We start from the raw sequence: 119,573 nt of genomic DNA on the forward strand, positions 1-119,573 counted from the left end.
GCAGCAGTGATAAGATCTGGAGTCAGCCCGTGTCCCTGCAGGCCCTTCTCCTCCTTGCTACACCACAAGGGAAAGCAACGCAGTGACAAGAGGTGTTCAGGAAGCAGTGAACACCCTGCAGATCTACAGATAATGTTTTTTTGGCAAATAAATTCATGCCTCAACCTTAAATTACATTTTCACCCTTTGAAAAAAAATGTCTGATCTCAAAGCCCAAGGCAATGTTTGTCTGAGACGGAGACAGACGGGAAAGAGGAAGTGCAAGGTGTAAGCTGATGGCAGTCTTTATGAATGTGTGTATGGAAGCATGTGTGTGTAAGTATGTGTCTGTTATTATACAGTATCGCATTCACAATTGTGTTTTCTATGTGAATAAAAAATGCGTGAGGGTTTGTGAATCTGCGTGTTTCATGCACATGTTTGGGTGTAAATGCGTTTGTGTGTGTGCAGAGACGGAGAGAGTCATGCCACAGCACCATGACAACAGTGGGGCTGCCTGATCCTCTCTCTCTAATTGTCTGTGACCTCGTAACTGGAGACGCACTCTCAAGGCAGGAGGAGGGCCTTTCACACGGCAATCACTTTTGGATTTGTCCTCTATGCAACTCCTGAATACCACTGCCAAAGAGGTGTGTGTGTATGTGTGTGCGTGCGTGCATACGTGAGTGTGTGTGCAGGTGTGACTGTTTCTTTAAATCCAAACGTCCCACTGATTGGCAATGAGGTCAAATGCATGTGAAGTGAACAGGTATGTGTGGATTAGACACCCAGGTCAGCTTTTGATGTTCGAAAAAAAGGAAAAGAACATCCACTGAAATCATTTTAGTATTTAAACCTAAAATGTATTTCTGCTACTATTATTTCACACATGACGCAGGGAAGCATTGTTTAAAAAAATGAATTACAATATGTAAAAGCACAGGAATTTTTTAAAAATCTGGTTAATGTTAAGAGTCTAATTTGAGTTTGAATGGAATCTTTGTGAGACGGTACATTATAAAAATTGATGAGTCATATTCGCTATCTTGATTATTACAGAGTGAGTAGTGTGTGATGAACCAAGTGAAAAGAAAAAAAAACAGAACAATCAATGGCTCCATTCACTGAGTATTGCGAACAGGCGACTGCAGGTGAAATGTTGGGTTTTACCTAATGAGTTTTGAGGTAATGAACGAGTGAGTGACTTCTTACTCTTTTTTTGATATGTGCATGTGAATACCTGCAGCCCCCAATCCGCTCACCCTCTCACCGTGGTTGTTTTGAGTTCACACAAATAGTAATTGATTCTTCTGTTGCACTTTATCTTGCTTTCCAGGGATTTTACTGTCCTCTCTCTCTCTCTCTCTCTCCACTGTCTGTCTTTCTCCCTATCTGTCTGCAGAGGCCAGGCTGTTCTGATGTCTCTGTTGTGTTCCACCATAAAGGGGCCTCAGTAATGGCCCCTGTCACACACAAAGGTTTTAAGCCCTAAAGCCTCTCTCTCTCCGACGCCACTGGCAGCTGGGCCAGGGGAATAATTTGATTTGGTATTTTATGCTGGAAAAGAGCCTTTCTTCCCAAGCCACATTTGTGCTTGGCTTCTCCTCAGCTCTGCAGCCCCCTGAAAGACTTTACATGACATTAACACATTTCAGAGAGCATTATGGCTTGAAAAGAGATTTGTCTAGACAAAGACATGGTTTATTTGTAGTTAAAGCTTCATTTCCTGCCTGTTCTTCACCACCACCTCCACCTCCCCGCTGCCCCCTCCTCCCTGCGTGACTCCGGGCACACAATGGTTGGCGCCCTGACAGGTAAGAGGATTTCAATTAGTTTACCTCGGAATGGGCTCTGCAAAACGTGATTAATGAAAGCAATTAGTCTCTGTCTCTGTCTTCTGCGCACTCCTGCTAAATCATCGGACCGCTCCTTGCTGACGCTAAGAGCAAATTACATCACCCGGATCCTCTCTCTCTCTCTCTCTCTCTCTGCCTCTTTATGAGCTCCCCATGTTTCAATGAAGAGAGTAACAGAAAAGGAAAAAACTGAAGAAGGAAACCCAGCTGATCCCCATGTGTGAGTTCCTTTTCTTTATACCCTTTAACAGTATATCCTATAAACATCCACAGTTTCTAAAGACCTGTAATAAATAGAAATAGTCTTTTTTACAAAGACTATTCAAAGACATTGCCACAAATTAAACAACTATGCTACGTTGAGGAGAAAACATTAAAATACATACAATCATGACAAATGTTCTATATGTGTCCACATGTATCACAGACTGACTAATATTCAGCCAGTGATTGTGTATGTTTGATATCCAGCTGTAAATTAGTCAGGGGTCTGTGTTTTGCTCCCCTGATTATAGCACGGGTGATCTACAGCATCACACATATGTTTACACTTTGCAAATGTACTTTCCTCTCCATAACATCATGCAACACACACAAAAATATAAACTATAGTGAAATTTATGAGGACACCTTTCAAACGTTTAGGCTTCACAGTGTGCCTGCATTATGGGCTTCTGTCACGGAACCACAGAAACTCTCAACCTGGAAAAAAGAAAAGAGAGAGAGCTCAAATCAAATAAAAGGGAATTTACTGAGCCATAGATAGTGTTTTGCTTGCTGCAGGCTGGGTGGACCTCAGCCAACAGTAATCACTGCCCACCAGGAGGGAAACAGCCCCACCTGCTCCAAAACTATTGCACGCAGGCCTTCTTCTATCTCACTTTTTTGCTTGTGTTACATGTTACTGCCATCATTCCCACTGCTGCCACCCACCACTTCTCTCAGTACTGTCTAACTTCTGTCACTCAGGCTCAAGCCCATTTTGTTTCCTACTAAAAATGCAAATCTATACCAACAGGTCGCAAGGAAAAGTGCTTAAACAATAAAAAGATTACGTCATTAATGTTTGTTCTATTTTGATTTATATAATTTGCTTTTAAATGCCTTTTCATCGATGATTTGCATTCCTTGACAATTGCTGCTGAACAAGTCATTGTTAAAACCCATTTCTTAATAAAGATCCATAGAATTGTTTAATCTGGCACAGGCAAAAGGTTAATCTCCTAAATCCTATGTTGGCTTGTCTGTGGCCTTAGGAAAGGTGTGCTCAGGATGACAAGGCTTGCATATTTTGATGTGATCCTATTTCTTCATTTCCTGCATTGGCTGGGAGCAGAGAGCAGCACAGCCTGTTCTCTTTTTCTCACTCTCTTCCTCCACCGTTCGTTCTCTTTCTCTCTCACTCTGTCTGTCAGATAGAGGATAGGAATGTGACAGGCCCGTTCCTATTGGAAATGGGATGATTGGTCCTTGGCATCTACCCTGGCCCGTCTCCTCTGATGTTCAATGCACAGAGTCCATCTTGCAACACTGTTTCTCAGACTGACAAACATTCCTGAGCATGTCTATATGTGTGGCTGTGAGTGTCCGTATTGCATTTTTGCATGCATCTGTAGCAGTTCACTCATTTGCCAGGGCTTGTGCACCGCCTGCTCCTTCCTGCAAGGCTTCAAATGGAAGCTTCCTTGTCAAGCTGTCATGCAGTATCACAGTTCTCACCTCTCTGCACGCTTTTTCTCTCTCTATCTGTCTTTTTCGTTCTTTTTCTTTCTGCCTCTTTCTCCTGTTGTCTATCGTTCCCCTGTCACCAAGCCAAAATCTAATTGTTCAAACCTCTGTCAGCCTCCAACACTTTGATATTTTTCCCAGGCTTCAAAAGAGCACGAAAACAATAGGCCTGTGACTGCAGGGCATGCTGAGTTAGCCAAGTCTATATTAGTTATCACATCTTTATGTCTTTATGTTCGTTGGCATGCTTTACTGGGGGGAGGGTGTTTCGGAAGGAAACAGACTTGTTAGTGGTTTCTCAGGCAGCTTGTTTGATGCCCCAGGTTATTTTTTGGTTTGCAACTGACTTTGCAATATAAGCTCAGGTAAATATCAGGGCACGTACAGTGTCAAAGTCAGAGCGGATCTTATTGTCACAGCGTTAGCAATAAACCCATAAGATCAGAGAGGCAACCTGAATAAACCTTATAACAAACCTCTCTGCCAACACAAGTGCAAACCTACAAATTCTTAAAATTAAGAAGTTGACCTGAATTATCAGACGCTGCGGGATGGGAACGTGTTGAACAAAACATAAGCCTGCAAATCAATATTCATAGGTTTGCTTATCTGATCTGATCTCACTGTACAACTGTGACGAAGATTTTACCTAATTTCTACTTTTTCAACTTTAACTTTATTTATATAGCACCAGTTCTCAAAAAAGGAATTTCCATAAGAACTCAAGACCATACGGATGTGTAGAGAAAACCCCAGGCGAAGGTGGAGAGGAAAACTCCCTTTAATGGAGGAAACCTCCAGCAGAGCCAGGCTCAGGGTGGGCAGCCGTCTGCTGTGACCGTTTAGAGTAAGTGAAAAGAGAGATTGTGCTGTATTTGCATGTGACTCTCCAACAGAGATTACAATTTAAACAGGAAACACTCAATATTCTCTTGTCTGTGTTTCTATAATTTGAGACAAGTCGGACAAGGATCTTCAAATTTGATTTCATCATGATTCCGGTGGATTTTACCTCATTTTGAATTGGACATATCACACTATAGGTTTACAACCTAAAGACATCCCTGTTGTTATTAATTTATTTGTTATTTAATTATGTCAAGGGTACCAGCCCTTGACAACAATGAACATCGTATTCTGTTACACTTTCTTGTGTTTTACTCCATATAACATTAGTTCACTTTTCACTCAACAGTGATCCAATTTCTTTGTTTCTCTGTAACAAGTATTGTTTAGTGTGGAGGTTGCCAGCAGCAGGTTAGCACCTACTCAGCCCTGCTAACATGATATGCATTCACCTCCATGGGGGATATGCTCCACATGTTCTATTTATGGATGCTGGGTAAAATGACACTTCACCCTCAAACCCTGCTGTCTGAAAGGGGGAAAAAATTAGACCATTCTCATATGTTACGTGCAGGACAGATTAGGACAAGAGATGGACAAACAAGACTCAGACATATAGTATTTGTATCTGATATAACAGTGGTGTTCCTGCATCTATGAGAAAAGTCAGTGTTTGTTCAGATTTCTTTATGAGGTCAAAAGAAAACTTCTTAAAACGTTTAACAGAGCCAAAAACATTTGTTTATGGATTTGGTCTTTATGCTAATGTTCAGTGTTTTTAAGGTGGAGATTTGTGCTTAGTGTGAGAAGTGGTACTGAAATAAGAAAAAACAACCAAAGCTAAACAGTTAAAAATGTTCCTTTATCTGTAAAATGCATCACACTAACTTAGTCTCCTTTACACTCGTTAAAGTAATAAGTAAAGTGACTGTAAACACCTTTACCAGGTAGAACAGTGAGTGAAAATGGTTGTGGGCTCTGGCAGTGACAGGATCCTTTGTTTTGACTGAGTCTCTTTCTAACTTTGTGAGATTTCCTCCAAAATCCCAATGCTACCATTGAACGGGGAGTGGGTAAAGCAGCCTAACAAGCTTCCTCCTCGTCTGAAACCAGACTTCCACTCACTCTTGCAGAAAAAGTCACTTTCCACTGGGACAAGTGAGGTTTGGCCCGGGCTTCAGACACAGATCTCTGTGAGGCTGCTGGCAGTAGCAAGCAGTCAGGCCCCAGCTTCTCTTCCCCCGCGGACTGCTGGGAACAGGGGAGTAACGGGCTGCGATTGCTGGCCAGCGCAGAGCTGAGGTGAGCTCAGACTAGCCGCTTTTCACTCACTCACCAGGATGTGACAGGAAACAGGTAGCAAATGAGCTATGATGTGCTTAATCAAAATACAGTACATTAAAATTCAGTTTCCACAACCTTAATATATCATATAATTACATCTTTCCTTAAGTTTCCGTCTATATGGTCCATACGTGGTGCTGGTGATGAAATAAATCAACATAAAAGAGAAGCTGCCTGCATTTGTCAGGTATAAAATATCAAATCAACATTTATGTTCTTGAAACCGTGGAGACAGTATTTACAAAATAATTGGCCTTCACACATATTACCATAAAATCACATGTACAGGTTACAGGAAACAGTATATGTTTACATCCTTTAGATCTCCGGTTTCCTTTACAGAGAGAAGAACTCCTGCCCCCCCCCCCACCAGTCCATCTTTGTCTGCACTTGGCTGGGCAGGAATGAGAAGGTGTGGGGACTTGTGTATTATCAAACAACAAACCTAATTTGGTTCCTGTATTTTTCCTTCAATGTCTCTCTCGCATCTCTGCTTCTCATAATACACTCATATTTCAAGCAAGCCAAAACAATACAGAGAAACATATGTGACATGCTGGGCAATTTCCTTTGATAAGCAATCAGTGTCTGGTATACGTCTTATGGAATCAGACACTGCTTCAGAGCAGATTCGCTCCCAAATGCAAAATGATCTTTTCATCGTGTCAGTGAAAGCACAAAGGAAGACACCGACAGCAATGAGACACGTTCTGCTTCTCTCCCTTATATGTATCCCCCAACACTGAAGCTCATCGCACTTCCCCAAAGGGGCAAAAGTATGTGTCTATGAATTATTTTGACACAGATACCATTCATTTTTAAACCAAGTCTGGATTAAGATGGGAAGAAATTATTTGTGATCCCAGATGTGACTCATTTCATCATGTATATTTTTACAGTTGCTGCAGTAGATATAATAATTTGAAAAAAAAATAGTCCTTGTTCCTCCACATGCCTCCATAGAACTGCCCGCTGCAAAGTGTGGCGGCCATGTTAGAACAAAATTGATGGTTTTCATGCTTTGTTTATGTTCACCAAAGGACTTTATAGCTTCAAAAATATATTTTTTTCACTAGACAAACAACAGTTTATCCACCAAAAACATTATTTCTAAAGTCCTAATGTGACGCTCTCACTGTGCCATTTCCTCTTGTCCTCTTCCTTCTGTGGCAGTGGGTGGATTTATGTGTATGTGGTTGCCCAGAAGACCCTCTACTGTACCCTCCCTGCAGAGCCTGTCACACAGCCTGATGTATTCCCCTCCAACCCTTCTCCCTCGCCAAGCTTTATGATGGAAACTGATACAAACACCGTGATAGGGTTTCGGGATAAATTATTCACGCTTCCATTGCTCTCTGCTGCTGTTTCGGTTCTTAGAGGACGTCCATCTTACAAATGGCTCGCTTTTGTTTTTTTTGTTTTTAGACCTCATCCTTTTAATTGATCCGTGGCAAAGACAATACATGTGTGATTGAAAGGGCGGAGGACTGCGAGGTGAAAGTTTAGCGTAACACTTTGGCTGGGTTGGTGTGAGTTGTCGGGGGCTGGCGGCCCGTGCTGCAGGGCATTAGGTGCCTTAAGATTTACTGCCTGGTAAATGAAATGGCTGTCCATCGGTTGCAGGGGCGGCACATCAACGGACCACTGGCCTAATGTCTCTACCATCTGGTAGGATAGGTCTTTAATTGAAAAGAATTTCTGTACTGAAGGGGAAGAGCTGGACCACGTCCCCCATTCCCCCAAGACAGAGAAGTAATGAAAAGAAAATAACTTCTCTCCTCTTTAGTGCCTATAGAAGCCATAAAGAATAACAGGACATGATGATATAACAGACGCACTGCCATACTGAGTGGGTGAATAGCTTTCATATTACAGCCGACCATCTGCTAAGACGGTTTTGGAGCAAGGAAGCCAATTGGATTAAATGTTACAGCCACTTTGCTCACCGTGGCTTTTAGGCCTACCTTCAGGTGGCTGCTCATAAAGCATTTCTTTGTGAGATTTATTTAGACATGAAAGATGTGTTTTTACGTTTGTGTCAGACGCACCCACTCCATACTCCTACTTTGAGAATGGGATTTTTCTTAAAACAAACAGGAGGGAGGGAGGGGATGGCAGACATCCTGGAGGCCATAGAGGATAACTGATGAGTCTAGCAGGACTGAAGGCAGAATAACAACACTCACCTTTAATGTGGCTTTTACAGTTGGGACTCACTGAGTCCCAGACATGTGGGTCTGTGTGTGTGTGTGTGTGTGTGTGTGTGTGTGTGTGTGTGTGTGTGTGTGTGTGTGTGTGTGTGTGTGTGTGTGTGTGTGTGTGTGTGTAAGAATATTGCTGAATTATTTCATGCATTCAGGCACAAATCATGAATCTGATTGTTTGGATCGGTGTCAGTTGTAGAGAAGAGTGTATGAGTGAGGTGTATGTCACAGCTTTGGTATGCTCATGTGGCCCTCAGACACACTTCTATTTGACAGTATTACCTTCTGTGATGAGCACATTGCCAGTATGCATGTCTACTAGCCAGGACAGCTGAGCTGTGCTGGCCACCCCTTTGACAACCCTCCCGACTCCCAGACTATTCAACTATGTGAGAAAATATATAATTTACAACCTCTTTAAAAAAAGAATGCTCTACCAAAATGCACCATATGAAGTAATTCTAAGCTTTCTGCAGTTGACAAGTGTGTATACTGGATGAGGTCATCGGGCTAAATCATTTTAAGTGCCCAAAGGATCACCCACACCCAAGGTAAACAGATATAGATACTAAAGGTAAACAAAAAAGAGTGTTTAAAGTCAATGGCTGATACTGTAGTGCAGCGGGAATCATTTTCAACATCTATTTTTCCACGTCTTTTTCAACGTCGGTGATGTTGAAATTAGGCAGAAAGGCCCTCTTTACAGCGTACGTCCAATCTCTCTTGTGTGTTTTGGCATTTGTTGCCTTTCACAGACATCACAGCAGTGTCCGAACATGTGCACTGAGACATGAACATGTACACAGACACAAACGGCAATGATTCACGCACACACACACACGCACACACACTATAGTATTCTCAACTTTGTTGTGTTACTCAGAAGACTGAAATGTGTTTCACTGTCTGTCCCTAGTTTTGAGATGAGAATAAAAACGCTTTCACTGAATCTACAAAAGTGAAGGGAAAGTCTCCTGTCAACAGAGCTGCAGCACCCAAGCAAGCCATGGTTTTATGGCAGGAAATATGTAATCAGATATATCTCCGGTCACAGTCACAGCCTAGAACAGATTGCAACCATTTTGTTGAAACAATAGCCAGCAACAGGCCAGGTGACACAGGCCTTGTCCCTGTGTGTAAGTAGGCATGGGTCACAGCTTGTCCACTGACTTGGAGCCATTAGATCAGATGACAGCACTTCTTAATATTGACACATTCACAGTATGAGGCGTGCGATTAAAGAGGTCACTGCACTGATGATATACTGTACGCACCTGACGTGTTGCAGTCTAATTTTAAACAAGTGAACGGCCTCAGTCACGAGACAAAATGAGAGGAAAGTGAGCCCTATGAAAATGCCATATTCTAATGTAGCTCCAGGGTATAATAAACATGTGGAGTGTATGTTGTTTTAATAAACACATGACCGAATGAAATTTCATTTATTGCTTGAAAACATTTTTTAAGAAAGTTTGCTCCCTAGTTAAATTAGCTGCACGTGTGTGTGTGTGTACAACCTTAGTACATCCTTATGTTTTGCTCTTGTTAGATACAATTTTTACAGCAAAGAGAAATATTTGTGTTAAAGAGAGCAAAATAAAAATCCAAACTAGTTGGATGGACATTTATTTTTAGCAGACTTTATAATCAACACCAACACCGAGCACTGAACCAAATTTAATTATTGTTTTATGCAGCCGTTTATGATGATTCTGTGCATAAGCAGTAGGTCAAATGAAAAGAAAGTGGGTGAAATTACATAATGAAAATAACGTTGACACACAGATAAAACAATCATGCAAACAGTAATTTATACAGACCGTTAACATATATTTTTTCTACTATTAAAACCAAATTGTCTGAACCCTTTTACACTTATTATTTTAAGTATTTTCAATCACAGAATCAGCCCTATTTGCAGTTTTAGCAAAGAGCAGATTACCTCAGAATAATTTGTCAGTGTTTGGAGGGCAAATGGAGCAATTACTATGTTGATGGCCTAAAGATGATTCAGACTCATGAAGCCACCTCAATTATACGTGTGAGGTAAAGTGGCCTCAGCCAAAGTCATTGAGAGCAGCTGTGGCTATATCCTCGCCTTCTCGCTCTTAAACAAACACACCAGTCAGACATCAATAGGAAGCGTCTCTGTTTTAGCACGCCTGACCTTTAGCCGCTGTCCCAGTCTGTGCCCACTAAGACAAGACCTGCGAGTCCCAGACGTTTAGCAGTAATCACTAACACCAATGTAGCTCGTCCACACGAATTACATCGTAAACCCCGTGTGACCCTCCTCTGCCACCGGTGGCTGTATCCAGATGATCTGCAAAGCATGATGGACAGATGCATTGCCTGCGAACAACAGAAGACTAAAATAGGTAAAACAGTGCTGCTGGATGACAGTGTGGGGCTTTAAATGGTGGGTGATAGATGGTGTGAACAGAGAAGGAGAGGAAAAAGAGGAAAAAGGCATGATTGAGAGCATGTGTATGTAAGTGTGTGAGCACGAGGATAGGAGAGGCAGGGTGCTCTTGTAGTGCTAACATAGTCTGTGTTATGCCATGCCACAGGGCCAGCTGGCAGGGCCCAAAGCTGGCATGACAGAATGTGACAGAAGATCCGGAGAGCAGGGACTTGGGGAATCCCGACACAATAATGCTGATGGCAAGGGCTAAAGCCCAGATTTAATCACAGCCATCACACACCTGCCAATAAAAAATTACACAGTGGATATCGATGGCAGCCTCCCTGTTGTGCTGAGCCCCCAGCAGAGTTTCCAGTCCTGGCCCAGCTGTCAGTCAGTGAGCTTTAATGGGGGAACTCACTGACAGCGCGGTACAATGAGTAGCATGTACATTATGTTGTACGTTATTTTACCATTTAGACTGAAGGCTGTAGTCCCTCCAAAAATAGGAGAATATTTTTTAAAAATCTGTTTAAATACAGATTTGTTCTGTCTTTCTGTCTCTAATGTACTTCATCATGTAATTAGCATGAGAGACATATCTCCAAACCTCTATGATTAATTGGCTCAGCTGATCCAGAGAAACAATATTAAAGTGCAAGAAATATGATGATGGATGATTTCAGAGCTGTAGCTAATGGTTTTTATTTTAATAGTCTATATAAATACTAAACAACTCATCATTTCAGTCTGTGGTCCATAAAAAGCAAAACAAATAAGGACTCATTTCTATAACATAACTGAAGAGGCAAGTTGTATTTTCAATGATATAAAGAATAAAACATGAGACAATCACATTTAAAATGTGAATGTCATATTGTTTGATGATTAAAAAAGGCTAAACTAAGCGTTATGAGCTAACAATTATATTCAATTATCGTTAAAGTACTGTCAGCTGTCTTGTTTCAGTGGCTGATTAGGTTAGAGATATAAATGTGTTTATAATTTAGCAAAATAATGGTTTACAAATTATACATGCATATATCTTTCAAAAAGAGTTTATCAACATGTACATGGATATTTCAGTCCAACTATTTTTTTGTATTCTTTACTTAACTTTATTTGAAAAGACTTTTGCAGTTTTCAATGGGAGCTGCCAAGTGTTTACCGTCATGTAATGTTGAAAAAACATGTGTCGGGTTCATCAAGGTTTATTTTTTCTGCAAATTAACATTTTTTCCTCCGTGCTTTCAGAAATCAAAATCAAGAAGAATTTCAACTTAATGATGACATTGTCAGTCTGGAGTAGAGCAGACCCTCTGATTTTAACCAGAGCATTTTCAGTGTCTCAGAAGGGCCTTGGTTTCAATCATAGATAATCATGTACATACACTCAAATTTACACACACTCATCTCATCAAGTTTGTATTCGATGCCCAGACTTGACAGGTAGCGGTCCTGTGGTTTGGATACCAATCAGTCTCTGAAAATGTTTACATTTCAGCTTTGCAAGCTTGCTTTGACTCTCAGGTGTCCCTTCATAGGTTGTCCTACCACAATTACTTTACACACACGCACATAGGAGACATGTCTGTTTCCTTGGTGTTAGCTTTTGTCTTTGACTTTTGCTAGCTCGAATTTGTACGCTGCTTGTATTTTTCTCAACTCATGATGATCGTTAGCCTTATTTCAAAGAAATGTGTGTTTGTTTCACACTATGGTTTTCCACTTAGCAGCATTGTTCATCATATTTGATCGGCCAAAAAAAAATCGGCCGGAATCATTCACAAAGTCTCGATGTCATGTTTTTTTTTAGTCGCTTTGGTTGAGCTGCATGTGTGTATGTTTATGCTTCTGTGCGTTGGATCCTGACAGCTATCACTTCTGACACAAAGTGGTTGTTTTGTGAAGGCTTTGCTCCGTTTCATGTTGTAATAGCTTCCCTGTGATGACAGAGAGGACCTCTGCTCTGCGCTGCTCTCAGCCATGACTCCTGCAATATTTACATGTTTATGCTCACAATTTCCATCTGTTGTTTCTGGAACAATCAGCAACGGGGGCCTGGAGAGAAGCGCAGGGAATAGCTGTAAGTCGTGCTCAACTTGGGTTTCATGACTGTCAGACTGGGCTTCATTATGGTCAACACTGCAAAGGCGGTGGTGGGGAGGTTGTAGTTTTTTGGTTTTCTTTTCCTCAAGGCCCTCTCAAGGTTTCTGATGGAGGGCTAGAAGAAAGTGGGGGCTCTAGGGATTTGTACAAGCTGGCCCACGGAGAGAAGCTTCACCAAGATGAGATCAGTCACCGTGGGCCTGCAACCTCCCCCCACCCCCACCCAAGATCCAACTGGCCAGGGCCAAACTCACTAATAGATTTCAGATACATTGCAAAATCAGTCGCAAGGTTCAAATGTGGCCAAACATGATAGAAATTGGTATGTTTATCTGCCATGAAGGCAACAACAACCATTTCAAAAAGAGCGGAAAAAAATCATGTCACGGTCAATTATAGGTTTGAATTTGTTTAAAGATATACATATTCGTTTTCATATTTTAGGCACGCAAATAACAATCAAAAAGACTTCCAAACATCAAAGGCATTCAGGAAGGACTGATATCACACAGGATGGAAAATGGGGTTACTTACAGTAAAAGAGTACTTTACAAATCTCTTGTATACTATCCAAAGTGAATAAAACAATATGTTGTAGGGAATAATTAGATCCTATCACATATCAGTGTTATGTGTTATGTGTTACAAAATGGAATGCTAAATAATCATTTAGAAGTCAAAAGAAAACTATTACTACTAAGAAGTAATGTTAAACCCCCTGAGGACAAGTGGGAGCTTTAAAAGAAAGAGTGATACTGATGCCTGTGCGGATAGAGGGAGAAAGAAAGCAAAGAAACACAGGCAGGATGAAAGCATGTGTTGGTCCCTTGTGATGTGGCTGCAGACGTAGCGGGTCCCAGCATCAGCCTGGCCCAGCATCGGGTTTCCCCGTGCCGGAAGTGGCACGTTTCCCCTGGCGACAAGCTCTTCCTGCAAAATAAAGAAATCATTAGAAAGATGACAGCTGGGCCAGCCAAAAGAAAGCCCAGGGGGCTTAGCCTCAGAAAACTGCCACCCACCATTAACTAGCTGCATTCGGCTTCACCATCACCTCCTTTAGAAGGCAAACAACACAGCTGCAATGCAGCTCTCTGCAAGATCGCTGTTCTCTACGCCACACTCTATCTCTATCCCAATTTTTCTTTCCTTTCACTCTATCTGTGATCACAATGTGCTTATCTGACACTTGGTCTCTCTCTTGCAAACATCCTTTGACGTCCTACAGTCCCTAGGGATGAAGGGTGGAGGCACACTGTGGGGGCTGGCCATCAGGCTGGGAAATCCTCTGACATGTGAACCCCAAATCATGCATAAAGAGTCTGGAGCTGAAGATTCCCGTCTCCAGCGGTGACCCCTGCCAACCATGGCGTGTGGCAGCCTCGCTGGGGCCCTTGCAGCTTGGCCTTCTGGGAGCACACAATGCCACATTCCAGCATGAAGTCCTCCCCAAGTGTTTCCCCCACAAGCTTTCGCTTAGTTCTGTCTGCCAGACTAACGTAGCCAAAGAGCCAGAGGACTTAAGGCCGCATTAAGAGAGCTCTCCCAAAAAACAATCAGTGCTTGACCTCAGCCGAAATGATTACACTAAGATATTTTGAAGTTGATCCCAAAAGATACTCTCATCATGTGCTTAAAGGCCTACAGGGGATGAATGGATGCTGCCCTTGGAGAAAATGACGCTGTTCTTGCCTTTAGTCATTATTATTTCAGGAGAAAAAAGGAATAATTCAAGAATCAACGTTCTACTTTACGCTTAGTTTTGTTTCACTCCAGTAAAATAGCTCAGCCAGCAAAAAGACTGGAAACAAGGAAACAACAAAAGGAAGTCACTGCTCCTGTCTGAGAAGTAGTCCAAACATAACAATCTAAAGACAGATATAAGTGGTATGGACAAATACTTCTCAAATACTCTCAGCAAGAATTCGTGACTTAATCATTCATACAACAAGTATGCATACACACACACACGAAATGTTCCTATTGTGCTTGTGTTGGTTGCACATATTGGAGAAGGGGTGATGATCAAAACATGACACAGCCTCACAGACACCTCCAGGTGCCATGACTCTGTTTCCATGGCGATTAAGAGTGACATAGGTTAACACCTGCTAGCAGTCACTCATGGAGATTAATGTGGCTGCTTAAGCAAAAAACACACACAGAGAGACACACACACACACACACACTCCCACTGGACCCCTGTCGCCTCTACTGGGGACTGATAAAAGACAGGCTCCATCTCTCACAAACAGGAGTGATCGAGCAGCTCAGGATTAGCTCCACTGCAACCATTTCCATTTGCCATGGAAGGCCCATGAATGGAAATCAGACAAAGCTTGTCGGGACTCCCTGCACTCACTGAAACACTGTGACAGAAGGCTGGTGGTGACATGAGGTGACTTCATTTTTCTGCAATATTATGTTACAAAAACTAGTGTCAACAGGTCACCGTGGCAGACAGGTAGACAGATGTTAAAGCGAGCAAAATGAGCAGACACAAAAATACGAACAAGGGAGGCTGATACAACAGCAGCCATCAAGTCATTCATCATTGCCACCATGTCACAGCAAAGTCTACATGAATCAGGATGAGCAAGTCCCTCGACGGCTTTGACACTGCCGATGTCTCAAACAGAGGTCACTGTGGTCATGGGTCAGGTTGGTGTACACACACACAAATGAGGCTGACAGAAGGCACATGTCGATGGGTAGATTGCCAGGTTCTATATTCGACAGGACCTTGCGTGAATGCCCTATCTACTCTAATCATCCCTATATTCACCTAGTGCATGGGTTTTGATTCACCTCCAGTGCTATCTAAAATACTGATGGATGCTGATTTTATTTGTGCAGACTGTTTAATTGAATATGTGTAAAAAAAAATGTGACTACAAATCATATTTTCTTACCAATACTGATGTGTCACCATTTATATATTTTTATTATATATTATAGTATATTTTTTTCCTGTCCAGGTTATGATTTGTGTGTTCTTACAGTTCAACCCCAAAACAATGGAAGTGAATTCAATATTTGTCCTTAATGTTACAAAACTGAAAAAATATATTTGATTATATTATTGATTCAATTATATTCTCTTTTTTCAGAAACAGCTCAGACATAGTTAACTCTTTTCAGAAACAGCAAAACAGTTTCTCTGGAAAAAAATTTGATAACCTCTTTGTCAGCAGCTTTATGTGGACTATTTTCTCTGGACAGTCACAAAGAAACACATAATTCTCCTCGTCACCCAAGGCCCTGTCATCTGACAGTCTATCATTTTGATCCTTATCGAAATATCTCTACAATTTCTGGAGGTGTTGCCATAACAAAGAACACTTCATGCCTTGCAATGTAGGTCTTTTGCTTCAGCACCACCATGAACTTATTTATTTGAGTTTTTAGTGATTGTCTCATAATACCTGCAATGACTAAAAGCCTGCAACACTGATGACTCTCCAGTTAATTTGGGTTAAATGTGAATCATTAAATGTTAATGTGCCAAAACACAAAACTATATTTATTATTTGCTAAACATTAGCATGTTAGCATTGGGCGTGTAGACCTGTTAGTATAGTGACATCATTCATTATACTCACTGCTTAACAGGGGCAGCAGAAATCCTGAAGATGGATTTCTCAAACCCTGCTCACATAAATCCAAAACTGTCTTTATGGTTGAATTCTCCTTTGGATAAGTGAGGAATAAAACGTCCTCAGAATTAAGTGTTGCCCTTTTGTCAAGATAATAATACTTTATTCTCAGACCACTCTCCAAGTTCAAAAGTTCCTTTCATTCAAATTCATTCCTATTCATCCACGTGCTCCGCCGATTTAAAAGTGGTTTTCATTAGGCTGCACAACCTGGGAGCAGCTCCTAGCCTCTATGCCGGTGTGTGTCCCAGAGAAGTGACTGTAAAATCCATTTGGGACACTAAGCTCTTAATGATGATGGGGATGCTGAGGTAAAGCAGGTACCCTTACTTCCCTCCTAAACTCTGATGGTTTTTGGACAACCCTGACTCCCCAGGACCTGGGTGTCCAGCTGGGCCAAATCACTCACATGGTACTATTTATTTGGCTTGCTTGAGACTCGGGGATAATCTGCCCGCCCCCCCCAACCCCCCTGTTTCTTTGCCTTTTTTCTCTTATTTTTCCCCTGGTCCTAATAGCAGTTGATATGCACTATTAGAGGGTATTCACTGTGTAGTTTGTGCTCACATGAAAGCGGTGGTCTGTTTACAGAATTCTAAATGACTGGGATTTGGAGAGCATTGTCATCACAGTTAAGACCAGGGAAATGATCCAATGCACTTAATAAAAATGAAGGAAAAGATCCACGGGCATGCTTCACTTGTAGGGCAGAATGTTAGAGAGGACCAGTGCCAAATTCGTACACTAACACATGACAAGTAACTTTGAACAGGTTTTTCAGCAACATCTATTATGTTGATGGGAAAATTTAAGGAAGTACTATTTGTAATGACTTGAGGCTCACCATCACACACAGCCCACGAGTGGATTCTTGGTTTCATGTTGTATATTCATAAATTTTTGAGGGGAACTGATTTCAACTCAACATAGTGTAAAAAAAACTTCCAAAACCACCCCCACCATAGTTGTAATGACAAGCAATTCTGGTTAAAACGGACAGTAATACATTCTTGAGGAGGGTGCTTCCCATCAACTAAATCAAACACTGTAGGAATCATAGTCATAATAGCAGTGTTTCCATATGATGTATGCCAACTGCCGAACTCACTAACACATGCAACATGGTGGATCTAAATCTGTTCCTGATTATCAAAAATACGTCACTCAGCATTAAATATGAAAGGAGCTGTTGTCACGCTATGGGCTGCCACTACAATGGCACACAACAACAATAAGACCTTCAGTCTTTTGTGGTACGCCCCTATGGGCTACATGCACTTATTCTAAAGCTCCCAAAATAATTTTTTGCAATTAATCGGCCCTGTCATTTCGTGCATTTCACGTGGAGCAGGCGAAGGGAGGGCAGAAAATCTTGGAGATGTAAAAATAGCCTTGAGACTTTGGGATGCATTGTATAGTCTCTCTATACAAAAAGGAGGACTGAGAGGAGATGAGGCTGGGAATCAGCCAGAGGCCAAGGGTGGAGAGATGGAGGCACGCTAAGAAACAAGAGTGCAGGTGACATCCTTGTGTCTGTGTCACCCATTTAGGGACAGCACAGCCATATCAGTGACAAAAAACACCGCAGGCTGTACGTCTCACTGTTTGTGTGATCCTGGCATGGAGGAAAAGAGTCAAGGGTTTCAAGGCAGACCTTAAGCTGACAATGTAAAACCTCACTTATTGTACAAGCTAAATGATGCTCTCGTTCACCTCCTGATGGATGGTTTTTTCTTGCATAATTGTTCCTTAAAATGCAGTTGAAGAATCTCCCAAGCACAGGAGGGTCAGGAGGTGGACTGACTGCTAAACTGAGAGCCTTACCTTCAGCTTCTTTTTCACCACGACAGACAAACAAAACCTGCATCGCTGGACTCTGCACCATTGAATCTGTCGATGTCAGGCTCCATATTGTTCTCATTCACTGGCAAGTTGAGACTTGTTCAGACTTGGATTGCATTGACCATCATCTACAAAAGAATTCCTGGTGCAAAACACACTGGGTGAATTGCATTTCTCAAATGGCCCAGTGAGGTCTCCGGATCACCAAGCAGGGGAGAAGAATATGGGTAGAAAGAAAGACATCACAGCTGCTTTTCTTAGCTTGTAGCCATCTGGACCCAGATAACTGGCATAAAATGGATTCAGATCACTCTGAAGAACTACATTTTTTGCCTCTGTCTCTATCAGGTGTGCGCGTTTTCTGTTTTGAGATCCAGGCTGGGCCTTCTTCCAATCACGGTGGTGGTCGGGCATTTTCCTATGACGAAGTAGGGTCTAGAGTAATGGATCCATTTAGCAGTAATATTCCTTAATGGAAACAGCCTAATTACAACCGCAAATAACCACAAGCCTTCACAAAGGATTGAATATACAATAGCAGAAAAAAGACAGGTATACACTTTCCAAATGATGAAAAAGTGAAACATCTGCAGTTCTTAGCAGGTTAGAAAAGTCTGGGCAAAGGCTTGGAGGGAGAGGGAAAAATGCTTTGTCACTTTAGATTTTACAGCCCCAGTTTGAGCTATGAGGCAGTCGGTTTGGATTTCAAAGCCCCCTAGATCCAGGGAGAAAAGAAAAACAAATATTTGTTTTGTGGTTTATTTTGTTTTAATATGGAAGCGAGATGAGATGCAAATTGAATGCAGAAAATAGTAAGATGCAGCTGCCGAAATCAGGATCTGTTTCCCTAACAATCATGAACAGCTCATGACTTAATCTTCCTTCAAGGAAGATTTGTGATTTTGATTACTTCCCGCTTTGATTTGACTTTTAATCTTTAATGATGTGTCTCAGATCGAGATTTCAAAGGTTTCGCTTGACTTAGCTTGGTCTGTCCTTTCAGACATGGCCTGATTTCCATTGTTACTACTGCATTTAAATAATCTCATGTATAGATGGATCAAACTTCTTTAAAACCTTGATAGAAAGCTCCTCTTCTAAACAAAGGAAAATACATTCCCCCCCTGATCTGCAAATAATTTAGATTAGGGCCCAAATTAAAAAACGAAATCCAAATATCCTTTCTCATTAATAGTGTCCAGGGCCGATGGAAGGCCACACTAAATGGCAGGTATAGTGAAATGAGGCCACTGGGGACTGCTGGTTGTGAGTGAAGGCCTGTGATCATCATTCATCAGCAGTCGTTACACCCCTGTCGCTGCTGTCGGTTAACCCCACTGGCTGCTAAAATTGAATCTCAAGTTGTGTCCTATTTTGGTTGGAGGAACAGGTGATGAGCTTGGCTCGAGGTGTTGCTCTGCCTCCACACCACCCCCTTGGGGCTGTTGGTGAATGCAATGACAACTCTGTTTTCCAAGAGAAGAAGCAGAGGCAAAGAGAGAGCTCCGTTTAACAGGACAGATCAATACTTGATTAGCATAGCCAAAGTGCTGCAGAGCTGCAGCATGCTTGGTTTATGTTTGACATGGGAAAAGACATGTTTCCCATGAGGACCTCAATAATAGACATTTGTCTCTGCTTTTGTTTGGTAAAACAAATCCATGTTGGACAGCAAGCCGTAATCAGTCCAACTCTGTTTAATTTGCTGTCAGCTTGCATAGCACAGAGCTGTCCGTCTCGCTTTGTTGGTCTTTGTTGACAAACGCTTGACTGACTTGAAAACATCCTCTCAAATTAGGCAAATTCTTTGTTTCACGTGCTGACAGAGAGTTGTGCACCCGAAAAACGTTGAAAACATCACTGCAACAACCACTGTAAATGAGACATGATTTACACAAGTCACCTTCTAGTAAAGTAAATTATGTTGTCCTCTGGTTACTTGCTGGAAGACAAACGGCAACACAGTGGATCTGTGTCATTGTCAGCAACAGCACACCTGGACTTTCCTGTGCTCTGCACCTGCCTGTCTGCTTTCAGTGTAAACTTCTCCCAGGCCACCATTTACATGCAGGTCAAATCCTATTCAAATGGTTCCATCCAAACAGAGGAGCATTTAAAAACAGACGCCGTCAACAGACTTGTAACTATGCATCAATTTGTATAAGGTCACCGCAGACACAAAAATGGAAATAATCACATTGATGCTGCAGACAACAATCTTTGGTTGTTTATAACCATAACCCTGCCAACATAGGGCCCGATAATAATAATATTAATAATAATAATATTTTTAAATTAATTCAAGAAATTTCTTAAATGTATTCTTTGCTGATTTAAAAGTTTTCTGGAAATAATTTTCCTGTTTCTGGCACACAGGGTGGGATTGAGAGAAATTAAGCTATTTTAGTTGCTCTGGGCTTGACACATTTCCGAAAACATTCCTCCAAACTTACAATGTAAACGATTGCAGCAAAAGAAATAAAAATGGGCAGGCAAATTATCTTCCAATCTGGGAGGCTTAGATTTGAATACCGGCATACCAAAGACCATGCTAGTAACAATCACGAATCAGAGGACGGGGGAGGGAGACACAAGCTTCACATCCTTGGTTTTAGTGCAGAGTTGTATGTTATGAGACTGAATTTAAATGCTTGCCAATTCAGCAGCATGCCAAGAAATTACATCCTGGGTGAATATGCCGCGATGCTATAAATTCAAATTAAGAAAATGCCCCGTTTATATTATTCACAAAGAAGACAAACTAGTACAGTGGCTGCTCTTTCCTGTGAAAGTGATCACATCTTTATGTCTCCCATCACCGCTTTTTACAGATCTGTTTCCCAGAGGTATTTAATGGGGAGAGCCAAAGAGGGAGGAAGTATGGGTCTGCAGCCCCTGTGTTAACAATGGCTCTCCTCAGACCCCCAGGCCCAAGCCCAGCCAGTCATGAAACACCATGGAGATGTTATTGACCTCAAGGTTAACTCTCCTCAGGTAAGCCTGGGAGATAATGGACAAAGACCAGTTCTTTTACAGGTGGAGTGACACAGCATATCAGTGCAGTGCAGCTCCTCTCGCATTGACAGATTTTCTAATTCACTGCAGATTCCCATAAAACTGGGTGGCCGAGGGCCAGCTCTGCCCAACAGAGGGCCCATTCATGCTGGGTGGGATGGGGCCCTGGCCAAATTAAGCTGGATTAATTTAAAAGAGCAAAAGGTCCTTACATCCGAATAAAATGAAGATCAATAAATTAAATGTCTGGGTCAGGATGTCAAGTTGCGGCGATGATCGACCGACATACAGAACGCTACGTTCTTTGGCTGCGAGTATGGGGAAAAATGGGAGTGAAATCCTTAATTACTTTATTCCAAGAAAGAGAAGTGCCCCCATGCGTCTCTCTTTACATGCTAGAGTTGTGCTCCTGTAAACACGCTCATGTCAGAAAAGAATGCTCATTACTCCTCTCATTTGGCCTTAGGATTTAGTTCCTGAAACAGAAAAGTAATCAAAGAAACCACTCAGAGATTTTTTAACTTATTTGTATTCCACACTAAGAAAAATTATTTAATTGTGCCTCACAGGATTTCACAATGACTTCTCTCTCGTTTTCTCTTTTTATGCGTAAATTAATCTCTTCTGTGTTTTGTATACCAGGTATAATTGTTCAACTGAGGCAATAAAATAAAAAGATTGTGTGGTAACACGAAAAGTTGATAAGGGCCCTGTGGCAGAGCAACTAGACGTAAACCTGAACCACATCATGTCATTCACTACATGATCAATTATCCAGTAAGGGCAGCCTTGTAAGGAGGCCATCTCATCATGCAGCCATTAATATCTTAACAGTGTCTGCCTGGAGATGACACATAGGACAATGGAAAGAGGGTCAAAGAAATGACCAAGTGGCCCGTGCCCAAGCTGTTAGCAGATTAAAGTGACTTAAAGACGCAGGAACCCAAATTTTCCATGACAAAAGGTAAAGCAGGGGACACAGAGATTTTGTTAAGGTTGTTTGAACGGTCAATCTATATTTTAAGTTACTGACGACAGACACAATTACAAACACTGTTTAATTAGTTTTCATATGTGGTATTTATACACATTCTCATTTCTTTGCAATGTATGTCATTAAAAAAAAAATAATAAAACTGTGATGTGTGAAGTTATTTCACCACATTTGGCTGCCTTTTTCAAATGTTTTCCTTCTCTTTTTATTTCTCCTTTGTAATGTTTTCACCTGAAATTCTGACATATGTTTGAATTAAATAATGTTGTAATTAAATAAGCTAATTTGCATATGGGAAAGAATAAAATGTCTAATTGTCAAACATGGCACACATTTTCAATTTGATGTTCCTATAAAGAAATAAACATGTAGTAGGCTGTTGCCTTTCTGATCTGACACTGAATTTAAAAGTACATATTTATTGTCCTTCCTCAACTACCAGGCTTACTGTAGCTTCCCAAATGAAATATCAAACCAGTCACAGAGGCAGGCTTCACAAATATGCCAACAGGATACTTCCTCAGATTAGCAGGGCTGTTTACACAGTCCCCTGGTAATCTGGGCCACAGGGGACATACCTGTACTGTGTCAGAGACTCAGCTAGAGTTACACAGTGGGACCAACCAGCCACAACGGCCCACACCAGAATACGATCCAGAAGGTCCAGCGGGACTGGCTTGGCTCCAGAGAGGTTGGCAATGGGCACAACTGGCCTCATCTCCCCCTGCCAGACTAACAGAGAAGTGGGGTGTACAGTATTTGTGTGTGTGTGTGTGTGTGTGTGTGTGTGTGTGTGTGTGTGTGTGTGTGTGTGTGTGTGTGTGTCGGTGTGTGTCGGTGTGTGTGTGTGTGTCTGTGTGTGTGTCTGTGTGAGGGGTGTACTAGCTGCCACTTCTACATCCGTTCTTCCTGTTCTTGTCTTTTGGAACATACTTTGGTCTACAGTAATAGTGTTGGTGCACACTGGCACACACACAAACAGGAAGCTTTCCATCAGGTAGAAAAAAAGGGGGCAACGGTAAAAAAATTTTCAGGAGAATGACAGCACACACATAGGTGAATACTGGTTTTACTGTGCACTAAGGGGGCAGCAGTTTTAGCGGAGCCCAAAGTTGCAACTTTAAACTGTGTGTATTAAAATCAGATATTAACATGCAGCTATGTGCACACCAAGCAGAGGGAGTAGAACATATACTCACGTCATGGGTCATTTACATTTTTGTCCCGCTATCATTTTTACATTTTGCATACGTTTCTGTTGCATGCTTTTATTTTAAAATAGCATGGTGTGGTTTTTTTATTTTACTTCATTGGTCCTGATTAGAACTGTTTACACCTGCATCTGATTGGAGATAAACAGTGGGACAATGGTGTGTGCAGGAAAGGTTAGGGATAAGTTGCCTGTGTTTGAGGGGACAGAATTGGAACATTTTGAGCAGGAGCGAGTTGAAGGGACATACATTGCGAAAGCTATTTAGGTGAGGTGGTCCTTTTTCTGAAACCCTTAGGCCATCACAAGCACCTGAGCCAGCTCCACCCTAACTACGTGCTCTATTCAGTTGCAAGAATGACACAACTGGTAGGGTGAGCTGAACTGGTTTTACATTGATTTTCCATTTTAACAACAGTCTGTTTGTACGTCCAGTCCATCCACCCCGGCCCAGCAAGACAGTAGTTCACCAAACAAAGACTTTCTTTATCAAACCCAGAGTTCAGCTTTCCCAAGCTTATCAAGATCTTCTGCGAGTTTGCTGAAAAGCTACTCATGCAAGGTACCCCACGCATATATTATGAGTTAGATCAAGTGCATACGCAGACTAGTTAAAAACTCCTCAGGAGAGCAGTTGAACAGTAGTAAAGGAAAAGCTGAGAGATGCATAACGATGGTGCTAATGATGATGATGTTGTCACTACCCCACTCGCCCTCCCTCCTTCGCACCATCTTCCTAATGGGAGAGCAGCTACAGGGCGTGTTCAACAAGCCAGTGAGGCAGGAGGATGATTCTGCAGTAAATCACTTGTGGAAAGGTGAAATGTTGCCAGCACGAGTCGGCCTAATCCATGCCAGACGTGCAGAACACCAGAGGAGCAGGTGCAAACAATTGAAGCAGCTGTCAGTGAGCTGCCGTGATCTCTTTTGATATCTTAATTGTTAGTCAATCCAAGAGCAATTTTGGCAACATTGCTGTCAGCCCGAGGACTAGCCCCACTCAGCTCCCATCTGTCAGGGGTTTGCAGGTCTCTGGTGCTGCTCTCCCTCCTTGACTGAGGGCCCATGTCTCTGGGATGTGTGTGCCCAGCCCATCCAGAATCTCTGAGGGAAATGTGGCCTGATTGCTGCCATTTCCTCTCACTTTGGCGGTTCGGGTCTGGGGTGCAGACTAATGCTGATAATTGCCAAGTTTCAAAACTACTGGAATTCGTCGTGCCTCCCACCAAACTCTGTCCAGCCCTGTGCTGACCCCCTTGTCGGTTCAGTGTTCCTAAACGTTGCGATTAGCATAAGAGCCGAGTGCATGTCAGTATGGATTCAGGTCTAGGATCTGAGACTCTCCAGATACCCCAGTTTTGAAGTTGTTAGGACAGGGGTTTTCAGAAGCTATGTGGCCTGAGCTGCACAGATTGTAAGACCTTGTAATCAGATCATAAAAAGGATCACAAAAGCAACTCTCAGCCAAAAGTAGCTGATTTAATTCAGTGGTCAAATGAAAGTTTAGTTAAAGACATTTTCAAAGTTACATACACTCACACATTTGCAGACAGCCAAGGGGCGTCATTATAAAGAGATTACTCACCATGCAGTGACAGTGAATGACCTGCCTCTGCCCATTCAACATGAGGTGAGGCCTGACTCTAGTAGGCCCAGCCTGATCCGCCTAGTGATTTATGTGACCCCAGTAAGCTGGGTCTATTTGAGGGCCAAGGGAGGAATGAAAGTGTTAACAGTGGGTGGTGGGGAGGGTGGGTGCTGAGGGGACAGTTATTAGTTTTTTCAGCTGAGCAACCAGCTTTGGGTTTCTGACATTGTTTTCATCCGAGAGGGAGGGAAGAAGAGTAGTAGTAAAAGGTGGGGGGAGCCAGGCATAAGGATGCGAGTGGGGAGGGGAGTCTGTGGAGCCTGCAGGCTTGAACTCCACAGCTGAACCACTGACCCCGACCATCCATCAGTGCAGGGGTGTGACAAGGCAGGGGCAAGGGTATGTGACAGGAGGGGGCAGGAGAGGAGACTAGGGCTGGTGATGGGGTAAATGTACTGAGAGGCTATAATGGGCTTTGGGACATAGGAGGGGCCAGTCACTGGGGAGGGGGCCATAAGGAAATGAAAGGCCAGTGCACTAGAAGGATGGAGTTGGTTAAAGGACATTGAAAATCGTGCTCCTTCTGGAATCAAATCCACTCACCAAATCTAAATCTATTTCTTCTTGAATCTGCATAGCAGAGGTTTCGCTTTAACAAACATGCGTGTAAAAGTAAAATATTCAAGAGTTAAAAACCTAACAAATCATTTAGAAACACTCAGAAAGTAGTAATTTTTGTATAGAAACCATTTCTCTTCTCCACAAGTTCACTGGAGCCTCATGGTAATTGAAAATCACATTTTCTGTGGCAGTTGCATATAAAACTGTAATCATTATTTCTATTAAAAACCAACGAACACTTGTGCATTGCTGTTTTATAATTAAAACAAGAGTAGACAAAATAATTGACAAAAGATCTGTTAAATGTATTAATGACATGTATTTTTCCAACATAAATCCAACATCAAATATGTGGCAGCCAACAGCTGGAACTCAGAACATTTTCAGCAGACAATAGTAAAATTTTATATTGTGCTGTTTCCATTTTTCTGAGATTTAGGCACAGCTCAAACTGAACCCTCCCCCCATAAAGGTTCATACTCTCGTTTCAGCTGTTGCCCAAGACTCACTGTCACTTGGCTCTGCACACACAATGCGTGGCCAATGGGTAGACTGGATCCCAGCATCCGTCCTCAGAGGGGCACTGGCCCTCTGCCAGACAAGCCTGAGTTGAGGGGCCCCTGTCGCAATGAAAGACTAGAGCAACACTAATGGTTAACTCTGAATCGAGCTGTGAAGAGTCTGAGAGAGAAGGGGGGAGGTTCGTTTTAATATGATCCACTCTGAAACTTCGTAACACATATTCTGATTTCATTAGTGGCCAAAGATGGAGCCTGATGTCGGCAGTATTAGCAATCATGGGGTGACTGTGTTTGTCTCTTTGGCACTGTGTAAAAGAGGGTTAAGTCGTAAAGGATGAATATGTGAAAAGGGAGGAGGGGGAAGAGGGGAAGAAAGAAGAAAACCGTGGCCCTCCCAGTTGGGTTATGGCACTGCAGCGTGGACAAATCCATGAGCAAGCGAAACCACTGTTTTAAATAGCAGGTATCTGGTGTCAGCGTGCCCTGAGAGAGGCCCTTTCCATCAATATGTTCCTTTGCCCTTGTCTGCTCCTGATATCTTTATCTTGTCAGGACCTCTCCTGTATGTTCCAGCTCAGTGGCTTCAGCCTGCACTCGCCTGTGCAGATGGACTGCTGCTGCTCGCTCCAATATAGGCCCTTAAGGCTGAATGGCAGGAGTGGCAGTTGGGGGGGTGGGAGTAAGGTGCAGTAAGGGTGACATAAAGGCAGTCTTATGTCAACCTGTAGTCTACGGGGGCCTCATTACACAGACGCCATTGGAGAAGCTTTTAGAGGGTAATTAGGCCATTACGGACAGCCGAGGGAATAAATGAGCAGTCCGTATGTCCTCTGAATAAATGAGACGTTAAAACATGGGGCTTTTCTTTCAATTAGTTATGTATGTAGGGGTAAATGGACATTTCTGTTAACTATACGGTGCAAAACTCTTCACAATCTGGTTTGCCTGCTCAAAAAAACCCTTGTGCTGAATTTTATTATGTTCTATCGTCTGGTGGCAAGAGGAAGCTTCCACTGTTCTTTCCTGTAATTTCCAGCTTACCCCGAGATGAAAATGGGACCAGGATTGTGGGAAATGACAGATGTGGCTCGGGAGGGCCATTGACGAGGTCATATGTCATCACGGGGTCGCACACGCCCTTTGAGCAAGGGCTGGAGGGGGGGGGGTCTTCCCACACTACCTGGAGAGACAAGGCCTGGGAATGCTGCAAACCTGGACCTGAGTGACTCCACTCACCTGTCAGTCAGATCATCATATCCTGGATTTATGTGGTCCAGTTTGGCTTGCTGTCATTCTAGATAAAGTGTCTATCGTCTGTATTTCTGAAACACTACATTCATTTACAACAATGTGATATACAACATTTGACTTTTCCTCTATTATACTTTCAATACTTCTGCCTTTGTGCCTTTGTGCCTGCGTCTATGAAGAAGACGGACAGCTCTTGCAGTGAGGGAACAATTATCATCTTCAGTGTTTTGTTCTTCTAGAGTTTTTGACAGGCTGGCACCTGAACTATATTTGATCTCTCTCTTGCTCTTACACTAAACCTTCTATTTCAGCATGCTTGTATGTGACAGACAGGAAGAGAGTGAGAAGAGCTTAAGACCAAGTGAGTATGATTTTTAATAGCCGTTGGTTATCTGCTTGCATATGATACACCTCCAGCTTTCTTGGGCAGATGGATATTACTTTCCTGTTCTGAAAATCAAGCTTATATAAACAGAGGCAAGACTGAAATGCACTGGACCAAGTGTAGTGTACATCTGATTGACAGTATTAGTGCGTGAGTGTGTGTGTGTGTGAGTGTGTGTGTCTGCGGTGTGATGAGGGCTGATTCTCTGGCGTCTGTCATGCACAGCCTATCGTGTGGAAATCATTAAGTAGGAGCACTAGGCCGTCACTTCCTGGCAAAGCAGTGGGACGGAGAGCTTTATCACTTTCCTGGACAGGTAGAAACATTATTGCAAGCAGCACAGTACGTTTGGTTTGAATTTAAATAGGAACTTCAGAGTTTTTTTAGGCATTAAAAATTGGGTTTTTATGTCAGTAATAAGAAAACCACTATCAAAAGCAAATCTTCTATTAGAAATTAATGGTTAAACTCTACGTTCGGTAGGTCGGCTTTGATTTGACGTCCCAACTGTCATTTTCTGGATTCATTAATTGTGAGCACTTCATTTTAGGTATGAAACCTGAACTTGTCGCTGTCTTGAAACTCAATAGTCCTTTTAGTGTCAAGGTTGGCCCTGTGCTGCCTCTCCCATGGAATCTACCGTCATGTGACTTGCCCCCACTGCCCCAAACCGAAACTAAACCTATTGATCACTGGCTGTTCTGACTGAGACATTTACTGTAGCCCATATTGCTGCACACCACAGAACTGCCCACGAGTGTTTTTTTTCTGTACAGTCAATTGAAAGATAATCTTGTGTTAAATAATTCAGGCACTTTATCAGGCCAACATTTTATTTCTATTATTATTATTATTGTTATTATTATTCTTATTCTTATTATTATTATTATTATTGTTGTTGTTATTATTATTATGTACAAACAATATTACAGTTTAATATATAGCGTTAAATCCAATGGCTTATTGTTATAGTCATGCATCATATTAGTAAAGTTATTTGCTCTTTTTTCTGAATAGGAATTGAAATAAAATATAAATAGAATTTTATTAGAAAATGTCTATGTCTATTTAAATAAGGCTATAATAAAATATGTCATTTACACTTAGTTTTAATGTTTACTTGTGTTTAACTTGACAAGAGCAATTATTCTGCATTAATCAATATCACTATATTGTTTTCAAGTAACCTACTGATTTGTTTGGTGATTGATTCTGAAATACTTGATTTTTGTTTTAATTTGCGCTGTTTCCTTTTTCATGGACCATTCAAGTAGTGATAATTCTTTCTAGGTGTTAACATTACTAAACGAAAGCTGTCCGTCATTAAAAAGTGTGCAAAGCACCGTTTGCTTGTTACCAGCTGAAGCACTGGCCACTAGGACAATTAGTGCAGAGCAGGGATGATGGTATAAAGGCCGGATCAGGTGTTTCTTTGTCCACAGGCCGCTGCACATTTAGGGCCAACCCGTGACTGGAAGGCCGCAGCTGTAAAATATCCTGAATGGATCGTGCTGTTGTGTACACAGGCCTGTACCGCCATCTACTGGGCGGACTTCTGACAGTCCACAGCAGTACTTGCCATGACTTACTGTACCTCAGCCACAACATTTATGCCACCTGTTTTTTTCATGTTATGGTGGAAAGGGCTCAGCGTGGGCACTATGGTCTGTGGCTTCTTACAGCGAGCTGTGGCACTATGTGTGTTTTCACAGCCAGCCTTAGGTTTTTCTCTGTCCCTCACAGCATTAAAACCAGCAGTAGTATTAATGTTATGGCTGATGAGTGTTTAGACTAAATATTGATTGGAACACACACCACAAACTATGTGTTAAGCAGCTCCAGCTCTCAACAATTTTTTTCACTTTTACACAATGTTCTTTTTACACAAAAGGGTTTTCCCACTCCACTGATGTGTGTGAAGGTCACATTTTCTCTTTTATAGAATCTTAGAAAATATATTTTCCTCTATTGATTATTACTGATGACCATATGTGCATAGAAGTTTTTAAGGTTTTTAATTCTTGGATTTCATTCTACATTAAGGTATTCTCTCTCTCTCTCTCTCTCTCTCTCTCTTCTCTCTCTCTCTCTCTCTCTCTCTCTTTTTTTATTTTGTCTAGCTCAATTTAAATTTGTAAAGAAATGTTTGCCTGGTAAAAATATAAAATTTTCCACCATGGGATCTTATAGGAATTTTTATGGGTTTCATAACTCTTGTTGTTAGTCTTTATGTTCTGTTTCTTAAACAGCAGAAATAATTGAGGGTATCAGGGTATTGTAGTCTTTCACCTTCTAGTCACAGACCTGAAGGGTCCATTCAGAGCCGTCTGGTAAACTATACTAAACGTTCCCGTTTGCATCCGTGCTTTGCACAATAGTCCCAATTCACCCAGTGGGAGGAAAGCAAAGAGCTTTATAAGCAACACACTTTACACAAGCTGAAACTCCCAGCGCTTTATAACACTGCTGAAACTGTGTGTGTGTTCAAGTGTGTGTTTGTGGGGAGAAATCCCACATATGCCTCCCTTAACTCTGAGCCCTCTCAGGGTGTAGTATATGGTTGAGTCCACCCTGAACAGGACCCCTGGGTGTTATAAATTCTACTTTTGCTGCACACGGTTCATAAAATGATCAATAATAATCATAAGTCAACGTTAGGGCCCCTATCACAGAATAATTTGTTAATACCGGGATGCAGGGGAGTGTTTGTTTGAGCTCCCTGTTGCCTTTTTTAGAACAAGCCACTTCATTCATTCGTGCTTCTTTGCTCTTTTGTATTTTCCATGAACTTCACACAAACTCCGTTGAATTCTGTTCAACTCTAGTAGATGTTTTCTGTAAAACAGCCCTTGTATCATTTCCATTTTACTGGTCAACTTTCACCCAGCATCACATTGGACCGCACTCATCTGTCACACACATTTAGAAACTTTCCACAGATTTCACCAACGGCATAAACTCTCAAACATCTTTTGTGCAAATTACCAACTGTAGTCCCTCTGGCATGGGCAGAATACAAATAAATTGCCAGTAATTGTGATGCTCTGACCATCTTCCCCCTGACTGTTATTTAGCTTGGCTGCTGCCTGTGGCTCTGTGGTTTAAACCCAAAGAGTTCAGACAGTAATAGGGAGAACACATTATTATTCCTCACTGCTTGCTACACTGCAAATGCTAATAAGCAAGGACCACTGGGGTGTTTTTTAAAAATGGGGAGACGGTGATGTCACCAATGTGCTTTATCTGAGATGGAATCTGGGGGGGGTGTAGTTTCCTTTGGTACAGACTCTGGGCCCCAGGAGTGAAGCCATGGCTTTGCCAGGGAGCCTGTTTATGAAGATTAGTGTGTTGCCACACCTCTGCTGGATTATGGGTCAAGAAAAGGGAAAGGTCATGCACTGTAGACATTTCAACAAGATGGCATAGATTATGGATACACAAATGAACATGGGCAGACATCAATTCATCTCATTATTTATTCTGTCCTCCGAATGTTCAATATCAATTCCTGCAAATACTAAAAATATCTTAATAGTTTCAGTGAAGATTTTGCTTGTGAGAGTGTAAATTGGTTAAAGATCTCAGTCCTGAATTCACATTCAATAAACAGCTTTACTGTATTAAGTGTTCTTTGCAAGATCGTGAAAATGTTAATGTTAAATTGTAGTTAGCTTAGACCAAGGTAAAACCCAATGTGCTCTATGTTATCTGAAAATGAAAAACATAATTTTGCCATCTGTGTGTTTGAGTGGAAACCATGTGAGTTGGTGGGGCTGGCTACATTAAAGTAATATATTTTAATGTATCAAATCCATACATATTTGTGACCACCTAGGGTCATTGGGGGACTGGAGCCTATACCAGCTGTCATTGGGTGAAAGGTGGGGTACAGCCTGGACAGGTCACCAGTCTATCTTGGGGCCAACACTAAGAGACAAACAGACAGATAACCATTCACACTACACAGTATTAAATTTGACATATATTGATTTTAATGCAAATATTAAAAGTTGATTCCTAAAAACAGAAATACATTTGATCATCATAATCCTAGTCTGATACTAATCTGACAAGGAAGCTGAAGGAGTACTTTTGGTTTGTTGATAAATTAGTTAACGTAGAAAAGACATAAGGGGTGACAGAGTCTTTGATTTATCCTTGTAGGTGGGGGATTTCCACAGCATTTTTCAGCCACGCAGTCTGATTTTATTGCCCTGATAAAGTGTCCTCCGGCGTAATCGTGACAGGCAGTTGCCCATTTTCATGCCCACATTGTAACAGTGCTGCAAAAACTGAAGAGAAACTCACACATCACATTTCTCACACCAGTCTGTCCCTCTTAGTTTGGACCAAAGTGCGTTTTATGGATACCCCCCACTCCTACCCCCCCCCGCTGCAGATGGGTTAAATATTACATCAAAGAGTCTTTAATGTTCCACAGTACCTCTCCCATTTCTCCTCAGTATCAAGTTCAAAACTAGTGCAGGCTGCATTTTTACAGTAGATTTACTGGATCAATGTCCACAATCACATTAGCACTGGCCTAACGTATAACAAATTTCACCGTACCAGCATCAAAGACCTGACCTCTTGTCATAATCAGGCATGGCATCTTTTCCTCTACTCAATCTCTATGGGCCCTCTGATACTTACAGAAACAGAAAATTGTCAAGGGGGTGATAAGCTGTAGTGTATGCAGCTCCAAGTGTAGCTGTTTGAGAGAAAAACATTTGTCCCATGATCAAACGATTAGATTTATATATCTCTGCTTATGTACGATGCTGATAACCCTCCCTTTCTCTAGATTTATTGAAAGATTGTTCAGCACTGTGGTGAATTTAAAAAAATTCCTCACATAATTTCAAACTATAGTCCTGAAATCATAGAAAGGAATAAGGTGGTCTAGCTGAGCTGAACTTCATCTGTAAAAAAAAAAACAAAAACAAAGGATGATCTATGATGCCTGTGTAAAAAAAATACAACAACAGTCTTCACTCAGCACTTCCTGTACAAGGCCAACAGGGCATCAGTGAATAATACAGATTAGCAAAAAATTCAAACAGACAAACTGCAGACAAACTAGAATTGATGGCTTCCACTGAGCCACTCAGGGAACAGGCCATGACGTAAAAGGAAAAACATGTCGGGTTCTCCCTGCCAGGTTAATCAAGACAAGCTTCCCCTGAAAACTATTTGTGTGTGTGTGTGTGTGTGTGTGTGTTTGATTGCAGCCCAGTAGACTCCTTGTATGTGTGTGTACGTGTGAACCCATTTCTCATTCATAATATGCAATCTTATTTTACGGCTGATTGTGTTTGCCATACATCGGCTATATGCATGAGGTCTTTGCCCATATTCCTCTCCCCAGCATAGCATAAATAAACAGGAACACCCCATAATCCATCATCCTGTGTGCTGTGGGGAGTGTGCCCAACACAAACATGGCTTCTGTTTTCTATCTGTGTATATGTCTGTGTGAGAGAGACTGTGTGTGCGGGCCAGGATGGGTAGCACCATTATGTTAGTGCTCACTGATTGTCCATGACTGTGAAATATAAACCTCCTGCACTAAATGAGGATTATACAAATGAGCTTCCGCTTTGCTCTTTGTTTCCGTGTCCCATTGCCCATTGAAAAAGTTGCAGAGCAGAGAGTACATTTTTATCATTAATCCCGTAGTCCTTTGAAAATAATCTCATCCGGGCTGATGATATGTTAAGATGATGTGTGATAATGCGACTTCTTTTTATAGCAGTTTATAGGATAGATTAGCCATGTGTCTCAATGCAGGAGGTGATTAACTACCACACTTTTCTTCCTCAACGAGTACAGTTTAATTCCCAAATAACAACTGCCTTACTGGAGCTGCTCTGAGGACAGCTACTGTTTCTGGCCCAAGTGTGAGCGTGTCCTCCATTAACATTTAAGGGTAATAAAAAACTTCACAAATAAAACCCACTGCAAATGGAATAAAAATGTAGCTACATTAGAGCTACAAGTAGCAGCAAGTTAGCATTTTGGCCTAATTAAATTTGCCAACATTTGTACAGCATCAAAAATTATTGCAGTTTTTAAAAGGACAACATTAATTTCTAAAAGGGTAGACATCTAAAGAAGAAAAAATACATTTCTATTAAAGAACCCATTTAAATTCTCGCTGAATAAGGACATAAAGCTAATTCTTAACATGACTAGTTACTGTAGGTAATTGGTGCCTTATGTCAGATTTATAGTAACAACTGACCTCATCTACAGCATTTTCTGCTTAAGCCAAATTGACTTTTCTCTTTCAGTTCTTGTCACATAACACCAACAACTATGGAGCAAAAGATCCAAATAGTAACAATGGTATTGCCATTGTACTCAGCATAATGCACTTTACAATATCCTCATTCATGGCAGAAGGACTTTATTTACAGAACGCTCTTGGTAATGCAATGCCACACTCTGATCACACACACCAGCCCACTCCCTGTAATTATCCTCAGCCTGCTCCCCAATCTGTCACTGCCCAAACTAATTTGTAAGTGTGCATTTACAGTGATTAAAGAAACTTCTGTACCACTGCAAAAAGGGGGTTGCTATCACTCCCCTTCACTGCTCCCTCCTTTCTCCACATTTGGGGAATTCTCCAAGAATGAAGCGAGGCTGCCATATCAGAACAATCCAGGCCAACGTGTACACATCGCCAACACTGCTAATGCATCTGAGGCGCTGGTGCACCAGTCAAGTCATAATAATTAAAGACATACTGCATCTCAGGGCTTCATTAATCATGGTTTATATGGACTTTGAAGGTCTAATGAAAAACAGTCTATGTCTTTGGGTTTTGTTGTGTCTGTACAAATTGTGGGGATGGCATAGGCCATGAATGACCCCCTTCTTTTCAAATAGTGATGGAAAACAAACAAAAAAAAAGAACTCGTGCAAAGTCCTTAGTTGGTTATGGAGAGGTCAGTGGTCAAGGTTGTTTATGTAGACACACAGCACCATTCAATAAGACAAAACTGAGCTGCTGACAGTGATGGCAGTATGAGTTTATGGTTCAGTGTTTGCACATGTGTCCGCTACATGTGTGATGAGATGCACTCACTTACTCACTCACTTAACATTTAGCACGAGATTTTCTGTCACTGGCTTATAGTGTTCTGCACATTCAGATTGCAGTCTTGCATTGTGTCACTTCTGACATGCTATTAGTTTCTCAGACACCGTGCTCTCCATCCCTTGGAGAGGTGCACCGCAGTGAGATCAGAGATCAGAGTGAGATTACAAGGTATTACACTCTCAGTACCTAAAGTGGAAATAACAGAGAGTTTGTCATCGCCCGAGTTCTCTCGCTGCTTGTTTACTGCAAGAGAGAGGGAGGTTATACATTCCTCAACATGTTTCATGCTAACGGCTTTTGACTGGTCCCTGGCAGTGCTATTATTGGCAAGTCACAGCCGAAGTATGTGTAGTTTGACAAAACAAAGGAAGACATAAAGGGAGTGAGACAGCTTAGGACTCCAGCCCAGGATGCATGCATCTTCTCCCAATAAAAGTCCCTTTGGCAGGTTTACATTGCATTACTCTACTGAACCCAAGAAAAAATCTACAGCAGAGAGAAGAGAGGCGAGCATCTATCATCTGAATTGCAAAGGATTAAGTCGTGCTTCTTTCTCCCTTATAATAAGTTGTACCTACAGGTGCAATATTATTCTTTTGATTCCCAAGGATCCCAGCATCATTTTCTCTATTTATTCTATTCTTAGCTATAGTGGTGCCTGAGAACCTTGTTTGTAAATCCTTTAGATTTTTTTATATCTGCATAAATATGACATAAGATGTAACTAGATATGGAAACCCAATTAAACATATGAGACAAAGAAATTGCATTTTACAAAAAATAGTTATAGTTTAAAATGACATGGAAGGACCTGAAGCAGAATGAGGACCTGAAGCCAACCAATAGGTCCCCGAGTTGAAGCTGCTCTGTCATGAGGAATAGGCTGAAATCCCTCCCAGCTGATGCGCAGGGCTAATAAAAAGTAACCAGAAATGTGTAGTTGACGTTATTGCCACAAAAAGATATTACACCATTTAATAAAGGCACAGCTTCACATATCTTTGCCACACACACATTTTTAAGAGTGGATCATTTCCACAATAAATAATGAATACGTGTAAATGTTTAATTGGAGTGGCAAAAGTGTATCTCATTTTAGGTAATGGTTATACAAACACAGACATACTTCTAAAGGGTTGTACAGTATGTTCAGAATTTACTATCATCGTCTAATCTAAATACAACCAAAGAAAAAGCATTTCATAGATAAGAGTTAAAGAGTTAGTCTATCCAATACAGCTGCACAGTAAAACTGAATTCTGTGTGGTAACTATCTGGCAGTGATTCATTTCCTCTCCAACGCAAGGTGCTTGCTTAAATTTGTCATTTTATGGAGTGCCTCTGAGAGAGCACAACTGACAGATGAACGTTAAAGTGGCCTCTTGGAGTAAACAACTCAGAAAGCTCTGAGTTTGGCTAAATTAAAGGAAGAGGGGGGGTATGGGTCTGAGAGCCAAAAAGCATGGGGCTTTCTGGACCCTGTGGTTTGTCAGCGTTCCTCCCAGGTGAGCTCACAGCCAACCCTCCCCATCTGCCTCAGCCAGGAAGAAATAGCATCCTCCGCTCTCTGACTTGACTCTCAGTTTTTTGCTGGTAGTCAAAACAAAATAAACACTGCTTTGTTACAATATTTTTAGTTAGCTCATAGATGACCCCTGTGTTCTTCAATTTGGAGAAAGGAGAAAATAATGTGTTGTTGCCTTTAAATTGCTAAGGATTAGGACAAAAAAGATTGGTTGTATAATAGTTTAATTCAACATTGGTGAGATCATGTTGGTAAAAAGACTTAAAGACAATAGGAACAACTATAATTAAGCTTGTGTAGTCATCGTCCTTCCTGTTGCATTGCTCTACCTGATTCTGCACTGATATGAATTTAATGAACCATTATGGGGGAAAAACATAAATGAAACAAAGTAGAAAAAGCGCAAATATACGAGGCATTCCAGGTCAAGAACATGCTAACAAACTTTAAAAAACATGACTGAAATAAACAATTGAAGAATTACATAATTCGTGCAGTTGTAAAAAATTAAGGATTAGAAACAGAAGAACTTTTGTAGAAAAAAATTAAACAAAATATGCACATAGAGTAATTAGAAGACTTTTATATTGGTCTTGAAACATTACTACACATTTTCTGACTTAAAGTAAAACGTTTTAACTGTTGTCAGTGTGGACAGTGAAGGACCTCACCTAGAAAAATCAACCTAGACAATAACGCCATCCTGTGTTCAAAACGGGTTTTACAGGCTTAAAGAAATTTGGTTCCATCAGGTGAAATTACTTGACACGTGTCTATTTAACTCAGTGGTCAAATTTTGTGTGCAAGATACACATAAGGTAATAAAACTACTGTCTTTATAACTGACATGAATATAACACAAAATTATTTAAAAAAACGTATTGTTGCATGCAGAAAAATATTTAAATTAGCAGATAAATAAACATATCACTCAGATCAAGAATAAATAAAACATCTATATTAACTGATACATTAAAATATATTACAACCTTGTTACATAATAATTTTGCTAGAAATGTGTAAGTAGAATTTAAACCTGGGGGATATAAGTGACAGCAGCATAAATACATAATTAACACAACACATGGGGATAATAGTCAGATTTTTCTCTGTACAGACATTCAGAATTACAGAAAGTGCATAAATTTCATAACAAGTAATCTATCATGGTTGTAAAAAGTTTCCTATTCTTCTTGTGGTCCCTGTTTCCATTGCCATGCCGTCCACTTCATCTGCCTCCCGCCACCTCCCTCTGGGATGCAGAAAGAGGTAGTACAACACAAGACTCACAAGCCCAAGCACTGAACCTCCAAGGATTAAACCACTGACTGTCAGCAAAAAAGTGACTGTCTGCAACTCTGGCTTCAACAAAGCGAGCAACAATGGAGCCACAATGTTTATGAGAGAGTGGAAAATATAATAGACAATCATGGCTACTTTTGTGTCCTGTCCTTTCACGTTGAAAAAGGTGAATGTCAGGATGACTCCTGCAACTGCCTGGTAAAGAAGCTCAAGGCTTTTAGATGAGCAGAAATTGGTTTTAAGCAAGTGTGCCCAGGTTGTCCCTAGTATCCAGATGATGGTCAGGGCTATTGTGCTGTAGGTGCTCAGTATGAGGAGGAGGCTGTAGCTGACAATGTGGCTGGTGATGGTACAAAGTTTGTAGACTAGGTAGATTACAGTGGGGAGGCCAGAGGGCATCTCCCTGATATGTGGGAGAGATCTGCGTAAGCAGCGGCGATAGTCCACCAGGGCCCAGGCAATATTAAAGAAAGAGAAAGTCGTAGAGAGATCTGAAAGAAACAGACTGGTCAGCTAAATGCCAATGAATATGCAGAAAACATAATGGCATCTCACTGTCTGCCTGCACTTACACTGCATGATTGAACACTTCTGGTGGCCCAGCACTATGTACAGCTGTAGAAGAAGTTGGGGAACACTCTCCAGGAAAGCTTCAAACAGTCTGACCATGCTCAGATCAGTAGCCAGGCAAAACAGACTGTGGTGCACATTCCTCTCGTCTTCCACTGCATATGAATTTGTTGTTGTCCAAACCGCTTTGAACCCTTTCTTCAGTAGATGATAATACCTAGCGACGAGTCAAACACAATGAAAACAAACTTAAACAGGTTACCACCATCTGTTAGTCATCCCTTTCCACTGCACGGATAATGATGCATTTGTAAGGCTTTGACTTAATGTCAATCAATGGAGCTTAAATGTGGTTATTCCGGTTTGCACATTGTGACAATGACATTCTGCCCATTTTGATCACAGCAATTAAGAACTACTTTTTCTAGCACTCAGGAGCTGCTTGTGTTATACTGCAAATATAACAGCAAGGTCAGTGCCTTCTTAAGCGACAGCACTCTCACAATTACGCACCAGCATCATCAATATTTATTCCATACCTGGTGAAAATGCCCATGCCAAATAGGTGGATGACAGTAAGTTTACATTTGGACATTCCTGATATTGTTATTCCACTTGGGTTGATCAGAACATCATTCATGTCGTCACAGTACCAGGCGTAGCTGAAGGCCTGGGTCACAAGTTGTCCAGTCAGAACAAATACTAGAGTCAGCACAGTCCAGACAAATTGCTTCTCTTGAAAATATTTCAGAGCCAGTACAATGTCTGTCCAAATGTCCACCACATACAAGAGGAGTCCAGCAACGGTCAATAGCCATCGTAGTTTAGTGTACTGATAGTCTGAGTGAGGCATTATGTTGTCACACTGTAAAACATACAGGAGTTTGGTGGAATTTACTTGTTTTCTTGTAAATACTTGTAAATGTAAGTTTAGAAAGCTTACATTTCTATTTCAGCTCATTTAAAATGTTTTACAGTGCATCTGAAATGCTCATCTCTTGACTGAAGGAAACATGTGCTTTTCAAGAGAACCTGCTGTACAAAGTTTGGATTTGGACCCCAGTGTTTCAGGTGCCATGCTGTCCTATCTGAAAAGGAAATATAGTGTGATTAAAACAAACTACAAGTGTCATGAAAAAAATACCAGCACAAATATTCTACATGCCCAAAAAGTTTCCCACAATGTTATTAAAAAATGTTTCACTAAGAGAGTTAAGTTTTGAAATTGCAATCAGCTGATGCGTCATATAGTAATGTCCTGCACTTTGATCGGTTATAATCACCTAAAACAATGCTAGAATGAGAACTTTTGAAACACTCCTCACAAAAAAAGTCTTTTTACAGAATGACTACAGTGCATTTACATGTTCTATCTTCATTTAGTTTCACTATGATTTTATACTGTTTATGAGATGCCATTGTTGATAAAGATCACTAACAAACAACAAATTTAAGCCACATTACAATATTGACCTTCTCTTCACATGCTACACTTTTTGCTACATTCTGAGCTCATATACTAAACTCAGTTTGAATACATTTAGTCCTAAATTAGAAACATTTTAGTACATGTCATCCCACAAAGGGTAAAAAAACACACACACACACATACACACTCGAAACAGTAACTGAACTTACCATGTGTGTTATCTCCATGGTAGACAGCTGTGTACAGTCACTGATGCAAATATTTCTGCACGTGGCAGTTTTGATTCTCTGTCTAGTCTCATGACAAGCTCCACCTCAGTGAATCTTTGAACTATAGCTGAGGCATAAAAGTGTAATTGCATAATAGCTATTGAGCCCGTGTCTGTGAAAGTGGGTGACAGGTTGTACCTTGAAATTTCCATTCCACTGTTTTCTGCACTCGGATTAATCATCAATCAGCCAATGATGAAATGCTGGGTATTCCCAAGCGTATGGTTTCATTTTAATAGTTGTATTACAGAGATAGATAAGGGTTACGTGAGACGTTGCACTGAGGTGGTTCCTGTAATTAATGTATTTACAATAAGTGTGTAAACAGCTTTATCTGAAATTTGGAACGATGCGTCAATTATTTTTAGAAGTTAAACTGTGTGCAAACTTGAAACACTTGTCTTAATATTACAGAGGCACTATATTGATTTAATGATGCTACAACCGTTTACTAATTTTCCTGTCAATGCCTTTTTTTCCGTATTAAATTATTACTTTTATTTCACATTTGTCCCTCCCAATAGGATACAAACACACACACACGAACGATGTTTCCCTAAATAGGCAAAGCTTTGGCTTTTCCAATCCAGTGACTCCAAAAAACTGGACTCTGCAGGGTCCACATGCACCGAGCTGAGTAGTCAGAATTTGAACTGAGCTCCAGTCTAAACTTTTTACACTCCAAAGCGCTAGGAAGCGATAGAGAGCTGTAGCTGTCGCTCTCCTGTAGGTAAAGAGTGTCGCTGCTCAGGCGCAGCAGCGCTCTCTCCGTGGATCCTCCCATTAGCAGAAGAGTGACACGCCATTCAATTTCAGCTTGGCCCTGTGTCGTGCAGGAAGCAGCTGCATTGTGAGCTCTCGTATAGAAGAATATTAGTATTATATAGAAGAAACCGGGTTTATCTTTGCTGCGTAAAGTAAAAAGTTGGACAGAACCGTGTCGACATGGGAATCCGGAAAAAAACTAACAAGAACCCGCCGGTTCTGAGCCATGAGTTTGTCATCCAGAACCATGCAGATATTGTTTCCTGTGTTGCTATGGTTTTCCTTCTCGGGCTGATGTTTGAGGTAAGTCTCGTGCACGTGTTGAGTGGGTTTTAAGCGGAGCTCGTGGGGGGGATGCTCGTCTGAAACGGTGGACGGACCACCGGCGAACTGGATGCCGATTTTCTCCCCATCTGTTCTCCTGGAAACTGACATGGCTAGCTGGTCTATTCTTGACTACTTCCTCCTGTAATCGAAAGTTTTCTGTGAACGATGGCCTCGCTTTTGCCTTATTGCCACTAGAATATCAAATCCTTCTAACGCACTGGCTTTAAGTTTTCTTTATGAATTAACGTGTCGAGGAGGGAACAGGGATCCACTTTCCAACTGGCTGCTTCCCATGTTTAAAATCAGTGTTTCTATTGGCCAGAGGCCTGCAGTTCGATCATTAAACAAAGTTTGCTTTTTTTTGTTTTGTTTTTTTATGTGCAACAAATTTGTGGAAATATAGAACAGTGTGTTGCGGGTTTGCAAAACTATATCCAACTCGGTATTTGCATTATGATGCAACGCTCTCGACTTGGTTAGTTTATGCGTCGATGTGTTACGTGGCAATCATACAACGACTGAGACTGAGAGGGCTGTCATCACAGAAACCCGCTTGCACCAAAACTGAAACTCTAAAACGCAGCTGTGAATCTAGCTCGACGCTGCGGGGGAACAGCTGGAATCCCTTCATGCTACACAACTCCTGTGCGTCTCGCTGCTCTGCTATCACTCCAAATTTGTGTTTGATTTGCAGCATGTTTCATCCTCGCCATTCGTGTCAAGTCGGTCATAATTACAACTACTTCCTGTTCTGTTTTTGTTTTCCAAAGCAAAACCCCTTATTTAGAAATCAGCTGTTGCACCGTGCAAATTCCCTGAATGCAACATTTCATATTTGTCAGAGTTGTTGCAATTATATTTTTGTATGACAGTGTATTTTATAAACTTTTCCTGCCTACGTAGCTCTTTTGTTTTGAAGCAGTAAGGCTGGACTTCCTGTTTTACCTTTTGACTTATTATGCTGCGCTGTGCTCTTTCAAAATATTTTTAAATTGGATCCATTTTCGTTCTCGCATCATTTGCTAACTCTGGTTATTTTTATATCAGGTCATTAACAATTTAAATATGCTGTTCTCAAAGGAAAAGTTGGTGGTGCTTTCCTTCACTTTATATAATTTGTTTCTGCTGGTACAGTACGACTGCATAATCTCTATATGGTCTCATAGTTTCCGTGGTTTAGGTTTATTATTAGGTTAAAAATGATGCAATACTCACACAAGTTAAAACCATTACAATAAGTTACACACTCCATTTTGGCTCTTATTGGAAATGACATGATGTAAAAATGCAATGCTCCAAGTGTTTGATTTGATTTTGTTTGATTTTACATAATTGCAGTATTGCAGTAGATTCTTTTGCAAATGACACAATGTTGTACATGTGTGGTTTCTGTAATTATGTCTTTTTTTTTCTTACCTTTTTGTATACAGGTCACCTCAAAGTTTGCAGTGTTTTTCATAACGGTCCAGTACAATGTCACCATATCAACACATGGTAAGTTAGAGGGAGAGAGTGTGTGGTGAGAACTGATGATGTGTGAACGTGTTAAGCTCAGTAGTTCAAGTTTTGGCCTACACATATAATGCGGTATTCTTTCAGCGTTGTCTTGCTGAAAGCCTCTCATTTAGATTCTAGAGCGGTACTTGTGTGGCCTTAGACAAACCCATTTGAGAGCTGTTTTCTTTTTTTTTTCTCCTTTGCAGCTAAATTTAGCCTGCCTGATTTATAAAGTTCTCTTGTGGCAAGGTTATGCCGGGCAAATTCGAGCTAAGGTGTAATATAGTCCTCACAGTTAAAGGTTCCGCTCATTTCAAGGTTAACAGGTTTTTTTGCTGGCTTCAGACACTGTTGAAAGAATGTACAACCTCAGAGCTTATTCATGCTCTCTTAAACTGTGGGTTTGCAGGCTGCAAGTTGGCGATTCAGTTCTTATCAGCTAGACCTCACTGCTCGCCTACTTCTGTAACTTATTTACAGCCTGTATCTAAAAGAATAATCATGCATCTACTCAATCTCTTTGGAGTAAAACCAATTCAATAAAGATTTTTTTTTAATTTACTAATGCTGACTTTTACAAATGATTGGACACATTTCTATATGCAGTTTCGTAAACCATTAGTTTAGTGTACTGGGAGCCATTTTCATGTCTAATCTGTCTCTCTGTGCTGCAACCCCTCACATGACACTGTGATTCACAGATGTTGACTTCGAGGCTATGTAGATGTTATGTAGCTTAGAAAGATGGAAGAGGCTCTGGGTGTGTGACATTTACACTGCAGCTAAAGACTATGACTGGCATTTTAACTGTGTGCAAGTCTGCACAGTCGAGACGCACTAATCCAAACACCTCATCTCAGGAGTTAGGGTTATTAAACCATGTGAATCACTTGGCATGGCGGTTCATGTTGGGGATTAGAAACCTGGATAAACTTGGCACATTTGCCATTATGACATGAACAGAACACATAAAAGTAGATCTGTTTTTGTTGGTGGTCAGTTGTGGTGATTGTGCATATTTTCTGCTGCAGAAGGCCTAGAAGAGACACCCATAAGCCACTTCCACCATGGCATCAAGGACTTAGCCACAATCTTCTTCTACATGCTGGTGGCCATCATCATGCATGCCATTATCCAAGAATATGTGCTAGATGTAAGTCAGACAAACACAGAGTCAAGTACGCCTACTTTAATCTCTTTTTACTGTTTAGCATTAATTATTGTTGTTCATCTTTGCAGAAGATCAACAGGAAGAAGCACTTCTCTAAAACCAAGCACAGCAAGTTCAATGAGTCAGGCCAGCTCAGTGCCTTCTACTTGTTCTCCTTTGGTTGGGGCACAAGCATCCTCCTCTCTGTACGTACTGAAGTGAAACTGGCATCGCTTCTGTTTGCAAAAGTCCCCAAACTGCCCATGATTATAGTTGAAATGCCTGTTGTGTTTTTTTTTTTTTTTTTTTGTAGGAAAATTTTCTGTCCAACCCAATCACGCTTTGGGAAGGGTACCCCCATACACTGATGCCGTAAGTACCCATGTACAGTATGGCGTAAGAATTAAAGTGGTGGATCTTTTGCAACATAAAGATAAAATCACTGCTAACTTTGAACTCTTATGTTCATGTAGATTCCAGATGAAATTCTACTTCATTTGTCAGATGGGCTACTGGTTACATGCTCTCCCAGAACTGTACTTTCAAAAGACAAAGAAGGTTTGTGTTTGTGTATGTGGTGGGCCCATCATTTCGGAGGACTATGACGTATTGTAGCTTCTGTTTGCACCCTAAGGCTTTTTCCTGTTTGACTTCCTTGGTTATGTCACATTGTTTGAAATAATCATACTCCTCTCAGTTAATTCTACATGCAGACCCACACTGCTGTAAATATTTTGACCATTTATGTCCTCCCTTCCTTTGTGTTTACTTTTTAGGAGGATATTCCACGCCAGCTTGTGTACATCTTCCTGTACCTTGTCCACATTGCAGGCGCCTACATTCTTAAGTAAGAGCTGCTTTTCCACAAAGGCTGAAATATGTGAATGGATGGAACATGTGACAACTACTCTTGTGTTTGTACACTACTCTCCAGGAGAAAGTTAAAGCAAAGGAACAGTGTTTGCACGCTGAACTAAAGCTAGATGATCTCTAATAATGTCACCCATATGTTTGTCCTGTTACTTGTAATAAATGAAAATCATGTCGTTCTTGTGTTTTTTAGCCTGAACCGCCTGGGTCTGGTCCTGCTTGTGTTGCACTACTTTGTTGAACTGCTCTTCCACATTTCCCGTCTGGTCTACTTCAGCAATGAGAACAGACAAATGGGGTGGGTGTCAATAAAGATTTCAATTTGTTTATAGTCAGTGTGTTAACCATTTGAATTTTACTTGTTAGGAATTATGGGTGGTAACAAAGTTTGAATGCATCTGCTCTTCCAGCTTCACCATATGGGCCATCTTGTTTGTCCTTGGAAGACTGCTCACCCTGTCCTTGTCTGTCCTCACCATTGGCTTTGGCCTTGCCACAGCTGAGAACCAAGGCTTTGATTTGGCTGCAGGGAACTTTAATATTCTCTTTGTTCGGTAAGTGTGTCCAAGAAGAGACATGGAACTATTAAATCTGAAATTATATTTTAAAAACTGCTAACAGTGTGTTTTTATACTGGTAATGTATCTGTTCCCAGAACAACTGTGAAATATTTCTTTATGGGTATTTCACTGAGATATTGTCTGTCCACACTACCCATTACACTAAAAACTGCTTTACTAAAGGTCTCTATGATGGGTTGTGTTGATATTTTTATATTTTTTTGTCCTTTCGGCTTATCCATTGTACACAAAACATTGTATCCCCATATTTTGAAATGACAAAAGGAGTAAAACAAAGAATAGTTAACATCATATTTTTTTGCACATTCAGCAAGTACAAGTGTTTCTTTATCATCAAAAGCAACAATGAGCTTATAAAAAGAAATTGTAAAACAGTCAAAATAATTTTATTGCAAAAGCTTGCATTTCCCCCACTCTATGAAATGTTCTCTAATAGGTATCTTTTCTTTGGGAAGCCTTTAAGCATTATGAGAGTCCCAGATTGCTGGTTTTATTTATTTTTGTACGGCCTTCTTTAAATCTATTCACAGATTTTCAATTGATATTTCAGTCTACAGACTAGGAATGCATGGTAAAATGTTAATCTTATTTATTTTTGTATGTATTCCTGAGTCACCTTTTCTTTGTGCTTTGGTTCATTGTCTTGTTGAAGGATCCACTACCTTTTTTGTTTTCAGCTTTTTTTACTGATGGAAGGAGGCTTTGCTTTAACATCTTCTGGTATTGGGCTGCATTCATTCTTTCTGATGCAGACATACACCCTCAAAACATCAGAAAGCGTCCACCTTTTTTAACTGTGGGAATAGTGTTCCTGTCTTCATGGGCAGAGTTTTTTTTCTCGCCATACATACTTGTAAATGGTAAATGGTCTGCACTTATATAGCACTTTTCTATTGGTACTCAAAGTGCTTTACTCTGCTTTTCACTCACCCATTTGCACACACATCGATAGGGGAGCTTCTGTGCAGCTGGCATACACTCACCTGGAGCAACTAAGTTGGGGTTAAGTGTCTTGCTCAAGGACACTTCATGTGACCAGAGGAGCCAGGGATCAAACCAATAAGATTGATGGACGACTGCTCTGCCTCCTGCGCCACAGTCGCCCACCTGTGCGAATTATGACCACAAAATTGAACTTTAGTCTCATAAGGCCACATCCTATTGTTCCAAGACAACTTTTGTTCACATGCTCGGTAGCAAACGTCCAAGATGGACTTTTATTCCAATTGTATCCAAGGACTTTGTCAGATCCCTTGCTGTTTGTTTTGGATTCTTGCGTGTCTCTCCAGCAAGTTTCCTAGTACCTATTTCAGGTATTTTTCTTGCTTTTCCACCGTTTGGATGAGAGTCAGTGTTTCCGTGTTTAATGTGTTCCATGATTATGGTCTTCACAGTTGGTGAAATACTTTTCAATCCCTCTCCAGCTTTATGAAGGTTTACCAATTTAATTTTGAGGACTTATCAAAGCTGTTTTCGTAATCCCATTGTCTTTGTTGCTCTCAACATGCTACATGAGACAGCCCCTGGAGCTGTAGCCACTTACATGCCCAATTAAACACGTATGGTGCCAGTCTGCAAGCATTAAGTGCTGACGGTCTTTTTACCTTCTTCGTTTTACAATTTTGCCATTTCAACATAAGGGGATGCAGACTTTTTTTACCCAACTGTGCCTGCATATGGTTACATTTATTGCAGTGCAAATTACTTTAAATTACCTCTTGAGTTACAGTTTTGCTTCCTTTCTCTAGGATAACCGTCCTGGCTGCCATCTGCCTTACTCAAGCCTTCATGATGTGGAAATTTATCAACTTTCAGCTGCGTCGGTGGAGAGAGCATGCCCAAGCTCAGACCTTGAAAAAGAAACAAGTTCCCTCCAAGAGCAAATCAAAGAAAGACAAAGGTGAGGGAACAAGGACATAAGCTGAAGTCTGCTTACTTTTATTATTCTTATGCAAAGTGCCAAACAGTTTCCCAAATAATAGAATGAATAACAAACTGGCTAGTTAAAACAAACCAAAAAGACACAGGAGGTAAAGAGAAGTATGTTATAATTAACTTGGTGGTTGTATATTTTACAATATAATTTGTACTTGCAGTTCTTCTTATGTAACTTGATATTTAATGCATAATTTCCATCATTACTTCCTCTTTATGTGGGACTAACTTGGATACATCCTTTCTTTTTAGCCAATGGAGTAAATGGAGTGAACTCCCATGGAGCTGATTCACCCAGAACAAGAAAAGAGAAGTCATCATAAACACTTTTTCCTAAGCCCTTCCCATGAACCCCTTTTCAATGATGGAAATTATCTCTCGGTGTGCCTCTGTGGCTAAATCGGACCAACAGACCCTCCAGCTCCCCACACCATGATATGCATTTTTATCTCCCCCACAGAACTGACCTTCCAGCTGGACTTCAAGGACCAGAATGCAATTTAGTTTTGCTTGTCACCATCCCCCCATCACGCCTTGTTTGGAGAATCACTGCTCTGCTGTGCCATGTAGACTAAAAAGAAAATGCATTTAGAAATAAACTGAAAGAAAACCTTATTTAAGAAGTGCCTATTGATAAGGAGTGTTTTGTACAGGGTGTGTAATTTAAAAATTTCAGGAATGATGACTTCAGTGTTTAATGTTTCTCCCAAGTCAGGTAAATTCATGCTTTTTCCCAAATAGTTTATATTCCAGCTTTTGTTTGTTTTTTCAGACATGATGTGGAATTTAAGTCGCCCTGTAATATCTCTTGTTTTAAAAAGAAGTTACATAGTCTTGTTACTATTTACAGATTTAGGATATGATTAATTTCACACCACAGACTGCTGACCCTTACAGCAAGACTTTGTTATAGTGTTTTCATCATGTTGCTCACCAACAGACACCCCTCTCACACTGTTGACTGTGCCAAATAAGCCGGACTGCCTGTTTATATATACAGTTACTTACATGCCATAAAGTGAATTTACAAATCTATGGAGTGCAGTCAGCTGTAATTTACAGACCAATCACCTATGTAGATAACATTGGCTAATTCTAAAGAACCCCATCAAGGAAGTGTAGGTAAACACTAGTACAGTATATCAGCAGTGTATGTATTTCAAGTTTGTTCTAAGGGTTTATCCTGTAATGGAATAAAATGTTTTACTGAAAAAAGAGCATTCACAATAATTATTGGGTTAACACAGTATCTTATCCTGGAAGAAAAAAAGGTAAGGTACAAAATACCATGGTGATAAATGACTATAGTAACAGCAATTGAGGTAACACTGATAAAATACTGATTTATTTATTGTTCTGATGACCTAAAAGACTCACATTTAAACTTGTCTAAGGAATACTGGTATCAGCTTGCCAAAAGACCCATCATTTTTACATTTTTGGAAAAAAAAACAAATCAAGAAACTTTACAATACACGTTGAGTAACTGTGGGGGAAAAAATAGTTGCTTCCTAACAGATCCTTTAGTCTTCAACTGTGGTTGATGAAAGCATGGATTAACTCCCCTGTTGGTATTAAATTTCCAGCACTTGGTGGCAGTGTTGCACAACTTCTAGTTGGAAGAAAACGCCTGCTTGCTGATGTGATCCGTGGACAGTTTACCAGACAGTAAATAAAGAAAGCTAAGTAGGACAGCTCATTTCAACAGCCTGCAATGTTAGTGTTGTGTTTTAGGTCAGTTCACTTTGTTCATTTCCCAAAATTGCAACCAAAATGGCCTGGGGTTTGTTAAGAAAATATTACCCCATGTTGCACGTTTTTTTTTTTTTTTTTACCTGTAGTTATTTCTAGTGATCTTATAGCAAATGCAGAGAGAAATTAGGAGTTTTAATGATAAGATCAATGGAGCCCACAACCGCATGCCTTTTTTACCACGCTTTTTATTTGAGGCACATCATTTTAGTTTTTCAAAGTTTTTCAAATCTTAACCTTGCATGCTGTATGTGCTGGTGTAGACATTTGGTATATTTTATGTTTTGTTGCCCTTTCTTTCTATAATGAGTGCGGGGAGGTGGGGGGTCACAGTTGTAACACCTTTTAAACCACGACTCTCAGTCCAGCGGTTTAGACAAAATCTATACTGTTAAAAAAAAAAAATCAATGCGTAGATATGTTTCATGTCTTAGTGGGTGTCAGTCGACAAACTGATATCCAAATAATAAAGTGAGCAGGGTCATGCACAGAGGTAAATCTCCCTAAGGTTGCTTACGAACCCTGGCGGTAAGTGAGTTGATAGTGCTGGAGCCCCGTGATGTGGGGGAGGATAGCAGCTACCAGCCAGATCAACACTCAGCACTGGTTTGCAGAGCAGGAGTAACATGGCGGCACAGTTAGCCAGCAGAAATGTTTCACTACCGCGAAGGTCAGATCTGCCTCTGGTAAACGGAATTTAGGAGCGAGGACACCATCGAAAGTATCACATCGTAAGTAGACACATGTGTCGGTGCTGTCTGTGGAGACGGGACCTGGTGTTTTCGTTGAGAAATCTGTGATCCAGTGCGAGGTCTTCAATCTCGGTTCTGTCTGGCACAGGCTCTCGCTTCGGCGTTAGCTTATTAGCAAGCGTTAGCTTCTTGGCTAAGCTTGCTGCCTCTGTCAATAGTGTTTCTGCAGCAAACTCAATTAGACGAATCAGACTGCGAGCTTGCAAGCGACTTATTGCAATGTTTGTGAGCCGTTTTGTTCAGTAGTCGGCATGGTCACGTGTAAATTTTATGTTAACAAATATATACATATTAAACAACGTGCACAATTCTTTGATATGTCATTGTTTTTATGCTGAGTGAGCAAGTGACCGTGCGTACAACATCGGACGAAGTTCGCCAGTGTAGCAGGAACGGAGTTAGCATGCTAACTGTTTAGCTGCAGGCTAGTCTGCCTGGGTGAACGTCGTAGCCAGTTTTCAGGAGTGAGTTTGGGACAGTTTTCACGACCATTTGTTTGAGCGTGCTGTACGCCTTGTCTATTGTGGTTTAGTCATGCCTTTATGTGCTTGTGTTACATCGGGAAAGTTGACACTTCTGCATTTGTTTAAGGTGTTTTGAGTTTGACTGGCATTGCTATGCGTTGTCGTCAGTGAGCACTTTGACAACTTTAACCAGCAGCTTCAAACGTTTGACAACACTGTTTGCAAAGTTCAACATGCACTACAAAGTGACTGTTGTTTGTTGTGGCATGGCTTTCCAATAATGGCAAACAAATCGAGATGATGATGTATTGTGGAGATGTGAATAAAGGCGGGACATATAACTGAATAGATAATTGTAATGCAGTATGAGGGAACGCTGCTTAGAAGTTTAACTCGTGCTGCATTGTTTTGCCCGTGTTAAGAGTGCAGTGTACTCCATCTAAGAGCTTACCTGACTTAGGACAATACATGCAGACAGTGTGTGCCATTTCGATCACTGTCAACGTTCCTTAGTAATGCTGCAGGAATGCATCCTGTGGAACCAGTTGAGCAGTTTCTGTTGCATCACTGCCCACCTGATGGTGCACAGTGCTGCTGTCACATCACTGATGGGAGCTTTAACATGACATGTTGTCCAGCTGGGGTTTGGCAGTAACTTCTGAGCCTCCGAGTATGTGATGTGATGGATTCTTGCCAGATCTACCAGTAGTCACAGGCAAAGTAATCTGTCAAGAAGTGTAAACGAAACAAAGTTGCTGTGTGGTTCTCATACTAAAAATGTCCAGAGCTTTAGTTGTTAACCCCTCCTGTCAGCCTGAATAGCATTGTATCATTTTTTTTTTTTTTTTTTTTTTAGTTTAAAAAACCAAAACTCGCTCTGTATTTTTCTGAATATTTTTTTGAATTTGGAAGAGAAGTAAAAATATATAACTTACTTCTAAAGTGACCTGATTTTAGTAATGAGTGCGTGGTGCTATATATGAAGACACGGAGAAGCATATGGCATCCGTGTCAGCCCTCTGCTTGTTACAATGTATGTTGTACATTGCAGATACAGACTAGTAGAACTTTTGCATGTAGCCCAGTTGGATGCTCATACCTTTTTTGTCTGTTTTAAGGCAGAAACATACTAGATAGTTAACTGGATTAGGAATCTCATATTAGGGCTTTGACTTTTTGAATAAGATGGTGTATTCTTTAGGTCCTGCTTCTCTAATGTGAATATTTTCTGTTGGCCATTATCTTTTTTATATATATATATATATATATATATATATATATATATATATATATATATATATATATATATATATATATATATATATATATATATATATATATTTATTTTATTTTTTTTAAGCCAGACGCTTGACAACTTTGATTCTGGGAACCTCTATTATCTACTGATGTTTATAGACTGCACAATAAGTTGAGAATATAAATTAAAAATAATTGCCAATAAAAACAATTGTCACAGGGAAAATAAAAACTACAGATCATGTAATTTTGCTTCATTGTTAAAAATGATGTCTTAAGCCTGTAGAGAGGTTAGTAAATAATATCTGGATCATGAGCCCTGTATTGGGGCCTTCCTGACATGGTTAGTAATTGCTGATTTCATGCGTATTGTTTTGCTCAGGAAATTCAAGTGAAATTGGGTGTGTGTTTATCCCAAATGAATGCATTGCATGAGACACAGTGTAGAGGTAAGGTCCCTACGTTATTGTAGTCCATTGTTATCAGGGCCAGAATTACCATGATCTAAACTGAACTTAAGGCCAGTAGCAAAATCCCCATTCAAGTCTTAAAACACATATCCTTTCTTTAAATTTGTTATCTTATTACTCATTGTTTCAATAGTAAAAAAATTTTAAAGCTCTATGATTCACTTTTAAGCACAAAATCAAAATCTGATGGGGTTTTTTTTTTGGGGGGGGGGAGTCCTTTTGGATTATCTCCTGAGTTCAGGGTCGCCATAGCGTATCATTGTCTGCATGTTGATTTGGCACAGTTTTTACACTGGGTGCCCTTCCTCACGCAACCCTCCCCAATTTCTACCGGGCTTCGTCCGGCACTGCACAGCTGGGGATGGGAAAGGTTGGGTGCTCAGTGTCTTGCCCCGAGACACTTCGACATATATAGCTGGGACTGGGGATCGAACCACTGACCCTGTGGTCTGTAGCAACTGAGCCGCCCCAAGCACAAAATCTGCATCGTATTGAAGCTTAACATGACATATGCTACCTAAACAATGAATAAGACACTTGTAATTAAATGGGAATGTACGCCTTTTTTTTTTTTTATTTTATAGGTGGAGTCATATGAACCAGGCTGGGAATTGACATGCCTGTCTCTTTCAGTGTGGTCAGCTCCTGAACAACACCCTACCACTTGGCCTCACAGATGCTCTTTAATGTTTACTCCTGAGCTCATTTTTAGGAGCAGTATCAAATAACAACATTGAATGTTGAGGTGCTGGCAGGAATCTGGGCTTTCATAATCTTGTGGCAAAGCATTAATGCTCTTGCACAAATCTGCACATTCCATTGATGAAAATATCCCTGTCTTGTTTTTTTCCCTACTAAATACAGTAAATAACATTCCATAGTTAAATCAAACAGGAAGATGGATACAAGCCAGGTTAAAAACCACACACAGAAACCATTCAGCTTCCATTCAAGGTTAGATGTAACAGATCAGTTTATATTGTGTTCTTTCCATCACATACTGTATAAGGTCCACAGTGTGTTCTTGACATGATGTACCACTCCCCCCGGTATCTGTTTGCCTTGTCTCACTGGGCATCTCACCCTACGGTCTCTGCGTTTGTGTTGTCATGGAAACAGCAGTGTGACAGGTCCTCGGTGGGCGTGAGGGATGAGCTGTGGGGTAATGGCCAGGTTTTTACAGCAGAGGCAGGGAGGAGGGGGAAACGGCAGGTGAGAGATGAAGCGATACGGTGCTGGTTGATGTAAAGCTGAGAGTGGTTTGACATGGAGGAGAAGCAGAGAGAGTGTACTGCCTCTCTGCTTCAAGGCATATTGTCATTGTGTTTAGCTGACCTCAAATTAGCCATCCCATCTTTCTGTGCTGAGAGTAGGTCTTGTTTTGTTTACAGCTGGTTGTGTCGGCTCTTTTGACACAGTTTTTTTTATGTTAAAGAGTTGAAGAATTGAGAATGAAATTAAGTTTAGGGATTTGTTCTCTTTTATTCTCCCATGACATTACAGTTAATTGATAATACTGAGACAAATTATTTAGCCCAGATTTGTGCTTGGATAACTACGCATTATATGTCATGAAACGGTATGCCTCTTAAAATTCATATTCGAAACATTAAACTGATGGACACTGTGTCCTTGACTTGTGTGTGCGATCATTATCCAGTTTGGGAAATTGCATGTTGCACTCAGTTTACGTTAGAGATTCAAAAAACTAGCCACAACCTTTCTAATGTTTGTAAAACTTAGATTTGTAACATCACACCATAGGCTGCCTCATGCTCTACTCCCATGGAGACTCCACCAGGGCTCCAAGGATCATGAGGCTTGCAGGCAATCCAATGATTTCGACAATCCACGGTCCTCCACTTATGTAGGTCAGCCACAGAAAAGTGCATATTGATCTCCTGAGCTAAGTGATATTGTGGTGTCTACTGTGCATTGCTAAGAAGGTGCCCTCAGTCAGTTTGGCTTGAACAAAGGAGATAAGAGGTCACATGACTGTTTCTGCAGCTGTTTTTTTCATTTTCTTTGAGGCTAGTATTGCTTGGTTCTAAAATATTGCGGTGATTTGAACTTCACTAATTGTCCTTTTAAAGACTTGGGCATCTTTTGCTCTTTTAACAAGTATTACTTGTGAATAAGAAGCAATATAATGTTAATGAACTATTTAAATAGCTTAAGTGATCACAAGTGTTATTACCTTTTATGTAAGGCAAGCACCAAGAATAACAAAGATAAAACATTAAATGGTAATCTCTAAATTGATACATCACAGGATGCAGTTGTAGATTGAGGTAGTGTGCTGTGATGTCTTAATTCATTTGAGTGAGTTAACTGCCTTTTCCTCTCCCACAATGTGTTCGTGGCACTGGTGCTAGCGAGTGTGCTAGCATGTGGTTGGCAGCTTTCCCACTGCCCAGGGTGGAATCCTTGGCACTGAGCGAGGGAGAGAAAACTTGGATTGAGCAAGCTCCCTGCTGGAGTTGGGTGGGTGGTCCAAAAATATGCAGGGTGAAGAAAATCTAGTATACAATCTTATTCTGAAATGGAGGTAAACGGCACTGGTTCACCACCATCACAGGCGGAGCTAAGGTAGTATGGAATCACATGCAGTGCAGCAGCATTTCTCACTCTTGTCATAAAGCCAGAGGAATATGAAGTTTCAGTTTCAGGCTTTCCATTTCTATACACATTGTGAGGGTCAAATTCTGACCAGCGTGACCCCCGCCCCCCCCCCCCCCTCTCTCATTCTCTGTTGACTCGGCAGTGTTCCTTCAGTGACCTGTAATATGGTTTTTGCTTGCTTTTAGCTTTACTGATTTCTGCGGATTGGGGAATCTCCTTAGCAATCCTGTGTTTTCCTTCTACACTGTACAGTTATGTACAAAGGGCTGAGAGGTTAGTTAACATTGAGAATAAATTTAGCACAGCACCATTAAGTGATGTACGTCTGTACGTACGATTATTTATTGAGAAAAACATAAATGTTTGCAGGTTCATAAACCTCATATTATGCCCAGTTAACTCCCCCAATAACCCATAAATTGTGAATAAAACTAGCAAAATGAATAGGGAAACATGGTATACATGTCTCCTCACAACAAGAAGGCTCAGGATTTGCCCTGCGGGCATTCCTCGTTACAGTTGCTAATTAATTTCTCCCAGTGTCCAAAAGCAAGTGGATTAGGTTTAATGCCAGGTCTATATTGCCCATTGGTGTGAGTGTAAGGTTAGGCAGGTATATGGTAGATAATGGATGGCTGGGGTCTCTTACATTTACCTTATGTGCATGCAACTGTATTGCATTGGCACAGGCAAAGGCTGCTATGTTTTTGCTGTTATAAAAAATTTATCTATGGCCATTAAATGTCTGAGCTTTTATAAAGATTGGGGAAAACATTGCATCTTGGCATTTTTTATATTTCTAATAATAATGCCAGCATAAATATGTAATAATTATGTATAATGTGATAATTTTATTACAGAATCCATATTATCTATAGTTCGTCCTCACAGAATATGTGTGAGTATTCACTTGTTTGTTTGCATGTTAAAATGCTTCCATTCATGTCTTCACTCCAGAGATTTGTGGTTTTGGCACCTGAAGATGTGGGCCATCAAAACAAAACCGCCTCCCATCTCATCTGGCAGTGGAGTGCAAAACAGAAGCAGTCATTGGAGAGGAGATCAACAAGAGAGGCAGAGCTGTGATGTTACACTGATGCTGCTGCTAAAAAAGCAGACTGACAATAACTTAGTTTGAAAACACATTGTGGGGTGGAGATCCTTAAACCTAAATAAATACGATGACAGGTGATGAAGAATTAAAACAACTAAGAAGTTATCATTCTGCCATTCATCCCACAACATTTTATTAAAGATGACATATCATGTCACATTTCACACTGATGATTCATTATCTAAAAACGTTTTAGATAATGAATCACCATCGTTTTTGTAATTTTCTTGCTGTGTCTGAAATAAGTCCTGTTTAAACTGACATGTTTTCAGCTATGTTCAGTGGCTGATATTTATATACAAATTGAGTTAATTTATTGTTAGTGCAAAAACAAAAATTGCATTCTTCATTTGTTATTTACAGAGTAATACCCTGTTGATAATTCTTAACATTTAAAGAATGCTTACTGTCTAAACCTGTAACTGAGAGGGCATGACAAAAGTTTTTATATTTACAGAAATTGGCTCATGTGTAGTGACATAATCAATTATTTCACAGAATTCTCAGTGTAATAGAAAAACATAATTTTAGCTCCTACTGGCTCTCCGTCAGTGTTTCCGTTTTGCTAAACAAAGGCTAAATAGACAAAATTTTAAGGTCTCTGTGACATGACTGTCATTAAGTGTTTCAGCATGGAGAGAGTGACCAAGAGAGGAAGAGAAGGCTGCTTTGTGTTGGTCTTTGCTCCGACTGGTCCAGTATTACATGGTGACTGTCAGAACAGCATTCTTAATAAGGTATTGCTGGCATTTTAAGGCACGCCCCCCAAACATGCTCCAGAGATTATTGTCCTGCTCACACTTACATTCAGTGGAGCAGACAAATGCACTGAGCTGCCTCCACTATCTACGTTCCTACTTTAAAGCTAATTGGAACTACTTTTTTAGTTGTGTGTTGCAGATTTGACAGACACTGTTGTGTGTGGCCTGCTGAAAGACTGAACGTTGGCCTGTCACGCTGTCTCAGTCTTTGGCTGATAAAGTGGCATAGTTGTGTCAGCTGATCTTTTCCCCTCCCCTCCGTGCTGACATGGAACCTCCTTATCATTCTACTGTACGGCCGGCCTGGGGCTTTATTGGGAACTAATTCTTTACAAACTGTAACAAGCAATGAAAGAATTACACAGGCACAACAGATATGGAGTTGACATGCAGACAAGTCACAAGATGAGCTCCAGATTATGTCAGAAGCCTGGTACAGTCAGCTATGAACAAATTTCACAAATCACTTCTCACATCCTAATTTTTATATATATATATATATATATACACACACATACATACACACACACACACACACACACACACACATCTGACGCATCTTATTACTGTACTCACACACTGTTTACTGTCCCTTAAGGCACAGCTGAAGAAGCTGGCTGTTGAAATATAGGTGTACCTGGTACAGGGTTGTATCTGCGACACAGTAGCCTGCTGATGTATTTTGCATTGTATTTTGAGTGTAGATTGATTGGTTTAAACAGCCATTTCATCCATTTAAATCTACAATGCAAAGTGTACAAAAAGTGAAGTGTGTACTGTAAAAGGTCACTGTATTTGCAGACTTCTGGTGTGACTTGCCACTAGTCTTCCATCATATCCCCAATGCCACCAGTGAAAAGGAAATATATCATAAGGAAACATTGGTCATAGTTCACATGTGTGCAGTTGGGGCATTAAAGACATACTAATAGGTTAATTAATTGAGGAATTACACATAGTGATGGGATGCCTACATTGTTATTAAATGTGGGTGTAACCGGATATACAGATAATCTCTTCAGTATTATCTCTAACACAATATTAAATTTTTTTTCTTACTCTGGCTGCTGTTTTGAATTTTTGAATGAGATAATTACTATTATTAAATTGACCTTCCAAGCAACTGATTTTTAAACAAATAAAAGTCTAATTTCGCTATAATATATCACTTCAGCTTTTCTGATCCTGAATGGTCAGGCCATTTAAAAATTATTATCAATCTGGTTCAGTTGAGTGTTTTAACCCAATCTATAAATCAAGGGCTGGACTAAGACTTAGCATGTGACAGTTTTAAGGCTCAGGAAATTCCTCCAGAGGATGAGAAGTGTAAGAGCTGTGCAGGAAAAGGAAAAAGGAAGCTGGAGTTAAGAAATTAGTTTTGAAATTACAATAAAAAGATAATATTTACTGAAGCATTCAAGATTAAGCTGTTTTATTTTTTTGACCTATGTTTACTTGTTCATGTCTTCAAATCTTATAGTTGGTCACCTTGTGTTTTAAACCCTGACTCATCATAGATTTCATCTGTAAGAATGTGGCATTCTGAATACTCCATATCACTTAGCCACATGGCTCCCAGCTATAGACTTGTGCAGGGTTCAAAAGGGGAATCAGTTTACTCTCCATTATGTCAGCACATGACATCACATGAGTGCATTCCTCAGCTGGCTCACTTGGCAGGTATTTGGGAGAAATCACCATGGCCAAGAAGGGCTGGCTGGCTCTCCTGCATCACGCTACATGTAGTACAGTATGAGCTACTATAGCCTAGTAAAGAGCTTGAGGTAAATGTTTCATTTTATAATTATCCAAAGGGGAATAGGATTTTAAAATTGAAACTTTTCTCCTGTCTCATTAATTGTGCGTCATGATTAAAAAGACACACTGTGTTCTGCAATGTAATAAGCTTTGAGGTCCCCAAGGAGATGGAAAGCCCCTGTAGACACTGAAATGCAACCCGTTAGCTCTAGATAAAATGACTTGTTGTGAGTCTGAAGCATATTAGCAGTTAACCGAATAGGTGCTGTCTGAAGTTTTCTTCAAAAAGGGTTTGGGTGCATTACATGAACGGATTATTGACATACAAAAGCACAACATTTTGTGTTGCAGTGCCTGTTTTCTTGCTAATGAGGCGTTTTCAACTGGGTACCAAAACTGATGAGTCAGTAAACATTACTCAGTGGGGCTTGGCTGTGAGAATGTGTGCTGTGCATAGCATTACTTTGTTTTTATAATTGTTGTATGTGGATGTTGTGCAATTTTACAGTAGATGTAGACAGGAATTTTACCTTTTTGTGCCCATTAACAATAAAACATGAACGACATAAGGTTTAGTATTCTCCAGCTCCTCAGACCCTGTACGACACGCTGTACTTTAGCGATGGGAGGATATGCTTTTCTCTTGATACAATTCAGTATATAATAATAGTTTCATAATAAAATAAATTGACAATATCATTTAAAGTTGAAAGACTGCAAAATATTTGCGTTAAAAAAAAAAAGCACAAAATTTCGATACAAACCTATATAAAGAAAATGCTGGTTACTGTAAACAAACCTATCCAGTCCAGCTCGTGTTCTGTTGCAGCAAGATAAATTAGCAGTTCTCACAGTACAGATTCAAAACACTGGGCCAGCAACAGCTGATATAATGTTACTCAGCACCATAAATGGTGCGGTGCCTGTAGAGACAAACTCATAAAGGGCCAAGTTAAACTACGAGGTAAAGTTTAGAAAGGCTCACCTTTAATAAAATATCCTCTGATGTCTGCCATGTTAGCTCCCATGTGCAATTCACCACCCAGACTCGTTTCCAGGTGGGTGGCCTAGGGTTGGTACTGCCCCCACCCCCAAAAAATCTGATTGGCCACCCCAGGTGCCACCCCCTACCAGAGTGACAAGATGCTAAGTACCTGCTGTAAAACCTTCAGCACAAGAACTGACCAAATCTGAGGCTGAAATATTTTTTTTTCTAGTAGCTGCCTCAAGCCACATTATCCCAGGAAAAAGTTAGATTTTTATATCTCTGCAATTTATTTATAGTTTGGAGTAAAATAAGGGATACATTATTATTTTGACATATCTGACACTTAACCAGAACAAACAAAGTATTAGCCTATTAATATACAGTTTATTAATCATCAGTCATTTGTCCACCCTATTTCGAGTGTGTGCCCCAGTCAGGCTACCCCCAAAAATAATTTCTAGATCTGCCCCTGTTGCCACCTCCCAGTTTAGCTTGTCAACTTGTGTTTTCAAATTCAGTGTTTTATTTCTATCAAAATCTGGTGCCAAGCAGCAGAAGCACATTTTGGCTTTGTTACAAGTGACCCGACAGTACATTTTGTTACGTTTTTGTTTTGTGATATATCGAATTTCAATTTCTTTTTCCATCCCTATTGTACCTTTTGTACTGATTCACACTCTATATCCCAAGTCTACTGTTATTTTTCTCAGCAGGGAGAAGTGGATGATGCTTAAAGGTTTCCTAGCATTACCGTGTTGCAGCAATGGCCTGAGGGACTCTCTGGACTGAAACCAAGGTGAGAAGCATAGCCACAGCCAACTTTCTCTTTACGCAACTATACTGTGCAATGTGGCAACAAGAAATTCCCATCCAAACACAAAATGGCCATTTGCACAGATGACTGAAACATCTAAACTAAAAGGAAAAAAAGCATAATCTCTAGATTCAACTTTGCCTCATATGTGTTCATGAAAACACTCTTGCGTGTCCTCTCCTGCAGCATTTGTTATTTGGCTTGTGTGGCCATGTATGCTGTATGTGCTTTGTGTTCTAAGCTAGATGATTTCTCTTAACTACAAGGGAAGAGCACTGATGATGGGTTTGATGTGAAAACCTCCAGGCATTTGTCAATTGCCATCAGACGCTCCATATTGTTAAAACTCTGTTTAAAATAAGGAATCATTTGTGAACAAAGTTTTACTTTATGCATTTCTCTAACTCGTATAAATACTGAAGCCAACTTCAGTTTGCACCTGGTGATGTCCAGATCCATTCATACAATTCATCCAATAGTCCCGTTGGCCTGCAGTACTCATCTATCTTGTGGGGAAAAAAAATAAAAATAATAATTAATTAAATTAAAACAAAAATAGGGTTCCCTCTTGAAACATTATCTCTTTAGTAAGCTGTGTGACTTTACAGGTTATAATTCAGATGATTCGGGCTACAATGTGTGTTTTAGGATTGATTTACTACAAGCAGTTCTTACACCATTCAGAGTAGTGGTCGGCATTTGCTGACACAAGTTTGGTTGCAGTTTGTTTTGCATCAGAATATATGAACCTTTTTGTTTAGTTAATTTTTTTTCTTGCCCTTATTATGAACCACTTAATGTAGAGTGCGTTCACTGCCTTAATCTAATATTTATGTTTTTCTGCATAATACAGTGCAGAAAAAAACGGTAGCTTAAAGTTGACCTGCAGTAAAAATGAACAAGGTAACTCATTTTCTGATAGTGTTTTGTATAATTTGTGGAGATAATTTGTCATGAACAAAACCCAGATGTTTAAATGCATTTTTTAACAGCTGCACTGCAGAGTCAAAGTGTATGAAGCATGCAAACATATTTATTTGCTCAGAGTTTATATGGTATTTGTGTTACCTCACAGTTACAATGAATAAGGAATAGTTTCATGGTATCACAAATATACATTTGGCAATTAAGACAAAATAGTCTTAAAAGATCAGCTCTAAGTGTGTCCCTATATATCACATAATACAAAAATCTGTTTCCCACGATGACATCTGAATCTCCCATCTGGCAGTGCTCTCAGCCACAGACAAATTGTTGACTAGATGGATGCTGAGAGGTGCTTATTCAAACCAGTTAATCAATTGCCATCGTTTGACTCTCTTGTCTCTGTTCTCCCTCTTAAATTAACCTTTTTCCAGTTCTCTTCTTCTCTGTGTTTCTCTGTCATAGTCAGAGCCCAGCATTCTGTGCTTAATATACACCAAGACCTCCTCTTTCCCATTCTGCGACATCCTGAAGTGACTGCCAGTGTTAAAGATTCATGAGCGTGATCAGCTTTCAGTAAATGAGGGGCCTGGTTCTTGGCTGCACTCTGGCACTTTAGAGACAAGTCATTACCTTGCAGTGATTATACAAGGTCTTGAGTGGGACTTGCTATCAGGCAAGGGGCGTACCTCTCAGTGTGCTAAACAGCCACTGTCTGTTTATGTGTGTTTTCAGGACACATCTGAGTAAAGCAGATTTGCCTTGTAACTCGTGTACCTTGGGGGGCTTAAATGTTACTTGCCTTACTCCTAAAAGTGGACAGTGAAAACAAGAGGGTGAGTGATGTGTGAGTGAGTGAGGGTGTGCTTGAGGAAAGAACCGTTAGCTTTATGCAATTATATAATGCAATTCTGTGTTTAAACAGTGAAAGGTTAGTTTATGAACAGTTAGGTTTTTAACAGTGACACCTGGGGTCTGCTGAACACAACACACACTCGACCTTTTCTATGAACCATGACCTATTTTTGTTTCTCTGTTTCTCATCCTAGTTTCACTTTTCTGTCTCTCTACACTGATCACTTGTTTTCTCCCAGGCTCATTCTGATTCAGTCACTGATCTGATGCCTCTACATGTTCGTATGACATTCCCACCTCTCAAGTCTTGTTAAATTCCCCAAAACTTTATGGTTTCATCTTCATATTGCTTTTAATCCCTTTCAATCAATCCTCAAACTCCTAGCTCCTTCTCCTTTGGCCCCCCTGACCCAAATCTAATGTCTCAACATCTGGTTCAAGGTAACAGCAGCTGTCAGCAAGGCCAGAGTTCATCATAGACCCCCCCACCCAAGTTTTGCACTGTTGAAATCAATATTGTTTTTAAATACAAGTATGTCTTTAATACTATGTGACACGAGTCAAACATGTTTCTGTGTGTGTTGCCTGGCTCAGCACCATTTCTCCCACCATTGCAAATATTGAGATGTAAAATGGGAATACGTGAGTCCTCTGGGCCCCTCCCCTTTCTTCAGTTTAGGAGAAATAAATGGGACACATTGCAGCCCGACAGAAGCGGCCTTTATTGGAGCACTCATGCTCTCCATTTCTCTCTTGGGCCTGTTGTGCCAAAAAGCCATGCGAGGAGAGATTACACACCAGCAAGACATTGTTCAGTGCCCTACAGTGGTTTTGCGCTTTCTGGAGGGGCCCTCATTATTATAGTGCTGGAGACTTCAAACACTTCCCCAATAGCTTTTGATGCAGTTTAATGCACAGTCATGCTCAGCACTTGCTGAGCTCCAGAAGCACTGGGTGTGTCTTTATAATCAAAGCCCTGCTAACCCACATGATTACAGGAATAGTACACTGGCACATGCCCTCTCCCCCTGGCAAACAGACACTGCTTTTTGTTGTTTGTTTAATTTTTTCTTTCCCTGCATCAGTTTTTCCCCCCCTCCATTACACTATGGTTGGAATGGGTGATTCAGTGTTTTTGAAGGCCCCCCTTCCGGTGTCATCCATGCAGCCTGGCTTGCTTTGTAGGGCTAGCAGCAGAAAGTTGTTGCACTGTCTAGTAATTGTTCAGGTTGGATGATTTGACTGCAATATGTATCGCAATGATACTGAATTTCAGAAAGTTTACTTTTCAATCTCAGCATACACTCAGTGGCTGCTTGTCAAGTCAGCAAAATTTGCTATTACTGTTCAGGTCAACTCAACAGCTGAGAGGTAACTTGCGTGGTACTCTGTGGCCTCTATTATGTAAAAACCTTTTTCTTTTTTTTTTAATAAATTTAGAACACATTTTGGCAGACTTACAACCCAACAATTGAAGGCAATTGTTCAGGTTAAAGGTTTCATTTGTTGAGCTTGTGAGGTGCCTATTGCAGTTTGAAACCTCAAATGGTGTGCAGATGGGCCAGCTTAGTTTGACAGGAGGAAATGTCGTCGTTTCCAGCTCTGCGGACAGCAGCAGCAGCCTCTTGTTGTCCCTGCATTCCTCCCTCACCAGACCGGTTGGCTCCAGCTCAGTCGTGGAGAGTCTGCTCTTGTGACACCTAAGATATCAGCAGTGACACACAGCTATGATCGCCCCCATCAAGTTGCTTTCAAAGTCAATTGATTTTTCAAACTTTTTACTACAGTTAATCTGAACGTGTTCTTTTTTTCTTCTTCTTCTGTGAATTAGCCTGTTTGTTACCGCATTCCTTTCATAAACAAATACTGTTTCTTATTTTACACAAATTGTAGCATGTTGTATCAACAATATTTTCCATTTTTTGCAACATTCGTCCAATACAATAAAATGTTGAAAAATCATCCGCACTTTGTGACTTAGGCGGTTTTGAAGCTGTTACAGTGTTTTAGCAACCTGACGCTTCCGTTAGCCTTGTGAGTTAGTCTCACAGCCTACGTTGAAGATGAAAATCTGTAATGAGGTGTTGAGTTTTTACTGGTGGGGGTGTCAGCTCGGCACCCAAATATACAATTATGTTTGCTCTTTTATGAGCATGTCTTTGTGCAAGGAGAAAATCAGGGTAGATGTGTTTACTACACTTACATAACTGGAAACCCAAGAGCAACAACTTCAAAGGAGCAAAATAACTGCATGAAAGGCTATCTACTTCTGTAAACCTTGTGACCCTAGCAACAGTTCCAGTTAGATCTTGAGTGTGTACTTTCCCAGTTATTGTCAGACCACCAGTGTTTTGCCAACCACAGCAAGCAGTTGACCTAACTAACTTTAAATAGTAGTTTAAATTGTAAGTATGAAATGCTTCTCTCTCTTCCATATGACTTTGCTGACTGTTTGTCAATAGAAACTTTTCTCTGCCTTTTGATAGTTTCTAAAGGATGTGGACGGTATCTCTTGAAATAGTAAATATGCTAAAAGCACAATGAAGTGTCAGTTTGGTAAATGCCTGCATTTACTCCATCACCCCCCGTTGTTACCTTACTCTATATTAATATCTGCAAATATGGGATTGAGCCTCTGATGTCATACACATATAAGACTTGTGTGTTCTGATTGTGTGAGTGTGCATCGTGACGGCACCAATATCCTTAGCTTAGCCTCATCAGCCATTTTATGACCGTTCATGGTCTGAAAGTAATTTGTCTGCATTTCAGCTGAAAACGTAACATAGCAAAGTCAATACTTTAATGTACTTAAATTTCTTTTTTCTTTTTTTTTTTTGCTCAATTCCTTCCAGTTGTGCAAATGTTTTTGCGTTGAGACTCTTACTAACTCCCATAACATAGAAAATTTCCTTCATTTTCACTCAGTCAACTTTAATTCATTTTAGTAGTGTTAAAGAGCTAAGTTACAGTTTACTGAGGTGAATATTTTTGTATTTATTTCTTGGTTTAGTGACTTAAGTGTAAGTGAATAATTTATAAGCATGTATCATACTGAGACACACTCACTGGTATTTATCATCACAGGCTAAGCTCAGGCGCCTACCTTCAGTCAGAGGCATTAATGTGATTGTGTGTGTCATCATCCACAACTCTATCATCATCCTGAACATCCCAGCCTTGACTCTGTATGGTATTGTAAGATGTTGTGTGCTAGACAGGCAAGTTTCTGTTACAATGTGTATTACATACTTATTTTTTACAATAAAGAATTTTTTTAGTGATGTCACAATGTGAGAATTTGCTGTCAGTACTTCTTGATAGTGCCCAAAAAATCAATTCAAACAAAACCAACAAAGGCATAGTGAAAATTTAAATACTAATAAGTCACATTGTGCTTAGTAATATAGTAACCTTATGAGCTCCCAGTTTATATTTTTAGCTGTAGCTATGTTGACCTAACCAATGTTTTTGCAATATATACAAAAGTATATGATAATATGTTGTATTTTTGCTGTAACAATAAAAATGACTATATGCAAATTGTAGAACATTGTAGCATTTGATAGTATCTTTTCGGCCACAAGACACAGCAATCTCTGTTTTTCCAGGTGCAGGAACTTGACTGAACCCTGACCACAACTTGTAGGTACAGGTGGTCAGTTCCGGGTTTTGTTTTACTGAGTTTTCCCTCTTCTCACATACTAGTTGCTGAGGTGTTGATATATAGCTCCTAAAACTTGTCTCCAGGCAGGCTGAGAAAAAGCCACTCCTTGAAACAAGAGGTTAATGTTTAGTTCTCACGTTTCTCTCAAATTAAAAAATACTAAACTAAAGTAAGTTGGCTGAAACTTACAACTTACTGACAACACAGGATGTTGTGTCTAGCTCCTATTTTTCTCAGTCACCTGAACCCCTCCTTGTCAGCAGTTAAGGTTGGCATCATTTGTTTGGCTAATTGTCATTGTCTCTGCCACTTCCATCAGGTGTGTACTTCTTTATTCCAAGAACTAGTCCTATGGGCAGTTACACTGACAAAATCCAATTGAATTAAAAGACATGGGTTACATGTTGTTGGTCTAATTTCGGCGGCTGTAGCTCAGTTGGTAAAGCAGTCGTCTTCGGGACTGAAGGGTCAGTGGATTGATTCCTGGTCCCTCCTGGCTATGTGTCAGAGTGTCCTTGGGCAAGACACTAAACCCCAAGTTTCTCCCGGTGGGTCAGGTGAGCACTTTGTATGGCAGCCGCTGCTATCAGAGCGAATGAGAGGAAACATTGTAAAGTGCTTTGGATAAAAGTGCTATATAAGCGGCCATTTTCAATTTAATATTTTGGTCTAATGTTTGGCTTACTTTCTTTTCATATTCTGGTGTGTTTGGCTCAGGTGGCGGAACAATTTTTCAGGTTTCTATCTTTTGTTTGTACGTGTTTCCAGCACAGAGCATTGCTACAATAGATGCCAACTGTTGCACGCTGTAAAAACAATGTTTTGATGACATGTTGATAGAAAGCAAACAACTGGAACTTATTCACTTTGATTTTTCTTTACAGATTCTGATGCTTGTCTTGAAAAAACCTTGAAAATTTGTATTGGACTCCAGGCTCAGTGACACTGTCTGTGTACTATCTTTTGATCGTCCAGGACTTGGCGATTCACCTCCATCACCTAACATATCTATACACAACTCCTCTAATGCTTTCATTTCCACAAGTCACAACATGGTGCATGTAATTCTTACTGATCTGCTTCCTCTTTCTTTATCTCCTTGGGTTAGACCACTTACAGGGTTGTCCGCTTATGCTACCTCCATCATAAAGAATTACATCACCAATACCTGGAACATCCATAGCAACTTCAGTAGTGTCAAAAAAACAAAATGACAGCTCACTTTTGGAATGTTGGCCTGGGTTTGGCTCTAAAGTATTTTATGAGAGGAAAAAGAACATTTCCCTAGTGGCCGAGGTTGACGGTTACCTCAGTGACGCAGCTCAATACAGTAAGCGCTAACACCAGTGCCCAGCTGTTTATAGCTGCCCAGAGACCAGGGCATTCTCTAGGATTTAAAATCCCTTGCTAGTCTGCCCATGTGAAGATCGAACCCCCAGCAACAAACAGGGCTTGCCAGCCTCCTGGCCAGGCTGTCTGACTGTCTGCATTGGTGTCATTGAGACGTGCCTGGTGCTTCTAGTCCCTCTTATTTGTCTTTACATACAATGACCCATCATTACTGCCATGTCAAGGAGACCAAGGCAACCAATCATATCCAGCCTAGCGGGACAATCGCAGCCAATCAGATCTAGGATTCCCATGGTAACTTCAGTTGGAAAGCCCAGGCACAGCCAATAAGAACGTAGGATGCCACTTAGCTAGAAGATTTTAATGGCCTTTTTCTGTTGTCATTAATAACGCACATAACCTCGGCTATAGAGACAGTTTTCAGATAATTTCAGTGGATGGCAGAGTGCCACAGCATTAAGACACCCAGATGGCATTTAAAAGTAAGGACACAGGCACAGTGATGTTTGTGTATCATCATCTGTCTGTACACTGCACCGAATAACAGTAGTAGTCGAGTTGCTTGTCATCAGAAGAGTGCAAACTTCTTTTACCCTTCATGGTCTCTTCTGCCTCTCTAACCAACTGTCGCTGCTTCATCTGCTTTTGGGCAGACCTTACCATTAGCTTAAAGTAGGTCACTCCAGACCAGTAAAGAGCCAGGCTGAAGTTTGCATGGTCACTAGTTCCCTTTTTAGTTGAGCTTTCTTCTACTAAGCGATGCTATTCCACTCAGCTCTACATTGTGCTGTGCTGTACTCTCTTCCGCCTTATGTAATTGCTGAGCAACGAGTGGTATTTGTCATAGCTGTTTCCATGGTTAGAGTGGCTGAGAGTGTATCGCAGCACAGCATGCCCCAACCTTGTGCACTGTTCAGGGAAGCGACTTTCTTTCTGTAAGTTTGTCTTTCTGCTCTTATTGTCTATCTTGTCCTCTGCTTCCACAACCCTCTCGAAGCAAAAAGTTGCAGATCACCTGTCTTACATGATCCATGAAAAAATTATTTTCATACATAAATTAAAAACTCCCACCATTTGCTTGGAAGATGAGTGCAGCAGACATTGTTCTATATAGAAATCCAAGTCCATTAGCCACCATCACAATTGGTGCAGAAGATTGTGGCATTAAATAGTTTACTTTGATCCATAACTGTCTTTAAGCTGAGTTAATGAGCAAATATGTTGGTATACCAGATTCTCCACACCTGTAACAGGATAAATTTCTCCAAAGGCTCGTGATTAACTCTCGTGTTGATTTAAATAAACGCCACACTTCAAATGCGTACTGTACCCTAATAGAAAATCATTTTAAATTGCAAAGATTTCCCAGATAGCAGCATATGGGGTGTTAGTAACAGAAATAGCCCTCAACCACTCAAACATCGAACAGTCACAATATTAGTTATTTCTAAAGATCTTACTCTGTAGCTAGATTCCAAAAACGGCAGACAAGACATTGTTCTCTTCTTTTCACACTTTTGTGTGATTCTCACTAGTAGATACAGGTAATGCATTCTCAGAGGCACTCTGTAAACACAGACATATGTTGTGATTATAAAGCCACTCTACTCTTACTGTGAACTGGCTTGGTTTCATGTAACGAATGGGTTTTTCTTGGTACATGGTTGTGCACGCAGTCTGGTGCTCTGGGCAAAGCGCCGTGCTCTCATTTCAGTCTCTCTAGGGAGAGCTACACCATCAGAGAGAAATGATTGAATTTCTTTTTCTGCTCCATTTTCACTTATTTCTCCTGGAGTGGATCAACCTGTGCCCCTAGCACGGGATTGCGTGTGTGCTGTATGCAGATATCCACGTTGATATATGGGTTATAGCCAATCAATCAGACTCTATGTATGTATGTAGTGTATGCATTGTTGCATTTGTAAAATTGTGTTTGCTTTTCAGAGGCTGATATGCATTGAGGATGAGTGGAGTCAGTGAAAACTCATCTGACCCTGCCAGGGCAGAGTCACGAAAACGCAAAGAATGTTCTGCAGAACTTCTTGGACCCAGGTAAGATTTTTAAATCCAGTCATTCTAACAAGGAGGAATTTCACAAAATACTGTATATAATCATGTATTATATAATCAGGCCCCAACCTCAGTTCTTTTCCCCTGGCAGTTATGTGTGCAGCAGCAAGCCAGTAGTTATCAACAGTAGCAGTGTACTGTTGTGGCAGCTAACCCTGGAGCATTGTTAATGTACACTAAATCTGCATTCATCATCTCTAGACAAATACCCAAGAATGTAGATTTATTATATATATTTTTTTATCAACAAAGCACTCCATGTTGTCACAATGGAGAGGCCTAGAGATATATTTCAAACCATAAGAAGCATAATAGACTGTAGCTTTATCCCTCTTCTGACTCTCTTCCATGCAATGGTTTGCTGTAGTCATTTGGCAGTTATGAAAATAAGAGGACCCTTCAGTCCTGTTCAAAGATGTTTGTGAACACTCAACCCAGTGTTTTGTTTTTCTTTCTTTGCTGCCCTGCTCTGGGGGTTTTTTGACTGCCTTTTCATTCTCTTTTTATAGTATGGTGGAACTGCAATGACACACATACATTAACAATTCTTATGTTAAAAAGAAGTATTTACTTTTCCATAGTGTGAAACTTGAGCCCTATGTCTTGTCCACTTGCTGTTAACATCTTCATTGCATCTTTTTTCACCTCTGACTTCTCTTTCTCTGTAGTCCCAAGCGGAGCAATGAGAAGCGCAACCGTGAGCATGAGAACAAATACATCGAAGAGCTTGCCGAGCTGATTTTTGCTAACTTCAACGACATCGACAACTTTAATGTCAAGCCTGACAAATGTGCAGTCCTGAAGGAAACTGTGAAACAAATCAGACAAATAAAGGAGCAAGGTATAATTTTTTGATGCTATATTCATATGCTATTTATTAAACAGCTAAAGAGCGACTTCATCTTTCTATGGTTCTAGTGTAGTGTGTAATGTACATTATTGCTAAACTTCCCTCTGACTTTCCTACATTAAAATATTTCTCTGCTTCTAGCTGAAAAACTCCTCCAGATGGCATCACCCGGAGGAGTTTTTCATCATTAGAAGTTCATATAATGTCCTCTGGAAGAGGTCTGGAAAAGCTGGTTGCCCATGATTACGAACTCCTTAGTTGCAGCAATGAGATAACATAATCTGAACTGAAGGTTCTTTTCAAGTGGCGTCATCTCGAGGCATTTATCAGCTAGAAGAAGGGAGTCATAGGGAAGTCAAAGGGATGCTTAATGACATTCATGTACTAATCAAACTGTAACCAAAAGAAGCAAGTTCAAAATCAGTGAAGGCATCCTTTAGGATCATAGGTACTGAAGCTGGCTGCTCTTGTGAAGCTCATAATTCAAAATATACCAATATAAGGGTTTTCCTTCTATTATTATAACTATAACTAACTAAAATATGTACAAATATATTTAACACTATTTTCAGCATGCAGCATGAATAGCTGCAAATGAGATGGAACGATATCACACATATGCTTAGGATCTTGTGGTTTTAATAATGCGTGGCTTTGAGGTGGTACGATGTTGGCAGAATAATCTGATGTGATTGCATGAGAGTTATGATTTATGATCTGCTCCACACATAATAATTGATGTTATTAAAGGCCAGCACAGCTGATTTAAATCTCTCTCCATCACTTCATCACGCAGTTTGCATCAACCAGAGCAGTTTTTTTGGTCTTTCCCACTTCTTCTCTGAGCCAGAACAACAGGCAAATGGATCAGCATGTTTGGTTGTACTTGCCAGGTTGTAGTTTTTAGTTTTTATTCAGCAACAATTTGTAGGTCTGTCTTTTTACTTTTTTCATGTTGAAACCTCACAAAAGGTTATAACCTCCTTAAGGTGAATGCTGAAGCAAATGCTATGTTTTGAGATGATGCATACATGAAAAGAAGCTGAATGACTGGTAGACAGTGAGTGGCCCACTCGAGATACTCATGATACTGAACAGCTGATGATGTCATTGCGCTTTGGTGACTCACAGAGCCGAAGGTTATGTAATGGTGAGCAATGTGATGCAAAAACTGCACACAAACTAGCTACCGTCTGTCCAACCCTCCTACTCTGCTGCCTTAATTCATACTCCTCTCCTTCCCCCCAACCATTCTTCTCTTCATTTTTGTTTTTTTTTTACACCAGGCTAGAGTGACTACCCTTGCGTGCCTCTGAAGGCATAAGTGTGTTTTTCAGTTACCGCTGCTTTGTCTGCTTTGTTTTCCAGACATCAGTGGCCTGCTAGACACACTTTTTTTTTTTTTTTTTTTGGTTTACATAGACAGCTAGTGCACATCATCTTGCACAGTCCAAAGGGGTAGCAAATTCAGCAGCCATTCATTTTTCTTGTTGTACTTGTTGTTGAATCAGGATCACTGTAGAAGCTCATTAGATGTCTCTTTGCTTGAAGTAGACATTACATAATTTTAATAGTCTCTTTAATTGCATTTCATATGTCATCAGTTTAGTGTTGTGCTACAAAGGCTGTAAAGGATTGATTGTAATAAAAATGTTAAATAACTAAATAATTAGTGTCACAGAAGTGCAATACAAAAATGACCTATAATTTTATCCCAGCTTGTTCCGATCATGTTGTGTGCATTTATTTTCCTAATTCAAATCGATAGTGTTTGGTTAGCATATATTGAGCTTTTTAAACCTTACCAGACAATATATCGAATAATGATTTTTTAATTATTTTTTTTTACATAGCCTATAAAGTAATGGCATAGGGAAGAGATTTACAGCTTGTTTTACATACCTGACTGCTTGCTCTTTCCAACAAAGTAAACAACTGTGCTCATTGGTTGGAGGCTGAGATAAACACTAGTTACTGAGCTGCAGTTAGTACATTGTTTTTAATCCACACACCTGAAAAATATGTTACATGTAAACAATAAATATGAGATAGAAAACAGCATATAGCTAATATCTAAGGTCACATTATCATTTCTATATTGGTATGTAGCAGTTAAGAGCAGCCCTTTTTTAAGTGGTCAGGTCCTCCCTCTATCTGTGGCACCGTTCTACAGAGTGACAGAAACCCAATGAGGCCAGCACTGACATTGAGTGATGGGTCTGTACCCAGGGCAGCTGTGCTGGTATACTGGGCCCCACTGGGCCTGGAGAGGTCCTGCTGATCCACACATCATTAATGCTGAAAGTGATAAATGTGGGTCTGTGTGGTGTTGCACAGGCCCACAGAACAGGGGACTACCTTCAATTTTATCAGCTTTCTCACATCCACACTGAACCAAAAGAGAGAGAGAATTTTTGTTTCCTCCTGACCACATTTTCTCAGTATAGGAAATGTTCACTAATAGTCAAATGTCCCCCTCCCATTAGCCAACTCATACTCTGCCTCTCTTCATCGTGTCCAAAAGTAGGGCAGCCTACACTCTAACCATAAGGCTTCTCTGCATGGTTATTAACCCAATCCCTCACATGAAATACACAGGTACCCAAGCTTAACTGGATACAGAAAATTTGCATTTCTCCAATGAAATTATTAGTTCCTTGAAATATTTGTGATTTTATTAAACATAAGATTTATAAGTGCTTCCTTTTATCATTTTTCAGCATAATTAGATATTAGCTGTCAAATTATAGCGTTAAAACAGACCATAATTACCTGCATGTGGAACAGGGCATACACTCTATATCCATACTTGGAGGTCCTAAATGCAAATGAGCTCACAGGGACAAAGTACAGCTAAGCTATTTGAGAAAGGCAGCCCATGAAAATAAAAACAACCCCTGGCTTAGTCGCTCCAGCTGCACAAAGCATCAAACCAACATAAGGTTTTTGCCATTTTGTTTTTTTTCAACAATGCATTGTGTATTGTGATGGTAAAATATTAAAATTTTTCTTGTTTGTTTATTTTATTATTCTAAATGTGTTTATTCAAGAAGTATATTACCATTAATGATTATTAATCTTCATTAATTGACTGTTTTTCAAATTAAAAGTCTCTACCGTGGTCCTTGACCACATAGTAACAACTTAATACCCTTTTTGAATAAGGGTTGTTTTCACACTGTCAGTGTTTCCATCATAGTTTTTTTTTGTGCATGACAATGCAACCCATGCTACCAGCGTGGCAGCTGCCTGCTCTGGCACTTATTTACAACAACTTTTCACTCTACATGCTGCTCTGTGCTTAGGTTTGAGCCACTGTAACATGATTTGACAAAGGGACAAAAAGTGTTTGCTTTGTAACCAGAAACAAACCTGTTAACAAGTGACCACTGTAAAGTATGTGGGCCAGTTTCAGAGGAAAGAAAAAGTTCTGTCTCTTTAACTTCCATGTTTTGCTATACATTTCTCCTCATTATAACAGAAAACAGATTTTGGGATGAAATTTATCATTTGGACAATTTATATATTTTTTATTTTTAAAGTTTTTTCCTCTAAGTCTTGGTTTTGACTTTCTCCTCAACAGAAAAAGCTGCAGCAGCAAATGAGGAGGAGGTACAGAAGGCGGATGTCTCATCAACAGGCCAAAGTGTGATTGACAAAGATGCCTTGGGACCGATGATGCTGGAGGTGGGTGAAGGGGTCTTATCCTGTTTACTCAGTTTGCTATCTGGAAAGCAATTTAATATGAAATGGCACACGCTAAACACTCAAACTGAGGCATCACACACTAAACAGTTATTCTAACACAGGATATACTCTCCCCTTTAAATTATGTGATTGTATGTATTAAGGTGTGCTGTTCCCAAAAAAAGGAACAAATTGACCCCTTGCGGTTGTGTGTGAGTGTAGCTTTGAAGCATAAAAGCTGCAGGCATCTTGTATCTGCTCTGGTTTGGCTGTAAATCACTAAGTGGAGCAATGGCCCTGTTGTCCCATGGAGGGCCACTGAAGTGCCAACATATAATGGGGAAGAAAGCAACACCCTGGCAAATGAATCAGTCCATTGAGCCGCTCCTCTCTCTCACTTCCTCCTTCCCTTTCTTTGTCTTACTTGTTAATTTCGCTTATCTCTCCCTCCCTCCACATCTTCTCTAAATTTGCCTCTCGATCTGTCCTGTCATGGAATATTTATAGCTCTTCTGGTCCAGCGTCACTGAATCGACATACTAACTCATGGCTAAATATAGCCGAGCACAGGCTTCATGCCAGCCCAGGCTACAGAATGGTCTGAGAAGAGTGGCTGTTGGTGGGAAATACTTACATTCATACTAAATTCTACAGGTGAAATAGTCCAGAATCCACAGGATAATATGTCTTTTAGACATTTTATATCAAGCTATACCCTTCTTTTTACCCCCCAAATAAGTCAGAAATAAGGCTCTTTCATATATGAACTCGGGACAATTCCCGGACAATCGTTTCAGACATACAGTGGAAGATTGTCTTAAGTCAGAAGCATTTTCATGGAAGAAACTCTGCTTATTTCGATGAGAGGTCCAACATGATGGAAAAAGTACGCTATTGGAAACAGTTCTTGGTTCAAAGTACTTCAAAGCTTGGCGTCAAAAAAAGATGCCGTGGTAGTCTCCTTATCGAAATGTCTTCAACACACCCATTTGCTCACTTTCAATCCTCCCAACAACTCAGGACAGGGTAGCATGCTCTATCCAAACACAAGCTCACTCACATAATCCAGACTTTGTACCTCTAGGTATTCTCCATAGTGTCTAACTTAGACCCTTGTGCTCTCATATACATCACCTCTGGGTAAAGTCTGGAGAAGATCAGGGTTTCATGTACATGTGTGAAAGAGTGTCTAGAAACTGCTCCGAACACCTTTCATAACGCTTTTACTAAAATCTAACAATACCACGCCCCTCCAGGTACCATCCTCTTTTACAAATCAACACAAATGTATAAATCATAATTCACCAGAATACACAGATGTTGATCCACTCAGACCAAACAGGCTTCATCAAAAACAGGGTAATGTCCATAGAGATAGACTAAATCATTGTATCACTAGGCAAAAAACAAACATTTGATACATTCTGTGATTTCTAATCAGCACCTTACATATGTTTGATTTTGGACAGCCATTCATCCATTGAGTAAGAACACTATATAGGGTATAAAACAAACCCACAATAATCACAAATGAGATTACCTCACCACTGAGACAAGACTGACCACTCTGCCATTTTCATTAAACCCCTCACAGTACCAATACAACAAAATAATCCAATTAAAGGATTGTAAAACAACAACTTACAGTATATCATTAGCCTTTATGCTATAGATGTTTTATTATTTTATTTACTCTCTAAAGGAAACTTTCAGTATTATTAGTAGACTATAATTTCAAGGATATAGCAAATGAGCTATATCATCACTTCATGAAGATGCCTGGAATTCTGTAGCACAAGACGTCCCCATCCCACTCCACACTGGCAACATTAAATATTTAGGTATGAATATTTCAAGCTGTTTAACATCAACTTCATTCCTCTGTTAAAAATGTTGGAAGACATTGGATCAAATACCTACTTTTTCTCACTGAATGAGTTGTCACTAAGTTGCTTACAAATCTGTTAAAAATGCTTCTAACATACCCCATTCAACTGGTGTAAATTAAAAGATTCACTAACTTCTCAATTTTACAGGAAAAAACAGAAACTCAAAATATCTAAAAATTATAAAAGAATAATATCACAAGGTGGCCTAGAAGCACCAGGACCAATATGCCAGTTCATACTTTCTGCGACTGTGTGTCCGTATTCATGACATAAATTTTGTCATCTCCCCAGTCCACAAGTGTCCAGACTTTGCAACATGCAAAATTTGTGTCTTCAAGGACCGTTCATAGTGTTGTTGAGGTCAGTTGTGGTGTCAGTACAGTTGCATCTGAGGACAAGCAACGAGTATTAACCATTCCTAGCAAACCAACTAGAATATTAAGTCGAATGGATTCAGATGGACAATTATAGTAACTAATTGACTTAAAACAGAAGGTGTAAAAAAAAAGCTCATTTCCAGACCCTGCTTTTCTGCCACTTTCATTAAAATATAGTCGACTTAACTTAATACACTAGTCCAGAAGAACGCTTTTTACCCAGACAAAAATCAGGTAAAATATTCTTTCTATGACAACACAAAGTTACAACTTAAACAATACAAGAACATCCACAGGAGAACTGGTATTTGTAACAATTCTTTTTACATAGTCGACTGTTTTCTTATTATAATTCTTAATATTACTGTCTATTTAAACTGCACAATTTTAATTTTATTATTTTCATTAGATGGCTAAGTATATTTTGCAATTGTCTCACAATACCAGAGTTTTGGCAGCATTTTTGGAATTACAACCTTAGTATCTTACTTTTAAAAGTGAAAACAGATTTGCACACATTCACAAAATTGCTGGTGCCCTTCCATGAAAGAAAGGAAAAACCCACAATGGTCACTGTAAATAAGCATTTACAAAAATTAACTAATGAAAATCTTAATATTTTGTTACTCAACCTTTTGAGGCAAACACTGCAATCAAGCTAGTTTGGCCCACTGCTTGTGAGCAAACTGCTCCGGCTGTCTCAGGTTTGAAGGGCCCCAGACTGCATGTTTAGTTCTTTCCACAGATGTTCAATAGGATTTTGATCAGGGCTCATAGAAGACCACTTCAGAATAGTAGTGTTTTGTTCTTAACCATTCTTGGGTGTTTTTAGCTGTGTCTTTAGGGTCATCATCCTGTTGGAGGATCAATGACCTGCGACTGAGACCAAGCTTTCTGACAATGGGCAGCACATTTTGAGCAGAATGCCTTGATAGTCTTGAGATTTTATTGTACCCTGCACAGATTCAAGACAATCTGTGACAGATGTAGCAAAGCAGCCCGAGTACTAATCGAGCCTCCTCCATGATTCACAGTAGATACAGTGTTCTTTGTATACTTCATTTTGCATCTGTGAACATAGAGCTGATGTGACTTGCCAAAACGTTCTCATCATTCTCCCAGAAGCTTTGGAGCTTGTCAATATGTATTTTGGCAAATTCCAGTCTCGGTTTTCTATGATTTTGCTTTCAAGAGTGGAGTCCTTGGACCTCTTCCATTAAGTCCACTTTGGCTTAAACCGCAACGGATGGTGCAATCTGACACTGATGTACCTTGACCTTGGATTTCATCTCTAATCTCTTTGGAAGTCGTTCTGGGCTCCTTGGTTACCATTCGTGTTATCCGTCTCTTCAATTTATCAATTTTCCATTTGCGGGAACATCCAGAGAGGTTGGCTATAGTTCCATGGACCTTTTAAACTTCTGAATAATATGTGCAACTGTAGTCACAGGAACATTAGGATGCTTAGACATGGCCTTATAGCCTTTACCTTTAACATGTTTGTCTATAATTCTCTTTCTAATCTCCCAAAACAACACGATTTCAACACACAATGTCTGATTGTCATTAATTCTCAGTAAATTTTTAAATTAATAAATTTAAATGATTAAAATATGTAAACAAACATGTAAATGTTGATATTTACATGTGATATTCGGTGTCTGTGATATTCTGTGTGATTTTGTTACTAAACTTGTTGAGCAAGAATTCATGTAAAGAGTTTCTGCAAAGTAGAACTCTCATAAATGACAGTAATACCTGATGAGGAGATGTAGGTGACCAGACCCCTATATCTACACTGTAACAATTCACTACATGTATATTGCTGTTGGACAATAACCTATTTAGTCATATATCACGAAAATAGGCTAAGTGATTTAAAAAAACAAAATGCTATTTTACATAAGAAAAAGAGACAAAAATCCGGGTCCAGCCCTTCCAAAAACCACTCCTGTGACTACCTTGTTAATACCTAATTTTGAAAAATATAAAATAAGAAGCATATTTTTGGTTATTTAACACATTTATTCTAAATAAAGAAATCTGTGTTTGAATACATTAATATGTAAAAGCATTATGTCATCTTTATTTGCTATATTTAACCAGGGCATTGTAAATTAAAGTATTGGCTAATGGCATTATGCAAGAGTGTCTAGAAGAAGGCAAGAGTTGGCATTAGAGAGTGTTTGCTCTGTTTCTGTTTGCCCTACTTGTGCAGCACATGGCCTTTTTCCACACTGGGTGGAGTTATACAACCATGTTGCGTTGTGGAACCACTCTTCTTTATGCAGTAATAGATTAGAGCTCCTGTACGTAATGTATTTTTAGATCATACTTTAGGCAAAAAAAGGAAAAAGTCTCTCCCCTTGTGATCATGTTTTTAACTTCTGGTGGGAATTTACATTTGTAATGTAGTGTAGGTAAGCTCAGACAACAAAGTATGCAGCAGTCAAATTGTTTTATATTATAAAAATGTATGAAGCTATTTGGTTGAGTTTATGCATGAACTGTGTAAATCCATTGTGTGTGTGCGCGTGTGTGTGTGGGTAATGATCATGTAAGCAGAGGTAACACCACCTTGGCAGGAGTCTGTTATCTCCTATCATACACCGGCTTTCACAGCTTTACAACCACCAACATTTCCTTTTAAGAGCTCTTGGTGATTTGATGGCCTAATTGACACCATCTTGTGTGTAATAGCTGACCTGGGGCTGTAGTTTTTCAATCAAGTGCTCCTCCTCCTTCACATCCTTCTGTCTCTGCAGGCACATGCTTTTTTTTTCTGTTCTCTATCAGCCACCATTATGCTGAGCATTTGCATGTGTTGATAAATGTACAAAGTACTAATCCTCTCTTGTTAGACACAGTGCACATGTCACTTTTGAGTCATTTTGTCTTACATGTTTTCCAGTGATGTCCAGATGTAAAATTTGAGAAACAGTTTTTTGTTTACAGCACTTTAGAGCCCTTCATCTAATTAAAAAAAGGTTAAATCATTGGACTACAACAACAGTTGAGTGATAGAAATGTCATCAACACGCCCACTCGCTCTCTTTTAATCCTCCTGACCCTAACCCCTTTACCTGTTACCCTGACTAATGACTCAAGTCGGCATCTAGGGAGAAGTAAAGACATTTTATTTATTTTATTGTTCATATTTTATTGTGAGAGCAGCTACAGTGGTTGTTTTACTTTAAAGTCATTCCCTCTTGCACTGGAGGAGAAATTGTTTTTACGACATGATTCAGGCTCAATAAAAGGTTTCATTGATTGCATACAAGATGATAATAATAACAAAAACAAAATAATAATAACAAAAAAAAATGAGACAAAACTGTTCCCTGGAGGAGAAAGGGTAAGACTTGCAAGTGACCGCTGTGACATACAAATGGTTGGATGAAGGCAGCAGAAGGTGGACAGGGTTTTTTTGTTTTGTTTTTTTGGTGACACAGTCATATTTAGTTATGCTTGACCATAACCCAGTTTTATCACCTCCATTAACAGTTACCGCTACCTACTGACAAGCTGCATGTTGTACTGGTCCCACAGAGCCTCCCACCTTTGTATTACACACGGTTGTGCATGAAACTGAATCTGGGACAATATTATATACGATCATGTTGTACTTGACTTAAAAAAACTTAGTTTAAGGCAGCATAGAATTGTAAGTGTGCAAAGGAAGCAAAAGCGCATTGTGGTTTTAACCACTCATATTGTTCATAATACATTATGATAAACATTGCTCCTAATACTGGAAAACTGGCACCTGTGTAAAAAGAACACTGGATCTGCTTTAGGGCAACGTTTTTCGCTCAGTGTAAGTTGACAGTCACCTTAAGTAAGGCCAAGCTTAAGATCAGTCGCGGATTTTTTGTACAAAAAGGGATAAAGTATGCAAAGAGTTTAGGGGTCAAAACAATTTGAGGAGCAACTGTAGAATTCTGCAGAAGGCCTGTAAAACATGCAGCTTCCTCTGTGGCTCTAAATCCTGTCAATGCATATAATGTATTGAATGTTGCTGGTTGGAATCATAGGTCCTCTCATGGTACAATATTATCACGATATTTGGCCCACATTTTTAATATATCACAAAACTAGCAATTTTGCAACACACAATATAACACTAGAAAATAATCAATGATGTAGAAAAAAGGTGTCTTTTCAAAACACTTAACCTTTAGAAAACAGTGCTCAAATTATGTACATGTACGTAATGTAGCCTACACATTAACAGTATATCTGTTTCATAAAAAGCGCACAGACACCCATCAAACAGCCTTAAACCTGGAAATATTATTTGCAAATAAAAAGAACAGTTTAACTAAACGACAAACTTAAATTTTCGCTCTAATCAACAAATGAACCATGATTGTCCTGTTATGATTGCCCTGACGTCAACATGTTACAGGTGAGGGCAGCTCTTATAGCAGATTTGAGCACATTATGAGAAGGAGCGTTTCAAATTCTAAATGGCAAATGATGCCAAGAATTTATAAATATGGAAAATCACATCTTTTCTAGGACAATGCATTTATTAACTTAAATAGCTGCAGTATTGAAGTACAGGTGGTCTGACATATATTTTTTTTTAATCTGTGTAAACACATTTCTCTCCACTCTTTCTTCCCTCCAGGCCCTGGACGGCTTCTTCTTCGTGGTGAATATGGAGGGTAACATTGTGTTCGTGTCTGAGAATGTGACCCAGTACCTGCGCTACAACCAGGAGGAGCTGATGAACACCAGTGTCTACAGCGTGCTGCATGTCGGGGATCATGCTGAGTTCATCAAGAACCTGCTCCCTAAATCCCTTGGTTAGCCGCAAGCTTATTTTCCCTGCCAGCATTTGCTTTGCTCTTAATCTTTTACTACCTGTCCGTTTCTTCTTCACTTTGTCTGTTTTGTTCCACATCTTTTTTCCTGGCTATATACTGTATGTATGTCCTCTGTCTTGCATCACTCACAGCCTTATCTCCTTTTTTATTCTTTTTTTAAATGCATGTTCTTTTCACTTAACACAGTCATCGCTTTTCTTCTTCATGTTCAATACAGGTATACTGTAGATGGCTTGTTAATAGTGTAGTCAGTTTAATTAAAATGCTACAATGTTTACAGTGAAACAGCTTCAGGGAGGATGTGGGCAAGCTGGTTAATAAAGTGTTATGCAAAGTGTTATGTAAGCTTTATATACAGTCTTGGCACTGTGCATAAAACCTATAGGTTGTTCATTTTCTATTCTGCTACCCATACATTTGCTTTTGCTCTTCTCTCCTTCCTCCCTCTCCTTTCAGCTAATTAACTTCCTTTTTCGGCTTCTGTCCCCTGTCAGCAACATCGATCCCTTCTTATATTCTCATCTCATGCCCTTCCTTCTCCTTTTCTTCACATTGTAAGGTTGTGTGGCAGAGAGAAAGAGAACAACAAAGTTCCTGTTTTCATGTTCTCCCGTTTGCCATTCTCTACTCCCCCCTTGAAAATCTTTGCCTTTATTCTAGTGTTACTTGTCTAATGAAAACAGGCCATTTATTTTTGTTAGCCCCTTTTGTTTTTTTAGTTTTGCCCTTTTCTGATTTCTCTTCTAACATCCATTTTACATCCTACCTCTACTATTATCCCATTAAAGAGGTGATTGTAATGTATGTCAGTGCACCCCATCAGGAGCTGTTTCTAAACCCCTTCCATTCCTCCTCTCTTGGTGCTTCGGATTGAGGTCTGATTTGCCCAGCCATCTGGGTTGGAGAGCAGCACAGCGGAGTACCCTGGAAACGATCAGTGGGCTGTGTCCCAGATACTGGGAGATTATCAATGCACTGAATGAGATCACAAACCAGATGGAGTGTGATGGGAGTTTGGTAGAGTGAAATGAGTTTGTGTTTGTGTGTGTGTGTGTGTGACAATGACAGTAGATGTCTCATTTTTTGTGTGTGCATGTCTACTTGAACATGTGTGTACATGTGTTTGTTCACACCTGTGTAAGTGTTAGAAAGATCAAGAATGACTGGCAATGGTGTTTTAGAGGACATGCATATGGAGGCCTGGCTGTGATGCATGGTTGTGGATAGATGGCACAGGGCTCAGGGTTCCAACTGCTCATTATGACTGATCTCTGCCCAGCACTTGCTCTCTCCTTTTACATTTTTACCACTTCCATTTACTCTGTTTTGCTCTCATTGTGTCTTTCACTTGCAGTGTGATTGCCTCTCTGTGCTCACTGGTCGGAGCTCTTGTTTTTTCTTTGTGTTCAGTTTTTACTGTTACAAATCGTTTTCAGTTAAAGTCTCCAAGGAAGCCACATTAAAAAATTTCCCTTTTTGCTCCCTTATAGTGAATGGTGTCCCATGGTCCAGTGAAGGTCCAAGGAGAAACAGTCACACATTCAACTGCAGAATGTTGGTCAATCCCCACAGCAAGAACCAGGACGAGCCACACGAGCACGAACCTCAACAACAGAAATATGAAACAATGCAGTGTTTTGCCGTTTCTGAGCCCAAGTCCATCAAGGAGGAAGGAGATGGTACGTGAACCGAGAGGGGCAGAATATGAAGAAAAGTGGGCTTAGAAGATCATGTAACACGAAAGTAGTGGCCCTATAAAGCAACTGAGGACAAGATTATTTTGGGGATATTCTCATCTCATCATTTAGTGTATATGAATACATCTAGAGTATAGCTGTAAATGCCTTTGCAGTCTGGACATTTAATAATAGAATATCAAAACCAAATTTTAGAAAAATGAAAAACTTGAGTTTGATTAGAATTTCAGAGGTTTCAAATTTATATGTAAGAAAAACAAAAATCAAAGCCTGGCACTGTATATAAATAACTGGCAATGTATGTGAAAAATCTTATAACTGATAAAGACCAGTACTCATGGTAGATGTTAATGACACAAGGTAGATGAAAGGCTTGGCAGCTTTTGCCTCTAAAGTCTGTAATTTATGTGTATTGCTCACAAACTGGCTTATTATTTCAAGATAATGTTGTGTTTTAAGCATGCGTTGTGGACCAGTCCTTCCTATCAACAGAACTGCATATACGAACATTGTTTAAGCATATAGGAGCACAGAAAGAAAGGCACTGCATTTGTGGTTGCCACTGGTATAAACATCTGCCTCTGAAATGGTTTAAATTGTATGTTGTCTGTGCTCTTGTTTCAGTGTTCAGGCACTGAGAGGTCACTGAGCTTTTCTAGTGGTTTTATGGCTTTAGACAGGAACTTGAGATCCTGTAGTTTTGGGTACATTTCCATTACAAGCAACTTTCCTTTATCTAGAAGTGTTCAGCACAATGTAAAGTAATGAAGCAACATGAAAACCAATTGCAATATTACACATTTTAACTACCTAAATCCTATTTGCCCAGTGGCTTTCATGAGCAGTCATCATTTTCCACTGCCAAACTACAACTCTCTGGTTAATTAAAACAATAAGTGCAAATGCAATTCATGCCAAGTGCAGTCTCAACCTGTCTTTTCCCCTCACTGGCTTACTTTGTTCACCAGCTGCTTGCCAGCCATACTTTGGCCAATAGACCAACTAGGACCTAGGCCAGAGGTGTGTGCGTTTTTGTGTGTATGTACATGCGTATGTGTTTGAGTAGTAAAACAGGATCAGTGGTTACAGTTGCAGGAATGTGTCCAGCCCTAACCAGAGAGAGAAAGCAAAAGAATTGAGAGAGATTCTTAGATCTATGGGTCGGACCACCCAAGAGGCTCTGTTTACAAGTCAGAAAGAGGTGTGTGTTCATGTATGTGTCTGTGCGTGTTAGCCCTGGCATGCATGTTTTTGCCAGAAAAATGTGGGAGATTGTGGATATTACTGGCACGAAAGTTAGATGGCAGACTTTTGGGGTCACTACAGTCTTTGGACTTGGTGGAATGTGTGTGTGTTTGTGTGTGTGCGCGCACACACGTTAGGGGCAACTGTCGTGATTGAGTGATGGCAGCCTTTAATGTTGGGCCAGGAGGGGTGTCATCAGTGTGAGATGGCACTCTAGGTGAGACCAGCCGGAGACACATGCACAGAAGCACACTTACGCAGGCATGCGCACGCACACATGCACACACCTCAAAGGTCACACTTCATCATTTCCCTCACCAGCGAAAGCAGCTCCTCCTCATGAAGGGAGCGGAGCCTTGATCCCCATGCTCATTAATAACCGTATTAATTATGCTGCTAGGAATAACATGCATTTCATTTTCTTTCCCTCCCTCTTTCTCTGTCATTTATGCCCCCATCCTTTCCTCTCCTCTCCTGTCCTCCCCACTCTCGTCTCTTCTCCCATCCCCCGTCATGCCTTCTGTCTCTCCCCTATACCCTTTGTTACATCTTGTAACTTTATCTTTTTTTTTTACTCTCACTTTCGCTCTCTATGCTCCACTGTCTCTCATCTTCTTTTCATTCTTTTTTTTTTCTCAGACTTTCAGTCGTGCCTGATCTGTGTGGCTCGCAGGGTACCCATGAAAGAAAGACCAGTGCTTCCCACACATGAGAGCTTCACCACGCGCCAGGACCTGCAAGGTACACGAATCAGTAAATAGTTGCTTATATGGTAAATAGTCACTTATATAGCACTTTTATCCAAAGTGCTTTACAATGTTGCTTCCCATTCACCCATTCACACACACACACACACACTCACACACAGGTGGCGGTGGCTAGATTGAATGGCGGGGATTGAACCACTGACCCTGTGGTCCATGTTCAATTGCCTTACCAACTGACACACAGCAAACTATGCTATTTATTTTTTGGTGTGTGTGTATTTGTATGTATTTATTAAGGTATTCTAGACTGTGATTCCCTTTGTATCATTTTAGCAGAATGCATCTGAAAGCTTTGCCCTGCATTGCAAATAAATACTACCATACTGCGCCAACTGAGGCACCACCCTCATACCCCTTCAATGCATGTCACCAGCCCATAAATCACCACACACTACAGTTTGGTATTTAAAGATTATTATATTCTTGCTAAATGCCCTTAGGATTGAATGCCTCAGTTAATCCAACTTCCCACTTCTGTCTACACTCTGGGAGGTAAAGTACCTGTCTGAACACTGGCGCAGCAAGGCAGACAGTTGTCTGTGTTTCACCTGGTCTTTATTTGTGTGTGGAACTCATTCACAAAGACACAACGCTGACACACACAGTTTTGCTCACTGACATTGTAAAGACATTGTATTATTAAGTCTACCCAATTCTGTTGACTGAATCTAACTTGTACTGACTGTGTAATTAATGTCAGTCTTACATAATCTGTGCTGACTTTGTTTGTATTTTTTATTTTTGGTATCCAGACTTACCCCTTAATTTATTTCAGTGCATTGTAGAGAAAGTTTTATGTGTATATAGAGTACATTTCTTCAATTATTTTTCAAACTACAGTGCTACTGTGCATTGCATTTCTGTTCAACAAGATGCTCTACATTTTCAAAGACATAAAATTACCATCAGTTCAGTTTACATGGGTTTGTGAAGGTGTTAAGAAATGCCAGGTTACATGTGTGACTAAGCTCTTCCTAATCAAGTGCTCTCTGTTTAGGCAAGATAACGTCCCTGGATACCAGTCTGTTGCGGGCATCTATGAAACCAGGCTGGGAGGATCTGGTGAGGCGCTGCATTCAAAGGTTCCACCTACAGAATGATGGGGAGATGTCTTTTGCTAAGAGACATCAGCAGGAAGGTATTACTATAAAGTGCAAGGACTGTCCTGTTGAAACCTTGACTGTTACATAATTTGATCTTTCTGATGCTGTTGTGTGGCAACTACATGAGGGAAAAACATAGTGAATTGTGAATGGTTTAAATCATGTGTCCCTATTTACCAATGGTTGTAGATTGCTGCTTGGACCCCCTCCATCTAATCAAGTATACAAAATAAGAAAATGGAAAAAAAAAAAGAAAAAAAAAATATATATATGTATATGTATATGTGTGTGTGTGTATATATATATATATATATATATATATATATATATATATATATATATATATGTATGTATATATATATATATATATATATGTATATATATATATATATATATGTATATATATATATATATATATATATATATATATATATATATATATATATATGTATATATATGTATATATATGTATATATATGTATATATATATATATATATATATATATATATATATATATATATGTATATATATATGTATATATATATGTATATATATGTATATATATATATATATGTATATATATATATATATATATATATATATATATATATATATATATATATATATATATATGTATATGTGTATATGTATGTATATGTGTATATATATATATATATGTATATATGTGTGTGTGTGTGTGTGTGTGTTTCTAACAAAAATCAAAGGAAAAACATCTTGATGCACCCACTGATATAAGTGCATGTGCATCCACAGTGCTCCGCCATGGTCAAGCGTTCAGCCCCATCTACCGTTTCTCTCTCTCTGATGGGACCATCGTGTCGGCCCACACCAAAAGCAAGCTGGTGCGCTCACCTGCCACCAATGAACCCCAGCTCTACATGTCTCTACACATTCTACAGAGGTATGGTCTCATTATCTTTACCTGTGTCAAAAAGAGAGACAAATCTGCACCATATTTGCTCACATTGTTTATTCTGATGAGGTGTGCAATATAAACTGCAAGACCTTCCATTGGCCCGTCTACGCTTCTAAATACATATCTACATGATTAAAACACCGCATTTGTTTGTTTGTTTGTTTTTTAACCTCTAGGGAGCAGACAGTATGTGGAATGGGTCAGGACGTGGGCCCTGGCAATCAGGCCACAGCCATGGCTCCCAAACCGATGAACTCCTCCACCCCCTCCATGACTCCTCCAACCCCAGGCAGTTTGCCAGGTCTGGGGCCTCAGGGCCAAGACACTACCATCAGCAGCAACAGCATGCCTTTTTCCCCTCCAGGTCCTGCTGGCCCCAGAGAGCCAGCAGCTATCGGAGGCCATATGCAGGGCTACCGTTTTGGCTGTCCACCACCACATAACCACACTGGGGGCATGCAGCCACCACAGCAGGGCCCGAACTGGAGGATGAACAGCCCGTCACGTGCCAGCCCCAGCCCTGCTGGTGGGCCCCATCCACCCCAACAGAACTCTATGCTGTCACCCAGGCACAGAGGTAGTCCTGGGGGCGCAGGCAGCCCTTGTGTTGGAGGAGGCTTGCACTCTCCCTCCCCAGTAGGGATGTGTGGTGGGGGGCCTGGAGGTGCAGGCAGTAATAGCACGACTAACACCCATACCAACAGCTACACAAGCAGCTCTTTGTCAGCTCTTCATGCTCTTAGTGAGTGCCATGGTGTAGGGCATGGGCACGGCCCCCCTCATGCACATACACTGGGGTCTCCAGAACGGAAGATAGGCTCCCCAGCTGGGGTCACAACAGGATCCGCGGTAAACAGTCATCTGATGTCAAAAATTGGAGGAGGCACAGATGCTACTAGTGGTACAGGACACTCATTTGGCCCTCACACAGATGTGGGTCAGGGGCAGACCCAGGGCCAACCAGAGAACATCCTAGCTGAGATTAAGGAGGAGAGAGAAGGGCCCTCTGAGGGCCACGAGCCTCACAATCGTCTTCATGACAACAAGGGACACACAAAGCTACTGCAACTTCTCACCACCAAACCAGAACCTCTGGAGATGCCACTGTCCCCTGGTGGAGGAAGTGAGGGCAAGGACCAGTCTGGGACAGGGGTTCGTGGTGGCAACACAGGAGGGAACACTCATGCCACATCCCTTAAAGAAAAACACAAGATCTTACACCAACTTCTTCAGAACAGTACATCTCCAGTGGACCTGGCCAAACTCACGGCAGAGGCCACAGGCAAAGAGCTGGGCCATGACCAAACCCAGGGTGCAGGTAGTGCAGCTTCTGGGACAGAAATTACACCTAAGCAGGAGCCCTTAAGCCCTAAGAAGAAGGACAATGCGCTTCTACGCTATCTACTGGATAAGGATGACACTGTATTGAAGGACAAGGTCCCTAAGCTGGAGACTGACGTGAAGGTTGAAGGGGGCAAGAACCCCCATGTCAAGGTCGAGAAACAAGACACAGGATACGACAGAGCTGAGCAGGTCAGTGTTAAACCAATTCCCCATCATACACGTGTTTAATAGATGTGTTATATTTTAAAAACATTGTCTTCCCATCTGAAAAATATTGTTTATTACAGCATATCATTTTTGAAATGATACAAGTACTTGAGCTGCCCTAAAACAGATTTTGTAACCTCCTTTCCTTTAGTTTTTTGCAAAAACTAAAACTTTTTTGCCCTGTACTGCTCCACTTGCCTTTCCCTCTCTGTCTGAGCATTAATCTGGGTTATGTAGCAGATGTTGGCTCCTCCAAGTCCCATGTCCACGAAGGCTGTTAAAGCTAGGCTCACAACAATCTGGTAGTGTAGAGGTCAGACCACATTTGTTGCATATATATACAGTCACAGTCAGATTTACTGTCTTTGCATATACACTTAAGATGTTTTTTATTCGCGTATATAAACACATCTGGTCCTTTCACTGCCTATTTTTTGGCAGCACAAATTAAGGGAAGCTGTCCACCAGCTTCAAACAACTGTGACATTTGGAAAGAGTCCCTGTGGTTCTCAGCCATTTGATTCTGGTTTCCTTTGGCCCGAATCCTCAGGTCTGGCACCAAGCTCAGGTCAGGCTTGGCACTGAAAGAGAGAAGAGGGGAAAAGAGTAGAAAGGAAGAGAGTGTTGCTGGTAGAACTCAACATGTCTGTAAAGCCGAGAGTTCAGCTTGCTGGTTCACTTATGTTACCTTTCATACAGGAAACTTGTGTATGACGCACTCTACCAAACACGTTTAAGACAAAAGTCTGCTAATATAGTTTTGTCACTCGCACACACATGCACACACAAACATACACACACACACACACACACACACACACTTACACACGAATGCTAAACCACAGTGTTACATAAAATTACACAAAATTACATAAATGCCTTCCACTTTTTGCTGTTCCTATTTCTCTTATTACTTTCCTCTTTGTAGACCAGTTAAGTATTCTAAGTTACATATATACTGTTTAAATGTAACATGTCAAACTTAAGCATGTTGTAGAAATTTATTTTCTCCATTTTACAAAAAGATGCAGAGCATTAATTAATTCATTTGAAACACACATCACTCCAGGTATAGGATAGGTATCCAGCATATGTGGATATAAGAGAAGAGCATTTATTTATTTATTTGTTGTTTCTTAGTTTTGAAGAAATGCTGTGGTTTCCCTTGCAGCAATAGAAACAGTGATGCAGAATGTTAGCTGGCTATGCCTACTAACTGAGCATGTACAGTATATGCCTGGCCACTTGGGTACATATGAATAGGAGGAAAAGCTGATTGGGTGGATAATAAGAGATGCTGTTGGACTGAACAAAGAAGGAGAGATGAGAGAGGTGTAGATACCCCCAGGAGAGCCCAGCCTCGGCAGGCAGAGTGAAAATGATGAGCCATATGCTCCTGCATGTCCTCTCTGCTACCATGGAGATAAAGGGGAGGGGGAGTGGTGTGTTTGTAGAAGAAACAATAGAGTGTAATAGAAATTGAGAGAAATATTATATGTTCTATTTTTACACTTGGCCAAAGTAGTACAGGTAACAACATTAAATGTTATATTAATTCAGTTATTTTCTGCCTTGTGTTGACAGTACAAATGAAATCCTGGGTTTCACATTTTAATGGTGCACTTTTATGGAAACAAAATTTGAATCATATCAGCACCTGAATGCCAAACTGAATTTTAATCACTACCGAACGCTTACTGTTGAAATGCAAAAACAATTTAATTGCACTGAAATATCAGACTTTTAAAGTTCCTTTCTGATCTAACTTAAAAATAGTTTAGAACACAAGCAATTTTCAAGTGTCTCTCTTTTATTAACAATATTATAGTTATAAGAAGTAGAGTCAAAGTCTCTGTTTAGGCTGTTTAAATAGGTTTGGTTAATCCGGATGCTAAAATTCAGCAAGTAACATTTAGAACTTAACATCTTGGACATCAAGGAAAAAAATGAAGTTCTGATCTCTGAGCTGTCAAATCCCAGCATCAGACCAATGCTAATATTGTCTTTGATAGCTTGATATGTTCAGAGATGCAAACATTATTTAAAAGTCTTTTTAGCTGCCTGTGCATACTTAACCGAATAGGCAGTGTAGCTGGTATTGATATGGGGTTAATTTCTCATTTTAGAGTTTTAGAAAATCAGAACACAACTACGCTAATCAGCTTTTTATTTCTGTGGTTGTCAAGAGTAAACAGCTGTGCTCACAAAGGTCATTCCAGATGGGTTCAAAGTTCAGAAAACGAACTTTGGTCAAAAGGCACCCATGTTTTTAAAGGTTCTCTCTGTTTATTACTATGTTTTTGTTGGTTTGTAATGACCTGAAGATAAGAATTGTGTTTTCTTTAGCTTAGACTGGGCCTTTCCCTTTGAAAGAGGCCGCTATTTTGCATCGTCATGTTTCTACGGTAGCCCAGAATGGACAAACCAAACACTGGTTCTGAAGAGGGCTGTGGACACAAATTCACTCGATCTCTATTTAAAATGAACAAACTTCAAGTATTTTTTTAAAGGCAAATGTTTCTGTGCAATTAATTCAGTTCTATTTTAGCCTAAGAAGTAAATGTGGTATTTGGTTTTTGCCATTCAATTTATTATGGTGAAGATTTGCTTTCATATATCAGTAGCTTTAAATAGTGATATAATGGCTTATTAGCATTTAACAGATTTTATTAGACAGGTTAGACATGAACCATAATGTGAGAGTCCAAGTTAGAAAGTCAACTCAACCTTATTTCTACTAACCTCACCCTCTGTTTTCTTGCTGTTTCTGTGTTTCTCTCTTTCTGCCTCTCTTTTCTTCATGATTGAGGACTGAATTATTGATGGCTGGAGTAAAGCTAAGTGAGAAGTGGAGCAGAGCAGGAATAGAGTTTTAGCTGATAGCTGAAGGGACTATAGGTATGTGTATAGGGGTGTGTGAGTGTTTCTGTTGAAAAGAGTATTATGTAAACATGCTGTCTGCCAAAGGTGAATAAACCTGTTTCTAGAGCAGTAATATCCAGATTTTAATGCACGTCATTAATTAAGCTAGTTTCAGTTTCTCTTTATTATTCTTATTCTGAATTTTCAGATTCTTGTGATTCAGATTTGTGGAACAAATCTAAACTGATCTTTGATACTGTGATTCATTCATGGCTCTGGCATATAATAATTCAGGCCAGCTCTATGTAACATACTTTTTTAAGTACTTCCACCTGTATATTATGTCCATAATAGTGCGTATCTTGTACATACTGTAGACAAGTTATATCAACCTTGCATAAAAACACAATCCTGTGTTACATCTTCCCTTCTAGTTCAAAGCCCCAAAATATCATATATTAATTAATCAGTTATTAATATAAGTTATATTAATGTATATTACTTATGTAATAATATTATTTTCATGATGTGTAGCAGCAGCAAATAAAGAACCACACTACTCATTAGTAACAATAGAAATTGCCTACACAAGCATTGGATTTAATTTTGCAGCCATCGTTTTGGTATAGAAAGTCGCCATTTCCGCACCTTTAGACAGTGAGTAGATTTACCTTTTTGTTTTGTTTTTTGGTAACTTACAGACGGCCAACACAATTCTCGGGTGTAATTAGTCCTTTTGCTATTCCAACGTGGTAGAGAAAATGGTCTAACAATGACTATGTAGGAGTTACCAGGGCTATAGTCCTTGAGGTTTGTAGATAACTCTTCTATCACATATTTCTGGCAGCCTTGTCACCTTTAGTAACATTTACTTAGATAACATAAATGTCATTGACAAGAACATTGAAACAGTGCAGGTGAATAGTTTTCCTGCTGTACACCATTACCAGTCACTGATTCCAATTGTGCTGCACTCTGGTGGCCACTCAAAGCCAGTGCAGCTTATTTACCTAAAGTCCAGCTATGTTGATGTTTCTCTTCTTGCTGATTTGACCATAAACAATTTTTTCTCTCCACATAGATTACATTTGATACAGGGTGCTGCAATTATGGGATCCTTTTGTAACGTTAATAATCTTCCTCTTTAATGAAACTGTGTCAGAATGGTGTTTGTCAACTCTTTCTCTTCTACTCTTTATTATTTAGACTACATGTTGTTGATATGTTGTATTGCACTGCTAAGAACTGTGTGCTGCAGTTATTTGGGCCACCCCATGTGTGTCAGAAATTGAAATGCAGTCGACCAGTGTTGTAAAAACAAAATCTTTTTTTTTTTTTTTTTTTTTTTTTAAGATTTGACTCATATTTGTGGTAATTCTTCAGCTCAACAAGTGTCTTTGTTTAAGATAGTTTTGTGAAAAACTAAACTAAAAATGGCCTGATGGTACAAAGCCAGCTGTATATAATGTAGCCTTGTGTTTGCTCAGTCCAGCTGTTTACAGTTGGGGGGCAGAGAGCAGTTAAGTCTTTAGCACAGATAAAAATGCTGCTCTCCCATATCACTAAGAAAGTAGCTTCAGTAGCAACATGTGTATGGTTTCCTGTACTGTGTATAAACATAATATTTATAAGATCACCTTTTTTTTATCTGCTTAAAGGTTATGATAAGAGGAGATATCATAAGAGGAGTTGTTATAGTAGCATTTGTCTTAAAACATCAGCCAGTAAGCATGAAGTGAATATGAGGTGGCCTAGATTTAATGGAATGTGTTTTTATCCCATGGTCACTGATATATCCTAATGTTTTCTCATCCTTCAGACAAAGGCTCTTAGAGCAAGTTTTATAGTGTTTACATGTTTGTGTCAGTGTAAATTTGTGAAGCAGCAAAGCCTAACTGATTCATCTGTTTCTCGTTTTCACACTTTCCACTTTTTTTCTCTCTGTACTCTTTAGTCGTCAGAGCTGGATGACATTCTGAACGACCTGCAGAATGCTCAGCCACAGCTCTTCTGTGATTCAAGGCCTGTTTCATTACCCAGTCCGATGGACAAACAGACTATTATAAATGATATCCTGCAGATGTCCGAGACCAATCCTACCATGGCAGCACAGCAGCAACACAGGGGCATGGGGGCTGGCAATGGCCCAACAAGTGAGTCCCATAATTGCCTGGGGGAAAAGTGCACACAGGGGTTTCCTTCTTGTACTGCAAAACATTATATTAAAACTTGAATGTGTTCCATCGCAAGATCATAAAATCATGAATTTGAAATCTATGAAACTGACTTATTTAATTTTTTTTCCACTGTTAAATGTTTGGCCATTTGTTCCTGTCCTCAGACTTTGGAGGTGTCCGACCAGGTCAGCCAGGCAGGGGTTTGCCAGCGAGGAGTGTGTCTTTGGATATGAATGTGTCCCCCCAGCAGCCCTCATTACAGTACCCTATAAGGGCAATTAGTCCATACACACTTATGCAGCAACAACAGCAGCAAGGCATGGTGGGAAATCACGGCATGATGGCTAACCAGGCCGGTATGGCCAGCACAAGTATGGGTGACATTAAAACTTTTTGCAATGATGATTTATAATGTTACCGTGTGGTACAGCCTAGTTAAATACTGATTCATGTCACTTCCTGTGACAGGAAATAGTCGCCCGCACTGGCACAAAGCTTACTGTCACTCCCACATATTGCCAGTCCTTTAACAATTACCCAGTACCACAAAAATTGTATTTCCCCTTTTTCACAACATTGCATCATTCAGACAGAGGATGTCCCCAGAGGTCTGAACTGAGGCATTGCTCACCGTTTCTTGTCTCCCTGTGTGCCTTTGCTCTTCTAGGACTAATGGCTCCTGGCGGCCCACGGCCGGGCATACAGCAGCAGGAGGGGTGGGTGGGATCACCATCTGGCCCTGGGCAGCAAGGTGCCATGCAGGGTAGGTTGGGGCCTAACACTGCTCCCATGAGACCCAGCAGCCAACAAGGGCCCAGACAGATGCTCCCATCGCCAATGATGTCTAATGGTGAGAACACAGGGTTACACAAACAGAAGTTGCAAAGTGTTTTAAATGCAGAAAATAGATGCGTCAGCATAGATTTTATATTAAACAATTACAATAGATCGGTCATTTTAAGAGCCATGAGGCAATGTCAAAGAACTAGCCCTAATGAGGATCATGTGCTGCATTGACTAACTTCTGCTTCATCAGGGCCAATAAGTGAGCTCAAACACATTGCAAAGATGAGGGGCAACATACATGTTGCACAGGTTGGCATGGGGGATAAAATGAAAACAGAATGACCTGAGACTGCAGATATACACAATGTAAACAAAGTAGGGTTCCCCTACCACCAAGTTGTTAATACCATGGTCTCTTTTTATGCACTGATTCGCTGAGCTGAACAGCCAATATGAGTCATCTCATTCACTGATGGACTGACACACGCGTTGCCTGGAGTCAAAGTAGTGCCAACAAAGTCATCAACCCAAGGATGGCCTACAGCTGACAGTCGGCTTGGTGTGTCCCGGCCCTAACAATTACAAATGTTAATACAGAAACCAGATGTATGAACCATAAGTAAGAACTAACATAATTTGAGGTCAGTTTTACTGAACCAGCTGTGGCCTATGGACAACCTATAGTGCAGCAGGATTGATGAAGCCCAATAGGTTGTCAGGGAAAATAAAGCACATGAATGGAACACATATATTAAGTATCTGAACTGACAGTTTCTTGCTCGCCTTTTTTTCCCTCAGCAAAATTGCTTACTGGCTGTTTTTCGTCTGTTTTATTGTTTTTTTTTTTCACTATATAGCCCAACCTGACATGGATATTGGTTTGGTCAGCCATCACTTCTCCCAGCAACAAGCTCCACCCAACCAGACAGCTCCATGGCCGGACAGCCTGATGCCCATCGATCAGACAGCATTTGTAAACCAGAACAGGTAGGCAACTGTTGATTATTGTCATTTTTGTCCTTGATTTCTCTTCAGTTTCTTATGGTTTATACTGGTTGGACAAAGATTTTTTTTGGAGGGGGGAATTTAATATTTCTATCCTCTGCCAAGGCCAATGCACTCAGCACCCCAGGATGACTTGTGCAGTACTGGGCTCGGCTCTGGTGATGGTGGTGCAGTAGATGAGGGGGCCCTGTTGTCCCAGCTGTACACAGCGCTAAAAGATTTTGATGGTTTGGAAGAGATTGACCGTGCTCTCGGGATCCCAGCTCTGGTAGAACAGGTGAGATCTGTCATCCATTATCAATAATTGTCACAGATTAATAAATGTCACTTTTTGTTGGTCTAAATTGACTATTCCTGATCAGCTTTTACAGTTTTACATTCTTTGCCCGCTTGTTTCAGAGCCAATCACTAGAGCCAGAACAGTTCTCCCAGGACCCCTCAATGATGTTAGATCAGAAGCCCCCCATGTACACGCAGCAATTTGGTCATCCACCATCCCACATGGCTCAAAGGGGCTACCCTGGTGCCCCCATGCAAGAACCAAGCTTTCATCCCATGCCTGGCCAGATGGGTCCACGGCCTGGTTACCCCATGATGAGAATACAAGCACGTCCTGGACTAAGGCCCACTGGGGTCGTCCCCACGCAGCCTAACACACTACGACTGCAGCTCCAGCACCGGCTACAGTCACAGCAGGTACGTGTGCTTCTAGTCCGACCTCACTTTGCTGGTAGTGAGCTGCCATTTATCATGCTTTATATCTAGAATAGCAGGTTTCCATTACAGATGTGATTTTAGAGCCACCTGCTGGTTGGTAATGGTATTTTTCAGTTATATTCTTGAAACAGGATGTGGCTTGTTAGTTATCCCTTGCATCTGGTAGCAACCACATTTTGTCCTGTGTATGCTAGCAGTCTCCTTACAGTTGAGCCTAGCAAAAGCTCTGTCTGTAAGTAATGTCTACTGATTGTTTATTATAAACATTTGATTAAGGTCAGGCAAATGTAAGGACAAACTTTCCTTTCAATTCCCTATGTTAAAATCTCTATTCTAGCTGTAAAACGCCTCCAGATGACATCACTTGGAGGAACCTTTAATTTAAATTTTGTTGCTAAATCTTGTCGCTCACACAATGGAGTTTGTAATCATGGTCAACCTGTTGTTCCAGAGCTCCTCCAGATGAAATCATCTGAACTCTTAATGATGAAAAACTCCTCCGGGTGATGTCATCTGGAGGAGTTTGTCAGCCTATGCAGAGAAATATTTAAAAATACAGAAGTAAGAGAGAAGTTTAAAAGCATTAAAGTACATTTACACCCAAAGCCATAGAAGGCAAGTTTAAAATCAGTTAGTTTCCCTTTAACTAGCTGTCTAGTATTGCTCAGCTACACATTACAAAGGCAGCATAGGTGTGGGCGTCCCCCAACAGCCCATTTCCCACTCCCCAACCGCGCAGTGCCGGTTCCATTCCCGGTAGAAATTGGGGAGGGTTGCGTCAGGAGAGCATCCGGCATAAAAACTGTGCCAAATCAACATGCGGACAAATGATCCACTGTGGTGACCCTGAACGGACGGGATAAGCCAAATGGACATTAAATTTTAAAAAATCGTGATACCCACCAGTGATTGTTCACTGTTACACTGATGTAACCACACCACAGCGGCAGTGTGATTGAAAACACAGATAGTTGTTGTGCAATTATCCTTGAAGTCGACATTATGGCAGGTCTCTGTACATAAAAGGAACAATTTGGACATTTAGGTCTACCTGCCATTAATGTGTGCCCTTTAATTGCTATGTGATGTAGGACACTTGCTATATTCTTATCTTAACTATCTTATTACTGTCTTAAACTCTATTCTTTACTAGCTGTGAGAATGTAGTATTTTTTTTTTAAATACTACATAGTTTTTAGACTGGATGCCCTTCCTGACGCAACCCTCCCCAAATTATAATTATTATTATTATTATTATTATTATTATTATTATTATTATTATTATTATTATTATAGCTTTATTTATAAAGCACTTATCAAATAAAGTACAAATATATAGATTATATAGATATAATATACTATTTATACTAAAACAAGAATCTCACATCTCAGGAAATGCAAATCTATAAAAATGCGTTTTCAGACGGGACTTAAAAGATGACACTGAGTCAGAGAGCCTGATTTACTCAGGCAGGTTATTCCACAGTTCTGGAGCCATGATGGAAAATGTTCTTTCCCCCTTGGGTTTTAACCGGGAAGTTGGAACAGACAACAATCCACTATCTGATGATCTTAAGTCTCGTAATGGCACATATGGCATTAAAATTGGAATTAAAATTTATCCTAAGATGAACAGGGAAACAATGTAGAGATGCAAGACAAGGTGTAATGTGGCTGAACTTCCCGGTTCTATTCAGGAGCCGTGCTGCAGAGTTCTGAACAACTTGTAGGCGTTTCAAGTTTTTTTGGTGAAGTGGGGAAAATAGCCTATTGCAATAATCTAGATGAGAGGAGATAAAAGCATGAATAATAGTCTCAGCATCATTAAAATTTAACATAGGCCTGATTTTTACAATGCTCCTAAGATGATAAAAGCAGGACTGAACTAGTTAAGAGATGTGATGCTCAAAAATCAAGTTCCAGTCAAATAAAACCCCAAGGTTTCTGGCAACTGGCTTAACGAATTTTGATATAGGCATTAAGGATGGGAGTATGTTACTGGAAATATTTTTAGGTCCAGTGAAATGAAATATTATGTATGCGTACCACTGACCCTGCGGTCCGTGGACGACTGCCTTTACCAACTGAGCTACAGCAGCTTTTTTTGTTTTTAACGACATAAAAATATGAAATTAGGGTTTTAGGGAAATCCTTTAATTAATTAGGAAAAGTTATTTGTCTTAACCTCTTCTTCTGTCTCTTGTCCTAGCAGAACCGTCAGCCATTGATGACTCAGATGAGTAGTGTGTCAAATGTGAACCTACCTCTAAGAGCCAATGCTCCAAACCAGGTAGGTCACCATTGCCATGACTTCATTTCTCAGATAACCTTAAGTAGTGTCGAGCTGTTGCTAGCGTGCAATATTGATTCTTATTGTCTGTCTTTTAGAGACAGTGGGTAGCTCTCCTGATATAGTTGCTAGCTATATGTAATGTATACTTGTGATATAATTTTTTTGTGTTAGTCTGTGCTTACACATTATTATCATTTCACTTCAAGGGAACTATCAATGCTCAAATGCTAGCACAGCGTCAGCGAGAGCTGTTGAGTAATCACCTGAGACAGAGACAGCAGCAGGTCCAGCAGGTCCAGCAGCAAAGGAGCATGGCCATGAGGGGTCCAGGCCTCAACCTGCCTCCTAACATGGCCACCGGAGGCATGACTAACCCCCGGATTCCCCAGGCCAACCCGCAGCAGTTCCCCTACCCACCCAGCTACGGTACCAGTACAGGCCTGGCTTCACCACCTCCCCCTACTAGCCCCTTCTCCTCCCCTCTTTCCCCAAGCCTGCCCTCTCTCCCTCCCAATCCTCAGCTCCACTTGCATGGCACCTCCTCTTCCTCCACCACCTCCTCCTCTTCACAGATGATGATGGGAAACACAAACATGATGGGCGGACAGTACGGGGCCGTACTCAGCCCCCAAATGCAGCACAGTGCCTTTCAGTTTCCTAACTCAGGTACTCCTCCCACACCCCAGCCCACCACACACTTCACCCCACAACCTTTTGTGTGTGTGTGCCATTGTGTCTTCTGTGTTGATGTGACTGTAGTTGCACAGCATCACATGCTTTTTAGCGGTGGCAGTTATCTGGTTTGTAACATAAGGCACTGATGACTGCATTAATCAGCTGCCACTAAATGATTTGAATCATACTGCATATTTTACCCTTCAGTTGTATAACAAGTAGTTGTTCATAAGCTCAAGGATGTACTCAACCGCTGCCCAAAATGGTGTCCTTGTAATACTCTCTCTCTCTCCACTAGAGGACACTAAAAGCCCAGTAATCAAAGCTGAGCTGAGGATACACACTGAAACTTGACTGTTAAGTTTGTGACCAAGCTGAGCTATAATCAGTACTGTTCTGTCACTCTCACACAATATGTTAATCTATTACAATTTAGATCTTGCTTTTCCTTGTCCCTTCATTCCTAAGACATCTCCTTATTCCCTTCCCATTCCTTGCTTTTCCACTGCTCATGTGCATGTAAATATTAACTGCCTGTCAGTAATAACAAATGCTAACTGCACTAGAATCTTTTTAGTCACGCTTGCTTATTGTGCCATTTTCTGTAAAGCTGTTTGTTGTTATGTGGCATATTTTGTACATGACAAGGAATGCAAACATTAACTACTCTCTTCCACCGAAAGCACTGTTTCAAAGTTGAGGGTTTGCACATCCAGTGTGGTTGACCTGTTCTGATACATCCAACACAGGTATGAGCCAACAGGGAGATGCAGGTTTTGGAGGTCCCGGCACACCACAGAGCCCCCTGCTTTCTCCGCGCATGGCCCACACACAGTCCCCAATGATGCAGCAAGGCCAAGCAAATACAGCTATTCAAGGTTCCCCGGACATGAACGGATGGCCACAGGGCAACATGGGAGGCAACAGGTAAAGATTTATTGAACAGATTCCAACATAAACTCTTGGCACCTCATTAGGACCTTAGATTTGTTATAAGCTTCAATATTTCTGATGCATTTTGTGGATTAATGTCCATGATTTCTTTTAGAAATCATAGGAACAAGGAAAAAGCTCATGCTATAGCTACAGCTTATTGACTGACTCCATGGCAACTTTATACATTATATTTTATCTTTACATCTCCATAGTGGTAGTTTAAAAACAAAAATGTAATTGTAGATTATACATAAACAAAAAAATATTCATGTTCAAATAGAATTTAATGTAAATATGGACTTTCCTTAGCATTTTATCTCATCCATAGCCAAATGTTTAATTTCACAGGTCAAACACACCTTTTTACTTTTCCTCCCCTTCTGTACAGTATGTTCTCACAGCAGCAGGCATCACCACAGTTCACCCAGCAGAATAACAACATGTTCAACGGCAATGGCATGAACCTCAACAATGTCTCTGTGGCCACCAACATGGGAACCAGCAACATGGGCCAGATGGCCGGACAGATGAGCGTTACATCCATGCCCTCTGGGCCCTCACATGGCTTGCCGTCCATGGGGCAGGAACAGGTAAACACTGCCAGACCAATACTGACACATAAGTGGGATTTAAGGTAGAAGATATTTCGACGTAGAAGGAACTATTAACCAAAGTTTAGCTCTAGAGAATTTCTTTGTTTTTTTTAAACTACAGGTTTTCAAGTGACCCAGTAAAATCCTTAACATTTGCTCCTTGTAGGAATACAATTGACTTTCAGAGTGTAAGACTTGGAGGTTAAAAAAATGGACCCCTCTATAGTTTTACATGGTAATCAGGGGACCAAGAAAAACTAAAAGCTTTATCTTTTTTCTCCCCACTCTCGGCTGCTTATGTATGTCTTGGTCTTATTGTAAGATCCTAAGTGTTTGCCTATACTTATTGAACAGCCGTGCTAGTGAATAATTTACTCAGTAGTTTACGTAACTCCTTTAGCCACAGTTGGTACTTGACTTGGACTTAGAGGACAATGATGTAATTAGCAGCAGGCACTTTAGAGCCAGACCATTTAGACAATATAGACGTGTATGATCTTCAAAGACTGGCCTGTCTGGACTGTGGACTGATCAGCTGGTTCGCCTACAATAAAAACATGAGTCCTTACCTCCAGATCTGTCAAACCTGAGCAATCTACACACATCTACAAGCAAAGCATAATTTGATTTAATCAGACTTTCACATGCACATAGACAATAGATGTCACTAAGTCATTGAATCTTGAGTAAATGTAAATCACCAGATCTGGTGATTTTCACTCATTTAGCGTCAACAGATTTAATTTGTCTTCCTTTTTCTCCCTAGTATAGTTAGCATGGTATGAGCCTTGAGCTGGTGTTGTTCATGAAGCTTTTAAACCCAATAAAAGGCCATAAATATTTAACCAAGGAACTGCTGTTTGATTGTCTGCACTTCTGACTGTTGTAACATACCAGTATATCTGTCACTTGATTTATCCTCCTTCCAGGATTATAGAAATATATCGGCACTTAGATAATTTCAATTATTTACTGTTTGCCCATTAGGGCTAATTTACTGACTGGTTTTAGGCTTGATGGTGTGTTCTTAGATGGTTTGTAATTGTTTTCTTCTTTGGCGCAAGTTCAAGTTAACCAGTCCACTGTACTGTGGCCACTGCAGATAGAATTTAGTTAATACTTACATTTGGTACTCCCCGCTTGGGAATAATGTTTTAGTACAGAGTCCCTGATAAACGCATGGAACGTTTTTTTTTATAATATGTCATTTCATTGCAGAAATACTGTTGACCCTCATGGAGTTCTCAGCCTGAACATCAGTGATCAGCTGGTGCGACAGGACTACGACAGCCCTTTAAAAATTGTACAAACAAGTAAACCCACCGATTGCCCCTTGATCCAGCCAGGCCGTGCCCACCTGTTTCCCCCAACCCAAGTTATCCGTCTCTCACGGACGGGCCTCTTCGGACGTCCCGGAGGAGACGACCCTCAAACAGACACAAGACGGTGAAGAGGGTTGGGGAAAGAAGGATCTCTGTCCAACATGCCTGACCCTCCCAGAGAAGAGCCTTGTGATGAGCCACTCTGTCTGCTGCATTCACCATAGTGTGACTTACTGTAGGCCTCCTGGTTGGGGGCACTGACCTAAGTGGGCAGCAGTGGGTGGGATTATTCGTTCTGATGAATGTATTCCTCTCAGTGGACAGCGGACATTTACAATCTCATCTCAAAAACAACGTACACTGTTTTGATTTTTATTGTTCCCCTTTTCTCCCACGTTCAATTCCCACGTATTTCCAAAATGGCAGCAAGGACTCCTATATTATGTTAAGAATAATTGAGGGAGCTCAAACATTTAGCCGGTTTTGCCTTTTTGCTGGTCTTTATTTTATTATTTTATTTTTAGGTGTTTTTTTGTTGTGAGGAAAAAAAATGTAGATTGAAGATATGGTTCAAAAACTGATCTTGAAAAACACTGCAGAAGAATGGTTTGAGTGAAATGGTGATTTGTATGGTTAGACTAATTTAGTCAAGAGGTTTATATAGTGTATTAAATTAAGTTTTATTTTTCTGTATAGATTCATTTAATTATTTTAGATGGTTCTTTATCCTGGTAGCAGCAAGAAAAAAGTGTGTGAAAGAGGCACTTTTTTATAATTTTAACAGTAATGCTTGTATTCTTTCTGAGAAGATTCTTCTATTAGCCTGAAAAATGGATTATGCTTTGGTCCTGTAGTTTCAGAAGAAGATGTCAAAATCAAATATCGTTTAAAAATAAATTACAGAGATTGTACATAACAATAAGTAAAACAATTCTTTCCTATTTATTTTATTCCTTAGGGTTTTGGTTCCCCCCTGTCTGGTCACAACTGCGCCTTTAAGCATAGCAGGTATTTCCCCTCCCTCCCCTCTCCCTATTTTTTTGGGTTTTGGTTATGGGAAGTTGAGTGGGAGCCTTCAAGTCCTGATGTTCTGGTACGACGCAGACAGGGGTGGAGTTGGGAGGTAGAGAGGAGTTGCAAGGGGGTGTGCTGTGTATACAATGTACAGATTATTGCTTGCTTCTCTGCCTTTAGCATAGAACACAAAAAATAGTAAAAAGAAAAAACAACAACAGGACAAATTCAACACAGCCATACAATAACTCAAAATAACTAAAGTGTGCTTTCTATGTTGTCTGGAGTGAAAAATGCTTCATACAAGCTGCTAGGTGCAAACTTTTCTGGTGTGATGTAAACAAGCAATAACAATTCCTTGAGAATCTCTTGGGTTTTCTTTCCTTTCTTTTTTTGTAAGTTTTGTACAGTTTCCTGAAAAAAGGGCACATTTTTGCTCCATGTTTGGATGCAGTATTAAACACAGTTTTTTATTGCAGTTTGTAACAAGAAAGTCTACATCCACACACAGCGTTCCTATTAAATTATGCAGCAATGGCAGAGGCAGGGAGAAGGAGGTAATTTGTGATGCCCCTGTTGACACACACACCCTCTCTGCCTCCAGCCGCTCTTCTATAGCAGAGGTCAGAGTTAAGACTACACGGTTCATGAGACCTCCTCTGACAGACACTTAGCCATATTTTATGACCTCAGGCAGTGAGTTTAACTTAAAAGTGTTCGGTAATGACATGCTATTCTTGTGCCCCTCAAGGGATTTAGTTTGAACTTCACAAGATGTAAAAGCAAGTCATCCTCTCTAACCTCAAAGGTACATTTTCCTCAAAAAAAGACAAATCTTTTTATATCACCTATTTTAACCCAGGACAGACTTGGAGCAAGCCAAATAAAATAAAAAAAACAACCTCATCTTTCAATTGGGTTTAAGAATTCTGCCAGCTTTTATTTTCTTAATGAGAGAAGACGTGTTGGTTAGCATGCGTTGAAGCCCACCGAAAACATGAAATTTATGATGTCACTCAACAGGGTCTAATGTACAGGTGGAAGGATAAATGGGAAATGAATCAATGTGAATGTATTGTCATCAAAAGCCTAAGGATGCAACTAATGGAATTTCTTGTCAACATGTTGACAACATGGTGTTTTGCACCATGCATTTCTCAGAATTTATGTACGCAGTTGCCCACTGTTGCTGCTGTTTTTTTTGTTTTTTGTTTTTTTTGGGGGGTTTGTTTGTTTGTTTTTGTTTTTTTTATTAAGTTCTATTATGAAAATTAAAGTAGTAGCAAGTCAACTTTGGGGCAATGGAAGTCTGCATTCATGTTGCGGTTGTCATCATTATTGCTGTTCTGCAGGTGTGCCGTACAGGAGATCACACTTTTTTGATAAACGCTGTTTTGATTGTAAAATGCAGTTGTGCAGAACAAGCCTTTTTGAGCCATTTTAAAGAATGATTCACAGCCCTTTGCAAATTTCCAAAGATTGTCACGATTTTGAAGACATAAAAGCCATGTGGTAGCAGTGCATTTTTTAAGCTTTATAATGAGGACAGGTATAAAACATTAATTTTGCCCCTTACAGAAATCCAGGCTTTGGACCCACTCAATGGAAATATTTTTCTCTTTAACTTATGCCCTTTTGTATTGTCTGCAAATTTCTTAGAGCTAAGATGCAACCTTGAAATGCTACAAACCCTAGCATAATGCCTTAGATTTTGTCTGTTCTTGTTCTTGTACATTACACCGCTGTCTGTACAAATTTGTATAATGACTTGTGTACAATATTGAATGGTTGGATCATTGTTCAGTTACTGGAGACTGTCACAGTTTAACTGTCCCACATTATTGCTCTCTATTCTGTGTTAGGTTGAAGACTCTTGTTTCATTTCCCCGCCCCACTGTTTGTATGGTAAAGATGTTACATATGGATATTGAAGCAATATGTAAAATATTCTATGAACTTTCTGAAGAAAGCTTACTTTTGGTTTCCCAAGATATTTTTTTCTGCATTCTTCACAGGAATCAAATTGTAGATCCACATCCACCTTTGTACCCCTAGTGTGTATGTGTGCGTGTGTTTGTGTGCGTGCGTGAGCGTTTTATGCAAGATTAGATATACAAGAGAAGTTAAAACCACAGTTATGCAAGTTGTGAACTCATATGGCTTCGCTGATGCTATTTGCCATGTAAATAAAGAATTCTGTTATTGCAATATTTAAGAGTGATTTTTCGTACATGAAAGTTAAGACACCATTGGTTTAAGCTTAAAAAAAGCATGTAAGGCCTTTTTTCATTGTATTTTGCAGCATATAAAATGCAACAAGAAGGCATTTATTTTGCTTTAAAAGAGGTAAAAACAACTAAAAGGGATCGCAATTCGTATGTTATGTAAAACAAACGCAATTTTTTTTATAAAATGTATCAAATTTTAAAATGCTGTCTATTGACTTTAAATATTTACTTATGTTCAAAAACGCACATTTCTTTAGTAATGTTTTTTTTTAAGTATTTGTAAAACGAAGAGCTTCAGATATGAATTCGCCTGCAGGATCCTTTGTTCGTTTATTCGATGTTTACCAAATGAGTAAAAACCCCATTTTTTTATTAGCTCGTCTATACAGAATTCTGCAATGAAATAAATCTCAATAATCATCAAATATATATTAAACGGCACAAAACGCAAACAACCATTATCTCAAAGCTCACTGACACAGCACCAGTGTGTGTGGTTTATACTGGACCAAAGTCATAGCAGAGATTTCAGTTTTACTCGTTTTTCAACGAATTTTGGTTCAGTTATACTCTGTATTTAGACACTGGTTCGATTTTTTTCTAATCAAACCAAGTCATAACAACGCCACAACCACAATAAACTCCACTGGGAGAAATCTTATCGTGTGTGTGTGTTGGAGTTTAGGGGAAGGGGGGGGGCTTGCCTTCATATGGAAATGGGGAACCTTTGCAGAGACATCAGGCTGATGTGGAGAAGTTAACAGTGTGGGTTGTCCCTGAGAAGACTTGTTCCTATGGGGCATTGAGATGCATGAGGTCGAGCTGACTCCTGGCCAATGGGAAGAAGGTGCTGGGAATCATCTTCAGCAGACCTGATGTATACAGTAGTTTAGGTGCCCTCAGATGACCGCATACAGACACACACACAGAGAAAGAGAGCTTCCTGCAGCACGTTTCCAGAGCTGCTGTTTGGTGGGAGATGTGTGTTTTTATATTGTTGTTTTTTTTACTGAAGCCTGCGGACATGACAGAGAGAGCCCCCATTTGATTTGTCTACATTATTCACTAAGGTAAGCTGATTTTCGACAAAGACAAATTCACTACAATAGTCCAATATTTTACTCCTTATTTTGTGGAACAGCTCGATTTGTCTATTTTGTATATTACTCTATTTAACTCTATTAATCTATTTAACTATGAAACATCCCTTTTTTTATTTCCCTCCTGTTAAATCCAGAACAAAGATTAGGAGTTGCTCTGCTGATGTCTTTTTTTTTTTCTTTTGGATTGACTGGATGGTAATTGTAAAGCCCATAAAACGCTTCATTAATGTTGACCCCGGCTCTGACTGACTCTTCTTTAATTAGTGTCATGACCCTGATTTGTCTGTGTTTACTGGATAATTGGTAAACGGTTCCTAAAAAACGCGCAGCCTCTTCCAAAAGGTCATTTCAATCTGATGAACGTTTGACGTGCGTCTGCAAAATCGGCTTCCCAACTTCAGTGCAGATTGTAGTCGTCATAGCTTTGTCCAATGCGTATCCGATATTTCATCTGAAGCAGTGGTCCATACACGTCTGGCTTTGTCAAAAAAGTTATATTTTTAATAAGAAAAAGTTGTATGTAAACCTTATTCATCAAAGTAAACCAAAAGCTTGTTTTACTGTTTGCGGTGTTTACCCCTCGGTTCCTTTAGTGATTTGCTGTTTGTTATTCGATTATTTCGCGTCCATTTAATCACGCAACTTTTACGCAAGAGCTATATTAGCAAAGCTTAAATGAATAAAATGACCATAACTTTTTGATGTCACGCTCCTTTGTTTAGTTTTCTTGCATTGAACTTTGATAACTCACCCTCACCTCTTCTCCCACCCCCTCTGTCCTCTCTCTCTTTCCATTCACTGAAGGACGCACCATCATCTCCACTCGAACCTTCACTTCACCTGCACGCTGCCATGTCCGTGTCCCTGTCCAGCATCCCTATAGTGCTAAAGGACAAGAGCTACCAAGCCAGGATGCTGAAGGGCAGTCCCGCACGGGGTTTCTATCCTCCTCCTCTCCCAGGCCCCCATCACTACATGGACTTCTTCCCACGGACGCACAACCTCCTCCATCCACTCAAGTCCCTCGGTCGTCTTGTCTCGGACAGTGAAGCATCCTTACCGCTCAACCTGCACAGCGGAGCCCCTCCGTTCCTCGGTCAGGGTGGCCACCACGCCTCCGTTGTGCACGAACACGTGTTGAACGCCCCCGGTATCCCATATCTGAGCCAGATGTTGCCTGGACACCCTCTATACTCCAAACCGGAGGAACTGGCGGCTGTAGTGACGGAGCACGCCGCCGGTCCAATGTCTTCCGACTTCTGCAGCCCGTCGAGTGAGCGGTCCTCCTCGGCCACCTCGCCACCCAAGGAGAGTTTATTTCGCCTCCGGGTCACAGAGCTGTCACCAGAAAAATCTCGCACCTCTTATAATTTTAGCGAGGACGACTTGTACATGGTGCTGTACGGGTACTCGGGTGGCCAGGAGCGCAGCGTGGGTCATGCCATATCAGGAGTGGCCCTGCCCGAAAAATCAGGTATAACTTTCTATGATATATTAAAGAAATTACTATATTTCAATGCGCGCGAATTTACACTATAAACACTGCAAAATATGTTTACTCAAACTTGTATTTTCAACTGTTCAGTCCTTTTCATTTGAATTCTTAATATGTACAGTTGCTACTTCCTTGGGGAAAACATCCTGCTTACTTTATTTTAATTACAATAAATAATATTGATAAAACATGAATTATAGGCTCATAACAATTTCAGAAGTTGCAATCATAAAAGTTGACCAAATATCTAATCAGCTATTTAGTTAGTACAGCTAATTAAATTGTTAGATAGATGTTAGAAGTTCACTTGTTTGCTCTCTAGGATGTGTTTTATCAGGCTAAAACTTCTCCATAATTTTTTTCTTTTTCTTTAATAAAAAAATACACAATGGGAGCTATTGAATGCTTGTTCAGACATATGAGTTCTCAAGCTTTTTTGGATCAGAAATACATCAAAGATCAAGAAGAAAGGTCTGCACTGCAGGTTTCTGCACTCTCTTCTTCCTCGTTTTCTCATTTGTGTTCGTTTTGCCTTCAGTTTCTGACTCTCAGATTTCCCCGTTGGACAAAGAGGCACTTGAACTTCCAGAGGGTAAGCTTGTTTCCACGGCGAACCTATTCAGATGCACTTTAAAGGGTTGAAGTTTGACTCACTTTTGACTGTTTGTTGCAGGGCTGATCGTCCTCCAGGCAACATGGGGAAATGTGTTACACTGTGGGGTCTTCACAGACAAAAGCAACATCCCCAAAGGGATGCGCTTTGGACCTTTCCAAGGAAAACTGGTCAATACCAGCGAGATTAAAACATATGATGACAACACCTTGATGTGGGAGGTAACGCATTACATTTTTGCCTATATTCACAAATAACTGGTTGTTTTCAGTCCCATCTTATTCATCAACACTCTCTTTCCTCCTTCAGGTGTTTGAGAACGGCCGCTTGAGTCACTTTGTGGATGGTAGAGGTGGATCGGGAAACTGGATGTCTTTAGTGAAGTGTGCTCGTTTCCCCGAAGAGCAGAACTTGATTGCTGTGCAGATCCAGGGTCAGATCTTCTATGAGGCCTGCAAAGAGATCAGGCCGAGTCAAGAGCTGCTGGTGTGGTATGGAGACTGCTACATGCAGTTCCTCGGCATCCCACTTACCCTAAAAGAACCTCTAGAGGAAGGCAACGAGGTTCCTCCCACTGAAGGTCAGAAATTAATCTCGTGTTGCTTTAATCTACTCCTGCTCGCTTTGCCACCACCATATTAAACATCTAGCTCTCTGTTTTCCATAGATGCTGGTGAAGGGTTCAAATGTGACAGATGTGGGAAGGTATTTGCATACAAATACTACAGAGACAAACATCTGAAGTACACACGCTGTGTGGATCAGGGTGACAGAAAGTTCCCTTGTCACCTCTGCAACAGATCTTTTGAAAAAAGAGACAGATTAAGGATCCACATCTTACACGTTCATGAGAAACACAGGCCGCACAAGGTGCGTATTCACCCTGCTGCAAGTCATAATGTCACTGCATCATGAGTTGGGTTGATAGGTGCAGGCAAAAATGCAAAGGTTTGTGTGGTGCTGAAAGAACAGTTCCCCACAATGACACATGGATCCAGAGGCTTCACATTGTTATTGGGAAAATTACTGTTCACAAGATCACAAGTAAATAACATGAAGAAAATGGAGTGGTTAATGGTTAACGACTAGAAACCCACATTTTTCATTTGTTCTTCAATTTACCTGTCTGAAAAATGTGTACAATGTCCTAAATGTGGACCTAGACGACTTATTTTTTAATTTACAACTTAAAATGACTAAATTACTCATACTAATTGTATTCGTCTAATTTACAGTGTTCAGTCTGTGGAAAGAGTTTTTCGCAGTCGTCAAGTCTCAACAAACACATGCGTGTGCACTCTGGAGAAAGGCCATACAAGTGTGTTTACTGTAATAAGGTAAGAGCAATCCAAAGCATTCCCGCATCGTTAACCTTCAGCTAAATAATGTGTAAAGCACAAATTCATTCAGCTTATAAAATGCGCATTGAAGCTAATTAGTCTTAGGCACAGCTCAGATATTTAGGAAAATGTGAGTTTGGCTTGTTACACTGTTTTTAAAAATGTTACATTGTTGATAAGGAACAGAAAACGGGACATGCAGCTGCTGAATTTGTCCTATAAACACAGAGCTACAAAGAAATGTCATTATTCAGGAAACAAAATAAGGACAAACGTCTCTGTAAGTGCGGGGTCTTTCTCTTCCTCCTTTCATGCTGAATTTGGCCCGAGCCCCTCATCATTGTCCCTGTGGCCCGGCACGCTCCGCGGACACTTACACGCTAATTATGGCCAGATGTACACCCACCCTTTTGTCTGCCCAGATTATACTTTGAATTTACAGCCCTGGAAGGAGCGGAACTTTTTGTTGTTGTTGTTCTTTTTGTCTCATTGTCCTCCCCTGAGAAGACTGGTTAATCCCGACGCCCATTTCTCCCTGTGAAGCGGTGTTTAACGCGTCATGACGACAAACAGAGTGGTGGTTCCGTAAAATAATCACGGAACACGTCACGTTAAAACGTAACGCAAATTCTAAATTGTAGGCCTGTATTTTTTTTTTTTTTACTAATTGATTTACATTTTTATTCTGCTAATTATAGGCCTATCTATTTGTCGGAAGAGGTCCATATTGATTCAAACCCTGCTTTGCTGTCTGCCTCTGACATTTAAAAAATACTTGGGTTATTTATTTGACAAGAACAGAAAATTAAAATGCTCACCGTGTTTTCACATTCTTCTCTGCCAGGCCTTCACTGCCTCCAGTATTCTGCGGACACATATCCGCCAGCACTCGGGAGAGCGGCCCTTCAAGTGCAAACACTGCGGGAAGGCCTTTGCATCCCACGCCGCCCACGACAGCCACGTCCGGCGGACTCACGCCGGAGACAAGTCGTTCCCTTGCGACCTGTGCGGAGCTTCTTTCCATGACGAGCAGGAACTTAAGTACCACATTAAAAGCCACACGAGTAAGACATTGTTTAAGTAGGAGCAGAGATGGAGCCTTTTGTGAAATTTGGCGTTAAAGGCAGATTCGTGGGGGGTTAGTGATAAAAATTCTGCGACAAATGTAACTTAATAATTTAAATGCTGTGGTAAAATGTTTAAATGTAAATAATTCCATGTTGGTTTATTTGTGTTTAATTTACAAGCTTTTTTTAATTCTTAAATAAATATTGGATCATGGACAAGGAAAATATTGACTTGTTTTCCCATTGAGATTTAATAAACTCAATTTTCTTTCTCTGCAGAAAGTCAAAACTTGGAATCCACTGTCCTTCCAACTTCTCCAGAGACTGGATCACAGGAGGACTCCGTCTTTCCAGTGAAGGACAAGCCTAAAATACACAAAAATGCTGCACAAAACTTTCCTTACGTCGGGTTAACAGTTTTGAATCAGGAATATCGGCCCTGGAACTAATTTATAGGAGCTAAACTAAACTCACTGCATCCTGAGGAAACGAGCAATTTCAATCGTGTGTAGCTTAATGTTTTAAAGGATTTTACATCTATGACTTTAAAACTGGAACATTTATATGAGACGAATTCATTCTGTCTTTTGTTCTTTAAGTAAATGCTACTTAAGGAAAATCGTTATTTAATAACACGTATAAATAGGCTTAATATAATTTTAATTGTTGGCAAAATGTGTCTTAATCTGTTTTGTTATCTGTAATATGTTGTGTGTTATTTTGTGGCTTAAAGCTTTTGTGGCAGTGGCTTTGTGAACCCAATGTGAATGCGTATTTATCTACACAAACGATTATTCTTATCCTTATTATTATGCTTTTTTATCACTGTAGATTTGAACTTATTTGTGTCTAAAGTAAATATTATACTATCTATTAATTTATGATGTATGATAATATTTTTCACTGTAATGTAAGACTGCAGAAGCAAACTAAAGTGCCCTCGTTTGTTCTCTATGAGCGTTCGCTTTTTCATGAAAAACCCATTTTTTAAAATCAGTGCATGAAAACAAGATTGCTGGTCTTGGTCAATGATTGTAATTACAGACGAGAAAACATGGATTTAAAAGTATTTCTTGGACTTGAATGGGTAGATTTTTAATAAAATATTTTATTTGTCTGAAAGAAAGACTTCTGATTTTGTCAGATATGTGATCATTTTAAAAGTAAGAGGAAACAAAATAAGACAAGAGTTGCACCACAGCAGTCATACAAACATATATCAATTATATATAAATAATCTGGTTGTGTCATTTCTCTGACATAATAGTATCCAGTTGTCTAATTAAAACATATTCACATAATGCACCATGGATGTGGGTAACAGTTTGTAGAAAGTAGCAAGACTGTGTATGTGTTTGTATTTAGGAAGTGCTGGAGTCTATTTTTCACATGTGCATTACTCCAGTTGTGCATCAGTCAGTGCATTTTGTTTTCTTTAGCCATGTGATAAATTGTCTGCACGCTCACAGTAAAAATGAACAAACCCCTCTGGACCAAATGAATGGCAATAGAGTGCAGCGGTAAGGTGGTCTATTGCTCCACACACAAAGGAGCTCGTCCTGACTGACATCTGCCCTCATACTGTCACCAACTGGCCCACATGTGTTCTCCTAAGAAGAGATTAGATACGATCAGATAGAGAGAAACACACTCACATACATAACATATATATGTATACATAACAATTCAACTTTATTTCAATTCAATTCAACTTTATTTATATAGTGCCGATTCACAACAAAGTCATCTCAAGGCACTTTACAGAATAAAGTCAATACATACATACATACATACACACACACACACACACACACACACACACACATACATACATACATATATGAAAAACAAGCATAGCCTACATAGACAATAGATTCCACTGAACCTACTGAGATAGAGAAAGGCACCAACTAACACCATGGTGGTAGCTGCCTAGGGGTTAGACAAATTACACAGTGTCCAGTCTTTGTCTTCCTGCTCTGTCATGTCACCTTTAACCTCTGGGTCACCATAGTTCACACTGGCAGCGTGAAGTCAGACATAACACTGCAACTGTGCTTAATGTGTGTGACACTGAATCAAAGTATTAAGAAATACAATCACAAAAAGGACGAGCTGCAAGAAAACAAGTTGCTATATAAGAAAAACAGATGTTCTGCCTCCATGATGTGCCCTGATGGAGATAAACTTTTTGCTTTTCCTGAATATCTTACAGAGCTTTCGTCAAAGACAGAAGCAGTGAAGTCAGTCCCACTCAGGCGCTCTGTTTATTTTGTATAACGCATGGACAGCAGCCTTTGGGGTCAGGGGTCACCTCTTCACTGAATGTTTAACAGCCTCCCTCTCGCTTCAAATAGCCAAAATATGGATACTTGAACAAGTGTAGATCAACCTTCATTGGAGCTGCCCCTCCCATGTATACAACCCCGGAGCCTCCATGAAGGGACCTACTGTGAAAAGAGAGGATACTCCCCTTTGTGGCCTTCCAGGAGCAATGGGGTGGAGGAGACAAAGGGACAAAGGACAAAAAGCGAGACAGAAGGAGAAAAAGGAGAATGAGCTGCCAGAGCTAAAATACTGACATTGTTAGCGAGCCGTGCTAAAAGACTGATTTTACTAGCACCTCCCTGATTGGCTTACTGAGGACTCAAGGCTTAGGCGTGGAAGAATTTTTATCTGGGTCATTTATATGGATTGATTTCACACTTAACCTCCTGGCAAGTTAACAGGGCCTCTTGAGAGCCATCCATCAGATTTATCTTTATATTAATGCCATATTAATGATAGGATCAAGGCAGTTTTATAGATCACATTTGCTGAAGTTAATTCCCTCTGAGGTTGCACCAAGATGCCATCACTTTCTCCAAAATAATGTCTGATGCTTTATAACACTCAGCTCCATCTCATAAATGTAGCCACAGCTGCATTCAGTGTTGTGATTAATTTATAATGTCTATTGATATAAAGTAGAGGTAAATGGGATATTCTCAGATTTGGGGCCACCTGTGAGCATATAAAGTGGATTTTTGCATACAGATGATGGAATTTAATTAAGTGTTTCTTCTCTTTACTTCTCTTCCCTTCTCTCCTCTCCTCTCTTCTCCTCTTCCTCTTTCTGCTGTAGGGGAGCTGAGTGGTCAAAGGCTCTGATGTATTAGCTTCTATTGATTGGCTAATAGCTGTCAGTGGAGTGTGTGTGTCTTCATGTGTGTGTGTGTGTGTGTGTGTGTGTGTCTGTGTGTGTTTCAGTCTGGCTGATGTTGAAGTTAGCCCCTGATTCAAACAGACCTCAGTCTCTCAGCTGAGTGGACTCATAAACTAAAACCACACAGGCTCTCTGTCCATCTGTGCACCTCACCATCAACCACAAGAAAACTCACTGATAACGAAGATGAGCTTTGAAACCTGTTACTTTTTTGTATTTGCTCTTCATCTTATAGTGAATGTGACATCTGCCACCTTTTTATACCATCCAGAAAGATACTTGTTTAAGGGAATTAGCTTTCATCTGACATCCTGAGCGTGAATTCACACTCTTCTTGTGTTATCTTCATGTCTCTGACATGTTTTATGTCTCTGTACTGCAAATCATCCCAACTTTTAGTGTCTTCATGAATTTAGAAAGATGGCCTAGATAAAATTAATTGGGGCTACTGCATTTTATAGTGTTTAGAGAGGTTTCCTGGCCTTGCCCAGTGCAACTTTTTTTGTCACGTCAGAAATGATCTTCTCCAAACAATAGCAAAGATTGTAATCCAACTTCCTGGTATACTTTAATGATTTATGTCCAAATTTCTATTTTCGTGTTACCCTGACTGATCCCTTACTGTTTGTATTTTTGTTATCTCTGTGCTCTGATTGGTCTCTGTTTTTCAAATTTGCTATTTTAATTAAGAGAAACTATGCTGGTCAGGCAGTCGTCCATGGACCACAGGGTCAGTGGTTCGATCCCCGGCCCTGGCTATATGTCGAAGTGTCTTACACAAGACACGCAACCCCTAACAGCCCATTCCCATCCCCAGCTGTGCAGTGCCGGTCCAAGCCCGGTAAAAACTGGGGAGGGCTGCGTCAGGAAGGGCATCCGGCATAAAAACGGTGCCAAATCAACATGCGGACAATGATCCGCTGTGTCGACCCTGAACTCACAGGATAAGCCGATAGGACAAAACAATATATTCAATTTTTTTTTATTTAGGTTGGGAACTGAACTGATTCATTAAAATATTTCATTTAGGATTTACTGTCACTTTAGTGGGCATCAGTGATAATAGATACAGGTGGTTTTAGAAGAATGATACTAATAGCATGTTTAATTCCTGTCTTTATTCAAATTGTTGTTTTGCCACAGTTGCATGTGATTGGGGTGTCTCATGCCTTAAAGAAATATTTAAAGTAATCTAAGTTTGAATAGAAGCACTGAACTGACCCCCACCCCTCACCTTTCCCAGTCAAGTGATGAGGTTGATCAGCTTGTGTCCTGCCATTCATGCCTCGGGTTGGAGCTGTTGTTCTCAGCCAGTGATTTCCACTGGGACAGTGGCCAGTACAGCAGGAGACACACAGGGCGGCTCACTGGCCTGCATGCTGCTGACTGGATGAAAGGCAGATCAAACACTGTCTGCAAAGCCTCTCCATATTGCTGCCCAAACACTGTGTGTGCATGTGTGTGTGTCTTCTAGGTGGGATTGATGCATGAGGCAGGCAGATGGCCTTATCCTTTTCTGTGGGGGTGGGTGTGAGGTTCCACTGTGATCCCATGGGACAACATATTTGGCCTACAGCCCTCCAACACACACACTCTACTTCATGACACCCAGGAAACCACTAAAACTACCTAATCACAAATTTACAGTATACCTGAGCTTAAATGTCTCCCGGGATCTGTTTATCTATGCACACATCTGTCTGTCATGCCTGTAAGAAATTAATGAAAACATTCTTTTCTCACTCCTGTTTGAACTATTTAACCACTGATGGACTGCAGAGCTCTTCTTTTAGCCCAATTCTTATGCAATTGTGCTGAAAGGAGTAAATCTGCTTGTAGGTTGACATCTGGCATTGTTATTCGGGATGTTAGAAAGTGTTATAGGGTGCTTCTCCCCATGCGTCATGCTTTACAATAGTTCTGGCTGTGCTACTTGTGTCTTTATGCACAAGACTATTGTGTGTATTCAACTATAATTCCTGGGGGTTATGAAGCTAGCAGTAGGGTAGCAAGAAGAGGAGCCACTGTTACAGTACTCCCTCCCTCCCTCCCTCCTTCTTGCACACACTTCTGTTTCTAAATCAACCCCTTTTCTCCCTCTTTGGCTTTGTGAGCATTTGTCTCTATAAATAGTTTAAATAAATAACGTCCTAGTTCATATACAAATAGTGTGCATGTTTTTTCTGTGAATATCTACCATGTTGCCTTATGGTGTTGGCTGTTCCCGTTGTTCTAGTCTTTATTTTGATTTTTCTTTTCAAAAGATTGTTTCTCTTGGTGGGGTGCTGTGATGTTGAAAGGCAATGGGATGTCTTAAACCGATACTTGAGGACAGTTGGACCACCTGCTGCAAGGGCACTAATGACCTAAGGAAACATGCATAATGGTACTTGCTACAACTAGTAATTCCACTCAAAAGGAAATTCTGCAAGTGTTTACAGGAAAGCTTTCAATATACAGTTTTCTACATATAAAATCCATTATAGTTTGGGTTTTCAGAGATGAGAGAGGCATCGAAATGTTAAAAAAGCAGACTGTGTATTTTTTATTAGTAAAAGAAAAGACTGCATGTATTATCCTTGAAGGAAGGATTTACAACATATGGACACTGTACTGAAGCCACGTGCGCATCCATGCACATATGAGCTGACCTCCCTGCTCCTAAAGATGTTTGCTGTTAGTCTAACTAATCCTAACTAAGCTGTCCATTTAGATGAACACTTAGAGGGCAGCACTGGTGGACGGCAGACCTGGCTCTGTCATATCAGGTCAAATAGAGATGTTTGCTTTTCTCCGCTACTGTCGGAGAGGAAGGGGAAAGGGGAGTGTAGTCATTTATATTAGGACAACACTTTAGAGAGGATCTCTATGTGCACCATACATCTGGTGATATGACAAGTGACAGTGAAGTGATTGAAGGTTTCTTCCCGCTGGAAGTGGATTAGCTAATAAGCACTCTTGTTTTTAACTCACCTCCCTTCTTCCCTTCAGCTCTTCTTCCTTGAAAACTGCCCAGTCATCAGCCGCACGGACCAGCTAACGATTGGTTCCCTCATGGACCATCAAGGAGAGCATCCACACAGTGTACTATAACCATCAAAACCACACCCTCATATATATGAACACATGCATGCCCATTGCTGTGCGACTACACAATGTAATGCACAGAGGGGGGCAGGGCAGGTCAGTTACATGGTCATCAAGAGCTGTCAGCCACCTTCATCATCACAGATACAAGGAAGGACAACTGTTTCATCACCAACCTTTCATCACCTCGCCCCTCTCTAATCACTCATGCTGCCGCTCTATTTGAAGTCGGATTTTGTGAAAAAACACCACAGTTGAAGGACTTTAATGTGCACGTGAGGCCGCAAAGGAAGGAGATTGGATGGTGCTTTCAAGTTTGACTCTCTGCAAAGGTGAAAATGTGTTTTTTTCCCATATAACCTGTGTTGTCTTGCAGGCAGTCTGACTCCCTGCACCTACCAGAAGGAAAAACCTTTCAGGCCCTATGTACAACCTTTCACAACTTTTATCCTGCTTTGCTGCTCCTTTTCCCCCTTACCTTTAAGAGAATCAGTTGGCTTAACAGGTTATAGAGTCCATATTTCTATCACAGCTACATTGCTATTGTTTAAGTCACAATTGACGGTGACTCCAGGTTCCTCCCAAATGTGCCTAGCTGTGCATAGCTGTTTATGAGCGACTTCAGGGCTGGACTGACTGTTGAAGCACTTGATGCTTTTCAGTAATGCCAAACATTAAAAGCAGTCTTAAACTGGCTCATTCAACAGACAGGTTACAAGCCTTCAACAGCATGTGTGGTGACAGTGATGGAGATGTGTGAAGGACGAGGGGGCACTGAGTGCACTACCACTGCTAAGAGTGTGTGTACTTGTGTTTAGATGTGTATGCATGCTTTGCCACAGGAAAATAGAGTATGTCTTTGGCCCTGGAGCCGCAGCCCACGCAACCCACCCAACCCCCCCAACACTGCGTCATGAAGGCTTTTTGACAGTAGAGCTGGAAGACAATTGCCCCCGTCCTGCTGAAACATTCATGAAGTCTTATGACCCTCTCCTCTACCTAATGTACCCTAACAGGCCTTTATGGCTTCTCTATAGCCTAGCGTCACCTTAGTGCTGCTTCCCGGCATCTAACTTCTTAACACCCTGCTACTATTGCTCTTTTGTGCCCGTTCAGCAGTTTGTCGGAGAAGTCTTGTCCTGACAAGTTTTCCTGAATGGACAAAGGAGACCTGCAGTACCAGTCCCCGAGACATCTTCCCACTAACTCAAGATGCAGGTATGAGGTTGTGATGCACTTGTGCCTGCTCTGTGTCTCTGAGAGAAATCCAGACTAACTTTGTTGATTGTTTCCAGTTACATATTGGTTTCCTTCTTTTCTCTCCTCTCCTTCACGTGTGGTCATTGACCGTGTTTGTAATCCGACTCCTAAAGGGTCCATTGATCTGTTAAGATTGTCACTTTAAAAAAGGCCCATTAGGGTTTAAAGTTTGACAGTGGATATCAACATCCTTTAGTGTTGTGACAGGTTCAGATGGACTGTGACACCCTCACCCTCCGCACTCACACACACAGAGACACACACAAAGGGCTACAAATAGCTGTACAGTGAGGGGAATGGGATTGTAGGTGAAATGTTTAATAAAACCGAGACTAAACAAAAGTCAGACTATAAATAAAAAATAATGGAGAAAAAACACATAACATTGCAGTGAAGCTTTCTGTGTTGAGCAGAATGACCTCAGCTTGTCATTGGGACTCAACACTGTGTCCTCTGTGTGTGTCCACCCTGCGTGGGTCCACAGGGAGATCTGGCCAAAGGAGTGTGTTTTACTATTCTCCCAGCCTCCCTACTGTGTTTACCTCTCCGTGGTTAAAATGCCATATGCTAAACAGGCTTGTGTTACAGCTCTGGTTACCAGGCGGAGCTTTGGCCCCACACACACTCCAGCACCAAGCCGAATATGTATATATGCCATATCCAAGCCTATAAAGTGGAGCTCCATTGATCTGTTTATTCTTTTTTAACAATTTCCAACATATGAGATTCATCTCTGCTACACACTTGTTCTGATGGTCCCTGATTCATCTGGCAACTCTAGAACAATTAATTAGTGGTGGCAATCATTGCTGCTATCTGTATCAAACATTATCTGTTACAATGTGACATTTGCCATTTCAACTATGTAATAATGCAAGTCCATAAATACTGTACAATTGACCTGTTTGGTTTATTTTAACTAAACAGTCAATACCTGAAAGAAAACCCCACTTAATACAAACTATACATCCTAGACAACATTATTGACAATGTTTTTATTGACTGGGGTAATAGAAGTCACAGAAGAGAGAGGATACCGTAAGAATCAGTCCATATCTCTGATAATGTGCATTCATCAGAAGAAAACTGCAGTGCTCTGCAAGAATTTCCTTTACTTTAGGATTTATTTTCCAGTGGGGATATATTGTCTCCTGTGAGTCTAGATTCCAGGTATAAAACTCCTCCCTTACTTTTTCATTGATTTTAAAAACACAATATTCTGTATTCTAATCTGGATGGGACTCAACACCTTTAGATGGTGAGTTAAATTATCAACAAATGATACAGTTACATTATTAAAAAGGTGTGTGTATACTCTGTTTTACAAAATAAAAGTTGTAATAAAAGTTAATTTCCCTGCACATGCCTACACAGATTAAATAGATTTTCTTTACAGATGACTACTGCAAAGACTTGCTAAACAGAGAGAACGTTTAACCATTAGTATATTACTTTTCAATAGATCATTTTACGCCACATCAGGACCTACTGTCAGGCTCCAACTCATCTCTGCTGCCACACAGCTCTGCGAGCTCCAGCATTAAATCAGTGCTGCTGAAATGGAGCTGACCTGCAGTCACATTAATGGTGCACACATCATCTTAAAGGCCTCTTCCCAGAAGACCTTCCCCCTCACACTCTTACACATGCTCCTAACACAGCAGCCAGCAAAGGGGGAAAGGGTGAGTACAGGCTGCACCAAGTCTTGTTTGGCCTAGTCAGGTCTGCTAACAATCAAACGGTTACATTACAAAGCCCTGCTCAATAAGGACCCAGACAAAATCAGATATAGGTTTCAAACATGAGGGCATATGGGGGGATATCATATGATTTCCATCTTCTGTGGAACAGGAACTATCTGTTTTCTTGACATATAAATTCTCTTCTGTGTGTGTGAGAGAGTATCACTGAACTTAATACGTCAATACTGGCACCACTTATCAAAAAAAAAACTGCAGCACAAAAATCTGCATTGCATAAAATGATCAATACAGGAAGAGGACAGAGAGAAAAGCATGTTTTTTTTTTTTTTTTTGTAGGATGCAGACAGACATGTGGCACCTTTCTCAGTTGTAACCTCCTGTTCCGCAAGGTTTACCAGTTGAGATGTCACCTTCACCATACCTCTACACAACAGTAGAGGCTACATACAGGCTGGCTGCTTCCATTGGAGGTCAAATTAGCTTCAATGAGGAGCCTCTCATTTCTAAAGGCCCTGGCGGAGCTGAAAAACCTCCGCGGGAGAATAGGGTATGGATGTGACCCTTCGTCATTCTCTGCCTCCTGGATGTGAAGGCTCGCTGAGTGCTTCCCTCTGCAGGTTGAACAATAATGATTTAGGCTTCAAAACAAGTTTACGTTTC

The 119,573-nt window shown here is 40.4% G+C and overlaps 4 protein-coding genes across 10 annotated transcripts; 3 read left to right on the forward strand and 1 right to left on the reverse strand.

Moving 5' to 3' along the window:
• Window positions 1-36,390: 36,390 nt before the first annotated feature.
• On the reverse strand, window positions 36,391-39,825 carry xkr9 (XK, Kell blood group complex subunit-related family, member 9). Its single transcript, XM_067486536.1, has 4 exons — window positions 39,694-39,825; window positions 38,595-39,143; window positions 38,058-38,272; window positions 36,391-37,976 (listed from the first exon to the last, which is right to left on the reverse strand). Exons 2-4 carry the CDS (start codon window positions 38,906-38,908, stop codon window positions 37,348-37,350), a joined length of 1,158 nt encoding a protein of 385 aa, XP_067342637.1. The 5' UTR covers window positions 38,909-39,143; window positions 39,694-39,825; the 3' UTR covers window positions 36,391-37,347.
• Window positions 39,826-40,535: 710 nt separating this feature from the next.
• On the forward strand, window positions 40,536-47,913 carry tram1 (translocation associated membrane protein 1). 2 transcript variants are annotated; one of them, XM_067486538.1, is made up of 11 exons: window positions 40,536-40,821; window positions 42,276-42,339; window positions 43,377-43,495; window positions 43,582-43,698; window positions 43,806-43,864; window positions 43,966-44,050; window positions 44,269-44,339; window positions 44,556-44,660; window positions 44,773-44,916; window positions 46,692-46,843; window positions 47,131-47,913. In XM_067486538.1, the coding sequence occupies exons 1-11, from the start codon at window positions 40,699-40,701 to the stop codon at window positions 47,199-47,201; spliced, it is 1,110 nt and encodes a 369-aa protein (XP_067342639.1). In that variant the 5' UTR covers window positions 40,536-40,698; the 3' UTR covers window positions 47,202-47,913. The 2 variants fall into 2 exon arrangements, with proteins under 2 accessions (XP_067342639.1, XP_067342638.1); XM_067486537.1 differs by having other exon boundaries at window positions 40,538-40,821; window positions 43,374-43,495.
• A 1,289-nt stretch (window positions 47,914-49,202) lies between these two features.
• Window positions 49,203-104,022, forward strand: ncoa2 (nuclear receptor coactivator 2). Of its 6 annotated transcripts, XM_067486667.1 has the most exons (23): window positions 49,206-49,361; window positions 55,153-55,383; window positions 59,527-59,612; window positions 68,371-68,478; window positions 69,165-69,337; window positions 72,930-73,033; window positions 79,933-80,110; window positions 81,622-81,810; window positions 83,713-83,814; window positions 84,838-84,978; window positions 85,719-85,866; window positions 86,058-87,414; window positions 92,249-92,447; window positions 92,636-92,842; window positions 93,139-93,321; window positions 94,115-94,244; window positions 94,368-94,539; window positions 94,662-94,958; window positions 97,192-97,269; window positions 97,479-97,938; window positions 98,697-98,874; window positions 99,272-99,473; window positions 100,695-104,022. In XM_067486667.1, exons 4-23 carry the CDS (start codon window positions 68,390-68,392, stop codon window positions 100,704-100,706), a joined length of 4,599 nt encoding a protein of 1,532 aa, XP_067342768.1. In that variant the 5' UTR covers window positions 49,206-49,361; window positions 55,153-55,383; window positions 59,527-59,612; window positions 68,371-68,389; the 3' UTR covers window positions 100,707-104,022. The 6 variants fall into 6 exon arrangements, with proteins under 6 accessions (XP_067342767.1, XP_067342772.1, XP_067342768.1 ...); XM_067486666.1 differs by lacking the exon at window positions 55,153-55,383 and having other exon boundaries at window positions 49,203-49,361; XM_067486671.1 differs by lacking the exon at window positions 55,153-55,383 and having other exon boundaries at window positions 49,203-49,361; window positions 97,479-97,698.
• Window positions 104,023-105,959: 1,937 nt separating this feature from the next.
• Window positions 105,960-110,697, forward strand: prdm14 (PR domain containing 14). The gene is made up of 8 exons (XM_067486672.1): window positions 105,960-106,617; window positions 107,177-107,230; window positions 107,312-107,472; window positions 107,561-107,831; window positions 107,919-108,121; window positions 108,487-108,588; window positions 109,436-109,655; window positions 109,938-110,697. Exons 1-8 carry the CDS (start codon window positions 105,996-105,998, stop codon window positions 110,105-110,107), a joined length of 1,803 nt encoding a protein of 600 aa, XP_067342773.1. The 5' UTR covers window positions 105,960-105,995; the 3' UTR covers window positions 110,108-110,697.
• The last annotated feature ends 8,876 nt before the right edge of the window (window positions 110,698-119,573 follow it).

This window comes from Channa argus, chromosome 19 (assembly GCF_033026475.1).
Source record: "Channa argus isolate prfri chromosome 19, Channa argus male v1.0, whole genome shotgun sequence".
In the NCBI taxonomy this organism is placed as follows: domain Eukaryota; kingdom Metazoa; phylum Chordata; class Actinopteri; order Anabantiformes; family Channidae; genus Channa; species Channa argus.

Bases quoted from the DNA above. Each gene is read 5' to 3' on its own strand.
- xkr9 (XM_067486536.1), bottom strand. From the start codon at position 38,908: ATGCCTCACTCAGACTATCAGTACACTAAACTACGATGGCTATTGACC. The intron at 38,273-38,594 runs GTATGGAATAAA...ACTCGTCGCTAG, and splicing joins GGCATGGGCATTTTCACCAG to GTATTATCATCTACTGAAGA. The intron at 37,977-38,057 runs GTAAGTGCAGGC...TGTTTCTTTCAG, and splicing joins GAAGTGTTCAATCATGCAGT to ATCTCTCTACGACTTTCTCT.
- tram1 (XM_067486537.1), top strand. From the start codon at position 40,699: ATGGGAATCCGGAAAAAAACTAACAAGAACCCGCCGGTTCTGAGCCAT. The intron at 40,822-42,275 runs GTAAGTCTCGTG...TTTTGTATACAG, and splicing joins TTCTCGGGCTGATGTTTGAG to GTCACCTCAAAGTTTGCAGT. The intron at 43,865-43,965 runs GTAAGTACCCAT...ATGTTCATGTAG, and splicing joins TACCCCCATACACTGATGCC to ATTCCAGATGAAATTCTACT.
- ncoa2 (XM_067486666.1), top strand. From the start codon at position 68,390: ATGAGTGGAGTCAGTGAAAACTCATCTGACCCTGCCAGGGCAGAGTCA. The intron at 80,111-81,621 runs GTTAGCCGCAAG...GCTCCCTTATAG, and splicing joins CCTGCTCCCTAAATCCCTTG to TGAATGGTGTCCCATGGTCC. The intron at 84,979-85,718 runs GTATTACTATAA...GTGCATCCACAG, and splicing joins TAAGAGACATCAGCAGGAAG to TGCTCCGCCATGGTCAAGCG.
- prdm14 (XM_067486672.1), top strand. From the start codon at position 105,996: ATGTCCGTGTCCCTGTCCAGCATCCCTATAGTGCTAAAGGACAAGAGC. The intron at 106,618-107,176 runs GTATAACTTTCT...TTTTGCCTTCAG, and splicing joins GGCCCTGCCCGAAAAATCAG to TTTCTGACTCTCAGATTTCC. The intron at 107,473-107,560 runs GTAACGCATTAC...TTCCTCCTTCAG, and splicing joins ACAACACCTTGATGTGGGAG to GTGTTTGAGAACGGCCGCTT.